Consider the following 144,179-nt stretch of genomic DNA (forward strand, 5'->3'; position numbering starts at 1 on the left):
TGAATGTGTACCCTGAAGATTCCTGTGTTGAAATCTTAACCTGAAACATGATTGTTTTTGAAGATATGGCTTTTAAAAAATAATTAAGATTAAATGAGGCTATAAGGGTAGGGCCCTGAGCCAATAGCATTAATGGCCTTATAATAAGAGGAACCAGAAAGCTTGCTCAATCTTTCCATTGCATGCACTGAGGAAGGGCCATATGAGCAGACAGCGAGAAGGTGGCTGTCTGCAAGCCAGGAAAAGAGCACTCATCAGGAACTGAATCAGCTAGGACCTTAATCTTAGACTTCCCCACCTCCAAAAATGTAATGAACTTTTATTGTGTAAGTCACATAGTCTATGGTATTTTGTAATGGCATCCCAGAGTGTCTAAGACAAAACAGATATAAAAGAAACAAGCAGCTCAGACACAATCTACACTCACACAGTATCACTAATCACTTCAAGATCAGGTATGCAACTGAACCGTAGAGTGGTGTGACCTTTAACCAATAAATAACACTTCACAGCACCTCCCAGAATAAATGAGGTTTTAAGAATAATTTTATCTTGACCTGAGAATAGAATAAGTGTTTAAGATGAGCAAATACCTCCTACAGCTTTTTTTTTTTTTTTTTTTTTTTTTTTGCTGTTGTTTTCTAAAGTCAGCTTGCTAGTCAGCTTTTGCATCACTGTGACCAAAACACTCAACAAGAACAACTTAGAGAAGGAAAAGTTTATTTTGGCTCACAGTATCCGAGGTCTCAGTCCATGGTTGTGAACTCCATTGCTTTGGGCCCAAGAACATCATGGTGGGAAGCTGTCCCCCTCAAGCCAGCAAGGAAGCCAGGAGAAGAGGAGAGGGGCCATAGGGAAGATGCACCCTTCCAGGGTAATCCTCCCCCGCCACAGTTACCTACCTCCACCTGCCTACAGTCATTCCCCCAATGTATACAGTCACCACCCAGTCTGTTCATTCAAACTAGGATGGACTGATTAGATTACAGCTCTCAGAATCTAATCATTTGTTTAATTAATGTTAATTAATCATTAATTTTAGGAGCTTTGGGGGATGCCCTCATATCCAAACCATCAGTTAGGAATGACTGATACTCGGAGGACAAAGAATGATCTAGTCACCATCGTGGAAAATGCTGTTTTCAGAGCAAACTCATTCTCTAAAGTGTATAGAAGTTCCCTGCTGGTATCAATGAAGAATGCATATGCAGCTGTGTGCCTAGCACATGCTTGCTGGTACACAAGCAAAATATCAACTGCTTCAGGTATCGGCTCTGCTTACCTACCACAGGGGTTTAAATGTTTGACTTCCAAAATAGGTTATGGAGAATAAATATTAGAGCTTCATTTATATTTTTATTGTAAATTGATAAAAAGCTTTTGCAAATATGCACCATATAGGATGATACTGGCACCCGCATTTGCCCATGGGCCAGCTGGTCTTTTGTCTTGTCTTTTGAAGTTGTCGTGAGGAAATACTAGAGATTCACAATATGAGGAGTGCAAACTACCTATACTTCTTTCATTTACACTGTGTTGCATCCGATTGATGCTTATATGTGTTTGCTTGAGAAACTAAGATTCTATTGCTAAGTTTAACCAACCTAGAAATCTTAAAAGTAAAAAAAGAGAAAAAGTGACTTAGAAGGATTTCTGTGAAGAAGATAACACCAATAATATGTGTATAAGTAACAACAGAAAATTGGTGGAATCGATGACTTTCCTACTATATTCTTAGCCAGACTGGGGAGTTAATAATGCTGATGATCTAATGGGTCTTATAAGAAGACAGTTTTTCCCTGTCACTGAAATAATCGAAGAACACATTTGGAGTATGGATTTATATCACTTTTATTAACACCAAGCTGGAAGTATACATTATACTTTGAGATGTAAAAACTAATGATAGTATAAAGCATTACAAAAAGCAAGATATTAACAAGTATGATTTATTTCATCACTAAATGATTTTTGGAATAATTTTATTTGTGTGTATGCTTTTAAACTTAAGAATCTTTTATTTAAATTTAAAGTGACACATAAAACAAAATTTGTGCATATGAATGGAGTACCACATGTTTTTATGCATGTATGCATTGCATAATGTTTAAATCAGGTTAAACCTATCTATCTCATCTGTGCATATGTTTTATGATGTACAATGGTTGATGCAATAAATAAACAATATGACTAATAAACATAAATAAATCATATTTTGGGTATATACTGAACTTCTTTTTTTGTGGTACTAGGAATTGAACCTGAGGCCTTATGCTAGACAAATGTACTTCCCAGCCCTATCCTGAACATTTTTTCTTTTTTTTAATACTGAATGTTTTTAACTGATAGAGTACCTTATCAGAAAAGTTTGGAAGCTACTGATTTACATATACAGGAATAAAAATAATTTATTAGAACACAACACTTGCTTCAAAGAGAATCCATCCAACTTTTTTTTAATTTTTAAAAAATATATTTTTAAAAATGTTGATGGGCCTTTATTTTGTTCATTTATTTTTGTGTAGTGCTGAGAGTCGAACCCAGTGCTTCACACATGCTAGGCAAACACTCTACCACTGAGCCATAACTCCAGCTCCTAAATCCAACTTCTTAATCACAAAATATCCATTTAGGATATGGATTATCCAACATGCTTCTATGCCTTTCTTCTCTCTTTTTCCTATTGATAATTCTGCAATTTCAAGGGAAATGAGAGGAGAAGACACTGTTAATTTACCATGTTTTTGAAGAGGAGATTGAATTTCAAATAATAGTTTGGGGCCTACATAGGCATTTTGGTTTGCCTGTTATTCTAGTTTTAAATGACTCCAGGTCATAATAAAATAACTTCATATTCACCCACTTTTTAAAAATTAGTTCATTTTTCCTTTATAGTGGAATGTACCCATAGAACCTGGGGTTTAAAGTTATATTAAACCACGGTCAAACTCCTCATTGCTCTTTTGCACACATAAGAAGAGTCTGTCTCAGTTTTGTCAAGCTCTCAAAAACAAACAAACAAACAAACAAACAAAAAAACAACTTCTTCCCTGTTCTACAACCACTTGACAGTTTAAGCCACATACATTGTGCCACTTTTGATATCCATGTATCCTTAGTAGAAGGGCTGTTCAGTTCTGGTTTCTTAAGTGAGTATCATTGCATCATAAAATTTTGAGGCTGAAGGGAAACTTGGGCACAATTCACTATGTGAATAAAGAAGCTATGGCTCAGAGATGCCAAGAGCTTGCCCTTGGTCAAATCCCTGGAACCTGGCAGAACTGAGACTGGATACCAAGCCTTCTTCTGATCTCTCATTCTCAGTACTTTCCACTGTGTCATGCTGTCTCAAAGCAACTTTGGTGAAATGTTATTTTTCTTGTCAAATATGAGTTAGGGGAAGTAGGGCACCTTTCACTGTGCCTCATTGTGCCATTCATGCATGTGTCAGGCAGCCCAGGGGTTGCAAATTCCCAAATGCCCTCGTCCCTAATGGCGCCCATGAAGGGTAGGGGTCTTTCCTAGATATTTGTTTACTTTGATACTAGTAACAGGTAAAAGAAGTCCTTGTAGCTTATTATATTTATATTTTTTTTTCCTTGAGGTTTCAGAAAATAGCTGACCTCTATGCAACTGCCAACGGTTTTTCCAATAACAACATGAACTTTCAAAAAATATTATTTTGGTGAGATGGTCCCAGAGAAAAAAAGTCAAAACAAAATACCAGTAAGGCCTGGGTAGGTAGAGTAGCTGAAACTAGTTGGAAGGGATTATGTTACTATTTAGCAATAACACCTAATGGTTTGGTAGAAAATTTTCAAGGAGAGTTATGGAAACCTAATTTCCTGAGGTACTTAAAATAGGACTAAATAAAATAGTGAAGAGTGTACTGTGGAGATAATCTAGTTGTCCAGATGGCCTTTCCATAGTTACAGCTTTTATGGTTCTTGAAATGTGTGTGTTCTTTATTCTTTTATGAGAATATAAAGATTTTCTTTTTCCCAGGGGCATGAAGTTACCCTGCAGTTTAGTTGTTAAAAAACATTGAATATTTTTTCTTGTTTGCTTCTAGGACACTCATATTTATTCTGGATGTTACCTTAGTTCCTGCGTTTCCCCTTTGCATTTGAATTTCTGGCTCTAGAGCCCAGATTTTAAGCTTGTTAGTTACATTTCTCCGATATTCCTGATAAGCTAGTAAATATCAGATTTTGTGCCACAAAGTAGAGGAAAATATTATTGATATTTGGTTATAATCTTATCTCTCCAACTTTGATACTTTTTCAACCTCCCAACCTTGGCAGCTGCAATAGGGGGAATTATTGCTTGAAAGGAATTTGGAAATTTATTTGTAGTTCCTACTACTGTGGCTTGTAAATTCTATAACCAAATTCCATGTATTTTGCAAAAGACACATTTCATTTTCTTATTAACAAAGTCTCAGAGTTTGAAAAATTAGTATTTTCACAGTACTATGCCTTCTGGGTTTTATTACCAAAGAAAACATTGGGTGGTAAAATACCATCTCCATAAAGTCTGTCCAGATGGATTGGGTACATGTGGGCACCATCTCCTTTCTTTCAATAAAAGAAGACAAGTCTTTGATTATAAAGATTCTGTCCATTTTGTTTTTTCAATTTGCAGTGCCTAATAAATTATTTTATGGCTATAATGTATTCATTTTCCACCTATAATATGCTTTGTGAGTAGAAACTGTGGAGCCTGGAATTTATTGAAGAGATCACCTGAAATTCTGGCCTTAATATTAAACTGTCAATATGAGAGGGATTTTTGACCTTGCGAGCATAACCCAAGTCTGAAGAGATGAGACCTATAAGTTAAAATCTGATCATTTCCATACACACCATTATTTTCTGAGATAGAATAATAACTGATGGGTATAAAAATTTGTATGCCTTTAGGCTTTTTTGTAATTAGGCTTCTTTACCTTATGCATTTATATCTTTCCAGCCCCTTTCTTCACATTCATTATGAAAAAAAGATGCATTATTTGTGCTTTAAACATTGTTATAATTATGCCATTTTCCTCTTTAAAATGTGGTGGCTTCCATTACACCTAGAGTCAAACTTAGCACAGGCAATAAGACCGTGTAGGAATGACTATGCCTACTTCTCTCATCTTTCCTGCAAATCTTCCTGAGTCTCTAAGCCCAGTGACACTAGACGACTTTGTATTTCTTGAAGACAGATACTGATTCCTGACCCTCCACCTATAACCTTGTAATTCCCTCAGCCTGGAATGTTCAGAGCTGTTATTTTTGCTTTATTTATTAATTTATTGAAATTAATTTGTTCTTTTAAGATATACATGGCAGTAGAGTGTAGTTTGACATATTATACATACATGGAGTATAACTTATTCTAATTAAGATCCCATTTTCGTGGTTGGACATGATGTGGAGTTACCCTGGTTGAGTATTCATATATAAACACAGAAAAGTTATGTCCGATTCATTCTACTGTCTTTCCTACTCCAATCCCTCTCCCTTCCTTCATTCCCCTTGGTCTAATCCAATGAACTTCTATTCTTCCCTCCCCTGCCCCTTATGGTGTGTTAACATCCACATCAGAGAGAGCATTCAGCCTTTGGTTTTTTAGTTTGGCTTATTTCAAGCATGATATTTTCCAGTTCCATCTGTGTACTGGCAAATGCCATAATGTCATTCTTCTTTATAAGTGCCATGATGTTTAAATGTCTGCCCTTTTCCCAATGTTCCCTTCCTCATCAATAATCTCATATTGTTATCTACCCATCGAGTTCCTCTCCATCACTTTAGTCTATTTTAAACAACCCCAAACACTCTCTTACCACTTTGAAAGTGATATTGTTTACAGGTTTATGACATAATAGATACTAGAATATCATCAACATGAAATCAGAGAACCTATGTTTATACTTGTATAATCATTACTTAGCACGGAATCTAGAATGGAGTAGGTGCTTAGTAAACATGTATTTTTAGTGAAATATGGATGCAGTGATGGCATAAATAGTGCTTAATAGAATTAGATCTGTGATCAAGATCCTTTGCTGCCTCAGCAATCTAAGGTGATAAAAATACTTATGGGTATTAATTGAGATAATATATATTAAGTGCAGAGCACATACCTAACCTAGAGCAATTGCTCATTAAGTAACAGCTAGTAGTTTATCCTCAAAACAGGAAAGGAACAGGATGGGAAACAAGCTCAGTCCATTTGGAATTCTGGGGAATGCCAGGGGTCAAAATCCAGAAAGCAAATTATTTGATTAAGTTCAAAAGTGCAGACATCTGAAGTTCAGGATTTTAGTAAGGCAGATGAGGGCAAGAAACAAGGCAGATGCAAAGGGAGAAGACTTAAGACAATTGCTGTGAATGAGATTGGAGTACCTTGAACCCATTTTTATTGGTAGGGTTACCATGGTTTATCCTAGAAGGCTTAAACCCCCAGGAGCAAGGCTAGAAACTTATTTTCTCTCTCTCTTTTTTTTAATCCTGGAACTTGAGAACTAGATACACCTTATCTGATCATTTGGTAATAGTTGGTTCTAAGTTCATATAGGCACCATGCTTAGGTCACCAACAAATAGTGGGCAAAAAAAGCTCTTTTGAAAGCAATTTAATCTGCAATGGTTAAAAAAAAAAAGAAAAGAAAGAGAAAGAAAGAACATTGCAGTTACAGGGGAAAAATGAAAACTTTGTTAGAATTTTTTACACATATTAATAACTATGGTTTACAATGTTCAATTACATATTGGTACGAGTATCATGGTCAAATAAAATATCTCCAATGCTTGGGCCTTTAAGGATTTTAATTCATTCTGTTCTAGAAATGCTTTAGAAAACCGAATCAAGGATTTTAGCTTTCAAATCTCAGGTTTCTGTTGCAAATTTTCATTCTTTTTTTTAAAAATATCTTATTGTGGTTTTATTTTTTAATTTTTTTTCCTTTTTTAATTGGTTGTTCAAAACATTACAAAGCTCTTGACATATCATATTTCATACATTAGATTCAAGTGGGTTATGAACTCCCATTTTTACCCCTCATTCTTAAACACAAAATAACTTTTCCCTAAAACTAAAACAAACAAGCAAAACCAAAAAAAAAAAAAAAAAAACCTTCATAACAGAATCTTTTCTGAAAACTGTGTGTGCTGGGAATTCATAGTGTGCATACATTTGTTTTTAAGTTTTGAAAAATCTCCAAAGTAGAGAAAATTTGGAGAATTGGAAAAAACAATCATATTCTAATTCCTGATGTCATTTTAAACTATTTTTACTCAAGTTCTTTCTGTGCATTTAAATAATAGCCCATAATTAATCTGCAATTAATTAATAATAGCCCAGAATTAATAAGCAGAGTATCTGAGGGATAACCAGTTGTTTTGGCTTTAGGTTTTTAAAGATTAGTAGTAGTCAGAATAGATTAGTTCATAAGGTAATAAACAACCCCGAACACTCAATGTCTTCACACAATAAAATTTATTTCTTTGAAAGAGGGAGCACTTCCAATCTCATTCTATGAAGCCAGATTCATCCTGATTCCAAAACAAGGCAAAAACAATCAAAGAAAGAAAACTTCAGACCAATATCTCTAATGAATGTAGATGCAAAAATTCTCCATAAAATTCTGGCAAAGCGAATACAAAAACATATCAAAAAGATAATGCCAGGTTGGTTCAACATTCAGAAATCAAGAAATGTGACTCATCACATCAATAGACTTAAAGATAAGAATCATATGATCATCTCAATAGATGCAGAAAAAGCATTCAACAAAATATAGCACCCCTTCATGTTCAAAACTCTAGAAAAACTAGGGATAACAGGAATGTATCTCTATGCTAAGCCCTAGGCCAACATCATTCTAAATGGAAACAAATTGAAAGCATTCCCTCTAAAAACTGGAACAAAACAAGATGCCCTCTTTCATCACTTCTAATTGCTCTGGCCAGGGGTTGAAACAGACAAAAGAAATTAAAGGGATACGGATAGGTAAAGAAGAACTCAAATTAGCACTCTTTGCAGATTATATGATTCTATACCTAGAAGACGCAAAAAGTTCCACCAGAAAACTTCTAGAACTAGTAAATGAATTCAGCAAAGTAGCAGGATATAAAATCAACACCCATAAATCAAAGGCATTTCTTATATCAGTGACAAATCCTCTCTGAAAGGAAAATGAGGAAAACTACCCCATTTACAATAGCCTCAAAAAAAAAAAAAAACAACAACAACAACAACAACAACTTAGGAAACAACGAAAGAGGTGAAAGACCTCTACAATGAAAACTACAGAACACTAAAGAAAGAAATTAAAGAAGACCTTAGAAGATGGGAAGATCTACCTTGTTCTTGGATAGGCAAAAATAATATTGTCAAAATGACCATACTACCAAAAGCACTATACAGATTTAATGCAATTCCCATCAAAATCCCAATGACATTCTTCATAGAAATAGAAAAAGAGGTCATGAAATTCATCTGGAAAAATAAGAGACCCAGAATACCTAAAGCAATCCTTAGCAAGAAGAGTAAAGTAGGTGGCATCACTATACCAGACCTTAAACTATATTACAGAGCAGTAGTTTAAAAAAAAACAAAAACAGCATGGTATTGCTACCAAAATAGACTGGTAGACCAATGGCAGGCCAGAATACAAACCCACATAAATACAGTTATCTTATATTAGACAAAGGCACCAAACATATACATTGGAGAAAAGATAGCCTCTTCAACAAATGGTGCTGGGAAAACTGGAAATCCATATGCAACAAAATGAAATTAAGCCCCTATCACTCACCATGCACAAAACTCAACTCAAAGTGGATCTAGGAATTAAACCAGAGACACTGTGTCTAATAGAAGAAAAAGTAGGCCCAAATCTCTATCGTGTCAAATTAGGCCCCAACTTCCTTAATAAGACTCCTATATCACAAGAATTAAAATGAAGAATCAATAAATGGGATGGATTCAAACTAAAAAGATTCTTTTCAGCCAAAGAAACAATCAGTGAGGTGAATAGAGAGCCTACATTTTGGGAGCAAATTTTAACCACTCGCACATCAGATAGAGCACTAATCTCTAGGATATATAAAGAACTCAAAAATCTTAACACCAAAACCCCAAATATCCCAATCAATAAATGGGTCAAGGAATTGAACAGACACTTCTCAGAAGATGATATACAATCAATCAACAAATATATGAAAAAGTGTTCAACATCTCTAGCAATTAGAAGATGCAAATCAAAACTACTCTAAGATTTCATCTCACTCCAATCAGAATGGCAGCTATTAAGAATACAAACAACAGTAAGTGTTGGCGAGGATGTTGGGGGAAAAGGCTCATACATTACTGGTGGGACTGCAAGTTGGTGCAACCAATCTTCAGTATGGAGATTCCTTGGAAAGCTGGGAATGGAACCACCACTTGACCCAGATATTCCACTCTTCAGTCTATACCCAAAGTACTTAAAAACAGCATACTACAGAGACACAGCCACATCAATGTTTATAGCAGCACAATTCACAGTAGCTAAACTGTGGAATCAACCTAGATTCTCTTCAGTAGATGACTGGATAAAGAAAATGTGGTATATATACACAATGGAATACTTTTCACCATTAAAAGAGAATAAAATCATGGCATTTGGAGGTAAATGGATGGAGTTGAAGAATATAATGCTAAGTGAAGTTAGCCAATCCCCCCAAAAGCAAATGCCGAATGTTTTCTCTGATATAAGGATGCTGGTTCATAATGGGGTTGGATGGGGAAAGCATGTGAGGAATAGAGAAACTCTAGATAGAGCAAAGGGGAGGGAGGGGAAGGTAGGGGACAGGAGGGTAGGAAAGATAGCAGAATGAGTTGGACATCATTATTCTAAGTACATGTATGAGGACATGAACAGTGTGACTCTACTTTGTGTACAACCTGCAATATGAAAAATTGTGCTTTGTATATGTAATATAAATTGTAATGCATTCTGCTGTCATAGGTAAAAAATTAGAATTAAAAAACCCCTCATTTCTTTGTCATGCAAAGACCCCATGTGTTTGAGTGACTCTTTACAACAGTGGTTCTTCATGGGGTAACTTGGCAATCTGGGTTCTTTTGATCCTGTAGTTCTGCAACCTCAATTCAAGACTTTCTTGGCTCTTGCAGTGGGGAAAGGGAATAGTATGGGTCTCTTCAGTTCTTCAGCGCTGAGAGTAACTCATATTGTTCCTGTTCATGTTTCATTGGCCAGAATTAGTTACGTGGTCCCACCTAACTGCAAGTGTACTGGGAAATAAGATTTTCCATGTTGTGTCAGGAATAAAAAACTGGATATTAGATAGACTGGCTATGTCTATCATTCCCTGAAATTGATTTTTTTTTTGAGCAAAGGATTTATCACAGAGCTCAAAATTATTCAAAAGTGGGACTTGACATTCATGTACATTTATAACCAGTAAAATTGGATTATTGGCCACTTAAGGATAATTGGCAGTTCAAGGATTACTCAAGAATTGCTCTAAAGAAAGTACATTCTATGCCAGATGTGACATAGCCAAGTATATTTTCATAATGTCATTTTACTTAGGTTCTTCAGCTTTCTTCAGAAAATTTGTTCTTTGCTATTTTGTCTCAGTTCCTTACTTTGGCAATGACTGCTTAAAAAGAGTAGGAGATTTTTGTTATTCTTCAATCTGCTATGGTAGACTTGCAATGCTACCCTGAATTCAGACTGCATCATGAAAAATAGTAGCAAACAATTCAGTTGAATTCTCTATATATTTGTATATATTTAACCTCTATTATTTTTAACTTACAAGAGTAATTACATATAGTACATCCTTAGAGTTAGTAGTAGGTATAAAAATAAGTAGAATATTGGCTTTTCCCTTATTTTACCCATTTTCTTAAGGGGTAAACCCTATTTTAGTTATAACCTAAAATATACTATTATGTGAACCCTAATATAGGTGTTCTAATGGGAACTCTGAGTTAATTTCAAGTAAGAAATTTTGTACATAAAATTTTTTGTGGTAAGGTTTAATTGTTTTACACAGTCTCTTCAACCATGACCAAATGGTTCACAATGTGAACAATAGTTGATTTAAATAAATTATTTAACAAGTTTATCATCTACAGCTTCCTCAGAGCATAGGGTTTTGCTTTTGGTCATTTACTCATTACACATTTTTTTCTTTTTTTTTAATTTTATTTTTTTTATTGGTTGTTCACAACATTACAAAGCTCTTGACATATCATATTTCATACATTAGATTGAAGTGGGTTATGAACTCCCAATTTTACCCCAAATGCAGATTGCAGAATCACGTCTGTTACACATCCACATTTTTACATACTGCCATATTAGTGACTGTTGTATTCTGCTACCTTTCTTATCCCCTACTATCCCCCTCCCAGAGCAGATTATGCTTAGTGAAGCTAGCCAATTCATTACACATTTTTAACTGAATAGCACATGGTAATGAAAAATACATGTGCTTTATTCTGTGTGTGTATTGTTAGGGATTAAACCCAGGACCTGTACCCCTATCTCTATTCTTTTTTCCTCCTCAGCTTTATTGAGGTATAGCTGACAAACATTGTATATATTTAGAAATACAATGTGATGATGTGGTATACATCATGAAATGATGATTACCACATCAAGCTAATTAACACATCCATCACCTCACAGTTACTTTTTTAATGAGAACACTTAAGGTCTATTCTCTTAGGGAATTTCAAGTATACATTACAGTATTATTTAGTCAACATACTGTATATTAGAACATCCAAATTTATCCATCTTATACCTGGTAGTTTATGCCTTTAAGCCAACATTTCCCCAATTCTCTCACTCCCCATTTATTTGGCAACTGCTGTTCTACTCTTTTCTTTTGTAAGTTTACCTTTTTATTTTTAGATTCTGCATATAAGTGAGATTATACAATACTTTTTTTTTCTGTGTCTGGCTGACATGAGTCAACATAATATCTTCTAGGTTACCCCAGTTTGTAGCAAAAGACAAGATTTCCCTTTTTATGGCTATAAATGTGATATACATTTTTCATGCATCTGTTTATGGACGATTAGGTTGTTGCCATATCTTGGATACTGTGAATAATGCTGCAACGAACATGGAAATGTGGATATCTCTTTGAGATACTGAACTAGTTTCCTTTGGAAATAATCAGAACTGAGATTGTTGGACCATATGGTAGTTTTATTTTTAATGTTTTGAAGAATCTTCATTCTGTTTTCCATAATGGCTGCACCAATTTACATTCTTGCCCTAAATGACAAGTCCTCTTTTATACACCCTCACCAAACTCTTATTATTGCTTGTCTTCTTGATAATTAGCTATCCTAACACATTGGAGTTAATTTCTCATTGTGGTTTTGATTTACATTTCCCTGATCATTTCACAAGGTGTTGGTGTTACCTTTATACCAAAGTAATACAAGGAGCCTATAATAAAATAAAATTATATGTAAATTTCCCTGATGAACGGGGATATAAAAATTCTCAACAAAATATTAGCAAACTGAATTCAACTGCACATTAGCAGGATTATATATCATGATAAAGTGAAATTTAACTCTGAGATGCAAGATAGTTCAACATATGCAAGTCAATAAATGTGATACATTATGTTAACAAGATGTAAAACAGAAAAGAATTAGGTAAAATTCAACATGCTTTCATGATATAAACTCCCCACAAGTTGGGTACAGAAGGAATGTAACTGAAGATAACAAAGATCATATATGCTAAACTCTCAGCAAATATCATCTTCAACCATGAAAAACTGAAAGATTTTCCCCTAAGATCAAGAATAAGAGAGTGCCACTTTTGTTATGTCTACTGAATACAGCACTCCTGAGTAATTAGGCAAGAAGAAGTAAGAGGCATCAGAATTGGGGAAAATAGAAAGTAAAATTGTCTTTGTTTATAGATAAGTGATCTTATATAAAATTCAGATCTTATATAGAAAACTCTAAAGATTTCATTAAAAAACTGTTAGAACTCGTACATGAATTCTTTAAATTTGCAGGATACAAAATCAATTAAAAAATCAGTCATATATACCAATAATAAACTATCTGAAAAATAAATAGATATTCAAACAACAAACAAAACAAACAAAAAGCAATTTCATTTACGATAGCATCAGACAATATAAAATACTCAGGAATAAGTTTAACCAAGAAGGTAAAAGAGTGCTCACCTCAGCAGCACATATAGTAAAATTTGAATGATACAGAGATGATTAGCATGGCCCCTGAGCAAAAATTACACTCAAATTTGTGAAGTGTTCTATATTTTTTCCCATACTCTTGGGTAGGCAAAATTAATATTGTCAAAATGGCCATACTACCCAAAGTGCTGTATAGATTCAATGTGATTCTAATTAAAATCCCAATGTCATTCCTTATAGAAATAGAAAAAGTAATCATGAAGTTTATTTGGAAAAATAAGAGAACCAGAGCCAAAAACATACATTAGAGAAAAGATAGTCTCTTCAACAAATGGTACTGGGAAAACTGGAAATCCATATGCAACAAAATGAAATTAAGCCCCTATCTCTCACCATGCACAAACTCAACTCAAAGTGGATCAAGGATCTAGGAATTAGACCAGAGACCCTGTGCCTAATAGAGAAAAAATTAGGCCCAAATGTTCATTATGTCATATTAGGGCCTGACTTCCTTAACAAAACTCCTAAAGCACAAGAAATAAAGTAAAAAATTAATAAATGGAATGGATTCAAACTAAAAGATTCTTCTCAGCCAAAGAAACAGTCAATGACGTGAAGAGAGAGCTTACATTTGGGGAGCAAATTTTTGCTACAAACACATCAGATAGAGCACTGATCTCCAGGATATATAAAGAACTCAAAAATATTAACACCAAAAAACAAACAACCCAATCAATAAATGAGCTAAGGAACTGAATAGACACTTCTCAGAAGATGATATACCATTGATCATCGAATATATGAAAAAATGTTCAACATCTCTAGTAATTAGAGAAATGCAAATCAAAAGTACTGTAAAGATTCATCTCATGCCAGTCAGAATGGCAGTTATCAAGAAGATAGACAACAGTAAGTGTTGGCGAGGATGTGGGGAAAAAGGCACACTCATACATTGCTGGTGAGACTGCACATTGATGCAACCAATCTGGAAAGCAGTATGAAGATTCCTTAGAAAACCTAGAATGGAACCACAATTTGATCCAGCTATCCCACTCCTAGGTCTATACCCAAAGGACTTAAAATCGGCATACTATAGGAACTTAGCCACATCAATGTTTATAGAAGCTCAATTCACAATATCTAAACTGTGGGACCAATCTCCATGACCTTCAATAGATGAATGGATAGAGAAACTGTGGTATATACACACAATTGAATATTACTCAGCATTAAAAGAGAATAAAATTATGACATTTGCAGGTAAATGGATGAAGTTGGAGAATCTCATGCTAAATGAAGTAAGCTAATCTCAAAAAACCAAACACCAAATGTTTTCTCTGATAAGTGGATAATGATCCCTAATGGGGGAGGTCATGGGAAAAATGGAAGAACTTTGGGCAAAGGGGAGGGAGAGGAGGAAAGGGGGAATGGGGGCAGAAAAGATGGTAGAATGTGATAGACATCATTACGCTAGGTACGTGTATCACTGCACATACAAAGCCATCATGTACAACCAGAGAAATGAAAAGTTGTGCTGCAATAACATACAATGAATCAATATGAATTATGCTGTCATAAAAACCTAATTAAAATTAATTAATTAATTAATTAGAATTTGTTTTCTTCCCAGAGCAAGTTCCCTGTAAAGCTCTACAAAAAAAAAAAAAAAAAAAGAAGAAAGAAAGTAGATTAAAGACCTGTATAACCAAAAACTGTTACATTGATTACATTGGTAAATGGAAGAGGACAAAAGTCTCTGTTCATGGATTGGAAGAATCAATATTATTAAAATGTCCATAGTGTCTCACATGATCAATAAATTCAATGCAATTCTTATTAAAAATCCCAATGGCACTTTTCACAGAAATAGAAAAAAACACTCCTACAATTTACATGGATCTTAAAGAGATTCTGAATTAATCAAAGCAATTTGAGAAAGAAGAATGAAGTTGGAATACTTCCTGATTTCAAACTATAGTAAAAAGCTATAATAATCGAAACATATTACTGACATCAAAATAGACATACCAATCAATGGAACAAAATAGAAAGCCCAGAAATAAACCCATGAATATATGGTCAATTCATCTTCAACAAGAAAACAAAATGAAAAAAGGACAGCCCCTTCAATGAGTGGTTTTGGGAAAACTGGATATCGTTATAAAGAAAAAAATAAAAGTGGAACTTTATTTTGAACCATGTACAAAATTTAACTTGAAACAGATTAAAGATTTACATAAAGACTTTTATGAAGCTATAAAACTCTTGGAAGAAAACATAAGATAAAAGCTTTTTGATGTTGCTCTTGGGAATGATTTTTTTCTTTTTTCTTTTCTTTTTTTTTGGATATGACAGGTAACAAAAGCAAAATAAACAAGTGGGACTATAGTAAACTAAAAACCTTCTGCACAGCAAAGGAAACAATTAGCAGAATGAAAAATAAGTCTGCAGAATGAGAGAAAATATTTGTAAACTATATAGCTGACAAGTGATTATTATACAACTCAATAGCAAAACACACAAATGAACAAACCAAAAAATGCCACCTGACTTAAAAAGTAGGCAAAAGAACTGAAAAGAAATTTTTCTAAGCAAGACTTATAAAATGGCCACAAGAGAAATAAAAAGGTGCTCCATATCACTATTTCTCAGGGAATTTCATGTAGTACTATGTACCTCAGAAGGCCTGGGTATACAGAACTCTGAAAAAATGAGGTGTTATGTCCACCTAGATTTTTATATAATAAAAATAAGCTAAGAAACACTGAACATTTCTTAAATCTAGGCATTATGTAACAGTTATGCTTTATTATGTTTATAATTAAAAACAATAAAAAGAAACAAAACAACCTAAAAGATAAGCATTTTGAAGCCATATTCATAGAGTATACCACACAGTGTCTTGACTTGATGAGCCCTCAAGAAGTTCTGATGTGTAAATAGAAAGTCAGTTTTTAAAAAATGTTGTTATTGGTGCATTATAAATAATAGTGGCATTTATTGGGATTCATTTGTATATGTACATACAATTTGATCAGTTTCATCTCCCCTTCTCTCTCCTTCTTCTCCCCTTCATCCCCTATGAAAATAGATTTTGAAATCGAACACAACGCATTGTTTTGTGTTAAAGACTAGTTGTGTGAAATCCTCATATTTTCAAGGTAGTTAATTTGTTTCCTCATGTAAATATTTAAACTTTTATAATTTCATAAAGCAATTTTAAAAGCAATAAGTATTTGGTATCTTAAGTTTCATATATTTCAGCATCAGATAATAAAACAAGAAAATATTTCTAATTTGTAAGCTATCCTTATTAGGTTAGGCATATTTTCTAAAAGACTCATAGATTCTTTATATTTCCTGAGAGAGTATGGCTTCATATTAATTTTATGCACATAATCATTATGAATATATACTAATTGGACTATAGCAAATGGAAAATAATAAAGGAAACAATGACTATCAGATTTCATATATTTGCTTTTCTACAAAAATCAATTAATAAATGGATGAGATGTAATGTGGTACTATCAAAGCCTTGCGGTTAAATTTACTTTTAATCATTTTTCTTTATTATCTTTTGGCAGCTGGAAAATCTTTGATTAATCTTTGTGAAAATAAATTAAACTTTAAACCTTATACACTAAAAAGAAAAAGCAGCTAAGGTACACAATGAATAAGATTATTAAGTCTAAAATTAATCAGTCAACACTATCAAATTCAGTTAGAAAACTATGCTGATAATTATATAATACTTATATTATGCTCCCACTTTGATTTACTCCATTTGCTAATTTCACAGTAATAATGCTTCATTACATTTTTGATAGCCTGTAATTCCTTTTGCAAATATTTCAATTTGCACTTGTTGTATATTTTTGGTTTTAAGACAGAATTTTAAAATGAAATGCAAACTTGAGTTTGAGTTTGGAGAAATAATCATCTGAATATAAAAAGCCTGATGACTTTCAAAATAAACAGATTCATCCTCACTCTTAAAACACAGTTACATAGAATGAAATTGTCAGGGTTCCATTTCTGGCGGTATCACCTATTAATTGTAAACATTTGTGTTCTTATTTACCTTTCTAAATCTCAGTTTTCTTATTTTTAAAATGGGGATAATTAAAGCTTATATCTCAAAATACTCTTGTGGACATTAAAGAGGTGATCTACCTTAATGCATTTAGTGCAAGGCCAGCAAATGGCACATGGTTCAATAAGTCCTAGCTATTATTTTTGTTGACATGGCAGAGACTTTTTTAGGAACAGTTGATTGTTTGGTTCCTTTGAAGATTATGTAGACATAAATATGTTCATGTTGATTATATGAGGCATGATGAAATAAATAGTAAATACATTAAGGGATGTTTCCAACAATTATGGTTTATTGGTAGCATTTATAACACTAATATAAAATACTGCTTATAATAATGAAGATCCCCATGAACAAATCATATTTGTAATAATGAGTATAATTACAATGGATTAATAGCATAATTAGAATTGTGATGACTATTTAAAAAGTGAGTTAGAAAATATTAACATTATGTATGTGTTAATATAGATTGTTTATGCCAATATGGAATTGTGAGTGTATGAAAGTTATGAGATAGCAATCAAGAAACTTTTATTGCCTGAAAAGAACACTGCATGTAGGGAAAATTTCCCCCAACCAGAGAAATGATCATGCCTGAGAACAAAAAAAGCATCTTTGTAAATAGAATACCCAGCATTACTGAAGGATAAGTCAAAAGAGGGCAGGATATCCCACTGGGAGTCAACCTTCTTGTATTCTTCCGTATCATGCAGAGTAGTGGACTATTAACATTTGACAAAGAATCTGTTGAAGTAACAGCAGAGATAATTTGCATGCAATGCAGGGTATGCCACAGAATTACATTATATACAAACGGAAACCATGAAAACACAACTCAGCTATCCTGTTTTTTGGAACCACAATTGAAGTATGGAGGACTCTTCATGCTTCCTCTCCTCTGTGTGTTTTCTCTGGATACATTAATTATGAAGTGACCATATATGAAGAAAAATAAAGATACAGGAATGAGCAATTTCTCTTAGGGATGAAATGTTGAGATTAATAATGGGCAAAGGGTAAAAAATCAGAAATTTATTATCATACATAACTTGTTCTAAACTCTTTTTCCCTGAAAAAATTACTTTGTTAAAATATGTATATTTCTTTTATTTGACCAACATTTTAAATTCATTTAATCAGTTAAAATGGATAGAATACTGTGTAAGTGACTAAATATGGAATGGTGGGGTGAATCAGCCACACAAATCTTGCTCTCAGAAAGCTTATGACCCAGAAGGAAGGTTTGGAGCGTAAATTAAGCAGGAAGAATCAGGCTAGAGAGATGTGCTATGAAGTACATTATGTTCTACACAAGCAAAATTACCAATAAGTGCTGGCTCTTCTGATAAGGCTCAGGATAATGATCTGTGGGCTATTTATAGAGATAATGTAAACTCATACATTTAAACTCTTCTTACTATTCTGCGGTGGCAATCACCTATCCATCATCCATATATCAAACATTTATATATTGTCAACCCTGCCAAGGACCAGCATATAAATATGAGTTAACCTTTTATGGAGTTCATAGGGTAGTAAGGGAGACATCACACTTTATTGTAGTTTATTTATTTGTCCTAGCTCCAGGGTTGAAATATGCACTGGGTCTATAGGGGGAAATGAAATGGAAGTTTAGGGGAACTAGCATAATAATTATTGTTAATGTTGGCTTAAAAATGATCAACTTAGAAATGTAGAGTTTTAGATCTTGAGGGTCTTTCAATTTACACTGAAGAAATGTTCAGAGTAGATAAATGATTTTCTCAGGGTTACATAGTTTATTGGTGATTGAACTGAGAGTTGGATCCACCCCTGGGTATTCCAGCTCCTATTTGTTCCTGTTCTGATCAAGCCCACTGCCTCAGGAGGGTTAAGAGTTAATATAAATTACAGTCTGAGCCAAATAAAATATGCCTAAATTGCTGTTTAAAAGGGAAATAAATTAGTGATATGAGCAGCTTAATGGCAGGTACCAGATTAGAAGTAGATTTACTCTGCAAAGATCAACAAAGGAATTAATGCAGCTTTAGGAAGATATTGTCTTATAAATTAGGGAGTCGATATTCCATGTGACTATGATGTGAACACAAAGAGACTTTTTTTTTGTAGAACTTTGCAAAACGAAGAAGTTTGGACAGAGTCATAAAAGTCAATAGGAAAATATCCATGATCAGTTAAGGGAGAATATACATGGAATCTGATTCCTTCTCAAATTGCAATTCCTTGTGATAAGGCTGAGATAAAACCTTTCTTTGGCTGCTTTCTTTTTCCTTTTTATCCAGAAAAGAATGTGTAGGCTTGTGTTCAACAGCTATTACTAAAACAATATTAGGACTCTAGGAGAGTCTATGTGATAGAACAGTCTGGAAGAATGACATCTACTCTGCCGTTGACTTAGGACAAGTTACTGTGCCTCAGTTTCCTTATTTATCATGTGAACTACATAATATCAAGCTATTTATACTTCTAGTTTTAAAACTCTATGTCTTTGCAATGGATAATATTTGCCTGTTCAAAAAGTACCATCACAAATGGTTAGCTGAGCTTTGTGTTCTGCTTAATAGGCACTGGTAAATAAAGTTGCTGATAACTAGGAATAGAAAGAAAAATGATAGCTCACTCATTTTAATGAGAATGCTGAAAGCTTATGCAATGGTTTATTATTAAACTATTCCACTAGCAGAGAAATTGGAAATATCACAATAAAAATTTTCAATTTTCCATTTCAGTAACTTTATTGAATTGCCAAGGCATATAACAACAGCCAAAGTTGATACATTAAATGTGGATGTTTAAGGACAAAGTTAATATGTGGTATTATTGTTTCTCATTTGAGTTCTTTTCTGCCAACCCCCCTCCAAAGTTAAATAAATCTTCTTCCTTACTTATTGCCAAAAACGGTCTTACTATTTCTGATAGTCTGAGCATTTTTTTTCAGCTAATTCTTTATTCTTATGTAAAGGTAGTAAATCACTATGGATTTCTATTTCTTCACTGCCAAGTGTAATACAATGTCAATATTCTCTTGGTTTCCAGAGTCTGTCTTCTGGTTTCTATTTTCAGTTTATGATCCTTGTGTCTATATTTGGTAAAAGTCTGCTTATGTTTTTCAAATATGATGTAAAGCAATTTTATAACAAAATGTGTCTGAGTAGAACCTAAAGCAAACAAAATTATTATAATTTTAGATATATGCTTCCCAAGAAAGCAATATAATGTTTTTTAAAAAGGAAAGTGTTGCTATTTGGTTTCAAGCATCATACAGTTTATGTATTTACACTATATTTAATAGTATTCCCATCCTTTTCTTTGATGTTAATATTACTATCAGGAGCTGCTGCCTCCTGACCCAGATTCCTCTCTGTTTCCATGCCCACAGATGTAATTTCTCCTGGGCTCTAGGCCCTGTTTTCTGCATCAGTGGAGGATTTTCCTACTGACCACTAGGGGTCTTTGGCTTTGATCATATTCTGGTGATTATTAAGTAAAAGCAATTTTGTTAAGAAATCTATAGGAAGAACTCATAGTTTGTCCTATTATAACCCATGTTTTTAAATTTTACCTTAAAAATCTAATAGATGAGTATAATACATAAGGATACAAGATGACCAATCTCTACGGGTGATCCCTGGGACCTGCAGTGCCAGAGGAGGGACTGCCAAGCTTCTGCTGGAATTCTCTAAATTTTAGCCCTGTCCTGTCTCTTTTGGAGTGTTTGGCATAATTTTCTTTTTTACTAATTAAATCATTCTTTTGTGTGTATTTACACCCAACAATAATTGTTGTCTTAATTAGCTTAGGCTGCTAAGAAGGAAGGGCAGTAGAATGAAATAAACATTATTATTGCTGAGTGTATATACATGACTGCATGACCAATATGATTCTGCAACCTGTACACTCAGAATAAGGAGAAATTATATCCCATCTTATTCAAATGTATGATATGTCAAGGTCATTGTACTGTCATGTGTAACTAATTAAAACAAATAAAAAAATAAAAAAGAAATTATCATGAATTGGATTACTTATCCAATAAACAATTATTATTTTTAGAAGCTGGAGATCCAAGATCAAGGTTCCATCAGACTGAGATCTGGTGAGGACTGTCTTCTTGGCTAGACATCCCTACTTGTAAGGATACTAATGGCATAATGAGGGCTCCTCCCTGAGGACCTAATTCCCTTCCAAAGATCCCACAAATACTCTTTCAAGTATAACAGTGGGGATTAGATTTCAACATATGAATTTGGGGGGACACAAACATGTATGTCATAAGATATGCCTATGATGAGTTTATATTTTACTCTATTTGTATACTCTAGAAAAACACATTATTTATTATCTCATCAGGTAATACATACAATTTTGTTGTTATTAACTGCAAATACTAACAGGAATGCATTTGATGTCTTCCAACTCTGTTTCTTTAGGTGATGACAGCAGGATAGATATTGCCCTGGTTCCTTGGTCTAGAGGACAGCTGAATAGAGAAATCTTGTGGAGGACCTTCCAGAGCATCTTCTGCTCACCTCTCTGACTAGAGGGTGCCTACTTAATTCAAGAGACCCCATTCCCATATTTTGCCATGTTAATCATCCAGGACTCTGGTTTTTGTGAAGCTGCTCTAGCTGTGATGTTTGCCTTAGCTGGGCCAGGATCCCCACTTGCACAGACTCTGTGTTGGGCCAGTCAAGTCTCTGCCTGGTTACTATGAAACTTTTTGTTCTCCTCTGAGTTTTCTGACCGCTTTCTTGCATCTGTGTTTGTGGATTCTTCCTCTGAAATAGTGAATGTATAGATTTTGATTTAACTTCTTTCTGGGATGATGCCTCTTTAATTTGTCTTCTAGCTTTCTTTTATTGCAGTCTTTGGTCAAGTGGCACTGTCCCTTTTGCCTAATCTAGACTCAGGATACCAAAGCCTAACCATGGTCCAATGCCTTGGATTGTCACTATGGAGGCATTGTCGTTCTTTTATTTAAACTCTTAAATTGGAAATCTTCTAACTATCCTTTCCATCTACCACGTTTTAAGTATCTTTCCACCAAGAAAATTTCTAATACCACCACAGGTCATAATGATTGTATTGTGTGACTCAAAAATTATAGTATTTAGAAATATCACAATGACTTAAAAAATAAACTCAAGGCCCTTTCTAGATATGAAATTGGATGCAAAAATCTACTATCAAAAAATGAAAACAAAAACAAAACATAGAAGTTACCCTGATGGAGGTGGGAGCCAGGATGTTGGGTAGGCTAAAGCCCTACTTATTTGATAATTCCTTTGTGATGAGGCTTTGAGAGCTATCCTACCCTCAACTCCTACACCTGTGAATACCTGGAACACACTTCGCAAACCACTGATCTCAATGTTATTCACTTAGTAGTTAATCAGTTATTGCCCTTTGACATTTCTTCAGCCATATTATTACACTTTGTATGGTTATTTAGCTTTCTCAGTATATGTTTTGACTTCCCCATTAGATTTTAATCTTCTTGAGAGTAGGAACAGTAACTTGTATTTTAAAGAGGAGCCACATAAAAATCCAAAAAGACAGATGAAGTTACTACTCAGCTGGTGAATATGGTGCTATTGATAATTGCTAGTTCTGATCCTTCTGATCCTTAAACTCAGGAGAGGAAACCATTCAGGAGCCTGGACATGAATAGGTAGTGAGTCTAAGTAGACAATGATGAGGTAACTTGAATTCCTGCTCTCAAAAGTTAAAATATTGATCCCCTGCTTCTGACGTTCTTCTGAAAGAATGCTATTAGGCACAGTGATTCAGAAAACAGTGTGTGCTTTTCTCTGGTGGCAATGTTTACTTGATATACTTGGACTGATAGGCTTATACAAGACTAATAATAAGGGTTCACCTAGTCCAGATATGACTTTCATGTGAGCAAAGTTTCAAATAACATGTGGAATTAAAGTCAGATTCTGTTCTGTTTCCTTCATAAAACACTGTTCAATACCCAAGCAATCAGTAAAGATATAGGAAACCAAGCACTCTTATCAAATCTAGAAATGTGCTTAATCATATGGAGAATGAATGGGCAATATGAGCAACACTTCATAGTCAGCTTGGGATGGAAATTTTCTTTCTGTACATTGATGTTACCACTGATTAATAGCTTGCATGACTCAAAAAATATGTTTGTATCCACAGAGTTTGGCTGACTTACAAGATTGAGTGTTATTTAGCCAACATATACTATCTGATGATAGTTGTGTTTTTCAGTATGCTTTGTAATCAGAAATTACTTGTTTCTCTCAATGTGAAATGAATGTTTTATAAAGGAAGAATAAATTTATATGACATATACTATAGAAATGAACTTAATTAATATTTTGAGACTACAACTTGTTACTTAAGTACATTTAAAACTAACTTGAGCAGACTTTTGAAACTATTTATCATAGAGGGAGTATATAGGGATCTCCTATGCTTGAAAAAAATACTTTCACTTTTCCAAAGCCTAGGTAATACAAAGAACTGGTATCATTACACAGAAATTACATATTCCTACACTTTTGACAAAAGTCTTCAGGCAGAATTTTTGAACCAGAAATTTTATTATTAATAATATAAAGTATACACACATCTTCACCTTCTGAAGAGAATCTTCATGCAAATATCTTATTCCCCTTCATGCATTCCCTGTGCAGAAGAAATGAACAGAAATGGCTGTGATCCTTTTACAGTGGGGGGCAGCTGAAGAATAAAGAGCAGACAATTTGCCACAGGCACAAATGGATTGTGTTGAAAGGAAGATGGCTGGGACCCTACATAGCCCAGTGCTTTGTTCACTATCTGTGGATTCTCAGTTTTGTTTGCCCACAAGCATCACTTCTGTTGGATGAGACCTACTTCAATGGATAACTATGGATCACAATGGGATATGTGTATGCATGTGACAGGGGTGAGATTTCACACACTGTGTCTCAAAATTTTGGTGTAGCTACTGGATACAGTTTAAAAATATTCCAAGAAGTCCCCTCCTCTTTGAAAAATCATGGTAATATTACAACATTTTCTGGAATTTTTATAAGTCCTTCCTTCTACACCTTCTAAGTCTTTCCCTTGGAGACCAGAAATCTTTTACTTTGGTAGCTAAAATGCTTCCTCCTTGAACTTACTTTCTATATAATACATGTTTGCTGCTTCATTTATACAATGAGCCTTTTGGAGTATTGATCCTTTTGGGCTTGGTTCAAAGCCAACCTGCTCTCTGATGAAACTCAATCTCTCTTCTAACAGATTAGGTGTGACCTGGCTCGTTTCTGCACATTTCCCTATACCCTTGAAAGAGCACAGCACAGTCCTCTCCTTTCTGTTTACTCCTTGGATCTTGGCTTAATCAGCCAAATATTTTCCATGCTAAGAGCAGCAATGATTATGAGGTAACCCAGTCTTCCTGAGGAGGTGGGACAGGGGTGAGAGGAATGGAAAGAATGTGACTCTTTTCATTGATGAAACAATGAAATGTCCTAAATCCAAGGCACACTTGAGTGGGCTATAAAGACTCCAAAGTACATGAAAAGATTCCATAAGAATACTGGAAGGCAAAAGCAGAGCTGTGATGAAGGGTAGTCTGGGATAGGGACAGTGGGTATCCTAATCTGTTTGGGTTGCTACAACAAAATATCATAGAATAGGTAGCTTGTAAATAACAGAAATTTATTGTTTAACAAGTCTGGAGGGTAGCAAGTTCAAGTTCAATGCACTGGCAGATTCGGTGCCTAGTGAGGGCAGGTCTCTTGACTTATAGGCAGCTGTCTTCTTGTTGCATTGTCACATTACAAAAGAGACTAAGGAACACTGTGGGGTCTCTTTTATAATGACACTAATCCCATTCATGAAGGCGCTAACTTATGACTTAACCACTTATCACTCAATACTATCATATTAGAGGTAGGATTTCAATCTATGACTCTTGGAAGAACTCAAATATCCAATCTATAGAAGTGGACAGTGAGGGGTATGTGTGTGTGTGTGTTTCACACTCATTACTACCTAACCCCTAACTTCTAGAGTGAAAACTATTCATGACTGTCAAAAGCATGGCAGGATTGTCAAAAAGTACATGAAATTATTTGTTCATTCAACAAATATTTACTGAAAGCCTGTTAAAGTAGTAAAATTAATAGCTAACATACAAAATGTGCTGACAATGTGCAAGATGGTGTGTGAAAATCTTTGCATCCATTGTTCTAGTTACTTCTTAAAACAAACTATGAGGAATATCATTATTTAGTAGATAAGGAAACTGAGGCCCAGAGTGGAAGAATAAAATTCCTAAGATACACAGTTTATAAGTGAAGGCATAATGGAACACAGGTCATCTGACTGCAGAGCTCCCCTGTTTAACCACCACACTCCACTACTAAGGGCCCCACAATGAGATGCTCCAAAGTATAAGGCAGATGTGACACCAGCCTTCATGAGACTTCGCTGGTTTCAGGATGGCCAACCCTCCTGGTTAGTTTAGGACTTTTCCAGTGTTAGAACTGAAAGTCTCTTATCCTAGGAAATCCTCAGTCCCAGGCAAACTAAAATAATTGGCCACTAATATATTAGTCAAATCTGTGTCCTTTGGGTCTGTTACAACCATGTCCAAAGGATCAGATGCCTCCCTTGACATATTGCTTTTGTGAATTTCACACAGGAGGGGGTCCATGGTATGGAGGAGCCCAAGACTCTGTAGAGTATAAATTTTAGCTCTCCTCACTGTCCACGAGGATTTAAACATAACACAGGACAGAGAAGACTGAACATGGAATATTTTCTATCCTGTTCTGATTTTCCTTTTTGGTAGCATATCATCTGTTATAATATACATTACTGCCTTTATCCTCCATCTGTATTTTACATTTAAAGAATACTTTTACTGCTTCATAGTTGACTCTCTTCAGTGAAGTAGGCGAATCGTACTATAACAACCTCAGCATATGCAGATACCAAGTGTATTAAAGGAGTCTAACTTTGGACATGATTAATTTTCTACTAGGATATTATTTAGTGAGGAGAAGAATAAAATACCTGTATTCTTGCCATCAGCAATTCTGGTTGAACTTATCATAAGCACAAGTTTGAGCTGATGGAAGCTTTGTATTTTGCATCTATTTTATATCTGTTCTTTTCCTTCATATTATTCATCATATGCATTCTGATTGTGTTTTATTTGCAGTTTGAGGTCCTTCCTACTAGATTGTAAGCTCATTGATGGTGGAGACCATGAAAGTTTTATTTTCCACTATTTTTATTACATATTCTGCACAAACATGGCATATTCTGCACAAACATGGCATATTCTGCACAAACATGGCATATCACATCAAAAAAGTGATCTGAGGTTATTACTGACTAGAAGGTAAACTTGGGAAACCTAATTCCATTTTTCTGTTCTTAGATAAAAGAGTTTCCCTGTCTGTGTAGTTGGTGGCTGATTTAGTGAATGCCTCCCAGCAATCTGACTGTGGGCCATGTACCAACTTCCTCAGGAGGTTAATGCTCAGAGTGGATGGGTCAGGATGTACCCCCATCCATTCCCAAGAAGGTTCTACAAATATACTTATATAATCCAATTTGTTATTTTCTCATTAATAAGAAGTACATTTTTGGCCCAAATAAAATTGATCTTGGCACTTAGTCATTCCATATCATTCTTTTAGGAAATGAATGTTTATGATACTATGTAAAACATCCCAAAGCATGGACTTGCTAACAGTTGCAGAGAAAGGAGAGGTTGGAGCATTCAAAGAATGGGAAAGGAAATAAGTCTTCTAAAATGGGATCGTTATAAAAGGCCATGTGATTAAGACTTCAACTACATTAAATCTAAATACAAAATTAAGATGCAGAGATCAAATCATACATTAGTTGAAAGTGTTACAAATGGTCAGTCCAACTCAAGCCGCTCCTGCGTTTCTGTGAGCTGGTATCCTGGTTTTATATGAGGATGGCCTTGGAATCATAGGCCATCGCCATGTGGCTGATGCTGCTCCTGGTACTCTTATAGCAAATCTCAAATTTGTTCTTCTAGCAGTCATAAGGAGCCCAAGAGACACAGCTATGAACTGAGTAATGTGCAAAATCATTTAGAAATTCTACATATTAAAATTTGACTACTACTAGCTATAATAAAAACACAAGTGGGTTGTCCTATGGATATTGACAAAAGAGTCATAAATATGGCAAAAGACTGGAAGAGCAAAAAATTTGAGTAAAATATATTTGAATCAGTATAATATAAAGCTCTATAGGAAACCCTGAAATTTGAATTATTGGCACTCAGGCATATTTTTCTGAATATCATGTATGTTTATAATTCGATTAAAAGCACCACATGATACTTTTCACTGACAAAACATTCCTTAAAATGGCAGTGTGAAGTATAAAATGAAAATGAACAAAAGTCTTCAAAAATACACTAAATTTATTTTGGTACTAATTGCTGAAAACTTGCAAATAGTTAAGAGAAAACAATCTTAAGTAAATTAGTAAATTTAGTGAATCAACTCTTTGTTTAATTGATTTTCAGTAAAACGATTTTTTGAAGACTAGCCATGTTCCCCAAAGACCTCCTTTTCCCAGCCGCCATCTGAAACATGTCATGTATCATGTCAAATGGGCATTGAATGGGAACTGCTAAAACGGTCTGGTACTACTAACCCCAGGAGAGACTTGGATGTCGTTCCTTTTAACCATGCTGACAATCATTCTTCCCCAGATGTCCTATTAAGGAAGGATATGGGCTTTTAAAATATTATTTATTTATTTATTTATTTTTATTAAGTCTTCCATGTACCATTTCAGTATTTTCTTGTCTGGGCATTATCCTTTGGATGTCCTTTCTTCTCCCTAAAATGTGTTTCATTTGTTAAAGTGTTTCTTATCTAATTCTCAGTTAATTTCCTTATACCTCCTCCCTGTCTTAGTTATATGAACTTGTTCAGTTTTTGCCCATCCTTATAAACTATTTTCTTGCCATCCCATACTTCATCAGCCACCCTTCAAGCAACTCACCATCTTATTTCTCCTCTCCTTCTTTGATTAATTGCTTCTCATTAAATTCTCAACCAATTGTATTTGGCTTCCAAAATTTCACTCCACTCCTCTGATATAGTGTTTAAGATTATCAATGGCTTCTTAATTCCCAAATCCTATGACATTTTTCCTCATCCATATCCCTAAAAAAATAATATATACACATATATATACACACACACACACATATATACATATATATGTATATATGTATATATATATATCTGCTATATATGTATATATCTGCTATATATGTATATATGTATATATGTATATATCTGTATATATGTATATATATATATCTGCTATAGTATTTGAATCTCCTTCTTTCTTCCTTTTACTTCAATCTCCTAGAGTTCTCTTAGCTTGTTTGTTTCTTTCGTTGGACTTTGTTCTACAGTTCTCTTAAAAGAGCTGTAGTGTTCTACACAAATGTAAGTGGAATTATTGTCATTGATTTATTGATGTTTTAGTTCAAACAAGGGAATGGAGTTTTGTTGTTCATATCAAGAATGCACATTCACACACACACACACACACACACACACACAGAGTCAAGTGCAAAAAGCAAGTCACTTGGAATTATATATGGAACACCCATCCCTGCCTGATTACTTTGGCAGAAGTAGAAAAGTAAGGAGAAGTAACCATGTAATGGCATTGGAGACCTCAGGGGCCATGGAATTGAGAAGAGGCCTAGGAATCCAAGGCTGTCCTAGGAGAAGTGCTTCAGCCACAGGTGGTCAGTGGTAACAAGGTATGAGAAGGGAAATTGTCAAGTTCCTGCATTTCGGAGTATTATGGGGTAAACTGCACTCACCCTTCCCTGTTGAGATGTTGAAGTCCCACCCTCCCCAGCATCTGAGTGTAATTGCATTCTGTAAAAAAGGTCTCTAAAGAGGTTAGTTAAAAATGAGATCTTCAGAGTAGGTCTCTATTCCAATCTGACGTGTGTCCTTTTGATAAGAGATTAGGATGCACAAGTGGACACCAGGGAACTGTAAGACAATTACACAAAGGGGTAGTAAGATGGTAACCATTGGTAAGCAAAGGAAAGGGCCCTAGGAGAAACCAAACCCAGGACACCTTTATCTTAGACTTACAGCTTCCAGAACTATGAGAGAGTACATTTCAATCATTCAAGGCACCCAATCTGAGGAATTTTAGTATATGCATGTGATACTTCTAACAAAATAATAAGCTAAATTCCTAGGTAATCAGTTTGGCATCTCAAAGCTGAAAGGTTTTTGGTAAAAGGGGTTGCTCCATAACAAGATATTCCTGCTTTGAGTGAGTAAGATCCTGTCAGTGAATGTTCCCTCCTAATCAGGAGGTTCAGATTCTGTGCTATTTTCCCCCCTCAATGTGCTATTTGCTTCTTTGGCTGAAGTGACAACTAGCTGTAGATAACCTTCACATATGGAGAATTGCTTGTGACAGTGATCCAGCAAACATAAAAATTTGTCTCCACAAAGAACTGAAAAGCAAAACAAAACAAAACAAAACAAAAATCCTTGATATTGGAAGTTTGTGCCCCTGACTCCCGAAGAATTCTGCAATTCAAACAAGTTTCCTGCATTAGGATTTGTGCTAGCTTCAACAGAAGATATACTAAATTAGAATAGGGCTTTAAATTGCTTTCATGACAAAGGCTATAAATTATCCTAGGTGACTCAAATTATTCATGAGAGAGAGGAGATGTTGATTTATGCACTAGTTTTGTGTAAATTTCATTTTTGTAAAGTAAATCACTTTTCCCATTGACTCACATTACAATTTGAGATGCTCTTTATCTTCTTTTCTGAGTAATCTTCAATTGACAGAGGCTTTTTGCACTTTTTTTTTTTGCAAGCATTTAATGACCTAAATGCAAACCCTTAAATGAAGCAAAGCTATTTACAGAAAATTGCAAGAGAGTCACATATTCCTTGAATAAACTCAACAGACATGGAATGCCAACACTTTGGCAGGGACTGTGATTTAGTGACACACACTCTTGCCCTGTCTTCTAGGTGCTTACTGTCTTAGGTAGATAGAAAAATTCTTTTGAGAAGCAAATAATAAGTTACCACATGCAAATGCTCCATAATATGTGTATATTTAGATGGTCTTACAAATTGGGCTGTATGACTGTCAAAAACAAGCAAAGCTATTTAAAGTCATGAACACAGATTTTTATCAGTAAATATTATTTTTAATTTTTATCAGTAAATATTATTGTAATATGGAAAAGGGCACATGTTGAATTGAACTCAACATCAGTTTGTACAGAGGTGTCCTGGCATTTTAAAGGAAGAATGAGAAAATATGGAGGGGCATATGGGAGGGAGAATCAGCAGAGTCAGGGAAATAATTACAATAAGCAGAAAAGGGAATTGATCCATGTCCAATACATCTGAGTTAGATAACTGGAGCTTTTCAAAGTTAGGCCCTTAATCATCCCTTCAGAGACTGGGAAATAAGGGCCCTATGTAAGAGATAGATGTTGTTTGGAAAAAAATCAAATTCTTTTGGAAGTCTGAGTTTTCTCATGTAGACACCTTTAGAGGGGCTAGGGTCATACTAGACATGGGGTCTTCAGCTGTTAGAAGTCATGTTAGTATTTGTCTTTTTGGCTCAGTTTGAAGCCTGGTCCTGAAAAGGTCTCAGAGAAGCCTGGCTAGAGTTTGGTCAAGGAGAGAATCTTTGTAAAACACTACAAAGAATTTTGCCAGATCTGGGTACCATTTTTTGCTAAAATTAATTCATTAGAAACTAGTAATGTTTGTGCAGATAATCTCATTAAACCTCAATGGTCAGTTGTATAATGGAAATTTTGGAACATTGTGCCAGACTGTGAGTAGTAAGTAAGTTATTGACTTGAAATGTATAGCTGGCACTTCCATTATCATTTTATTGCTTTGGAAGGGTTGGGGATTCTAATCTGGAATCAAGTACTGTGAAAGTTTTGCCATTTAAAATTGGTATCCTATCAAATGTATGCATACATGTGATTTTTTTTTCATCAGGAGTTATTTTCCTCAATTTTGAGAAACAAGTTGCAACCCTCAAAATGATTGTAATAATATACAATGGGTTTATAGTTTCTGTCCAGTTTCCACAGATTAGTATTTCGATGAATTCAGGTTCACTACAATTTTAAGAAAATGCAATTGTTCTTCAAGAGAATTTATTTTAATACAAAAAAGTTCATTGCATTATATTAAGTTTTATAGGGTCAATAAGCAATGCTGAGATAGAAATAAAGAAGCTCCAGCATTTTTTAAATTTTAATTAGCTATCAGCCTTGTGGTGTGGGGATGGAAATGGCTATCCTAGAGGCTCAGAATGGACAGTTGCCATGAACCAGCTAATAGCTCCATTAGGGACTAGTAATATTTGTGCAGAAAATCTCATTAAACATCGACAGCCAGTTGTGTAAGGGAATTTTTTGAATATTGTTCCAGTCTGTAAGTAGTAAGCAAGTTATTGACTTGAAATGCGTTATTTAATGGAAAGCATTACTAACATAGAGTGAGTACTTTCCATTCTCTATTCATGTTTTTCCTTATTATTTCTCTTGGGCTAATACTGTTTGGACACAATGAACACATTAATGATACCCACCCTTGAATGCTCTTTAGAAAAACACAAAGTATTTATTGATTCTTTATGGGTTTTTATATCTAATGAAAGCTAGTTAGAATCAACAACCTTAACAACAATGTGTTGTATTCTCCCTGCTGTTAAAAAACAGCAGGAAAACATTTTTTAAGCAAGAGAGTCACGCTGCAAGTTAGAGGCAAATGAGCACTTTTCAACAATAAGATCTGCTAAATTACTGCATTTATATCCTTTCCTTAATCCCTATTATGAAGATCACACAATGAAGAATATCTCTGTATAATGAAGACTGTTGCTAACTCGAACATGATAACACAAAGCAGGATGCCATCTGTTAGAATAATGTTGGAACCTCTAATTTTACAATTGTTGGGAGCCCATCATTACTTTTCTATTTATTTAAAATATATATTCAAAAACCTAATGCTTCCAGCTTCATAATAAGTCTTTGGTGATATGTTCTATAAAAACATGTCACTGTACTTTTCTCTGTGCTTGTCAGACAATGTCTTTTAAAAGGGAACAAAGGAAATCTTTCATATGGAACCCAAGACATTCAAATCTCGAAGAAAAAGATGGACAAAAATAGTCTATCGACTTTATTTATTTTGAATTCTGATAGACAGAGTGGGTATTTGGATTCCATTTTATGAGGCGTGGGTTTTTGATTTCAGAGAGCTCTTTGATGTCATAGCACCTGGAGCTTGAGTTTTCAGGCTGCCATTCTTAGGGAATGTGTGACCCCAAAGTTATGGCAGACAGACAAGTGCTCAGTTATCTCAGAGAAGTGAGAAAAATGAAAAATCTTGGTCAAGATCCAGCAGACGTATCATGCTGTTGAACATAGCTGCTGAATAATAGGACTCATAGAAGGCAGATTTGTCAGCCGTTCAATTCTGCTTGGCCATTTAGTTTAAGTACATTTCAGTTATGAGTAGAGGTTGAGGTCAGAGACAGAAGTGGGAAGGAATGTTCATGCTGTAGCTCATGACCTCAGATTACTTCAGCAATCTAGTCATGGTCTCACAGACCCTCGGAAGAGCAGGTTGGGGTTAGAATCTAAGTCCATTGGATTTGCAGTCCATATTTTTTCTCCTTGGTGTTATGATATTAACTTTTGAGGTGTCATTCTATTCCTTCACTTCTGGGCAAATCTGAACCACTAATGATTTTTTTTTTTTGCATTTTCCCCCAAGAGTTCAAACTATAGGGTTTTCTGCAGCACAGATTTGGGGCTCTGTAACCACCAGTTTGATCATTTGGTTTTCATGCCACTGTCTCTTTTTTTCCCTATTTACTTTATATCTTCTATTTTTCTTTCTTAAAATTCTCTTCCCAAGATAGTCAATAGAAATGGGTAAAATGAAATGGAAAAAGAGCTCAGCATGCCATTTTAAATTCCTTTTTTCTCCTTCTTAGGTAGTAGGGATGTAGATTTCAAAGAAGGTGATGAAAATTTACAGACCCTCCCTCTTGGTTTTAATGGTGACTTCCCACAGCTCAGTATCTTATCCTCTCTTGGTTTTGCTTTCTTTATTTCTGAGATAGAGATAAACTGTATTGCTCAGTAGAATGGAAGGCAATTAATAATTGTCAACATTTTATTTCTTACCTGGAAGTCCTCATTTCTCGGTATTTTAGGGGTGAGCTACAGCTTCAAGAAATCATCACCTGACAACACCTAAAAGAAATGTATTCTGTACAAAACATGTTTCCTTGCACTCTGAGGTCTTCTCACAAAGGTTGGTATCTTTCACAGCCCAGAGGGTTGGGCAGTTGAATTTCCTAATGTGACAACAGGGTTTTCCAATATACAGATGTTCAGGGAGCCAGTGTGGTGGCAGAATGAGAGGGGCTGAATTCAGGGGACATGTGAGGCTTAGCAGTAAATTCTCTTTCTACATGCTGGGTGTTGGGTTCCAGGGAATCTATCACCTTTCCAGGCTGAGCTGTGTCCAAATTGGAAATTTTGTCAACGGTTCTGAACTGTGAATTTTGGAGTGGTGAGATAGTACAGAAAACATGTAACTTTTGTTTTTCTAATATTCTGTGCTTCCCTGCTGCTGGGCGTGACTTCCCGTCCATGCTCAACCACATTGGTTCCTGTTGCTCATTTGGCATTGCTGGCTTCATAAATATAAATTTTATGGTTACTTCCTTGACTCTATCTTAAATGCTTCCCACTCTGTCATTTTCCCATGCATTTTTGAGCGATAGCCAGTTTTCTTTAACAAGCTGTAAGTTCCTTCACAGTCTGTTAAAAACCACTATTTCTTTAGTGCTGTCCTATAGACTTTTATCAATAGTTCAAATCTTGCGATCATGAAGTTTCCCAAGAATAGCATCTGCAGTTAAATTAACAGGAATAAAATTATAAGATCTATCCATCTCCATGCTTTGCAATGTAAGGAGGTCATTAACTGAGGTCAGGAGAAACTTTCCCCTGACAGTGAGCTCCTTCAGAATCAGTGCATTATGGGAACATTTACAAATTAGTCTCATTATATTTAGGAGCATCTGGTATGAACCCCTTGTCACAATCCTGATTCTGGGAAGGCAATTAATAGGTTCTTGTGAAATCTCAGTAACCTCCAGCCTCATTTAAAAAAAGAAGTTTGGATGAATTTCAGTTATTTTATCCCCAAGCTCCCTCCCTCTATGGTTATTAATCCAGTGGCCAAGGACTTCCTTCTGAATAGTGGGTCTGGCTGTAATTGTGTAAGTAATGTGGGTTAACATGAGATGACAGTGCTGTGAGTTGATGTTTAGTCACTGTTATGGTTTGAATCTGGGATGGACCCTAAAGGCTCGTGTGTTGAAGGGTTGGTCCCTGGTGCAGTGATGTTTGGATGTGAGGATTTGGGGAAGTGTTTGAATCATGAGGGCTCTGACCTCACTAATGGGTTAAATGGCCGAGGGATTTTCATTTGATGGTATTATTGGGAGAGGAAAAACTGCAGGAGGTGGGGTTTAGTTGAAGAAAACTGGTCACTGGGAGCATGACCTGGAAGAATATGTCTTGACCTGATCTTCCTGCCCCCTACTTCCGGGCTGCTGTGAGGTGAGCATCTTTCTTCTGCCATGCTCTTCTGTCAAGAGCCCTAAAAGAGATGGAGCCAACTGACATGGACTGAAACTGCGAACCAAAATAAACATTTCCCCTTTAAATTGATTTTCTCAGATATTTTGCCCCTTATATCCCGTAGTTTCTCACTCACTACTGGTCAGAGCCACAAAATGCTAGAATTGGAAGGGACAATAGAGGTCATCTTCTCCAGAATTTTTTCAAAGCCCATTCACTCTGTGTAGCACCATGTCTGTGCAATGCTGTAAGGTATAATTTAGGGGTAAAGGTTTTTGGTCTCATCATTAGATTAAGCTAATTTAAACACATTTTGTTACCACATGACTTTTCAGAAACCAGGATATTAGTGCATGGTGACTGTCCCCCAAAAGGGGCATGGTCTGCAGCGTTTTTGATATATATATATATATATATATATATATATATATATATATATATATACGAATTTTTTGTGTTGTGGCAAGTTTGATCCAACTGCACCGTCTCATTTCATAGATAAGAACTCTCAGAACCAGAGGAGGCAGGTGAGGCTTGAAGTAACAGCACATCATAGAGGCAGCCCCAGAAGTCTCCTGACTCCCCAGTTACCTGAGGGGTGACCACTTTGCCTCCTGCCCTTGAACTTTCTCTACCCTACTCTCTGTATCCTAACCCTTACTCTTTGGGTTGGGTCAATGGGCGATATTAGAAGGAGGTTGGGTTATTTATTCTTCTGCTTCCTCATTGTCATGGTTGTCACAGGAGTTCACATCCTACTTCTAAAAGCACAATTCTGTCAGATGGCCACCATGCAAATACTCCCCAGTGATAATTGTGCTGGAATATGGTTCTCGCAATTACTGGCTTCTCTGTCCTTTCATGTCTGTGTGTGATAACAGCTCCTTGCTAGTGCTAGTCTTGGAACACTGCACAATCCCCTTTTATGTTTCCTCACCATAATGTTATAAACAATTCCTTCATTACATTCTCTTCAAATTACCCAGTTTGAATGCCCTATTTCCTTCTAGGACCCTGACACAGTCACTGATTGATCAACGTCTCTTTTGAATTATACTGGCCATTGTCCAGGCAATGTGATGGCATGGCTTTGCACTTAAAAAAAAACCTTTTCCTCTTCAGAGTGCTGGATTGGAAACCAGGAAAAGGAACCTTTGATCTTAGGAAAAGCCAGCAATACTAACAATTTGGAGTAATAATTTCTTTCCAGGGTAACTCTTTAGACTAGAGACTATTAAATTTGGAAGTTTAGATAAGATAATTATGTGATAAAGCTTTGGAAAGTAAGACTTTTTAGTCTTACCATCATTCTGAGGCTGACAGAAATAATTGGATACCTAATTGTCTGTATAGTGCTAAATTTTTAGATAGATGTTATATAAAAGTTACAAACTGGGCTGGAGTTGTAGCTCAGTGGTTGAGCGCTTGCCTCACATGCGTGAGGCACTGGCTTTGATCCTCAGCATCACATAAAAATAAATAAAATAAATATATTTTAAAAAGTTACAATCTGAGGCAGAAACATACATTTGTAGACAGAACAGGAGGGCAGAGCTGAAAGATTGGATTCCCTCCAGCCCAGTCTTCTTACTTCTAGATTTAGTTGCTTGGTGTGGTCCAGGTTGCAGTTAGCAGATGATGTGGAGTGCTGTCACATGACTTTTGCCATCAGCAGGAAGACAGAGATGTAAAAAGTGTTATATTATACCTAAATTCATGGATTGTGCTAGAGGCATATTCTCTTAACAACCCTGATCCAGACTTTTATTTCCCAAACTTAAATTTGGACAGAGCTTCAGTGTAGTCTGAAAGTTGTCCCAGTTTGGTGACTTGTCCAGATTGTGTAGAGAGCTCTTTAATATCCATCCATCCATTCATCCATCCAACATTTATTGAGCACTAATATGAGCCAGGTACTGTGCTTGGTGCTGGGGAATTGAAATTGAGCAAAACAGGCAATGCTCTTGTAGAAAGAATGTTCTAGTGCGGGAGTCTAACAGACATAATGGTTTAATGAATAAAATCATTACAAACAATGATGCATTTTATATGAGAGTTACAAATAAGGAAAACAGAGAGAGAATGACAGGCACTATACTTTAGAGGGGTACAGAGAAGGCAAGGACATTTAGGCTCAGAAGGAAGGGGTGAAAAGGTGCCAGCAGGAAGGAATTCTTCAGGCAAACAGGACATACACCAAGGCACTGGGGCTTGCAAGAATCTGTGAAGGGCTGAGAGTGGAGCATAAACAGCTGTTGGCATAGGCTGGAGAATTGGTGGTGAAAAGTATGGCTGGACTGTCTGGATTTGAATCACGGTTCTGGCTCTTACTAATTGTGTGACCTTCAGCAAGTCCCTTAACCTCTCTGTTCTCAGTTCCCTCATCTGTATAATGGAGATGAGAATAGTAGCTATTATTAATATTAACTAACTTTATCAAGTTAATATAGCAATTTGTGCACAGTAAGCCAGGGCTGGTAGTGTGAGGTTGTATGGAGAGAGACAGAGAGATATATAAGCCCAGAACATGTGCAGGACTCCATGCAAAGAAATAAGTTGCAGCTAAGCTATTTTATCAAATAAAGCACACAGAATACCTTTTTGCAAGACACATCATACACTTATGCCTGATGATGGAGTATGTGGTACATATGTTATGGGATTTATTTTTAAAGACAAATGATGTCTTTAATATGTTTTTTTTTAACTCAGTAGATGCTTACATAGGCAAATAGAACCTTTCTTTGACCCTCTCTCCCCATTCCAGCCAATAATCCACTCTGGTATATATAGATCATTTCTCTCAAGGAGATTTGAAAGTATAGAAGTGTGAGGTAGTATTGATTATTTTAGTAAGTGTGCCATGCCTGTCATTTTATCCTACTTTTATACCTCATCAGAACTTAAAAGTATTTTTAGCTCCATGCAGGCATAACTTTATGTTATCCGAAAGGATCATGGAAAGAATAAGGTTGCACAAAGTTTCAGATACTCCTTATAGTTTGTGTGCCAATAGAGTTAATTGCATGCTTTTTATGCAAGTTCTTTAAGCATGCCACTGGTTAGTATATTTTTTATTTTCTATTTCTTTCTATATTTTGAAGTAGAAAATACACGTCATTTTTTATGTATGTTTCTACTTACAAAACTGGAATACAAGATGGTGAGGGAAATAGAAAGAGAGCGAAAATGTCCTCAAGCCTTATGTTCAAAAATCTGCTCTGGAGAGATGAGGAACCAGAACAAATATTTTGGTGAAAACTACAAATGTGGTTACATGCCAGAAGTTTCCCAAAGCCTTTCATTACCTTGGTATGCTTTCTGCGAAGAGTTCTAAAATAGTTATTCTTCCACTGCAAAATTACCTCTTTGGAATATGTTTCAGAATTGGTGTATGTTCAGGCAGACTGCCCGTTCCTAATTCAGAACTTGGGATGAATTGTTTAGAATATTGAGTATGGCACTCTTTCCATTCTTGGCCAAGAGAAAGCATACTCTTAAGAGCCTTGGCCAGAAAAGCCAATTGGAATAGGTAGAGTTGAAACAATTCTTTTTACTCACTTGTGTTTTGAAAGTGTATATTTAACAATAGATGTTAGACATATTCCATGTTATCAGGAATCAGTGACTTTGGTCTTCAGGAGGTTTCAGAAGAGGGGAGGAAAATGTAATATTGAATAGCATGTTGGATACTGAGTTTTGACAAGCTTCTTAACCTTTGTGCCCAGATTGCCATGATGCAAGGTTTTGGTTGGTGGTTAGAACAGAATGGCTAAAAATAGTCCGCTTTGATGTTTTCTAATCTTCTTACCCTGCCTCTGTACTCGCCCACTCTACCTTGCTGATGTTTTTTCCACTGTTTACAGTGTTCTATGAAATAGGAAAGAAACCCCAGGCAGTCAAAGGCAAGAAAATTAGGAAGCCTTGACCTAGGTTTACCCCACATTACTGAACTGAAAGAGGAGGAGTAAAGTTCACAGCTAACTCTTGAACAATTCTTAACTTAGGCACTTTTAATTTCCTGTTAATGAATATAATGTCTGAGTGATTCAAATAGCAGTTATGGGGAAAGTATTGTATTTTAGAGTGGCCAACCATCCTAAGTTGTCTTGGGACTGAGGTGTTCTCTGAAACATGGGACTGTCAATGCTAAGACCAAAATAACTGAGACCAGTTGGTCACCCTATTAACATGGCATTGTAGGACTGTTTTCTCTTTCTTTCCTCTTTTGGTCTTTTGCCTTCCCTAAAGCTTCTACCATATTTGTTAGGATGGAGAAAGCCTCAGCAGATGTTGTACCTTTTCCCCTCAGATGTCTAGAGTTCTTTGCCTTTTAGGTTGGTGGAATTAGAGAATCAGTACCTTTCCTACTTTCCACACCATTTCACATTCTTTATAGCCTTTCCTTTTCACAATAATTCACAGAGACAGCAAAGGTAGTTATAAGCCTTGCTTGACCAATTAGAAATAGGAACGCAGAGACATTGCTGGCCACTTCCTGGGATGGCACAGTGAGACTTAACCCCACATCTCCTCACACTGGTGGCAGTGTTTCAACTCACAGTGCTGAGGATTTCAAATTTTGTGACATGGACAGCTGGGGACTAGTCTTAGGATAAGAGTCTGAGCTATTTCTGGGGTTGGTAAATTGGATAGTAGAAAAGAACATTAGCCTGGAAAGTCATGAGATTTAGGGTGTGTTCCTAAGCTCTGGCCTTAGAGGCATAGTGTTCTAGGACTAGTCATCATCTCTCTGGGTCTCATTTCCCTCAAAGAAAAATGATAAGGTTGGACTAGATGAACTCTTAAAGATTCTTTCCAGTTCTGAATCACATTCTACTTCTTTGTCACTGTCCCTGTCCTATTTTGGATCTCCTTAAAAATTATTTTAAGGTATTTTACCTGGATACAAAGATGTGATATGACAGGAAATGCATAGATGGCTAGAATCCAGACTGGCTGGGTTAAAGGGCTAAGCCAGATCTGTTGAGCATTTCCTACATGTCACAGAGCTCCACCTTTTGGGGGATGAATCTGATAGGAGGTTTTAGCTAAAGGACTTTTCAATGATACCATTCAGTCTGGGTCAATCATGTCGAGGTACTAGAAGGAAAAGGAAATAAGAAGGTGGACATAAAAACAAGGAAGGTCCATGTTCTTTGATATTAAGAGCTGCAAAGTGAAAATTTGGGCTAGGTGTTCTACTTAGAATACTAAGGTGTACTTAGTGAACTCATATTTGTGTATGCTCCTGAGAAGCAAATGGGTCTTTTGACATGCTTTATAACCTCTGTCACTCCATCAGAAAAGGTCTTTGATGGACTTTCCAAGGAGAAGGTGCTAGAGTTGTTTACAGGGGTTTCCAAAGGCGAGTTTGCAGAACCTCAGAAAAGGAAATTGGGACAATTGCCTTCTCACCTCCATTTTGAGACATCAAAAGAAGACAGGGAAATAACTCAAGAATGGAGATTCCAAAGCTTCCTTCAAGCTTACGTATTGTCTACCCAATTCAGCTTCCCTTATTATAAGATGAAGGCATGAGTGGAAGCTAGTATGGCTCTTTTTCCATAGAGCCTCCTGTTCATTTTAAAGGACTTGTCAAACTGCAGTCTTTCCACAATCCCCTACGCCTCCCAAACCCCAGCCCCGTAAAAGTCTGGGATAGTTATAGAAAATCACCTGTGGGCGATGGATAGACTGTGATTTAGAATTGAGAAGAAATAATAAAAATATTTTGGCAGATGGACTAAAGGTTGTGTCAGGCATTTTGGATGGAGTAAGTGTTCTGCATCCTGAACAAACTTACAAACTTCTTTAAATAGGAAAATTTGCTCAATGGGACAAATCACACAATTAGATGAGAGAAAACATTCCATCTCTTGTCCCAAACCCATTTCAATTTTGCTGTTTATTGATATTACTATAGCATGTCAAAATTCTCAGAAATAGGATCAGTACTGACTAGAAATACTGTCTGTGTTTCATCAGTATAGAAGTATAAAATTATTTGTGACCATATCTGCATGACCTTCCCTGTCTGCCCTATTCTCAATGATTTCACATTTCTTGAATGTCTCATCTGACTGCTCAGGTTGCAGTCCTTGTGAAGCTGTGAGACCTTTTCCAGGAGCCAGGCTTAGCAGTTTGCATCAGAGCCCAAGGAGGATGTCATTTGAGACCTTCAAGCTGTGTGCTTTGTTTGTGGAAAAGGAACTATAGTCCACAGGCTGAGCTATTACTCTTTGAAGGTATGAGGACATTTCTTTTGGAATTGCAAGTAAACTAGTGGTTCTGCTCTCAGAAGCTGCTTCAGCTCATGATTGCATTTGTAGGTTTTCTCACAAAAGGAGCTTTTCTGTAGCTCTAAGAAAAGGGGTCCATATGTTCTCCTTTTCCCAATTTTTTCCATAGCCCATGATATCTGATGGAGAATAGATTTGGTTAGAATTCAAGGTAAGGAAATTCTAATTTACAGAAACACTAGTTATGTTGCAGAGTAAACGATAAGTCACCATCTTCAGTTAACCTATGGATGCCCAAGGACCTTAGCAAACTCAAATTATGATGCCTCAGCTTCTCCAGGAAAAGAGAGCGATATGGCTTCTTCTAAAGTGTGCTCACACCTGCAGTTGCAGAGCATTCATCGACTGAGGGAGCTGCCATGTGCTTCTGCACTGGGTACTTTTCCAAGATCCTCTAATTTAACCTTTCCCACAATCCCCGAGGCGGGTACTTGCCAACGTCTTGGCTGGGCACAAGATCACGAGCCACCACACACCTTTGTAGATTCAAACAGCAATTCTTTATTCCCGAACTCACACCGGCCTCTACACACGTTCTGGGGCAATCCCAGTTCTCCTGCCGCCCCATTCACCTACTCCACGAGGCTTTTTTCCAATCTCCTTTGAATCTCGCGAGAACTCAACGGGAACAAGCAGCAGGAACACCCTAATCCCGGCAGCAATAATCTTCAACCTCCAACTTCCCTAAAACCCCTATTGTCTTAAACCGGGAACGCCTTAAAACCAAATTATCTTAAACCCGGATACTTCCTAAAACCTGGATCCACCCTGGTCATTGAGCAGGGTCACCTTTCTCAAACACACATGCAAGGTCACAGCAAATTTCCAAGGCAAGTCCATTTAACATGGGGTACGCTGGCAAGGAAATTTCGATGCGTCATTCCTACTTGGCAATGGCCCTCAGCAGGTACTTTCATACCCCTTTTACACACAAAGAAACTGAGACTTTGAGTGCACTAGGGTTACGTAGTTCAAGTTCCATGGCTCCAGTGACATCTGATGGAGAACCACAAACAGCCTGTAAGCGACAGAGCTGAGATGATTCAAACCCAGGGCTCCATGCTTCTCAAAACCACACTGTTCTCTCTAAGGGCATATTGAGTCCCAAACCAAAAAGCTTGCTAAGCATCAAACAGATGTAGTGAATAAGATTCACGTTCGATAATTGGAAGGAAGAGAGAAAGGAGAAGGGGGAATACGAGTTTCTGCCTTTTCTGAAAATGAACATTGTTGTGTAGCAACTGTGCTGCCTGAGGGCAAACGTATGCCCCAATTTATCAAATATTTGATGGTGCCGATGGTACTCCTCTTTCTATGAGCCACTGAGCAATAAAGAACAGCCCAGGAAAAGAGTGGCAAGGGCATCACACATGGGCTGAGAAGTCATGCTTACTTATCCGGGGTAGTTTGGGTGAAGAGAAGAGAGGATAGTCACAGGTAAAGTGCCCTGGGTTTGAGGTGTGAAGATGGGAGCTTCGGTCCTCACTGTCTCTCATGTTGGACATCCTTGGTCCCTCAAATGCTCTGAGCCTTAGTTTCTTCAACAGTGTAACAGGCACTGTCCACAGTTTTATATATATAGAGAGAGAGTAGTCATGGGATTAAATAAGGTAGTATGTATGACAGTTCTTAAAATAATACTTAGTTCCCCATAAATATATTATGGAGTCTAAGTAATGCTCTGGTCAATGTTGTGTTATAAACCTAAGCATTTCAAGGTCCAATAAAACAAACATTTTAAGTCTACACCCACCCTGGGGTTTTGGGGTTTACTTTTTCCTCCTTCTGGGTTCTTCTCTTCCCACGACTCCTAAGAGTAGTTATGACTCACCAGATTGCAGTTTAAATGTCACTATGGTTAAAATCTTTCCAGACCATGCTATCTAAAGACAAATATTCTAGCATGATTTCCTGTATTATTATCTTCTTAGCACTGCTATTTGAATTTATTTACTTTTACTTTTCTTTCTTTTTTCCTGCAGCAAGCTCTTAGAATGGGGACTTGTCTGTTTTGTTTGCTAGAAAGCCAGCAGCAGAGATTTCAGTGCTGTGCAACAGTCATGGAATCCATACCACATACATAACCTAAAGTTTTCTGGTGGCATTCAGATACAGTAAAAAGAACAGGGAAATTAATTTTAACAATGCATTTTATTTACTACATCAGACACAATAACATGTCTACCTGTAATTAATATAAAATTATTAATGACATAGTTTGAATTGTATTTTTCTCACTGAGTCTTTGGAATCTGAAGTGTCATTTCTGGTGCACAGTAGTCATGTGCTTCAGGGCTGCAATATAGTTCTATAAAGCCAGCATACCTAGGTGTTCAATATTTGCTAAAAGGTATGTGCAAAAATGTTTCACTGGAACCCAGGGTTTTCCATGTTTGTATGAATTGCTCCAAATTCTTTGTTTTTCATTCAAGGAATTTTGGAACTATATTTTAGTGATTATTCCCATCATCTCTCACAGTATAGAGACGAAACTTCCACCCAGAAAAGGGACACTGTTGGTTTCTGCTTTGACTTACTCAAGGTTACACTGAGGGTAGCAGGGCTAGGTTGCCAGGAATTCACATTGTCTTATTCTAAAGTGAATGCTCACACTGACCTAGAAATTTTAAAAACATCCTCTGTGACACATACTTTATCCTTTTATTTCTGTATATGCCAAATGATCATATATAATACTCCTTGACAAAAAATGGGCATACTTTTGAGAGCTTAGCATCAAATAAGGAATGGAATTTTAGGTTCCATTGTCATGAGAAATCTTCATTCACATCTTATTTAATTAAATCATTTAATTTAAATCACTCTGAAAATTTCTTAAAAGCCTCAACTAAAATCTTAAAAAAAAAAAACCCAAGAATATTCATGTATTCTTTCTAGGAATTTATATTACAAGTTGTTAAAAATTCAAATGTCACCCACACACCTGGAGCCCACGTGGCCACCTTATTCACATTCCTTCCTCTCTGGAGTCACTGGGAGGAAGGAGAGCAGCTGCTTGAGAGATGCCATAATATTGATTAACGGTGTCTACAGGAAATCAGCTCAAGACAATTAATTTTTACAGCACGAGTCCTGTACTTGCAAGCATTCTATTAAAATTATGCATTGTTAATTGATACTGCTGGGAATTAGGAGCAAAGACCAGTTTGCCAAAAAAAAAAAAAAAAAAGGACACAACTCTATTACATATTCATATAGACTTTCTACTTCATAATCCAGTGGGGAGGGTAGGAGGGGTAATCAGAGCTGTAATCTATCAAACCCATTACGGATGAAAAATTATTGGCCCTTGCCTTTTATTTTTAAGTCATGAACATTAGGATTTGTGTTCTAAGATAATGAGTTCTTGCTGTGCCAACTGAAACACTGTGCACACTTTGTCAGTCTTCCACTTTTGAACCTCTCAGGGCAAACAATGCAGAGTCCTGAGGCTGCAGTGTGTGCTTGCTGATTTAATTCTCTTTGGGTATCTATTTGCATCTCCGGAGCACCAGAGAGCATGGGATCACTGACACCTTTCCTGCAGTGTCTGGGGAAAGAGACTAAAGAGAGACTTGCATAGCTTCTATCCACATCTCCGATAATAGCCACAATAGGTTACAGAAAGGATCAAGTTGAATATGGATCCTATGAATGAAAATTTCCTTGACTTCGAAAAAAATCATCATTCTTTGTTTTTCCTAGTGTGTTTAAGCAGCTATGTTTGCCAATATTATTCACAGGCTTGATGCTTCATTCTTTTGCAGAAAAGACTGTCACCTTCATAAATGCATGCTCACGGTCTCCATAAAAACATAACTGAGAGAATGAAGACAGGTGAGCTTTCTAGAAATTTGTTTTAGAAAGCAACTATGACAACAGCAACAAAACAATGCTAGTCTTTAAGGACTTCCTTTTAATAGCTCCAATGAACAAGGGAAAAATATATCTTTTTAAAGTGGAGGGAGTGGATTAAAATTCTGAATGGTATTGCTGAACTAAAAATGTCTATATTTTGAGTTGGGCATTTCAGCTTAGCCACTTTAAGTTCCAGGCTTTATTTTTACATTTTAAACTTATTAACTGCTCATCATTCATTGAATCTTTATTTGGAAGGAGCTCTCTGGTCTCAGTGAGATTGGAAATAGGGGCTGGTGATGGATGAGAAACTTGAATGAAGAGGAATTGGCTTTGGATGTCTACCAATTTAGAGGGTGCTCATTTAGAAGCTATTCTGGGCAGAGTTAGGGCTTCAGATCACAGAGGTTGGTGGACAGAGTCCCCATCCTTTTTGAGGTATGTGATGTTGGGCAAGATACTTAGTCTCTTCTAACTCAGCATCTTCATTTGTAAAATAGGGATTATCCTAGACTCTGACTCAAAGGGTTGCATAGAGGTTACGTGAGAGAAGATACATATAAAACTTCTGGTATGTTCTAAATGCCCAATAAGCATTAATGACTGTCAGCATTCTTGGAATCTGCATTGAATAAAAATGCCTTTATCACAGAATAAAGCAATTGATGTCTGTGCACTGAAATAAGTGCATATGTTGATATATTACAATCTTTTCCTTTTCCTAATTGAATTTATTTTTAGTGCTCACATGTATCTGAGTTTTGAATGTGCATAATATTTGAAAATGATAAAACCAAATCCTTTAAAATAATTTAAAATACTACCTTCCACTGACTCCTTGACTTTTTTCTCCCAAATTCTTGAGAGTTTTAAGAGACCAGTAATTCCACGTCACCCCAGAGTGACAGCCCTAAAATAATTGCAACGTAAGGGTCAAGGCAGAATGGCACAGAATTGTTGTCTTCTGCAGACTGAGTCTAAGATTCTGTCTGCACAGTACCATGACAACCAGTTAGAAAGAGAAAAAATTTAGTTAATCAGGCAGTTGTTTTAGCTGCACGAAGCCAAACAACTGGTTCCAATCTTATTTTCTTCTGCTTCATTGCATTGATGAGATTCAACTCAGAGTTCTGACATCATGTGTGTGACCTAAATCACATTTCTTTTACATTCTGAAAATGGCTTTAATTGAGTATTTAATGGAGTATTTGCTTCATTCGAAAGACCTTTTTTTTTTTTTTTTTTTGCACGTGTGTGTGAGGAGAATTGTAATCTAGTGATTATGTGTGCTGGGAGAGGCGCTGCTTCTTTGTTGGTGCTTTTAGATATTTTTTTTTCCTATGGTTGGAGGGGGTGGGTGGTGATTTTAAGTCAGGATCACCTGCAGTAGTTTCACAGCAATGAAAAATTACTTTGATCATGGCTGTTTACATCTATTTATTTCTCATTTTAAGTTCCACCCAGAGCTACCTATGACTATATTTTGTGTTAGTTAGGAAAGACAGTTAAATAGACTCTGTTAAGAGTCTAAGAGTAGACATTTTTAGCCAGTCTCTTCCTGTTCCTAATCTTCCATTTTTTTTTTCACAAGTAAGTTTTTTTTTATTTGTTTGTTTTGTTTTAAGGAAACAAGGCAATTGTATAAAGTCCTTAGCATAGGGCATGGAACAATCTAAATATGTAAAGGGCAGTGGCTATTTTTATTTTTCCATGGTTTGTACTTATGATCTCAGTCTGTAGAATACATACATATAAATCTTATTTTCATACTGATTGTTCTATTAAAACCTTTAAAAAAAAACCCTCTTCTAATCAAGGGGAAAGGGAAGCTGCTAAACAGCATCAATTTTCAATTTAAAGAAATGCTCATCTGCCATGCGGGGTGGTGCATGCCTCTCATCCCAGTGGCATGGGAGGCTGAGGCAGTGGGATGGCGAGTTCAAAGGCAGTCTCAGCAACTTAGTGAGACCTTGTCTCAAAATAAAATAAAATAAAATAATTTTATAAAGGGCGGGGGATATAGAGGATGTAGTTCAGTGATTAAGCATGCCTAGTCACGAAAGAAAGGAAGGAAGGAAGGAAGGAAAGTTCATCTGCCTTTCTTGTGCTAGAGACATTGGTTCCAAGAAGACATGGACCTTCTGATCTTGTGTGAAAGAACAAATGAGAAAACTAGAGATGGGTTGAGGAATGACACAGCAGTTTTCTCTCCATGCATCTCCAGAATTTGGTGGCAATGACAAATGGCAACTCAAAGCAGTTTTTCCAAAGCCTTCTTTAAAATAAACCAAACAGTTCCTGTTTGATTGGCTGTTTAGGTCCATTCGTACATGAAAAGAAAGAAATGTTTGGCACGAGTGAACTTCTGCATGCTGCCAAAAGGGAGCTTCCAAGAGTCAGTGTGTCACCGGGCAGTCTTTCAATCCACCAGGGGAACGTCATTTCAACTCCCCATTCCTCTGCAAGCTGCATCTCTGATAACAGCCATTGAGAGTCGCACATGGGTTTCAGGTGCAGTCACACATTGTAATTGCTTTAACTTTTTATTTTGAAATAATTTCAGACTTAGTGAAAACTTGCAAAAATAGCGTAAAGTACCAATTACCTTGTTGCCATGGTAACACTGTGTATAGCTGTGGACAGTTACGTTCTTATTAATTCAATACCTATTATAAAACTTGGAATACTGTTGGTAACACCATTCTTCATTCTTTTTAAAATCCTGTGAGTGGGTGGAATGAGTATTTTCTTTGTATTTACAAACGAGAAAATTGAGACAGAGGTTGTAAAGTCAGCTCGGGCTGAGTCAGAACTGAACTTGTTGTACTTGATTCCCAGCTCCAATTCCCAACTTAATCAAAACTCATTATTTTCTATTAAGAGATGAAAATAAATGTTCAGACTAGAGGGAATCTTATATATGTGCTTTGTGAATCATCATTTTGGTTATTAGTTGGCCAGTAAAATGCCGAGTGTGTCTACATTCCTCCTTATAGTAGTCTACTCCTCCTTCCTCAAATATCTATGGAGCCCATTTTCTGCTTCAAATCCCACTACTGCTCTGTGGGATCCACAGGTCTCCATTCCATGCCTGTTTTTTTGCAGAAATAAATTTCTTAAAAATTTGTCTTTCTGACTTCATGTGTTGCCAGAGTCATTTTTTAATCCACAGATCCAATGACATCATTCTTCTGTTTAAATTCCAGTGAGCTGTTATGTATTATCCACTGGTTTCCAAGTACAATACAGGGCATCTAACATCCACCATATACTTTAATCCACACAACTGCATGGACTAGACATTATATCTTCACCTTGGTTTGATAAGTTCATAGGCTGAGATCACATGGTAGCCTAATTGCAGAGCCAAGATATGAATTTAGGGCTCTAGTCTTCCCATTGCTTATAGGTTAACACCTAGATTCCTAAACCATTCAGCTAAGATTTAGGCTTAACTTCAGGTTCTCTTTAGAGCAACTTTGTTCCTTGCATCCTATGCTATCTCATACTTCTTGACCTGTCTGATTTTTTTTTTCTTTTTATGCTTTCCTGCATTTTCAAATACAGGACTACTGTTTCTGCCTGGAATTGAGAGTCATGTCTTCTCTATTTAGCAAGAGTTGGTTCAAATTCATAGTGATACCTGGGAGTGAGGATGGTTGTGGTGGGAATGTGTGCCAGGACTCAGGCAGTAGTGAGTGCATTCTCTAGAGAATGCAGTAGGGGATGCAACCTGAAGAGATTGACCAAAAGTCATGTGCTTTATATTAGTACCAGGCACCAGCAAATGTAAAGGAAGTCAATGATGAAAGCCTCCTCTGTGGGGGAGGCTACAGATGCTCCTCCCCATTTTACCCCTGGGAGGTTCGTCAGCTTGTTTCTACAGTGTTTAGTGTGGATCTCTCATAGAACTGCCCCAACATCATGTTACAACTGCTTACTTCTTCCTAACCCAGGCATGTGTTCCTTAAGGACGATGACAATGTCTCAGATGGCTTTGCATTCTAGTGTTGATCATAAGGGCCAAAGTATGTGTTTGTATGAATGAGTCAAAAATATCCCAGAATTATATCTTTTATATGCTTCCCTAAAAGTACTTTTGTATTAGTAATATATATATATATATATATATATATATATATATATATATATATATATATATATATATATATTATACCATACACACACACACACACACACACACACACCCCTTTATGTTCTGAAGACATTTTGTGGAGGAATATCTAGTATTTAAATATCATATAATATTGCATATTACAACCAAAATTGTGGGAAGCAAAGATAAATTTTTATTCTTTTTTATTTTTTTGGTACCAGGGATTGAACCCAGGGACACTTAACTCCTGAGCAACATCCCAGCTCTTTTTAAAAAATATTTTTTATTTAGAGAAAGCATCTCGCTAAGTTGCTTAGCACCTCCCTAAGTTGTTGAGGCTGGCTTTGAACTCATGATCCTTTTACCTCAGCCTCCCGAGCTGCTGGGATGCAGGTGTGTTCCACCACACCTGGCCATGGAGCAAATATTATGAGTAAAATCTGAATATTCTAAATACTCTAGAGGATTTAAGTGGAACAGCATTAAAGTGAGGCCTTCTATGGGCCTCCTGATAGCTGAGAGCATCATAATGACTAGCCCTGGGTTGGAGCTCAGGAGATTGGAGGCCACGCCTTGGCTCTGTCCCTCGCTTCAGATACAGTGACCATGGGCAACCCATTTATTACTATGAACTTAATTTTTTCATGTATAAAATGAGTGTGGTGGAAAAAAATGTACAAACATCAATGATATTCATTAACATTGTGTTGGGCACATAAAATTACTGATGAAAATCCCAGTTCTTAAAATTTTCCCTAATTATGAATATTTTAGAGATTTACATAGTACAGTTCCTTTTAGATAATAAAAAGTAAATTAGTAAGTTTATTTATCTTAATTATGAACAAACATAAAAGTTTTATGAGAACAAGGACAAAAAGCAATTTTGCAGTGGAAATTTTTCTATAAGCATTGACCTGCTTTTGGTCCACTGAAATATATACTTTGAAATTGACTGTCATGATAGTGTGTTGAAGCTCAGGAGATTATTTCTATGTTGACTGTGTTTTAAAACCCCAAAACTACAAACGATGAAAGATTTTGGTGAGAATATTATCTTGTTCATATTGAACACAAAGTTTATTTGAAGTGATTGTAGTAGAAACTCTGCTATCTGATGTGATTGTGACTAACAAATTTATCAGTGAATTAAAAATGGATTCATGAAAACAATGTATACATATTTTAAATATTTATGCTACTTGTCAATCTCTTGGTGAGAATTCAATGCCTTTACTTTGAGTGTGGGTGCATCCATCAAAATGCTCAGTCATATTTCTCGTACAAACCAGACACACTATTCTCTGCTATTTCTGCTAGGTTTAGCTTATTTACAGAAGTGAGAAGTGATAGACAGTTGTGAAGCTATTTGAAAGCAGAATATTTCTAGACTTTCATGAATATTTCTCACTCTTTCATAGAAATATTATCTATACCTATTTCAATAATTCTTTGCCTTGCTTTTATCAACTGTTTTTGAAGTATTCAAGTAGGTTTCATAGAAACCCAAAAGTCTTTCTATATGCATCCCATCAGTCTGTGTATATTTAATCATGTGATTATAATAGCAAGTTAATTGACATAAACCAACTTGAGAGAAACACAATTAACTCATAGTAAGCATAAAACTTATGTGGAGACATTCTAGAAAATATCCTATAACCATTATTGTCCAGTGTAATGTCAGTCAGGTACTTAGAGAAAATGGACACCAGAGCTTGGTCAAATGGTCAGTTCAGTAGACATGGTTGGGAGATTCAACTGAATTTCATCTTGAGAGCTTAGCTTCTTTCTATGAAGCAAGATCTGCTAATTAAAAATGCTGTGTTGTTAAAGCAATCTATGATAAGCCACAGGCCAGCATCATTCTGAATGGAGAAAAATTGAAGGCATTCCCTCTAAGATCTGGTACAAGACAGGGATGCCCTCTCTCACCACTTCTGTTCAACATAGTCCTCGAAACACTGGCCAGAGCAATTAGACAGACGAAAGAAATTAAAGGCATAAAAATAGGAAAAGAAGAACTTAAATTATCACTATTTGCAGACGATATGATTCTATACCTAACAGACCCAAAAGGGTCTACAAAGAAACTATTAGAGTTAATAAATGAATTCAGCAAAGTGGCGGGATATAAAATCAACACGCATAAATCAAATGCATTCCTGTATATCAGCGACAAATCCTCTGAAACGGAAATGAGGACAACTACTCCATTCACAATATCCCCCCAAAAAATAAAATACCTGGGAATCAACCTAACAAAAGAGGTGAAAGACCTATATAATGAAAACTACAGAACCCTAAAAAGAGACATAGAAGAAGACCTCAGAAGATGGAAAAATATACCCTGTTCATGGATAGGCAGAACTAACATCATCAAAATGGCGATATTACCAAAAGTTCTCTATAAGTTCAATGCAATGCCAATCAAAATCCCAACAGCATTTCTTGTAGAAATAGATAAAACAATCAGGAAATTCATATGGAATAATAAAAGACCCAGAATAGCAAAAACAATGCTAAGCAGGAAGTGTGAATCAGGCGGTATAGCGATACCAGACTTCAAACTATACTACAGAGCAATAGTAACAAAAACAGCATGGTACTGGTACCAAAACAGGAGAGTAGACCAATGGTACAGAATAGAAGACACAGTAACCAATCCGCAAAACTACAACTATCTTATATTTGATAAAGGGGCTAAAAGCATGCAATGGAGGAAGGATAGCATCTTCAACAAATGGTGCTGGGAAAACTGGAAATCCATTTGCATCAAAATGAAACTGAATCCCTTTCTCTCGCCATGCACAAAAGTTAACTCAAAATGGATCAAGGAGCTCGATATTAAATCAGAGACACGGCGTCTGATAGAAGAAAAAGTCGGCTATGATCTACATACTGTGGGGTCAGGCTCCAAATTCCTCAATAGGACACCCATAGCGCAAGAGTTAACAACCAGAATCAACAAATGGGACTTACTCAAACTAAAAAGTTTTCTCTCAACAAAAGAAACAATAAGAGAGATAAACAGGGAGCCTACATCCTGGGAACAAATCTTTACCCCACACACTTCAGATAGAGCCCTAATATCCAGAGTATACAAAGAACTCAAAAAATTAGATAATAAGATAACAAATAACCCAATCAACAAATGGGCCAAGGACCTGAACAGACACTTCTCAGAGGAGGACATACAATCAATCAACAAGTACATGAAAAAATGCTCAACATCGCTAGCAGTCAGAGAAATGCAAATCAAAACCACCCTAAGATACCATCTCACTCCAGTAAGATTGGCAGCCATTAAGAAGTCCAACAACAACAAGTGCTGGTGAGGATGTGGGGAAATGGGTACACTTGTTCATTGTTGGTGGGACTGCAAAATGGTGCAGCCAATTTGGAAAGCAGTATGGAGATTTCTTGGAAAGCTGGGAATGAAACCACCATTTGACCCAGCTATTCCCCTTCTCGGTCTATTCCCTAAAGACCTAACAAGAGCATGCTACAGGGACACTGCTATATCGATGTTCATAGCAGCACAATTCACGATAGCAAGATTGTGGAACCAACCTAGAAGCCCTTCAATAGATGAATGGATTAAAAAAATGTGGCATTTATACACAATGGAGTATTACTCTGCATTAAGAAATGACAAATTCATAGAATTTGGAGGGAAATGGATGGCATTAGAGCAGATTATGCTAAGTGAAGCTAGCCAATCCTTAAAAAACAAATGTCAAATGTCTTCTTTGATATAAGGGGAGTAACCAAGGACAGGGTAGAGAGGAAGAGCTGGAGAAGAAGATTAACATTAAACAGGGATGATAGGCGGGAGGGAAAGGGAGAGTTAAGGGAAATTGCATGGAATTGGAAGGTGAGCCTCAGGGTTATACACAATTACATATAAGAGGAAAGGAGGAGTAGGAGAAAAATTATATAAGTGGAAGAAATGATTTATAGTAGAGGGGGTGGAGAGAGAGAAGGGGAGGGGAGGGGAGGGGAGGGGGGACAGTGGAGAATGGGATAGACAGCAGAATACATCAGTCACTAGAAAGGCAATTTGTAAATCAATGGAAATGTAACTGATGTGACACAGCAACCTGTATACGGGGTAAAAATGGGAGTTCATAACCCACTTGAATCAATCTGTGAAATATGGTATATTAAGAACTATGTAATGTTTTGAACAACCGACAATAAAATAATTTAAAAAAATGCTGTGAAATTCTAAGCTTCTTGACCCTTAAAATGTCTTAAATGTTTATAACCTTGTTTGGGAGGTTATTTCAAAGCAATTCAATTGTTTGTTGCTTGGTGTTTGAATTTTATCTTTTGCCAATCAATTTCTCTTTTCATGATTTTCTCTAATCCTTTTCCCCAATAAAAATGCTAGCTTAATTTTAAATTTGAGCTAAATGAAGGGACTGGACAATCATATCCAGGGGAAAGAACATCTGCCAAATACTTGCTGATGAAAGAAATGATGATGTCATAGGTTCAGCTGCACACTCAGATCCCCAACCCCCATAGCAGTCAAGCGTCAAGAATGCCTCCTGACACTTTGACCTAATTTGATGCTGAAAGTTTTAAAACTCACAGAAAACACATCTTTTGTCAATTCACAGAAGTCTCTATTGGCCTCCTATTAGTATAAATGTTTTCTTAAATAGAAACAGTTCAATACTCTTTGTTTAGGCTAGACTCCCATGTTCAAAAGATCAGGAAATAAATATGTTTGATATGAAAGAGATGAAAAGAAGACTGACATTTGAAAATTTTGATGCTATCAGATAAATTTTTAACTCCTGGTAAAAATCTACAAGATTGAAGTGCATATGTAAGGATCAAGAGGTCATGTTTGAAGTATCTGAAATTTGGAAATGTCTTCAAGATGGTTATTTAAATCTTTCTGATACCATTCATTTGGTGAGGAAAGATAAAAATTTTCATGCTTCACTATATAAGATAGAATAAATTGGTTTAAGTTATAATTTTTTTCCTCTCTAGTATTTTCAAAACTGGGAAATTTTACAGTGCCAGAGGGAAACAGGATGATTCTGGGCTCATATTACAGCATGATAGCAAATGGCTGGAGCTGAGTTCCAGCTGCTTCTGGGACAGGGTCTTCTCTCTCATTCCCTATTGGTCTCCTCACTTCCATCCTCACATGAAGCCCGTCATTTTTTTACCTTCTGACTCTTGTTTGCATGTGAATTTGCAATCTCTCTCATGGTCTTCTTTCTTTTTCTTTTTTCTTTTTTCTTTTTGTGATGCTGGGGATTGAACTCAGGGCCTTGTGCATGCTGAGCAAGTGCTCTACCAACTGAGCCCCAGCCTGGTCTTTATTTCTTGATGTACGTTTTATGTACAAGGATATATTGATCTAGAAGGATTAATTCCTTCCAGTGTAGTGAATTTGTCCCTCTGCTGTTTTCACTTTCAGGCTCTTGTGTGGTATCACAGTATCTTTCAAACATTGAATATAGAAGTTGCCTCCCTAAGACATTAAGAATCCCAGTGTAGCCATATTTGAAAATTTATGGCCTTACTATAGACACAACTTTTAGCAAATACACTTTCAGATGAATATATTCCCCAAACCAACATGTAAGTGGTCACTTACTTTTTGACTGTTCTACATATTCCTGGGTTTCCTGATTTGTCAGGTAGTATGTGATTTGCACTATTATTCCTTGGAGACCGTACTGAAATATAAAGGGAAGGCTACAACAAACTCTTGTTTTTTGCCTTAATTTTTTTTTTTTTTTTTTTTTTGCGGTGGGTGGCAGGTACCAGGATTAAACTCAGAGGCACTTGAGCACTGAGCCACTTCCCCAGCCCTATTTTGTATTTTATTTAGAGACAGAGTCTCACTGAGTTGCTTAGAACCTTGATCCTCTTGCCTCAGCCTCCCAAGCCTCTGGGATTATAGGAATGTGCCATCGCACAGGGTGCCTTAATGTTTTTAGTTTTAAGAGACACATATATTTATGGGGCACAGTGTGACTACAATATGTAATGATCAGGGTAACCAGTATATTCATCACCTCAAACATCTATCATTTTTTTGGACATTGGAAATCACTCCTCCCATTCAGCTACACCTTTGACCCTTAACTTTTGTCCTGACTTCCAGGAGCATGTGAGCAGACTTTGTCTTGGCCAGTGACTTTGTCTTTAGTACTTGTTCATGGTACTTTCCCAGTGGGTTTTCTTTTTTAATATTTATTTTTTTAGTTGTACACAATACCTTTATTTTGCTTATTTAGTTTTATGTGGTGCTGAGGATCGAACCCAGGGCCTTGCGCATGCTAGGTGAGCACTCTACTGCTGAGCCACAACCCCAGTCCTCCCCAGTGGTTTGATATGAGAAGGACTTGGAATCATCTTGAAGGAGAGCATATATAAGGACAAAGGTAGACTACGGATGGGAGGGAAGTGGGAGAAAGTGTGGCAAGGAGGAGCAGGCCAGGAGAGGACAACAGTAGCAATGAACGTGATGCTAGAAACTAGGAAGAATAAAGACTAGAAAAGAAAGAAAGCAGAGAAAAGAAATAAAGCTAGTAATCTGTTGAAATATTCACTATGTAGGCTGGGAATTCACTTCTACTGGACAGAAAATGTGTGGCCAACCTTGAACCCTCGAATTATATAGAGACTAAAGACAAAACAAAAAAACACACAAAAATTTCTTGGGAAGTATGCTTTTTTTTCCCCAGCTACACAGAACACTTCACAGGTATTCAAGTTTTTATTTTGAGTCATTAGCAAATGCAAGGCTAAATTGGCTAATGAGAGTCTTATACTTCAGTGGCTTTTTAATCTTTAAATTCTTTTAGTTTACAGATCCATGGGTTTGTCTTTGGGAGATGCCAATATTAGTAAAGGCACTTCTCATTCCCTGTTGATAGCCCCTGTTGGTGAACCCCGGTTAGTACACATGATAAACCACATAAAAGAAATGCATACAAGACCAAACATGCGGGAGTTTGGTTGAGTTTGGAGGAAGTGTAGCACATTTGAGTAGATAGTCGATTTTTAAAATCCTGATATAGATAAAATGTTTTTACAAATATTATTGTTTGGCTCTCCCCAGTAATGAGTGAACCATGTATCCTTGACCTTGGGCTCTAAAATGCAGATTTTCATCTTTCAGAATTTGTATTATAGATCACAGTTTGTATGAGCTGAAAGGATTTACTGCTCTGATAGTCCACTTCTTTATCTTATGGACAAAAATCTATCCAGAAGCACTGCCATATTAAAGTCTTAATACATGGAAATATACTAGGTAGTAGATGAGTAAATTTTAGGGAGAGGGAACTTCTTGGGAGCCCTCTTTTCTTGTGCTTTCTGGGCCTGGGCACAGGGGTCACCTGTGGTTCTGCTTAACTACCATTCCAGGACTTCCTTAGTTTGCTCTTATGTGGGATCCTGAGTTTCCTGTTTCCCTATTTTTTTCTCTTTCTTGGTTTTTACTTATATTTGGGCATATCTGTAACTTCTAGTGTAGAGGGGCACATCAGGGAAATTATTTTAGACTTTGCATGCTTAAAAAGGTTTTATTTTCATGTTTAGTTGATAACTTGGCTAAGATACATAATTTGAAAATCATTCCACTCCCCGAATTTTGAAGGCATTGCTTTTGGGGAGGGGTGATTAGCTTCTAGTATTGGTACTGAAACATGTGATACCAATCAGACTCCCGATTCCTTGTATTTCGACAAGTTTTTCATTTCAATAGTTTTTATTGCTGGTGTAATGATGATTTTTTTCTTTTTTTTCTTTTTTTATTGATTATTTAAAGCATTACATAGCTCATGATATATCATCTTTCATACATTTGACTCAAATTGTGTTTTGAACTCCCATTTTCACCCCAAATACAGATTGCAGAATCACATCTGTTACATATTCACATTTTTACATACTGCCATATTAGTGACTGTTGTATTCTGCTACCTTTCCTATCCCCTACTATCCCCCCTCCCCTCCCCTCCCCTCCCCTCCCATCTTCCCTCTCTACCTCCCCTGCTGGTGTAATGATGATTTTTTAAAATTTTTTTCATTGTACTGGGTGGTAGGTTAGCATACTATCAATGGGACACTAAGTCCATTAATTCTACAGACTTCTGTCTTTCAGTTTTATAAATTTAGCTGATGTTATTAATTTGATTATTTTCTTCCTTTAATTTTTTTCCTGTGCTTGCTTTCTGGAACTTCTAAACTAAGCCTTTAAGTTTTTTTTTTTATTTTCTACTTCCATATTTTTGTATTTTTGTTTGTTTTCTGGAAAGTTTCTTCAACTGTCTCTGCCAACCCTTCAGTTGAATTTTTTTCATTCCTCCTATCATAGTTTTAATTTCCAGAAAATTAAATTTTTCCTTTTATTTCTTTAAATAAATATTATAGATGCAATATCTACTCTTATCTCTGAAGCAATAATAATAACTTTGTGAGTTTTGTATGTTTTTGTCTTTGTGTTCCTTTCTAATGTATTTTTCTGAACTCTTTATTTCGTGTTGGAGAATTTCCTTCTGTGTTTAGTAACCCTGGTTCTTCTCATCCAGGAAAGAATGAGGAGTTACAAAAGGCTCTAAAATTTATGAACATGAATGAAACTTGTGAACTGCTGGGCTTGTGTGTTTATAACTCTTTTTCATATTAATAGATTTTGGGAGAGAACAATGAAATGCATACAGTCAATCCACCATATTTAACTGGACATTCTAGTTGATATATATATATATATATATATTTTTTTTTTTTTTCTAGCTGGTATATACTCTTAAACTAGATACAACATTACAGACCTAATAAAGCTTATCTCTCAACTGTCCTCTCTTCACCATTTTTTCTTTCCTTCCTTATCTATGTGCATCCCTTCTACCATATCCCTGTCATGTTCAGGGGACACTTGTTCAGTAAATCTGTTTTTATTGTTCTGTTTTGTTAACATCTGGAGCAATTTGGGAAAAGGCGTTATGGAATATAATCCAAAAAGAAATAACATGCCAATTATCAATCTTTCTCTAATGCTGGGGATTTAGGTTAGGCTGATATTAGCAGATACCAGGAATCTTCCACTGAAATTCAATTGACACTGAAGGGGAAGAAAACAAGCAAGTTAAAAAAAAATTACATTCTATTCTACAACATTTACATGCTAATACTTTCTGCCTTCCTGAGCTATGACTGTTCATTTCATTATTTTAATAGGAACTCTGAAGTAGCTCAATATCAAATTAATTAGGATCCTTTAAGGTTTAAAATTAGAATTTGATCTAAGCTTCCCCACTCCTGTTTTACCATTATAAGATTTTTGAAGTTACCAACTTTACCTTGAATGTTTTATATTGCATGTATGTTGCACTATGCTTTACCTAGTAGGTATGCTATGTCTGATGACTCCAACCTTAAAACTCTGGTCTGCAAAACTAAAATCTCTTAGATTGTGATAGAAAAACCATCGCCTCACTCAAACTAGGGAGAAGGAAAAAAGATCACCACTATATTTATTACACATTAAGAAGGAAATTCTGAGGTTAGATCCAGGCTCAGATAGATACAGGCAACAGGGAACACTGGCACAAGATTCCCAGTGAATATAGTTACTGGGGATAATGGGAGAAGCAGTAGTTAGTTGGATCAAGTCAGATATTTCATGACCACTCCAAGACTGCCTCACAATGAGTGTTTCTGATAATCTCTCAACTGCTAGAACTGTATGGTGCAGACTCTAAAATTTATGGTCATGGGTCTATCTTGTGAACTTCCTTTTGAACATAGGAAGGGTGATATAGTCCTTCCCCTAAAAAGTATTCATTTGAAGGGAGATCTGTCTGCACACAATATCGAGTAAAGATATTTGTGTATGTGATGATTATAGGTAATGAGAATGTATTATTTTTTGATGATTGCTAAGTAGAATAGATTTCTGAGTATTTTCACCATAAAAGAGGTTAAGTATGAGAAATAATGCATACCTTAATTAGCTTGATTTAGCTATTCTACAATGTATACATATTTTAAAAACACGCACATAGAAAATATATACAATTTATTTATATATTAAACTAACTAAATAAAAAGGAAGCTAGAAAAATATATGTATAAAATATATGTATACACCACCACATGTGCACCCTCAAGCCTTATTATTCCCAGTAGTTGTATTTTATATAATCAATGTGAACACTGATTAGCAAGTATGGAATCATTGCTCTTAGGAAAAACACAGAGTTGGACTTTTGTAGGCTTCTAGTCAGATCATTTTTGTCTATTTATCAATACATAACCTCATTTTATGTGGCAATTTATTTAGTATATACTGTGATTCATTAACATTGAACTCATAGCCAACAGCACTATAACTCATGACTGCACAAAGTGTCTCTATTGCATGAATTTTCTCCAAGTCATATCTAGCTTTCCTGCACTTAGAACACTAGAGAGCACTTTGGCACTACACTTGGGAACCATTTTAAACAGTGAAATTGCCACCAAAAAATCACAAAAATGCAAAAAGCATGGCACTAAATAGTTGATAGAAAGGATACTTGTTTATAATATAACAGCTGAAACAAGAAGGCTAAGTGTATGTTCTTGCTTTCCTCAGCTGGAAATATGTATGAGAAGTTAGAATTTTTTTCCTGCTTTTTGTGTCTATGAAGGTACCACAGGTATTGATTTGGGGTTAACAAATAAATTTTAGTAAGTAGGTAAATTTTCAAAATCAGAATCCATGAGTCTACAAATAACAAGGATTAATTTTGTGTGTATGTGTGTTTGTGTGTGTGTATATTATAGGCAAAGGGCAAACAAAACAATATTAATTCCAAAAGCTTGGTGACCTCTTCCACCTCATATGAACAGGAGGACTTGTAAGTCTGACCTTGACCTTTCACCCATTAGGACAGATCCTATTCCTGTCAACTATGTTGGTCAATATTTCCTACCAGCCTCCAATTTTGTTTTCTTTTCTCCTTGTTCTATTAGGTTCTGTTCTGTAAAAAAGACAGGTGAATACACAGTCACCAATATTTTGGACTGAAAATGGGTAGGCATTGTTGAAACAGCTGAAGTCAGTTTCCTTGTGCCTGGGGCAAAGATCTTAAACTCCAGCAACTGAGCGCTGCCTACATTGCCAGAACCATCTGCTGTTGGATTATTTAGTCATGCCACATAGGCAGGTTTTGATCTGTTTCATTCCTTTGTGCCAGTTCATGACATTTAAAATTTCTACTTTGCTTGAATAATTTCTGCGCTTGTCACATGGAACAGAGATTCACCTGGATCTGGAAGAAAAGACCAAATCATGTGTTCTCATAGGGGAAAAACTACAGGGAGAGACCATGGGCAATTATATTCACCCATATTGTGGATAAGTAAAATTGTGAAAGCTATTAATATTTGATATACTTGTGTGAATTATGTAAAAGGAATCTGAGGCATCAATGGACTTTCTTTTTTAACCCACTGACAAATTCATTTCAAAAGCTGTTTCCTAACTCTTTTTGAATGTTAACAAGAGATATTGGTATTTTATTTTTATTTATTTATTTTTTTATTGGTTGTTCACAACATTACAAAGCTCTTGACAAATCATATTTCATACATTAGAATCAAGTGGGTTATGAACTCCCATTTTTACCCCAAATACAGATTGCAGAATCACATCGGTTACACATCACATTTTTACATACTGCCATATTAGTAACTGTTGTATTCTGCTACCTTTCCTATCCTCTACTATCCCCCCTCCCCTCCCCTCCCATCTTCTCTCTCTACCCCTTCTGCTGTAATTCATTTCCCTCCATGTTTGTTATCCCATTCCCCTCATAACCTCTTATATATAATTTTGTATAACAATGAGGGTCTCCCTCCATTTCCATGTGATTTCCCTTTTTTTCTCCCTTTCCCTCCCACCTCATGTCTCTGTTTAATGTTAATCTTTTCTTCCTGCTCTTCCTCCCTGCTCTGTTCTTAGTTGCTCTCATTATATCAAAGAAGACATTTGGTATTTGTTTTTTAGGGATTGGCTAGCTTCACTAAGCATAATCTGCTCTAGTGCCATCCATTTCCCTGCAAACTCCGTGATTTTGTCATTTTTTAGTGCTGTGTAATACTCCATGGTGTATTTTATAATTTTGTCTTATGGAGAAATAATAATATGGAGTGAAAGGGAGAACTAAAATGGTTTTCTAAAACTTTTTCAATTTAACTTCCATGAGTGAGGGAAGAATGTCAGAACTAGCTCTGGTTGAGGACTGATTCTGGTCCTGGGTGGACTAATCATGTGATCTTAGTTCATAAAACATCTTAATCCTCAGTGATATTAGTCTTTGGGACAGTAAGACTTTTTCTTTTGAAAATTAAAAGAAAAAAACCTATTCAAATGGACTTTATGATAAAGTGAAATTTGTTGGTTTGCTTAACAAAAATGTTCTATATAGGGTTCAGGTATGGCTAGAGTTAGGGGTTCAAATGATGTCTTAGGCTCAACTTCATTTTCTCCTTTCCTCAGTCCTGTTGTCCTCCTGTTGGTTCTCTCTTCATAGTGCCAAATTGGTTTCCATCCTCGTATCACAGGTATTCTATCAGAAATGAGTTATTTTGTTTTCCCAACAATTTCACAAAAGTTCCAGAATCAAATCCCTTGTTTTGTTTTTGTTCTGTTTTGAGGGAGATGTCATCCCTGAAACAAGCACCAGAGTCCAGGGAATGTAGTGCTCTGATGGTCAGGGGTCCATCACTAGACAACTTCCAAGCTCAGGGCTGGAGTTGATGCCACCTAATCCACTTGGAATATGCATAGGGTAGGGATCCTTTTCTTAAGGAAAATCAGAAGGTTGGCATCAGAAGAAAAGTGAATGAATTATGGACAGGCAATATATAAATCTCCATTTTTATTTCATTTAAATGACTGGCTTGCTGTATATTTATTAAGATCATGAACATTGAAATGCTTGAAAAACAACACATAAGTATAATACATCGTTATTATTACTTTTGTATATAAATAACATCAATGTACTACATTTACACATAGTTGTAGTCATGCATATGCATGTGTATGTATATATATATATATATATATATATATATATATATATATATATATACCTAACACCGACTGTTTACTATGTGTTGTGGAAGATATTAAGTGAATAACAGATACTTGCCCTTGAGGAACTTAAATATAGCAAGGATACATACAGGTAAAAAAATAACTAACTCTAACATGAGGTGGGAGAAAATTATTGCTAAGGAGCAATATAGGGGAAGGCAAAGACTGTGGGCTAAGCTAATTCTGAACAAAGACAACTTAGAACATAAATCCATGTCTTAGTAGAACAGAAGAAACTTATTGAAGAAAGCTCCAGAGACTCTGCTAGTTTCAAGGGGCAGAAGGAAGGAAAAATAGAAAGATGAAATGGACATTGGAGTTGAAGAAGAAAAGGAGAGAGAGAGGAGAGAAATACTAATATAAAGAGAGGAAAAGAGTACTGGGGGTGAGGATGTGTAGGGGTCATTTCTTGTTTCAACCCCAGTTCAGAATTAACTGTGAAAATGTACAAACATAGGGAGGTATTGCTCTTCCCTGAACTTCAGAAGGGAAACCTCCATCTGCAGCCCCAGGCAGGTATGAGTGAGTGAACAAACCCCACCTGGAAATTTGAATCCTTTGAATGGCATTATTTTTTGAAGATTTATCAGAAGACTGTTTGTTAACATACTACTTTTTATGTCTCTCTCCAAACATTTGTGATCCCAAATTAATACTTTACTCTTTATGTGTTAAATGATGCTTTATACTCAATAATATTTAATTACAGGGCACACTAAGATTGTACAATTTGCAGATGGAGATAAGCGGCTCTTGAAATTTGATCATTTCTTTAAGCCTTCAGTAGAAAAGAATTTATATAATATCATGGTGCATTAATTTCTCTTTTATAAGAATGTCACTTAACCAGCCACATGAACTATTGGGAGCTTAGTTCAGAGTCAGGCAAAGAAAGAGAGCCCAGAAGAGTCAAAAGTACGGCTGCTATGCTCAGCCATTGAAACTCCTGCACTTTATGGTTGGAAGAGTCCTTTGAGGCTGAATTTTGTGCCACTGGCACACACATACATGCGCACACACACGCTACCAACATTTAGTCTATTTGTTCTTAGCAGATTAGAAATAAGGAGTTGGAGCAGGAGGATTTGGGGTTCTGAGAAACGTGACTAGAACCATCAGCCTGAAATGATATCAAATAGTGGAAAATGAAAAGGAAACTAAAAAATTATAAAATGTGAAACAAGATACAAAGTTGTGTTAGGATGCCAAGAAAGCCACATGCACACAGGTTCTTGATATGCTCTTGTGCTGTCAAGGAGCAGTCACACTCAATGCCTCTGTTCTAAATGTCAGAAAAGAGTTCTGCATTTAGACATGTGTAATGCAAATTCATGTATTTGTAAATACATTCAAATAAATGATGTATAAAATTTATATGCATTTTTATTGCATATAATTTATAATATATGTCTCTATTTAATATGTTTTTAAGAAGCGGATGTTCAATGGTACAAATTTAAGCTATTTGGGCAATCCATTTTTACTTGTAACTTACTGTTCTCTGTGACTGTTAAATGAAACATTATGGCATTTTGTGATTTAATCCCCCTCTACTATGTGTTTCATGGATGAAGGAGACTGCCTGGGGAGGAAACAGTAGTACACATATTTAAAAAGAATATTTTGTTTTGTCAGTTAACATTGTTTTCTGGCAAACTAGTAAATCAGGAATCTGTTTAATCACCTTCTCATCTCAGGGTCTTTACTGCTAATAAAAAGTGCTTAACATTTCATCACAAGTGTTTCTCCCAAGGATGAAAACTTCTTTGTGTGTGTGTGTGTGTGTGTGTGTGTGTGTGTGTGTGTGTGTGTGTATGTGTGTGTGTAGTGAAGCTGGAGTGCTGGGGTTTGGACCTTAGTCCACACTGAACTGAGACCAGGAGCTTTCTTGCCAGTTATTACCTGGCAGAGAACACAGAGCTATATCCCACAGGGCTCCTAACTATTTCTTCCTTATCTGCTGGAGCCCCTGATTTCTCTGACTTTGCTGAAAATGAAACAAATACCAAGCAACAAGCCTGTGGTTGTTCCTAGGGGGTTATAACTGAAAGCTCGTTGCAAATCTCAATAATGGTGATATAAGCAGACATTGCTTATTCAGTGTATGATGTTAAAGCAGCTGTAGAATATCAGTACAGCAGAATGAAAAGGTCCAATTTCCCCCAAATTCTTGTGCAGTGGATCTCAGATGTACATTTAATTATAATCTCAAGTTGGGTATGTTAGCAACCAATGTTCTTGTTAGAGAGTGACCTTGCATTGTTGGATCAGCTCACCAATGTTTTTCTATATCTACTTGATTCTTGAAAAATAATGTATTGTATAAATTTATATAATCCATTTATCTTTTTTTGGTTATTTGTTATTATTGTTGCTGTTAAGAAAAAGTTAAAATAACCTGGTTAAGGGAGGGGTAATGTCAAGCTTAGTCAAAATGTGGTGGAACTTCTCATTTGAAATTCACAATTATGAATGTTTCTGCAGAGAAAAATGTTATTGTATCCAGTGGAAGGCAGTGGCATAGTTGATGCCTTTTCCTCCTACTCCTGCCAACTTGGCCTCACTGAGGGAAGGTGGACTTTCTTCATTAGCCTGAAATTAGTTCAATTACAGGTTTGATCTCCTGCCCTCAAGTGGTAAGCTGGAAAAGTTCATGAAGAGCAGATTTTATCTTCCCAAATGTGCTAGTTTGCTGGAGATTGGGCTTCTTTTGAAAAATGTTAATGGTTTCAAAAGCTATCAAAAAACTAAAGGTAAAAGAAAATGGTTCACTTCTTTACAAATAGTCTTCAAAAAGCATCCACTCTTATCAAAAACATTTCCTCTGTGGTTTGGTGGATGCAAAGACCTCAGAATTTTGACTTTGGAGATGGCGATCGTTTTTGCAAGTCCACTCATTTATCGACAGTGACCTTGATTTATTCCAAGGCACATTAAAGAGTGAAGAAGTTTCCAGTGCCAGCAGGCACACAAGGTTGGAATGCATCGCTCCCATCTGAAGTAGAAAATACCACAACACGCTGTTTGCTTCTTCAAAACAGGTTTTCAGGGCCAAAAAATGAACAACATCTCATCAATTCTGTAAAGCAGGAGATTTCATAATTTAAGCTTGCTAATCGTAATGTTCAGATGAGAACCTCATCAGAACCTGGGATGTATTTGGGATTTGGGATAATGATGTAGTGACAAAGATTCACTCTGCAGAAAAAAATTAAAAAGATTTTCCAAAATGGGTATTTCTAATTTAGTAAAAGGAAAGTTTTCCTGGAGAAATGAGGAAGTGTTTGATTTTTCTAGCTTTTATCCTTTGCCACAGATGTACTGCTGAGGCAGATGAAATGCTTTGTTCCTCGGGCACCAACATCATCCTTTAATGACAAGCCATTAACTTTAGTTAAAAAGCGATGCTCTGGCGAGAATGCAGGAGATGGAGTGAGCATTGTCTGTAATCTCTTATGACTAACCCAGGAATCAGACCTTCAGAAGCATGCAGAGGAGAGGGAGGAAATGTAGTGTAGATCTTTTAGAATAGGGGGGGTCAGGGACCTATTCTGTTTAGGGAGCCTAAGTAGGCACATTCAGAGGGATTCAGAATGTGAACTGCAGGCACATACTGGATCTGGAAGGGTCAACAGCTGCTAAACTAAAGCCAATGTAGGCCTCATAGAAATGTGGGGCATCAGGATGCTTGATTTGTGAAATATTTTCAAAGAAGATATGGACACAGATTATATATAAAAGCTCCCCATACACAATGTTTGTCCAGATGTATGAAAGCATTATTTAGCCCAACAGCAAATGTTTTGAGGTTGGGCCTATGGGTTGCCCTTTTTGCAATTTCAGTTTCAGAATGTCAATATTCTCACGTGCGATTTAGGAAGTTAGGTGCTACACGTTGTTCCAATGTGAAGTCTGTGATCCCAAAGAGTGCACGCGCGCACACACACACACACACATACACACAGGCCAACTCATAAACATCACATATGGCTGGAAAAATATTGCCCCAGGGCTCATGGGGACAAGGCTGGGAACCAGAAGTCAGGAATGCTAGTATCTCCAAGACCACATGGTCTTGTGTTTTTGCCTTTCTAGGCACATCTGTCTAGTTTCCCCTGAATACGGCTTTCTTTCTCTTTTTTCAGAAATTGCTGCCCCATGTACCGGACCTTTTTGCTCCAGAACCCACCAACTGTGCATGGAAGGTTCTGTGTCATGGTGTAGAGAATCTGATTGGCTGATTCAATCCTATGAATTGATTCTCTATGGGTGTAGAACCTTCTGCTGGTCCAATTAGAACCTTCTCTTCTGGGCAGAGAAGGGGGTGGGCTGATGCAGAACTGAATGAAATCCTCTTAAAAGACCAGGAGCAGCTTACATTAAAACAAAAAGGGAAGATAAATGTGGAAGTGAATTGTCTAACATCACACATAATACGTAGACTAATGCTAACATTTTGAATTTTAAACATGAACAAATTTAAATTAAGAAGTAATATGTGATCATTGAAGAAAGTCTGGAAATTCTGAAGTGGGTAACATAATGAAATATTCCTAATCTCATTTCCCAAAGTCCAATGCAAACATTGTAAATATATTTTCAGCTTTTTAAAAAATGTATAGATCTCAAAATGCTGTATTTAGTAGTGGGAAATCTTAAAAGGAGAATGAGCAGGCTCATTTCTCTATCATTTATACATCAAAATATATTTTAATGAACTTGAAAAAATTAATGTACTTTAATAAAAACAAAAATACACATGTACTTTGACCCAGCAATTTCTTGTTTGAGGCTTTATTCAGAAGAAATGCTCAAAGATGCGTTCAAAGATGTATTCATTAAGATATTCACCAATGCATTATTGATCATAGTCAGAGACTAGGAACAACTGAAATGTCTAACAATAAAGGATCAGTTTAAAAGAAGTGTGAAACAGACAGCAGATAAAATATTTTGGGATCAGTAAGACATTTTGGAAGAACTATAATTACTAAAGTAAGAATGTTCACAATAAATTGCAAAGCAGGCTATGAAGTACACGTGCAGTGTGTGAATACTTTTGTATAAAACTGTGTGCATATTCAAAGAATTTGGAAAACATTCACCAAAATGATAATAACAGTTGTCTCCAGGTAGTAAGATAAAGAGCACTTTTCACTTTTCAATATTTTCCATTATTCCTGTATTGAGCATGTATTACTTTTAACTTTTATTATGTGTACACAAACCAACCCCAATACATATGCTAAATAAAGTAATGAATTCTGTGGCAAGGATCTGTGTAAAAATGTCAAGAATTATAGTGAGAATGTTTAGCAGTTTTTAAACTCAGGAGAAAAGTAAGGTTGGTTCACAGCTCCTTGACCAGAACTTTTTTTAGGAAACTGTCCAAGCATGCAAATGGAATTCAAAATATATGTCTTCTTAATTGAAATGTATTTTTATTTGATAATTTAAACTTTCCAAGTTCTGAGTCTTGGATTTTTTTCCCCTGAGAGATTTTCTTTTCATGTAGAAAGTAATAGTCTTCATTATGCAAAATTAGAAAAAAAATATTGAGACAATGAAGAAGAAAAAAAATGCCTCATATTGTACAGAGTTAACTTTGATTCAAGAGAGATTTAGATGCATCTCTATTGGGCATGCTTAGGGACTTCATTTTCCCACTGGAGTGAGAACGGAGCGAGATGTGTGTATATAGGTGTGTTTCTTTTCATTAAGTGTAAAATTCAGCAAAATAGCAACAAAAACAGCAGCAGCAATAGGAGCAGGAGCAATTCTGGTTAGTTTCTGTGAGTTCTAGAACACAAAATTTGTTTTTTTTCCCTTTTAGAATTTATTTGTTCTTTTTAGATATATATGACAGTAGAGTGATTTTGACATATTATACATACATGGAGTATAACTTATCCTAATTAGGATCCCATTCTTGTGATTGTACATGATGTGGAGTTTCACTGGTTGTGCATTAATATATAAAGATAGTAGAGTTATGTCTGATTCATTCTACTGTCTTCTGTAGTCCCCTTCTCTCTCCCTTCCCTTCATCCCCCTTTGTCTAATCCAATGAACTTCTATTCTTCCCTCTCCCGTTATTGTGTACCACACTGAATTCTAAGTAATAAATAGTTTGCTTCATTTTTAATAAATTTAAAGGCTAAAATTACAACACTTCCTGAGTATATGTAATTCTGCAGTAAGAGAAGGTTATTTCCGTTCATTTCTTTCTACCACTTTGTCTTTAAATTTGGATATAGATTATGAAATAGAAAAAAGATATTTCCAAGGAGGATTGGAGTGGCTGAGAAATGACCCCCATGATGCTAAAATACTGAGGATATTGAATGTCCACCAAAGAACTACTAAAGGGTCAAAGCAGCCTCTCAAATGATTTGTGACTGAGGCCTTTGAAAACTATTTTAAGACTATTTTGTTTCTTGATATTTGCATTTATCTATCTATCTATCTATCTCTATATATATCTTATTTGATGCATAGTTTAATAGGTCAAATGATGTAGAAACACTAGGAAAAGCAATGCAATATTCTTGGCTTCTGGTAATTTTCTCACTTCAGTTCCACTTCTTGGGTAACTAACAATCATGGTCTGCATTAGTCAGCTTTCTATCACTGTAGCAAAACTGAAACAAGCAATTTACAAGGAGGAAAGGAGAGTTTTATTTTGGTTCACAGTTTCAGAGGTTTCAGCACATGGCCTGGTCGTTTGACTGCATTGCCTTTGGGCCTGTGGCATGACAGCATATCATGGTAAGAATTTGAGATAGAGGAAGCTGTCATCCCATTGTAGCCAAGAAGCAAAGAGAGCAGAGGAGGAGGTAGCAGGTCCCCAATATCCCTCCAGAGAGCATGGTCCCAGGAACCTAACTTCCACTAGGGCCCACATCCTAGTTTCCACTGACCCCTCCAAGAGCACCACAAGATGTGGGCTGAGCCTTTAATAAGTGGACCTTTGGGGAACATTCATCTACTACATTTTTGAATACTTAAGTGTTTTGCTCCATGTGTTCCTATAAAGTGCTCATTATTGTTCCTTCATGTGTGTTTCTTAATTTATCTGCAATCTATAGTAAATAAGGACTCAATAATACTGACCTTTCTATGAGCATCCCACCTCTATTCCAAGTCACTCCTTGGGATGGATATCCAGGTCATTTTTACAACTCCAAACAATATTAAGCCATAGTTTCTTGACAGTATTTGCTGACTTGTCACTATGAAGATAATGAAATCAGGATTCTGACACTTTCTTCCACCTCTACCCTCTTGTCATCCTGTTTTCATGATCAAGTACAACTTTCTTTGTACATTGCAAGTCTGAGAATACATATATTCTATTCAGGACTTGTAGTAAATTATTCCACACTTTGTCTAAAGTTGATTTTAAAAATAGAAAATAAAGGTAATTTATATTATTCAGACAAGATGTGGCAGGATTTTCATCTCAATTATTTTGTTCTACATTCTGGGAGATTTGCATGACTCACTATTATATTTATTGCCTTTTAAAAAAATTGATAAGTTTTGGACATAGTCTTTTTTTTGCATATATACTTTTTCTTAGCATTATCTTCTTAGTTTATGGTTGCAATATCCTCCTTGCTCTCTCTTTGAAGATCAATTTAAATTCTGTTTTGTTCTTCCCCCACCCCTGTCTGTTTCATTTCTAATAATTTTTGTCTATTTTCTTTATTGTGCACATTTCAAATTTCTAAAATGTCATCATTGGATGAATTAAAAAAATGACTGTGAGCCCTATGGATGTGGATGGGACTTGTTGAAGGGGGAACAATCAATAATGGGCACGAGCGTAGGAAACCAGATTATTCTTTTTTTTTTGTTTGGAGACTAATGGTTCCCTGGGAAAATTGCCTTTAATATAGATACAAGAAATCCAAGCAAAACAGTAGATTTTTCATAGAAGAAATTTTATCAGGGAATTCATTTTTGTGGTTCATTAATTCATGTACATTGTTAATAAATATTCATAGTTCATCACAATTTTAGTAAGAGCAATTTAAATATTTAAAGACGCTTTATTTGTTTCAATTATCTTAAAAGTTTATATCCTAGAAATATAGAACAGAGAATTAAGAGTTTTTAGACACAGCTTCTCAATTATTATAAGAATTTAAGGAAATCATGACCAAGATTATTACTGAAGTTGATTTGTAATGTTTTGAAGTGTTGATCACATAAAAATGAAACCAGATTATTCATTGGGATGCCAGAATGTCAAAATTGTGAGGGATATTCTCAGGGCCACTAATTCATATATGGTCTTCTCTACTTGATCATGGATAGTTTATTTAACAAAACCAGAGGACACTCCCCACCTAAAGAGGATAACTATTTCACTTTGGAGTGTTCTGCATGGTGGAAGGTGAGAGGTGGTTTGACTGTTTCATCTATAGATTGTCAATGATTTTAAGCCTGTACTTTTAATGTATCCCCCATCATATCTGATGTTTCTAAGTCTGATGTTTCTAAAAATAATCTATTATTCTTTTCATTTCAATCCACTTTATTAGTATCCTTAATTGTGGCTTTCTCTATCTTTCTAATAATGATTTTCAGACTCATCTATTTTTTTGTGTTACGGAAGTTTTGTGAAATCTCTTTCCCATAGATGATTCCACTCATTCTCTTTGTTGCTGTGGGTTTATATCTCTATGTTCCTTTAGTGTCAGTATGCAAACGTTTCAAAAGGAAGAAGATAAATGCAGATGTCAGGTTCAGGTGTAAGCTTCCCACCAACATATTTTTGACTAAGAAACATTCTGGGCTTTAAGTTTAGAAAAAATGGAGGCTACCAATATCCTAACAAGATGGATACAACATAAGATAATAGATATGTAGCATCGTCCTTTCCAATATTGCTCTGGAAGAAGAAGGAAGATATAATTTTTGATTGAGAGAGATGATGGGTATATGAAAGGTGGAGGATTGTGATTTAGAAATTTACAGTCACAAAATCCATTTAATTGGTGCATTTAGAAAAGCAATTGTTGACCATTGTATGTTCCATAGCAAAAATAGGTGGGCAGAGGTGGAGTGATGTTTTTAATCACAGAATCACAGATTCAGGTGTTTCTAATAGGTTGTGAGACCTATGGAGAAACACGAGTATATAGAGACTGAGAGTTTGGAATACTAAAAAACAACTGAGTTGCCTAAAAAGGAGAATTAGTGACTCTAAAAGCATGCACATTGATATTGTGGATCTTTTTGTAGTATATCAACAACTAAATAGCATCTTATTGCAATATAAAATTTTCAGAAAATAGGGTGCACCTACTTATAAAAGGTACAGGCATGCTCCAAGTAGGCAGACTGGCATTTCTCCAGTTTAACTATACTTTAGGTTTCTGCAGGATATTCACTAATGACAGTTATTATTTTCTAAGGGTCTACTTTATGTCACCACTGAACTAGATATTTTGCATACATTACTAAAAATCTAGCATAAAATAAGCCTTTCAAATAAATCTTAATATTTTAATAACATCTTAATGCTGTATAGTTATTTATTCACAGAATTCATTGTACACCCAACTAACAATCTCATTCTTTCAGATGCATCACTTAATAAATTAAAATGATTGAGAGAGAGAGAGAGAGAGCGAGAGAGAGAGCGCACAATATCAAGTTGTCTGCACAAGATGAGTGCTTGTATGGTACAAGAGGATTTTGTCAAATGTCTGTTCCTGTGGGGCCTCCGTTATGCATAGCATTTTTGCACAGATTTTATGCACTGTATCATTTTCAAGTCAGGAGAGAATATTTTAGCAGTATAAGTTGTAGAAATAATAAGATAGAATTTTAAAGATTAATGAAGTAAATGCTCAGAAAAACAAATTATTCTTTAAGCAATATCTTCATTTTCCCCACACTGACCTTCAAATTGATTGGCATAGTTTTCATGCTATGTATATATTCATAAAGAGATTTGATAATGTTATGCCCTACTAAATCCTCTGGAAACACTAAAAACCACACCACATATGTTTAGATTTAGATTCCCCACAAAACCCCAACAAAATAAATATAACTTGACTTGTTCTGCAAAGAGGAAACCAGAAGGCCAAGTAGTTAGACACTTTGCTAAGGGTATCAATGTTAGTTCAAATCAGATCTGGAACTACAGAATCAAACTTATTTTACTACCTTGCTTGGATTTTCTAGACAAGAGGCAATCTGAAACCAATTTGCCTCCTTGAGAGGTCCTTCACTTTTTTTTTTTTTTTGATAAAAGAAAGGTAAGAAAAAAAATCATTTTTATGATTGACCCTCCAAAGATATTTTTCATATGCCTACCTGGTAAGTCAAATAACTCACTTCAGCATTAACTCTGCTTCACTTAGAGTCTATGCCACATGAGAAAGACAGGCCAGTGAAGTACTCATGATGTTCAGAAGAAATCTTTTATCAAAATATTGAATTATGATAGCTATGAAATCTGCCTGTCAGCATAATATTTTAAAGGCCATCTAATTTGAGCAGAAGCATGGGCAGGATGTAATTATTCACCATCAGCTCAGCTGAAAAGGTGGACATATCTTTTTGAAATTTGAGTCTGAAAACCCCAAAGTTTAAGCTGTCAGGGCGTATCATGGTCTTGCTGCTGAAGTGTTCTTCCATTGCTCTGAGCATTGCTCTAATTCTCTGATCTCTCGTTTCCTTTTCTCCTGCACATGCTCCATGGTGTGAAGCTTTGTGCATGCCAACCCAGGCAGAGTGCCCCAGCTCTCAGCACTGCTCATGGCTCCTGTTGACACTGTTGAGGCTCTCCTACTCTGTCACCATAATGCCCATGCAGTCCTGAATCTCTTGGCCTAGGTATAAATTTGCAACATGTTTCTTGGCCTCAGATGCCTAAAACAATCTTCCAATTAGAGCACATCAGCTTCTCTCCTCCACTGCTTTTAAGCTACAATTTATCATAGATTGATTGCTTCTCAAAATACCTTAATTTTAGTAATTTTACCCTTGTCACTCAATATTGGTCCCTGGAAGGCCAGCTCCTGGTCTTGAAAAAAAATTTCTTTGATTTAGGTTAAATACATATGCTTTTGTGTAAATAATAATTTAATTGGTTAACTAATATATGAACCTTACACATTTATGAGGTAACAGTGTGAAACTAACAGTTTAAATCAGTTAGAATTATGTGCCTAAAGTTGTTCTTGACTCAGAATTACTCCATCAACAAATGTTAGTTTGCTTATCTCCTACCAGGTTCAGACACTGTGCTAAGGATTTGTGTGTATTGTTGCTTTGGCTTTTAAAATATGCTCAGAACTCAGATTGAATGTTTAAAGATGTACCGTTATGAAAATCTATGAAGATCCAGATGTTTCCTCTTATCTTCCTACCTATCTACCTATGTATCTATTCATATAGTTATACAGATATTGAGATAGAGCTGTATAAATATATACCCATTGATATATATATATATATATATATATATATATATATATATATGAATTTCTATATATATATATAAATTCACTTGATATATATACATACATATATATATATATATATATATATATATATATATATATGATATATATACATCTCAAGTGAATTTATCTTATGTAATGGACAACTGAATAAATGTTCTCTGGAGAGGCTGATTTGAATCTCAGCTTCCTCTTCTTAAAGAAGTTGGTGCTAATCCTGAAACAACATAATTAAGCCAAAAGTTGCTATTCTGATCAGGTCCATGTCCTCTTCAGATGATGGTCTGATCTGGGATTTCTGCTTCATGCTTTAGAGGTCTTACAACTAATTGCTGAATGTTATCAATTTCCCCCTGCATATGTGTCCAAAGTATGATCTTTGGGTAGTGTATTTGTTTCCAGGAATATCTATAGATTTATAATTGATTTATAATAGCATTCATATAATAGGTTGGCTGAGTCTATGAAGTGAGTTTCCATAGTTAAAATACCTGAACGAATGCCAGGAATATAATAAGAACCATGTGAGCATTTGGATTCTGAAGCCAGACTTCTTCTATTCTGATCCCAGCTCTGCCACTTTCTCTCTGTGCCATCTATAACAATGAACTCCTTCAGAGGATATTGTGAGATTGAATGCATGTAAGTATTAAAATGCTTCAAATATCATCCAACACATAAAATCCTGTATTAGAGTTACCTTTCTTAATGGAAGCCTTTCATTTATTTATAGATTATGCATAGGATTTCCCTCTCTGCTGGCTTCACCCTCCCTCTGGCTCGCCTATTAGAGGCACTCTTGACCAGCTTCACATTCTTGATCTGGCCAAGCATGTGTCATGTTATAGATCATTTTTTCACCTTCAATTTTCTGCCAACTCCACGGGTTTTACATTTTGGATTTTTTCTTGCTTCCCAGATCTGTCTTTACACAGAAAAGTTTACTTTTGCCCCAGGTATGCAATATCAGATGAGCTGGTGTATTTCTCTGTGAGACATGGCTCCTCTGGGGGTGGGAGGAACACCGGATGCCTTGCTGGCTCTGAAGAGAGGTGTTGAAGAGTGTGGAGGGCAGATGGACGATGCACTTTTCAAAATGCCAGCTGCCGTCTTAATTACTGAATTGTGGAGGCCTTCTCTCTGTCTTGAGAGGTCTTTATCTTTTGTCTTAGCCTTGCCTTTTTTTCTGATCTGCTTAGCATTCTTAGACCCTCATGGTTACACAAAATACATATACAATAGTGTCAGGGGGAAGGGAAGAAATAAAGAGAGAGATAAGTGTCACAGTAGAATGGGTAGTGAGAGGTGATGGGGGGAGGGGAGGGAAGAGGGGACAGGGAGGGCAGCAGAATACAACAGACACTAGGATTGCTGTATGTATACATGGGTGTATAACCAATGTGACCCTGCAATCTGTACACGTGGAAAAATGAGAATTCATACCCTATTTGAATCAAATGTATGATATGTCAAGATCATTGTATTGTCTTGAGCAACTAATAAAAAAAATAAAATGAAAAAACAAACAAACAAAAAAGAAACTTGTTGCTATGCAGAGGAGTTTGTTTTTAAACTCTCTTTTGCAAGAAGACTTGCTTCTTGGAGTTTCAGCCAACACTGGCTCCCTCATCTTGCAGGATGGAAAACTCCGTATGTAACACCATTAAGTACCTCATGTCATTATGCTTCAGTTACCTCATGCACAATATGGTCTGAATTATACTTTCAAGTGTTATTGCACTCAATCCTCACAATGGCATATGAAATGTTAGTACAACTTAATAGATAAAGGAGTGGGAGTTTAGACCAGGAAGTCTGGTCACCACTGACTTCTAGCAACCAGAAAATACCTCTTTACAAGTATCTAAAGCAGCAAAACCTCTCCTTTATGTGATCTTTATAAGCCACTGAGGTGGTCAAAGTACTCACCTGCAGTTTCTGGGAGAAATCAGTAGCTTAGGTTGAGGCCCAGAATAGAGTCATTTAAAAATTTCTACTCTAGGGAGTTGTTAACACAGGTGACGTTAATATCTGCTTTGTTCTCACAGTTATAGGGGAGATGGAAAACAAATGATAAGTATTTTCTCTCTTTTTAAAAAGTGTCCAGAAATCAACCAAGCTAAGAGTACATGAAGTTGGGTATTCCTAGTTCTCAGGGGGAAATTAAAAATTCTTTGTTTTTCAAAGTCTAAACTCACTGAAGGAATGGATTGCCTCACAGGGAGTAAGCCTCAGGGTATCGGAGAAGATATGATATGACACTGGAAGGAGAGAGCTGGCTTTGTTCCCTCCAGTCCCAACTTGGCTGTACTTCAGAAGTGAATACTGCATAAATGCCCCCCAAATGTCGACACCACGTCCTGGCCGTGGCAAAAGATCCTATGCCCAAGTTGGCAAGAGGCATAACCTGCCTTTGAATGGCTATGTGTATGTGTGTGTGTGTGTGTGTGTGTGTGTGTGTGTGTGTGTGTGAGAGAGAGAGAGAGAGAGAGAGAGAGAGAGAGAGAGAGAGAGATAACAAGCATATCAGACAACCATACCATTTGAAGGTCCTTTTGTCCCAATTTTAAAGGCAAGATGCACCTTGTGTGTCTATTGAATAACTTCTTAAAAAGAGGGAGAATCCTCTAACTTCTAAGATTTCATTTCTCAACTTCTGACTAGTGAGGGATTTAACACCAGAGTAAATTTTACAAATTTGAATTAGAACAAATAAAGCAAGGGGACATGTTTGCTTCTGTATGTCAAGAATGTTAATATTCATTTGACATCTACCAATAAAACTTAGTCCCTATAACTTGATTTTAGTATTCTATATAGATCTGAACTTAGTTTTGGAATTAAGGACACAAGGACTAGGAAATAAAGGAAGGGTAGAAGAATTCTTAGGAAAAGTAGATGGAAAGAGAAAGAGAAGAGAGATTTCATTTAAAATGGATGGTTAAGGAAGTAAGAAAAAGTATGGTAACTGTGGGTTATGGATAGACCTGTGTAGTGAGCTAACTGCGTATATAGTATGTGTGGGGAGTGAGTACATATATTTACCATGGATAGGAGAAGAAAGAGGAAAGGCAACAGGTTTATCAACACTTTCTAATTCTGGAGGTACTTGAGAATTTCCATGGTAGTTGTGGGACAATTTTCTGGGTGGTCTTAGATTCCCCCAGTTTCTTCCCCTTTCTTACTTGTAGTTCTCAAGAATAACTGTAGAACGTGATGGAAATGTAGCGTCCTAAAATAGGAGGAACTGCTGGAACATTCTGGGCTCTGTTCCTGTCCCTTCTGTGACACTTTAGCCCAGCAATTCATGTCACCATGGAGTATAAAACCAAGGGTTGGCTGCTTTTCAAGGTCTCTTGGGTACGTTGCATTACAGAACATGCACAGGTGATATTCTATCCCTAAACAGCTTTCATGAACCTTGCGTAACAGGTTGCCTTGAGTCCTGGCCCCTTGATGCCCATCTCTGAGGAATAAAGTTGCTTCACTTGACTTGTTATGTGAATGTTCTTCCTCGCCAGACTTGTGCAAATGGTAGAAATTGTAGCCCAAGAGTGGTAACGAGTGCACATGAATCTTCTTTGTAACTGTTCAGGGCCAAAATTTCCAGGCTGCTCATAATTCTACTTTTTGAGAGACATGACAGCAACACATACCCATTGGCCCAGAGCACTGTGCTAATATCTCCAGTCTCTTAATGAATAAAAAATAAGAAGCCAAAGATACTACCTCACTCAGAAGTTGAGTAGACCTTCCTGCCTTATTCACTTTTTCTTCCTTTGGAACTACTCCTACTACAAACCCTGGCTGAAAGCATAACTCTGAGCCTAATGGTGCTGTGGATTCTTCTGTTTCCTCCCTTGCCATAACTTACTGGTTCAGAGATAAACCCAATCTGCTAGATTAAAAAAAAACAATATCTGTCTTGCAAGTCTGATATAAAAGACCTTGGATATGTACAATAGGGTGGTGCTTGAATTCAGAAACCATGTAGCACTAAGGTTGGGCTGGGATGCCTTGTTAGCTAGTGCTTGTCTGGACTGATATCCAGTGAAAGCAAGCCTTCAAAGGGACACATGACAAGAGAAGGAGAACAGAGGAGAGAATCAGAAAAGAGAGGTCACTTGGCTTCAGAAGGAGAGACAGAAAGAAGCAACGTAGTTGCCTTAGTACATAACCATTGAGTTCTTGGTTTATCAGAGAACTTTCCTTGAGTTTCCCTCAGTTGTCCCTCTTTATTGGAGCTAGTTTGAATGAGCATTTGTTCTTTGCAAATTACAATCTCTGATGAAGAAAAGAGGTTATCATTTAATGAGAGGGTTTTATAGAAAGGACACGTACTAACAATGGCTGACTCTGTCCCAATTATCTGCAGGCACACAGAGAAATAAAATAAATGAGAGGATGCTCTGATCCCTGAGAAAATGAGTATTTATTTAGTCAAATTTTGATGTTGGCTACTGCACTAGATGCTTTAAAAACCTTTGTTTTCATTTAATCTCCATAGTAATCCTGCAAGGTATGTAGTTATTATCCCCATTTTACAGATAAAGACAGAGACACAGAAAAATTAAGAGATTCTTCATTTCACATGAAAACCCAGGACTTAAAACCATGTCCTTTTTATTATTCTACTCCATTCTCTCTGAATTCATCTAAATTAGAATTTTGAAAATTTTATTTCCCAATGGCACTGCTTTAAAATTTCACAGTTAGCCTTGATAAATAATTAGGTGCTGTTTTTGAACTTCGAAATGTTATTCATGATTCTCTGGGAATGTTTGAAAATTTTTTGTTTGAACTCCTACTCTGGGACCCTCGGACTCTGAGGCTAAATTTGTTGAGGGAATGTATGGTTGAAATGAAGCAGATTCGCGGGATGCAAAAGAAATCTGGATAAATTTAGAAGAATAAGAGTAATTATCCTGAAGAGCCCAGTAATTCTCCCTGGTGGGTTGTTAGCTGAGTAATTCTTGGGAGCCACTTGGTTGGCCATGATTATATAACTTAAGAAATTACTGGAAGAATGTAAGGCATTACTTAGGAGACTTAAAATTTCGAGGGGAAAAAAAAATATCTTGGAATCTGCCCCGAGGACATTCTGAATGGATTCCAGGCACACCATACTGTTCTTTACTGATTGATGTTCTGTTTAGTTAAATCCTGCTGTTTTGCAGTTTCAATGCCTTCCTATAACTTCATAGAAATTCCCTGAGGCAAAATTAGCATCTGTCCCCTATTTTCCATCACCTTAAAGAATTATTGCTGAGAAAATTATTGTGAGAAAATGTTTTAGGAAATTATGAGATACTTAAATCTGTTCATAAATCAAAACGTTTTTTAATTTTAAAGGATAGTTTCAGGTATTTACAGTGAAATTTCAGACCAAGCAGATGAAGTTAGTTGGGATAAAACCATGGCACTTACAATCTATGCAGTCCCCGATCTGAATCTCTGAAGGATGCTAAATATTTTGGATATCTATAGATTTAAAAACGTATTTTCCAGAGCAAAATTGTCAGTTTTGATTTTAGCTCTTTTGCTTGTATGCAAACTGAAAAGTCTGGCTCTTATGATTTTTGAAAACATGACATGAATGGGGAGGCTTACTCAGTAAATATCATTGTAAGTGACCCTATTAAGAGATATTCTTGAAATGCAGACTTTTAGTTTATTATAAATTGCCCAGCAGATTTTCAGGGGGGAAAATCCCCTGAGAGGGATCCATTTTCCCATCAGATTTTCATTAAGATCCATTTGCCTGAACCTTTGTCTGTTACTCTGCTCTTGGGATGTCTTGAGAATCAATCATTCCATTTTATTTGCCTGAATATCACGTGAATATAAAAACACATGGCCAAAGGTTTGTGATTTGTTATCCATAACAAGCACTCCTTATGTTGGTTTTTGTGTAGTTGTGTATTTCGGTTATTAAAGCAAAACTTGTTGGTTCTTGCTTCAGTGGGAAATAAGAAGACTAAATGTTGGCTTTGTCTATAATAACTGCAGGCTCTCTCGTGTTATGATAACTTTTTGCAAATTTCTTCTAGAGTCAGAATCACTCCCATGATATGCTGTTGTACTAATTTCTGAAAGTTAATGCTGGATAAGTACTGCCACAGACGAATAGCTGATTGTGCTGGTTTCCCCTTCTTAATATTCTTCCAACTATTCTTCAATGGGACATAATTAAGCAGGAAAGGGAATTCTGGAAGAGATTCAAACCATCATATAAAATATTTGAAAATTACAATTGGCCTTTCCTTTTGTAAAAGTCCCAAAACCCATTGGCCTCTGAGACTGAATATCAAAAATTTTATCCATTTTCCCTTTCCTGGTTTTATAGCTAAAATCGATTCAAACATTTGCCAAGTATAATTCAGACTTTCTGGTTACAGGCCAAGTTTTCACACTAACCATTATGAATTTGCAATGAATTCATAACATTTAGTATTCATGGTAATAACACTGATCATTATGAAAAGATTTAATATTCATGAGGGTTATACTGCTATTTTCTCAGGTGCCATGATAATTTTTAATAATAATTCAGCATCTCTTAATGGGCATTTGGCATAATAGAGTGTGATCCAAGAGTTTGGTTAAAGGATATTAAAGGAAAGAAAGCAGGGCATTAATACAAATTTTAAAACTTGATCTTCCATGAGAATGTTTGATCAGTATTATTCTGTATTATTAAAACAAGCTGTCTCTGCTAAACAGCTCTGAAATGTCAGATAAGTCTCTCCATTGTGTATGCAAGCCAATGACTGGCACAGTTCAGTTTAAACAGAGAGGGAAAACAAAAATATCTGTAAGTCCATTTATCTAGGTGAAAAAGTACTTTTAGTATTTGTGTCAGCGTTGGCCTTTGTGTCCTTAAATTTGCTTTTTACCAGCGCATATACTTCAGGGTATTTTTTTTTTCCAGTACGCCATCTGTTTCTTTGCAATTGGGGATGGTTGAATAATTTCCTGAGGAATTGCTGACAAGATGTGGCCCAGGAACAGTAATCCAGCAGGACCAGATTTCTCATTAAAATCGCTAAGCTCAGCTGTGTTACAGCAAGCTCTTGATTTAAGGTGGTCACCCTGGACCAGTGAAGGTCAATGGCCAGCAACTACCCATTTTTTTTTCTAAAAATAGGACAGTGAAATCTGTGTATATATGCTATAAATGGTTCCAGGTATAGGTCCATTTGGGTGGTAAAGTGTCACTTGTCCCAAAGGGAATTGTTTTGTTCTCCTTTATTGCAGTGACCATCTTTGTTTCCTTTTATGTAGATCCTTCTCTTAGTCTCTGAAGTGACTGTGCCGAGCAGGGCAGCAACTCACACATCATGCCACCTAACCTCAGACTATTGCATTTTACTTTCCCAGGACTTTGTTGAACCAGGATTCACTTTTAGTTTTTTGGCATTTTCCATAGTCCTGTTAGCAGAGCCTGACCCTTTTCACAGTTGCTCTTAACTTCTGACTGATGGAGGAGGAGGCATCTAGAATTAATAAGAGTCCCAAGCAGGCTAGATTGGGATCCAGATTGTACACTATCTCACATGGTGTCTGCCACAATTCTGTGACTTGGGTATCATTTTTCTCACTTTACAGATGAGGAAACAGAGTCTCAGAGCATTTAATAATTTACCCCTAAACACACAATTGGTAATTAATAAACCAGATATTATGCCAGATTGCCAACTTTTTTTTTTAACCACCTACAGAGCATTTGGTCTCATAATTCCATATCCCTAAGTTGGTGTTGTCCCTAAATGTAGTCAACCGGTCACCAAGATCAGATGCAGCAGGAATGACTGTTAAAATGAAACTCCTTCCCTACTTCAGACTTCCCAAGTCAGAATCACTGAGCTGGTGGGCGCCTCGAGTTTTTAACAAGCTCCCCTGGTAATTCTGATGCATACTAAAATATGAGAACCACTGTCCTACAGCATAATAAATGTTATTTAATTAATTGGTTCATTAAATATTGAACAGTTAAAGTCATTATAAAGCTAAGAGTTGAGCTGGTGAAATTAAAAGTAAAAACTGAATGGTATGGTGGATGAGGGTTGGGAAGCTGAAGCCCAGAAAAAAAGAGACCACAGCAGGGGCCTTCTATGGAATGAATCTCAGGAAGGCTTTCCCATCAAATTTTGGTGCAGTAGTAATGGCGAACCTAAGTTAACCAAATCATGTCCTAGATCCTTATTTTGTAAGTCAGTTGGCCCCACTGAAGATAGGCCCAAACATCCTGCCTGCCCACTTACTACAGTTTCTCTAGGGAAACAGATGATATTGCTGTATAAATATTTTATTTTAAGTACTATTCCTTGTAAGTCCATGAGGAGGTCCCTATTTTAATTACATATTCAGTACGCCATGTTTCTGCTCCTTTCTGTATACAAATTTGACTAACTTTTGGACGACTTCTCTCAGAATGCATCATAAATTTGATATGGAGGTGATAAAGAGGCTGTTTGGTTTTTACATTGTAAAATGTCTCCGTTAAATTTGATAAAGTTTGCAAAAGCAGAGGTATTGTTGAACTCATCCTAATAAGAGATTTGAATTGACTTTAAAAAAGAAAAACGAAGAGGTGTACTTACCATAAGGGAGCAGAGGCATCTCAATATTTCAAGGGCAGCAATGCTGACAGGTTTTAAGGGACAATCAGAAACATGTATAGCAGTTCCTGGAAATTTCTCCTTATCTTGAGGTTTAGCTTTTTTTTTTTTTTTTTTTTTTGCATTAGTCTTCTCTTCTATTTCTTGAATTGGTAGAGGGTGGCCATATCACAGATGCCCATCTTATGTATTCCTTGGTCAAAAGAAGAATTCAGAATACTTCATATATACTCCTCCCAATTATAGGGACAAGAAATCGAATTGGTCTAGCTTAGGGCAAGTTTCATTATCCCTGTGTACAGGGATAAGGGAAGGGATTATGTTGAGGAGGGTCTTCTGGCAGGGAAGGAAGAGACTCTTACCTTCCCAGTGAAGAGGGATTGGGAAGATGTTCCTAAAGTTAATTCTTCAAGAAAGAATGTACTTTGTCAATGCCTCGAATCTTATTCATTCTCTGGGTGGAAGAGAGGTGAGGGATACTAACTAGTGAGGAAGGAGAGTATGAAACATAGCTTGGGATAGGAAAAACAGAATATAAGAGACCCCTCAAAATTTGGTAGCAGTTTTCTTCCTTCCCCTTGAGTTACCTCCTCCCAAGACTAATAGTGACCATCCTAGAGAAATAAACAAAAACCATGTTAACTGTGAAAGATGTGGATTTATATGTAATACTCATATAAAGTAAGCCATAAAGACATAATTTTATGTGCATAACTTTTTATGCATGCTTCATTTCATCATCTTGAAGTAATATTCATTGCAAGTTTGGAAGAAGTGGTCATGTTTCCGATTTGACTCTGAATCAGGAGATGGAAGTCCATGTCTATTTCATCTATAATGGCATCTCATCTAGGGCTCTTTATGAAGTATGTGTTTGACACAAAAGAAATAATATTAGATGGCAACTTTTTTCAGTCACTGCCATACATCTCAGTGGCCAATTCTTTTTATATAGCAGAGATAAAAATCAGTGCTATACCATTCTGACAATCTCAGCTGCTGGTCTGAAAATACCAGGACTGATGTACTCCTTAATTGGATGGAGAGGTAACATATTCTTGGATAGCTTTGATGTCTTCACTCAGTAAGCATTTATTGCACATAACACAGGCTAAACACTGGTGGCCTGTGGGCTGGACTTGTATGACAAATGTGCATGTGTGTGCGTGTGTGTGTGTGTATGTGTGTGTGAAAGGAGATTATATTTATTTCTATTTAGGAAGGGTTTAAAAATCCTTAGTTGTCAACATTTACAGGTTTGAAGATTTTACATAAAAATCCAGATTTCCATCTTTACTCGAAGACTCAGGGGATGTGGCAGCACTAAGTTTATATATGTACAAGGTGACATTGACTAGAATTCTGGAGTAGGGGTCCTTTAGATGAAGCATGTGTTCCCCAGTTTAGACAAATTTCCACCGCTCCCTATTATTTACACTTGGGCAACTTTACCTATTTGCATTTGCCATGCTGGTTTCTGTGAGCATCTGCATTTTCAATTCTGTATGTATTCATAGCATATTAAGTTAATTTGTACCAGGATATTCTCCTAGACTATATAATCTTTAAACAAGCAAACTCTTCACTACACAAAATGGGCAGCTTGACAAACCAATAGATCTGATGCCAAATGAGATGTGATAGCTTTCTAACATGGTTAGCTCCAACGGTTGCTTTATTCCTACCCTGTGGTGCATGATAAGAGCAAGCATGGGGATTAACCAAGTTAACTATTTATGAAGGGAGGTTAACAATGATTTCAGTTGCCTCCGCTCTTGGTTCTTAGTCCATAGAGCAGAGTTATCTTCCTTACTTAGGTTTACTATGTGACTTTCCCCCCAGATTTATCCTTTCAAAACATGAGACGTCTTGGCACAGTTGGCTTGAGCCCAGAAGAGTATCATAAACATTTATATTTCATTGCCTCCTCTTTTTGTACTTGATTTCCTCCCATATAATTACCATAGAGTAAATCTCTTCTAAATATTCTCAATAGGACAATGTTGGAAATTGGTGGGAAGAGATTGGTGGGAAGTCAGATTTTAAGGTTGGAGGCTTTAGCCATGTGGTCTCAGATCTACTCTGCCAGGACTAACAAGGTGCCCATACTCGTGTTGTTTGACAACAGTGACAGCTTAAAATAGGTCATTTTTACAGGTCTCTCAATTAATTTGCCAAATCTATTGTTGATGCTTGACTAATCTAAGTTTATATCCACATTAAGTATTCCCTGTCTCTACCAACATATGCTGAATTCACCCCACTAAATGCTTCTGCTCCCTGTTTTACTAGCACTTCTCAACCACTATGCATTAAATTGTGCCCTTTTCCATTGCCATAGTCATATGTTGCAGCTCTAACATCCAATGTGGACTGTATTTAGAGGTAGAGCTTTACAGAGTTCATTAGGGTTGGATGAAGTCATGATGGTGGGATCCTAATCTCTTCTTCTTTCTTTGCCTTGTGACCATTGTGAATTAGGAAAAGATCCCTCACGAGAAACTGGCTGTGCTGGCACCCTGCTTGTGGGCTTCCAGCTTCTAGAGCTGTGAAAAACTAAATTCCTACTCTTCAAACCACCCAGTCTATAGCAGTTTGTTGTGGCAGCCCAAGAAGACTAAGACAAACTGCGTTCTGAGAAACTCTGGAGCCCAGTAGATATTAATAAGTGTTCCAAAATGCAAAAAGGCAAGATGGTCAAGTAATTTTAGAGGTACTGAATTAAGTAAACGGGGTTCTTTATCACATGACTTATCAGAGCCTTTAATTATGAAAGAATACTTATGAATCTCCAAAAAAGATATTTATTTATGCAAGCTTTGCTTAACTTATTTAAACATGAAACATTTTTTCGCAGGAATACATATTAATATCTTACATAAAGTAAATGTTCTTTAAAGCATCATGTAGAAAATGCATGTATATTAATCTGCCACTTTTTAAAACTGCCTTATGGCTTTCTTATTCACTTGAATTGTGCACTATACTCATTTTTTTCCATTCAAAGAAAAAATTTCATTAGAATCTACAGAGTGTGAAGTGCTGTCCTGGTAGATTTCATAACTTTCTTCTATTTTATCATCTCTACAATGCCATGATCCACCATTTCACAGACTATGAGATTAATGCTCAAAGTGATTGGCTCAGAGTAATGACTGGCAGAAATATGAGTTGGTCTGATTTTAAAGTATGTGCTTTCCTTTTTCACTCTTTTCCTCAATTACATGCAGGCAGCAACAACGAGACTTAAAAATATACCAGAGGCACAAGACCTGATAGTTTTTAGACTGATGGTGTTGGTTTCAAAGCTTATCTATTTGCTTCTAAATTTTGTGCTTTTCTTGATAAAACATGTATATTCTAGGACAAGAGATTTTCATGAGCAGAGATACAGAGAAAGAGAGGCACAGGGTACATGAAGGAAATAGCACATTTGACTGAAACAGTTTATGGAGGACAGAAAGTTCCTCCACAAGGGCAGGTGAAGCTGGGAAAGTATGCTAGGAATAGACTGTGAAGTTTTGGGATACTATATATTAGCTATACTATACTATATTTTTGCTGCAGCAACAAATAATACCAAAATGGTTGTAACATGGAGGTAGTTACAAGTTACCTGAAGGATTCAGATTGTCTGTGGCTCTTGCTGAGCCTGGCTGAATCCAACTTGAATTTTCTCAGCTACACGTGGCTTTTCATTCCTAAATGAAAGCTAAAGGAAGAGCCAATATATGAGTCATGTTGTTTTCATGGTAGGGTCTTAAACTTAAGGGTGCAAGCAATGCCCCTTAAGCTTTGTTTTGAACTAGCATACTGTCTCTTCCATTTATATTCCGTTGGGTCAAAGTTACATAACCAATTTGAAAGTAGTATTGTATATTTTGCCTATTCTACCTGCAAAAATCACATGCCAGAGGTATAGATGTATAATCTTCTTATAGGGAAAGAGTGAAATATTAGAATAATAATCTTCTCTATCACAATAAGAAGTTTGGCTTTATATAGGAAATAAGAAATTATCAAAGTTTTAAAAACATATTTCTATTTTTTTCTTTTCCTTCCAGATTAAAGAGGAAGAAGTAAAACTTCATACTTTTTATATCCTTCATATGACTTTGTAGACTACCATCACCTAGTAGGAACCCCAACTCCATAAAAATAACATAAAAATAAATTAACCATGATGGGATTTTGCAGAGGTTCCACTTAAACTTTAATTTTATGTCACAATTTTACCACTGACAAACAACTCTTCTCACTCTTATTGGGAGGCAGAATTCTTGGTCTGGAAAAGTGAATGTGGGTTTTATGTGAGAGAGAGTTATGTTGGATAAACAATTTTTTTTCCCTATCTGGAATTATAGGGAGTAGACAAACTTTTGGGTGGGGCTCACTTTCTCCTTTTCCTTCTCACTTTTGCTTTGGTATGAAGAGGTTCTTTGAGAATAAAACCCACTCAGGATTATGCCATGATAGGCTTTCAGTATTAGTGAGAAAGGAATTGGGCTATCTTATAGGAACTCCAATCTGAGTATAGTCTATGTCCAGTCTTATCTTACCAGGAGTACGAAAAAGAAACACCTCTTTGACCTTGGACAGATGGATATAAGTAGAATGAACCAGAGTGAGAAGTAGAACAGAGTGAAAGAGACCAAGGAGAGGAGATATCTGGATATCTGTGTAATATGCATCATCTTTAGATTCCAAATTTATTTACAGGGAACCAGGAATAGGCTGGTAGAATGGTTTCTTTGGGGGTTGCATTAAAATGTTAGGATTATGCTATCTAGATTTTTGACTATGCACTCCAGGGGTGAGAAAGGGGATAAGAGAGAAAGGCAATGTGAGACAGTAGAGATTTTTCCAGGTCAATCTGGACTAGCAATTGGGAACCTTTGGAACAGGCAATGTTCCAGGCAAAGGATTGCTCTCAAAGGCTGGACTGTTGGATTCTTAGCCTTTTGGTGCTGAACCATTCCAGGCTCCTGTGCACATATTCCCTGGGACTGGAAGAACTGAGAGTTAAATGATCCTTTGTGTTTAAGCATCTTCTGTTGCTTAGGTCACTGGGGACTCTTTACCATTGTTAGTTAAAAGCTTGATAACTGTGTTCTGTTGCGATATAATTAAATATTTGATTAATTGCTTCAGTTTTATTCCACAGAGTATGCAGTTTTCCTGAATCAAAGAGTTTGCCTCAGCACGGTGTCAAGAAACATGAAGATTTAAGGCTCACCCAAGCATCAACTGAGAGCTAATGCACACGGCCCTGACTCTTGAGGCTGCTGAATGGTTGGATTAAACAAACATTTTTTTTTTTTTAAAAGGAGGACTGCTGTTGCTTCTGAGGAAGAATAACATAGTGTGTTAAATATAGAAGAACACAAGTTTGCATTTATGTATCTGAATTGTGTATTCTGGCTCCATTTCTGGTTTTTCTTATTAATGGAAGAAAAATGCAGTCTCATCTGTAAGAGTGAGGTCACGGTGATGGGTGAACTCAAACGGGGAGAAAGTCTTTCCCCAGTCACCAAATATTTCCTGGTCACTTTTTAATGTACAGAAACATAATGTGGGTAAGATTGCTTTCAAAGTGTTCATGTCCCACTAGGAGATACAGATCTTTGTAAAATGCATTAAAATATAGAGAAATACGAATACATCCAAAAATAGAGATAGTGAAGCTAATGTGGTGAGGCGGGAGTGAGAAACAGAGGTCAGAAAAAAAAGAAACACTAAAATAATTGAGTTTTTTGTAAAAGGGTCTCTAAAGAAAAGCTAAAGGGAAAAAGAAGAAGGAAAGAGGAATGGACAACTTAATGCCAGCTTTAAGTGCATGTCATGGTGATTGGTTTTTAAAACTTTTTTGTGGTGTTGGGGATTGAACCCAGGGTCTTGTGCCTGTGAGGCAAGCACTCTACCAAGTGAGCTATATCCCCAGCCTGTGGTCAGTCTTTAAAATTGAGTGGAAAATATCGCCTAAAGTCAGAGGAACTGGACTAGAGTAACTGCTCTGTTGTAGTCTGTGCTCTATGTGATTTTTAGTGTCTTCACCTACAAAACCACAACCTAGATGGATACCTAAATCCACCCCTTCTTCACAGGGTGGATTTGTTCTTGGGTGGTTGCAGTTCAAGAGCTGACTATATTTTTCCTTCTCTGTGGCTTAGCCAAGGACACATATGAGTAGTTCTGGCCGATGGAAAGTGCATGGGATTGACGTGTGTTGCTTCTAGAAGGCTCTGAGGTCCCTTCCAAGCTCTTCCCTCTTGGATTGGTGGTGAAGACGGTGATATATTATAAGGGTGTATCTGAGAGCAACCAGGTTTGTATCAGATTCCACGTAAGCAAAAAATAAACTTTTGTTGTCTTGAATCACTGAGTTTTAGGGTGTGAATTGCAACACTTATCCTTCTAAGAACACTATTGCTAAGAGCCTCAAACATGATAGTAGATGTGAAACATATTTTAAAATTTTAAGTATGAGATAAATATTAGAGATTGTACTTGGAAATTAATAGTGAATTTAGTAAGAAATGCAATTGACTCAGTTGAGAATATGTTAAAAATGATTATTGTTGTAAGGATTTATGCTGTTAGGAAAATGCCTTTGAATGTTAGAAGAACATTCAAAGTTCCTTTGAGTAATAACTAATAATATAAAATAAAATTTAATAAAAATAAACTTTGAAACATAAACTTGAGTTTCATCATTTTGGCATATGTGTGTTTTTAATTTGCTTTTTAAATAAAATGTGAATTTTATTAATAAAAGGAGATACTGCTTGAGTTAGAAAATAAGAGCAGAAAAAGATTGGATGGGAGGATTTATAGGGAAAAAATGCTGAATTAGTCACAAATATTTCTGGTACAAGTGACAGAATCTTGACTTGAAGTAGCTTGACCAATGGGAACTTTACCAGAGTGTAACTCTAAGAATGGCAAGAGGACAGCTGGGCCTCAGCGAGGAACTAAAATGCCATTAGGTTTCCTCTGCTTCCTCTTTTCTGCTTTTCTCTGCATGTCGTTTCAAATTTTTATTGGGCATTGCATTTCCTCTTCACAGCTGTTGACAGCTCCCTGGTTCCCCATTCTAATCCTTCAGTTACCAAGGCAGGCCCTATGTACAAACTCTTTTCTACCAAATCCTAACATTCCAGTGATGAGACTTACTGAGTTATCTGAATTATGCACCCATTCTTAAGGGGGTGAAGTCACTAATGTGGCAGCTTTGGGTTAATCATATGTATGAGGGAGAATTTACTAGAAAGAAATCTTAGAGGCAAATTTATCATCTAAGAGAAATTTTAAAATGAAATTGTTTCTTAAAAAAAATAATTGTAAAAGATCTGCAATAATGAAGGGACTCTATTGTTCTCTAGAGACGTCTACTATATTCCAGAATCTTATGATCTACTTTTCTGGGAACTTAAAATATAATGAGGAAAGAGATAAATGAATAGGTCTTTAGAATGTTTGTTTTTTTTAATATAATTTGAGTCCTACAAAGCAGATTTTTGTTTACTTTCATTAAATATATGTGATTTCTTTTATGATTGAAAGATATTTAGCCTTGAACAATGTACAGACTTGTGGCTCATATATTTTGGGAGTCCCTCCAACTTTAAGATCCTAAAAAAAACTTTCTCAGTTTAGTAAGCTCATATAACTATTTTCAGCCACACTTCATTTTATATATATATATATATATACATATATATATATATGTATATATATATATATACACACACACACACACACACACACACACACACAAAGTTTCTTTAAAAAGAATTTTTAACAAAATTTCCACTCTGTATCCTGGCAACAGAAACTGATTATGAAATATAATAATGTTTGACTTTGATCGTCTGCATCAAAATGTTGATATAGATTTAACTGGATTTTTCTAAAAGGGTGCTAGAGTCAATATTAGCATAGTCAGAATCTGAGTCAATTTGCCTGTATTCTGAGACATCTAATGAAGAAATCTTTAATCTTGTCCTCTGTTGTCCTACTCTCACCATTATTATTCCTAACAAAATGTAATACTACCTGGATTTGAGGTAGGATGGGGGAGGATTGTGTTTAAGAAAGGAAAGACCTAAAAGATTTGCTTCCAGGGACCAGTGAAGAAAGTGTCTCAGTCTGCGTAGGGCACAGACACTGATGATGCTTTGAAACTCTTTTCAAGGGTTCTCTCCTGGAATTGGTAATGGTGCTGAATTTCAAGATGATCTCTTAATCATCCCAAGTATTCACCACAGTTACCAATAAAAAAAAAGATTTAAAATTTTTGCTCTTTCACAAAATATGATATATATGCTACAAATGTATTTTTTAAAAATATGCATTTTATGTTTGCATATTTAAATTACACCATGCTGTGATTATCTTACAATTGTTATATAACTTAGTATTTTAATGCTTCTCATTGTTGAAAATTTAGACTTTCCTTAATTTTTGCTTATAAAACATTACATAGATAAATTTTCATTTACCTTGTTGGTTATTAACAGAGAATGCTTTCCTAGAAATTTAGCTCTGCTTTGGCATGGTGGTACAAGCTTGTGTAACCAGTAACTCAGGAAGCTGAGACAGTATTCAAGGCCAACTTAGGGAGAGGCTTTCACTAAATAAAAATAGAAGGACAGGAGATATAGCTCAGTGGCTGAGCACACATACACACACACACACACACACTCAAAAAAAGCCATATACATATAGTTGCCTTTCAGAAAGATTGCATAAGTTTAGAATTTAGACTTCTATCAATGGGGTGAGGAGACTAATTATCAGCATGTTTTAAAAAATGCATATTAAACTGATTTTAAAGTAATATTTTACATCTGAAACATTCTATGATATTTTTACTTAATTTATGTTTTTACTCAAGTTTAAATATTTTCACCTTTATTAAACATTTGGAATTGTTTGTGCATTGTATATATATATCCTGTGAATATTTTAATTTCAGGGTGTTTGTACTTTTTTATTTGTAAAAGCTATTTATTAAAGAGATAATCTTCCACATTTTATAGCATTTATTTTTATATAGCAACTTACAAATTTATGCTCTTTGTGACTAGGTCTATTTTTCTTTTCTTTAATGGTTTCCCACTTTAGTATTATGCTAAGAAGGATTTCTTAGTACTTGGGTGAAAAAAAGTATAAGTTTGCAATTTATTATATCATTTTGAATATACTATTCAATTGCCTTTCTGGCTTTCATTGTTATGGCTGAGAAATCAGCTGTAAATCTCACTGGGGCTTCTTCTAAGTAAATGTGCATTTTCTTTGGTTTCTTTGGAATAATTTTCTTATCTTTGGGTTTCAGTAGTTTTACTATGTTATACGTGTACGTGTGTGTGTGTGTGTGTGTGTGTGTGTGTGTGTGAGAGAGTGTGTGTATGTGTGTGTGTGTGTGTGTGTGTGTGGTGTGCATGTGCACATGTGTGTTTGTTTTTATCCTCCATGTGTATTTGTGTCTTGATGTTTTTGATGATGGAAAACAGTGGTGAAGGTAATCACAACCTGATTGTCTTCCATTCAAGCTTTTTCTTTGTATAGTAATGGAGGCTCATTGAACCCAGGTCTAGATGGGACTGAAGGGCTTTTGAGAATAAAGAGTTAATAGTTGGTTTGTGATTCTATGACTATGAATGTGAGTACTAGACTCTATGTAAATGATGTCCCATATTTATGCTGTAAATAGTGTAAGGAAGAAAGATGTCTATTGTATAAAAAGGAGTGTTTTTCAGTTAAGAATCTTTGGATTACCAATGACTCATCATTAACTTAGAGAAAAGAGAATTTTTAGTTCTCACATCTCAAAATTTTACTGTAAATTTGGTTTCAGGGATCTGTTGGCTACTGGAATTAAAATGATATAATCAGGTTCTAATTATTTTTTCAAATGCTCTTTTGAATTTATTGTCAGGTTTATTTTATGTTGAAAATATTGGCTCCAAGAACTCAAAACCATTTTCTTTTCAGACTCAAGTCTGACTCAAGAGAAATAGTAGGTACTTTCCTTGCTTTCAAAGTTACAGCAAAATTGTGTCTTATTTGCTTTGATTTGGTATACTTTGATTTGTACACTCTTGAATAATTAGTATGTCCAGAGAAAGGAAATGCATTGATTGGCTCAACCAGTGTCATATGGCCACTCAATTCTAGATCTAGAGAGTGTGGTTAAGTCAATTTGAAGTCTATAAGTTGAGCAGGGAGGAGTTATTTGCCAGAGGAAAATTGAGGCTTTGTGCTGATTAAATACATTTCTTGTTTCCTTGGCTTTCTGAGACTGTAATTGGTTGCTTTTGTATTTTTGGCCTCATATGATGTAGAATAGACTCTTCGATGCTCCTGAAATACCTGTATCCACTCATGCCCTACATCAATATTTGTAGTTCCTCATTCAAGTCACTTAGAGAGATGCTTTCACTAAATAAAAATAAAAGGACAGGAGATATTTTTTATAACTGAAGGTAGATTCAATGATTCTGTACTCTGAATATTACAAATTCCTAGAGAACACTTAAAATAAAATAATGTTTCTCTCTAGAGATTCTGATATAGTTCATCTGATGTGAAACCAGAGCTTGATTACTCCAATATAGAAAGAACCAGAATGAGAAACATAGGTTAGAAAATTCTGGAATAAATCAAATATAGATTTTCTTGGAAGGTAGATCTTCAAGTCTGATATTTTTCTTTAGCAATCATGGATTGATATCCTTTATTTTAATGTTGTTTGTGTTTGAATTTAAAATTCCTTGTTAGACATGCTGTGTTAGTGAAGGGGAGGATGGGAGGAAAGGTGGAAATGACAGGAGGAGAGTAGATATACTATATATGAGATGGTTTCCCTTCAAGACCTCTGAGAAATCACAATAAAATATTCCACCTTGAAAAATCTACCTGGATCTTGGAAGCATTTGTATGTAAGCAGAGGGGGGCCTTTTCCTTTAATGCCTGACATTAACTGTTTCTAGGTGAAGAACTTCAAAAGGTAATATAGCACTTGCATGTCTATACAGTTGCCCCATAGTATGGACTTCAATTTTAACTGGGTTCATTTCAAATCCTATTGTCAGTTCTCTATAAGTTACTAAGAAGAGAGGTCTTTCTGTTGGAGCATTTCAAATAAGACAGAAAACCACTAACCCAGCTAGTGCCTGACTAGTGTTTACTTCTTTGCCATATGAGGCACTTAGGCATAAGTATGGGGTGCTATATATGTTCCCAAAGGTTTGGATGCTCTTTTCAAGTGATGATGGATGAAAATCATTTGAGAGATTTGAAATCTATATTAGACTTTTTCTGCTCCAAGTTCATAACCAGTAACAATAAAAAACAAGGATGAGTATTTCCATGAGCTCTCAGATGCCAACATCTAGAAATCCATAGATAACTCCACATCAGCATTTTTATACAAGAGCCATCCTCTAGTTTTGATGTATGAATTAAATTTTGCCTGGGAGTGAAGAGTAGACTGCCTTCAACTTGCCAAACTTTGTTTCTGGGGATTGAGGTGGAGATAGGGACTTAGTGCAGTTTTTGTTTTTCAGTTCTACTGCCCTTCAACCAACCTCTCTATTTTCAGCCCTGATTCTAATTTCTACCCATATTCTTTTTTCTTTTTAAGTTTTGTTAGTTCTTTTTAGTTATACATGACAATAGAATGTATTTTGACATATTACACCTACATGAAGTATAACTTCCTGTTCTTGTGGTTGTACATGATGTGGAGTTAAATTGGTTATGTATTCGTATATGAACATTGGAAAGTTATGTCTGATTCATTCTACTGTCTTTCCTATTCTCAACCCCCATGCCTTCCCTTTATTCTCCTTTGTCTAATCCAATGAATGTCTATTCTGCTTCACCAGCTTATTGTGTGTTAGTATCCTCATATCAGAGACAACATGCAGCCTTTGGTTTTTTTGAGATTGGCTTATCTTACTTAGCATGATACTGCCCAATTTTATCCATTTACTGGAAAATTCCATAATTTATTCTTCCTTATAGTTCAGTAATAGTCCATTGTGTGTATATATCACATTTTCTCTATCCATTCATCTTGGGTAAAGAAGGACACTTAGGTTGGTTCCATAGCTTAGCTATTGTGAATTGAGCTGGTACAAACATTGAAGTGTCTTCTCTAAAAGCTGCAACCCTCCATCCCCACACACTTCATGGGGAGGCCTGAGGACCAGGAAAAGTATTACTTCTGGCCAAAGCAACCAGCTCAAAGTGAATCAAGTCTACACTGACTCAAAGGGAAAATTTCCAAATATATTACGCCAAGGGAACAAAGTCCCCTTGCACATTGGCTTAAGGTAAGTGAGTCCCCATCTACACTGCCTCAAAGTCAGCCAATATATACAGTGAGCAGGAAAGGGAGGCACAGTGATCCACGCTTTGGATGGGATGGCTGCTGGGCTCCAGCACTCTTTCTGAGGCCCCTCTCAAAAAACAAACAAACAAACAACAACAAAAAACCAAAAGCAAAACGAAACAAAACTGCCTTTAAAAACTTTTGCAACATTAATTTTATTATACAATTTGTAAAAAAAAAAAAAGAAAAGAAATTAAGAATAAATTTCTATCAGAGCATGGGAGAAAAGACAAAGAACAGGGTAGGGGAAGTGTCCCAGGGAAAAGTCTGTATGATGTGTCTTCGCAGGTGGGGGCAGAGGAGACTCCTGGTGGATGCAGATGCTCTTCTGCCTGGAATCCATGTACAGAAGCCTGAGCCAGTGGGTGCACCTCCCTCCCACATCATGATGTCAGAGGGCTCAGGGTCTTCGGGCTGTCCCTCCGTTCTGTCTGTCTGGGCTGGGCATTTCCACTGGAGCCACTCTGCTTCTGGATGCTGTCACGTGGAAGCAGGGTATGCAGCACAGTCGTCGCATGCCTTTGGCGACCCTCCTCTTCACCCTCTTCCAACCCTGCTGCTGTGGTGGGATTGCCTGTGGAGGTGCCTCCAGAGGATGAGCTGCTGGGCACAGGGTCATGCTTAAGGCTAGGCTGGGAGGGGGTGTGTCCACGTGGAGGAAGTGGAGGCGGATGGCAGGCTCACTGGCACTTCTAACACCCTTCTGCTGGGGCTGCTTGGCCTCCTCAGGCTGCTGCTGCTCACTGGGAAGCGAAGGGCAGGCTCACTGGAGCACTTTGGGGCTGACCCTGGGAGGATCCTCAGCGCCTGTTCTCAGCATTCTCTAGTGCTTGAGGTTAAGGTAGGTGGCCATCGCATCATCAAATCTTCTTCTGGCCACAGACACCCTGGTATTATAGGGGTGGTAACCCACGTGGATCATAATATTCATAATTGTGGAATGTGGAAGTTTGGGGAGTGTCTCATTAGAAGGACTGGGCGAATCAGCTTCCTCACCCTGGCTCAGCGATGGGTGCCTCAAAACCTGCTTTATGGTGGGCTTCTGTGTGGGGTCCACCATCAGGATCTCATAGATGAGGTTCTGGGTTCCCTTGGACACATGTCGGGGAATGCCAAACATTCCCTGCCTGATCAGCTACCTTAGCTGCTTTCTGCTGGATGCCATAATGGGCATTTCCCTGTGAGCACAAAGTAGGGAATAATTTCTAGGCTCCAGATGTCTGCTGGGGGGCCCTGGTATTCCTTCCCCTGGGTGAGTTCAGGAAAAAAGTATAAGAGAGTGCCCCCAAACCTCTTCAGCTTCTGCCCAGCTATGAATCTGGTGCCCAGGCCAAAGTCAATGAGCTGGACATTGCTGCTGCCATCCACCATGAGGTTCTCGGGCTTCAAGCCCAGGTGATTCCCAGCTTGTGGCAGTAAACTACATGGCCAACAAGTCTACCCAAACAGTCTCCTGCATGCCATTAGGTTCCACACCTGCATGCTCCATGATAATAAATATAGTCAAAGATCTCAATGCCCTGGAAGAGCCTCCATCACCTCCAGAACAAAGAACAAGGGGAAGTTCAAGGCTACTTTTGCCAAGACCTTCCCCACAACCTCTGTCTCAGTGAGTAGATAGCAGGCAAGTTTCACCTGGACGAAGCCCCCTTTCCAATGTCCTGTGAAGACGGGCTCACAGCAGGAGCCCTGTCCTGAAGCACTACACTGCTCTGACTACTCTCCTTGCTCACCCTAGACCAGAACAAGGATGCTAGCTTAAACAAACAACAAACAAACAAACAAACAAAATGAAAAACAAAACAAAACAAAAAAAACCCAAATCAAAAAAAATAATATCCCAAGACCACAAGCACCAACCACCAATCACCACCAACCACCACCAAACGCGCTAACTGTCTGGGCCACTCCTGACAGGTCACCACCAAGAACTTCTTATACTTACGGACAAAATCCCAGCTGCAGCCACTGGCTTATATACCTGAAGTTTACTCACACTGTCTCCTGTGAGGTCCAAGCATGAAATCACCCAATCACACCTGGGTGTAACCCCCAGTGGTCATCTCACTTTTGGGCCTCCACTTTCATTATAAGAATAAGAGAGGACCCTGGAGGTCTTTTCTCTAGTGGGTTATGGACACCCATATGTACTAGTTTAGAGATTAAAATTTAAAGCATACTTCAGACGTCTTTTTGAATGTGAAAATCTATAATAACACTGTGGCTTTGAAAGACCTTATCATATCTACACTCCAGGATTGTGCTTCTTTGCTGGCCTGAACTGAACAGCTTTCCTCCTCTGGATACTTGCCCTATGATGGAGTCAGTTGTCTAGGAATTGGGACCTCTGAAACTGTTAGCCCCATAGAAGCTTTTCCTCCTCCAAGTTGTTCTTGGTGAATGTTTTGGTCACAGAGACAAAAAGCTAATTAAGACACCACCACACATCTTTGCACTTAGGTTGACAAATGTACATTTGTGTGTGTGTGTGTGTGTGTGTGTGTGTGTGTGTGTGTGTGTGTGCAGTCCTTGCACATGATGAAGAAGTTCTGGTATTGTGCACCTTCCATTCCTGTGGTTGGAGCTTCCTGGCCTAACCAGCTCTCTCTGCTGTTGCGTTGAGGCTGAACTGTGAACAGGAGTTTGGGAGGAATATACACATTCAAACCACAGCATGCACCACTGGATGTACCCTGTGTGAAGGGAGTCATTCAGGTCCTTGATCCAGAATTTAAGCAAGTGGCATTATGGGGAGCTTCATACTAGGGGTTGATTATGAGAAATTGGGAAGGGAACAGGAATAGTAGGCAATATCTCATTCTCCTGGATTTATGTTTCTAAATATCAGTGCACCTCAGAACTTCCCCAAGAACCATTTATACATTTGATCTTAAGGACTGAGTCTTCAACAATTCCCTACATTTCGGGTAGGTCGCTCAAGAGATTTTGAGGCAAAATACCTGAAAATAGTTTAGAATCTGGCAAAGGTGATGATGTCCAAAAATTAAATCATTGTACACTTTTAGTAGTTCAGTGAAAATTTAGTGAGCCCTTTTATACTCCTCCCCATCTCCTCCCTGGTAAGGAAAACAGACAAGAAGTTCAGCAAGACAAAAGCTATGATGGTGCAGGAATGGGGTGCCAGGAGGAATGGGGCTCCTCTGACTCATTCCAAGGTGAGAGGAGATGGTATCTGAGCTGAAACCTGAGAGGTAAAGTGTGAGCAGGAAGTGGGGGAGGTGCCTAGTGGGGCTGTGAGTCAGGGGCTGGGGTGGGAGTGGGGGAAATGTGAAAGGAGGGTCAGAAGGCTCACAAGGTTGGGAGACACATTTTCAATCTCATGGAGATTTCAATATAATTGGGCAGATAAATGGCAGAATATTTTGCTAATGGATATAGACAAAAGCAGTGACTTCCCAGGAAGGCTTTGGTTGAACTACCAAGTGAATAATGCAGACTCCTCATCACTCTAGGACTTCTCTGGAGAAGGTATCTCCTCTCTTCCTGCAATAAAATTCTGTGACCTATGATATCACTCTGCAGTGGAAAGAGAAGGCTTCATAGGAGAGGTAGGGGTTCCAATGGGCATTGAAGAATGGGTCGACTTTTGTGAAGTTTTGTTTTGCTATAGTTTTAAGTTTATAAGGCTAGTATAAAAAATCATTATCCTAATTGGAATAAGTTATGCTCCATGTAAGGATAGTATGTCAGAATACACTCTACTGTCATCTAGATCTAAAAAAGAAAAAAGAAAAAATTTTATTATTTATCCAGATTCATTGATTGTTTACTTCTTGCTATGTTTGCCATGTGTCTGTCTGTCTCTCTCTTTACACACACACATACACACACACACACAATTTTTTTTCAGAACCTTTTGAGTATTAGATGGAGATAGTGTACTCTTCCCCCTAATTATTTCAGTGTATATTCCCAGGAAAAGAACATATTTTTACATTTCTCCATAAAATAATCAATGTTTAACATCAACATAACTGATCTATATCAAAATTCATCAGTTGTCTCAATAATGTTCTTGGTAGGTTTTTCTTTCCCAGTATAAGCTTCATTTCAGATTTATATGTTGTACTTAGTTGTCTTTAAAATTGTCCTTTCATTTAAAACAGCTCTCTGATTTTCCTTAGTCTTTCTCAATCTTGGTGTTATTGGGGGGGGTGTTTTTTTAAAAAAAATATTAACCAAGTTTAGCTTTATTTTTTATTTGTTTCTTTGTAATTATACATGACAGCAGAATATATTCTGACATTTTACACATACACGGAGTATAACATTCCATTCTTGTGGCTGTACATAATGTACATAATACATGAATACACCAGTTTTGTATTCATGTATGAACATAGGGAAGTTATGTCTGATTCATTCTACTGTATTTCCCATTCCAATCCTCCCTCCCTTCCCCAATCCCCCCTGCCAATCTGATGAACCTCCACTCCTCCCTCTGCCCCTTCTATTCTGAGTCAGTATCCACATATCAGAGTGAACATTTGACCTTTGAGTTTTGGGGATTGGCTTATTTCATTTAACATGATGGTCTCCAGTTTCATCCATTTACTTGCAAACATCATGATTTTTTCTTTATCATGGCTGAGTAACAGTCAACTGTGTGTATATATCACATTTTATTTATGAATTATTCTGTTGAAGGGCACCTAGATGGGTTCCATAGCTTAGCTATTGTGAATTGAGTTCTATAAACATTGATGTGGCTTCACCACTATAGTTTGCTGATTTTAAGACCTTTGGGTATATGCTGAGGAGTGGGATAACTGGATCAAATGGTGGTTCTATTACAAGTTTTCTGAGGCATCTCCATACTGCTTTCCACATTTTTTGCTTATTCTATTCTAGAGCCTTTCTAGTCCTGGAGGGATCTCTGACTGCCATAAGCAATTCATCTCCCCGGGGTAGATTCTGGGCTATGGATTATTTGGGGTTTTATCTACCAACATACTTCTGTTTACTTTCCAATTCTAGAAATTTAAAGAACTGTCACTTTCTCCCATTATCTCTGTTTCTAAGTATATTAATTTTAACTGATGTACTCTTATTGAGTGGGTTTTTGGGTGTAAATGGAGATGAATTCTTATATTGCCATTTGTACCTGAAACTTCTTTTTCTTTTCTTTCTTTTTTTTTAATGTCGTGAGTTATTTTATACTTCATCTTACCATTTAATGAAACGTACGATAGTAGTTGACTTTGCAAATAAATTTACTCAATTCTGTTAGCTATATACACAGTGAAATACATGAGCAAAATTTTGTTCTTGTGGCAGGAGAAAAAAAAGTAACAGCAGCTTAATACTGCTTCTGCTGCCAAAGTCTACTATGAGACTGGAAAATAATTGAAAACACAAATACATGAAAGGCTTTATAATGCCATTTATAACATTTTATTAGAATTAAAAATGTCTATAGAATTAAAAGAATGGAGATTTTTGGCAGAGTATAGGACATTTACTTAAGAATAAATTATTTGAAACTTCTGTTACTTTCTTAAATTTTTTTTTACCAGTTTCTGCCTAAGGAATTATGCCAAATGTTTCCAAAAGTATAAATTATTGCTCACAACTCAAGCCATTTTATCTTTTTATTTAATTAAGTATATCTTTCATCTCTTTATTAAGAGATATAAAACCTGATTGCTATGTATTCAGCATTTTTTCTAGTTTATCTTTTTGGTACTTAAAAAAGGTAACTCCATGCCATATGCTATGTACCAGAATGGCTGTAAATAATCATAAAATTAAATGCCAGAATTTACCACTACATGTGGTTTCTCATTAAGGTTTGATGTGGCTTATCTAAACCGAAAATGGTTGAGGGGTTTATTTCTTGTATTATCAAGCTGTTTTCTGAGCTTTCTTGCTGGCCCACCTACCTGGATATATAATTAACTTCATCTCTCAAAAGCTCCTGGTAGATTTGGACTACATCCTTAGGAAAATGTGAGGTTATGCTCTGAAATGCATATGTGCTGTAGGAATGGCAATTGCAAAGTATCTTCAGTGGCTGTTCCCTAATAAGATGGCAACCATATGTTCTGGATATTCCCTAGCAATCCTCTGTCATGTACCATGATCTGGAGTTTGGAAAATATAGCCAATACCATATGTAATATTTACTAAGTACGGAGAATATATCAGGCTTCTACTGCTAATGAGCTAAATGTTATTTTAAGATGAATTTCAAACTAACCCAGAATATATCAGTCATTTATTTAGATTCAACTTTGTCTTTTCTAGATAATAATTTTTTTCTCTAGAATTAAAAATTTTCATATAAAGAAGACCATGGCCCTATATTAACAAATCCAGTTAAAAGAGATGTGATAGATGTTAAAATCAATATGGGTTCGAAATACATATCTATATAAATTATCCTTTGATATTTTTCTCTATAATACTATCGTATTATAGAGAACTGGAAATTTAACATAGATATGAAACAGTCCTATGTTCAAAAATAAACTCACAAAAGATTATATAAATTAAATTAAATTTTCCAGGTGTGTGAGTTTTGTTCTGCTACGATGCCAACAAATAAAGATTAGTTCCACTGAACAGTGCATTAATATTTTCATACCTTTCAGTTTTACCACCAGTAATAATAGCGATATTTATTTCAATAACAATTATTTTTAAATGCCATTTATTGTGTAAAATAGTATGCTAGGGACTAAGGGCATCCCAAAATAGTTGTCTTGACTTTTGCTCCAAAGAAGATGAAGCTATAGTGGTTGAGGAGCGGGACAACTTGTGATTGAGTTCTAGAAGTCAGATGCGGGTTTGTCCTTTATCAGGTGCAAGTTAAATAACTTCCAATGAGCTTTGGCTTTGTCATTTTGAAACTAGGGAACATAATACCTACCGCACAGGTGGCTGTACGATTTAAATGAGGAAGTTTGAGCAAAATGTTCAACATAGTTTCTGGTACAGGAATGTCATTAAACAAGTAGTGCCAAAAGTAGTCATTACTGTAAAATCATTAAGTTTCTTCCAAAATTGGTGGATGATATATGTCAACATTAGGCAGAATTTTCATTCATCAGAAAGCAAAACAAGTATTTGCCTTGATTTTTCTCAGTATTTCATGGGGATAGGAGTGGAGAGGAATTATGATAAGAATAATATAAAATTGCATCTCTGTTCCCTAATGGTCAACATCACCAATTCCTAGAAATTCTATTCCTCTGTATTTCTCTTGATCCTTCTTCTATTCTCCTTATGCTCAGAAATCCCCAGCCCTAGAATAGTTTATGCACAATTACTCTGCGTGGGGGAGAGGCTGGTCTAACTGTAGCACCAAACATAAATTCAGCCACCAGAGCCAAAAATAGGAGAGAAAGACAGAAAAGGATTTTTTTTCTAGATTTTTGAATTGTTAAATGTCATAAGCTTTACAGTGTAATATATTTTATCTTGTACAACGAATTGGTTTGATCAACGCTGCTAAAATTAAATACAATAGGAACACTACTAGAATATCTTGGTTGCTGGGAGTATGGACTTTCTCTGAAATACATTGATGAATGCAAAATATAGGAGAGTGTCCACGTGAGGAAGGAAGCAGAAGTGCCAGGGATGCCGTGGGACATCTATGATCTTCTATAGAAAGAAATTTGTCCCTATGTCAGCAGGATCAAAAACCAGAATTATGACCAGAAGAGAGAATGAACATTTTCTGGGTTTATTTCTTCTGAGAGACTCATAAGGTTTTTGCTGGAAAAGATCCTACAGATTATTTACTCTAGTGTTTATCAACATTTTTGTTTGTTTGTTTTAAAACTGTGGCAGCCCAGGGATGTAAATCCTGCATAGAACCCACCTGAATTCCTCTGTGTGGGAAGGCATGTAGAGAAACTCATATGTTTATAATCATGAGCTAGTTAATGTTAGAGCAGGCCGCAGAACTTGGGTCATTGTACTCCAGTCACATTGTGCTACCTTCTCATTTAACTTCAGTCTATTTCTTTTAGGAATCTTGGTACAGAGGAAACAAGCAAGCATGACCTTCCATTAAGGACGTGATGACTCTGCTATTTCTACAAAAGTGAAATAGGAAAACAAATAAGTACATCAAAGATGACATCGTTATTATAACCCATATGCATAACTGGATACTATGTACTTCCCTCTTTCAAATTATGTGGGAAATAGATCAGGGGAATGGGAGGGCGAAAGTGCTGGGGAGTAATGTGGGTCAACTTATATTGTTATATTGTGTGCATGTACGAATATGTAACAAAAAATCCCATTATTATGTGTGACTATAACGCACAAAAATATGGAAGGAAAAATGATTAAATATTTTCTTGTCAAAGGAATATCAATTTATGGTAACTTATGGAGCAATCCTTCTCTGCTTTCTTCTCTGCAGTTGATTATGTGATCCCTGAGAGAGAGTGACAGTGAGAAGTGAAAGCACGTAAGCCACCTTAGACTTTTTTTTTTTATTGGTTGTTCACAACATTACAAAGCTCTTGACATATCATATTTCATACATTAGATTCAAGTGGGTTATGAACTCCCAATTTTACCCCAAATGCAGATTGCAGAATCATGTCGGTTACACATCCACAATTTTACATAATGCCCTATTAGTAATTGTTGTATTCTGCTACCTTTCCTATCCCCTACTATCCCCCCTCCCCTCCCCTCCCATCTTCTCTCTCTACCCCATCTACTGTAATTCATTTCTCTCCTTGTTTATTTTCCCATTCCCCTCACAACCTCTTATATGTAATTTTCTATAGCAATGAGGGTCTCCCTTCATTTCCATGCAATTTCCCTTTTCTCTCCCTTTCCCTCCCATCTCATGTCTCTGTTTAATGTTAATCTTTTCTTCCTGCTCTTCCTCCCTGCTCTGTTCTTAGTTGCTCTCATTATATCAAAGAAGACATTTGGTATTTGTTTTTTAGGGATTGGCTAGCTTCACTAAGCATAATCTGCTCTAGTGCCATCCATTTCCCTGCAAATTCCATGATTTTGTGATTTTTTAGTGCTGCGTAATATTCCATGGTGTATAAATGCCACATTTTTTTTATCCATTCATCTATTGAAGGGCATCTGGGTTGGTTCCACAGTCTAGCTATGGTGAATTGTGCTGCTATGAACATCGATGTGGCAGTATCCCTGTAGCATGCTCTTTTAAGGTCTTCAGGGAATAGTCCGAGAAGGGCAATAGCAGGGTCAAATGGTGGTTCCATTCCCAGCTTTCCCAGGAATCTCCATACTGCTTTCCAAATTGGCCGCACCAATTTGCAGTCCCACCAGCAATGTACAAGAGTACCCTTTTCTCCACATCCTTGCCAGCACTTGTTGTTGTTTGACTTCATAGTGGCTGCCAATCTTACTGGAGTGAGATGGTATCTTAGGGTGGTTTTGATTTGCATTTCTCTGACTGCTAGAGATGGTGAGCATTTTTTCATGTACTTGTTGATTGATTGTATATCCTCCTCTGAGAAGTGTCTGTTCAGGTCCTTGGCCCATTTGTTGATTGGGTTATTTGTTATCTTATTGTCTAATTTTTTGAGTTCTTTGTATACTCTGGATATTAGGGCTCTATCTGAAGTGAGAGGAGTAAAAATTTGTTCCCAGGATGTAGGCTCCCTATTTACCTCTCTTATTGTTTCTCTTGCTGAGAAAAAACTTTTTAGTTTAAGTAAATCCCATTTGTTGATTCTTGCTATTAACTCTTGTGCTATGGGTGTCCTATTAAGGAATTTGGAGCCCGACCCCACAATATGTAGATCTGCGCCAACTTTTTCTTCTATTAGACGCAGAGTCTCTGATTTGATATCAAGCTCCTTGATCCATTTTGAGTTAACTTTTGTGCATGGCGAGAGAAAGGGATTCAGTTTCATTTTGTTGCATATGGATTTCCAGTTTTCCCAACACCATTTGTTGAAGATGCTATCCTTCCTCCATTGCATGCTTTTAGCCCCTTTATCAAATATAAGATAGTTGTAACTTTGTGGATTAGTCTCTGTGTCCTCTATTCTATACCATTGGTCCACCCGCCTGTTTTGGTACCAGTACCATGCTGTTTTTTTCACTATTGCTCTGTAATATAGTTTGAAATCTGGTATCGCTATACCGCCTGATTCACACTTCCTGCTTAGAATTGCTTTTGCTATTCTGGGTCTTTTATTTTTCCATATGAATTTCATGATTGCTTTATCTATTTCTACAAGAAATGCCGTTGGGATTTTGATTGGCATTGCATTAAACCTATAGAGAATTTTTGGTAATATCACCATTTTGATAATGTTAGTTCTGCCTATCCATGAACAGGGTATATTTTTCCATCTTCTAAGATCTTCTTCTACTTCTCTCTTTAGGTTTCTGTAGTTTTCATTGTATAAATCTTTCACCTCTTTTGTTAGGTTGATTCCCAAGTATTTAATTTTTTTTGAGGATATTGTGAATGGAGTGTTTTTCCTCATTTCCGTTTCAGAAGTTTTGTCGCTGATATACAGAAATGCCTTTGATTTATGTGTGTTGATTTTATATCCTGCCACTTTGCTGAATTCATTTATTAGTTCTAGTAGTTTCTTTGTAGACCCTTTTGGGTCTTCTAGGTACAGAATCATGTCGTCCCCAAATAGTGAAAATTTAAGTTCTTCTTTTCCTATTTTTATGCCTTTAATTTCTTTTGTCTATCTGATTGCTCTGGCTAGTATTTCATGGACTAATTTAAATAGAAGTGGTGAGAGAGGGCATCCCTGTCTTGTTCCAGATTTTAGAGGGAATGCCTTCAACTTTTCTCTATTCAGAATGATGCTAGCCTGAGGCTTAGCATAGGTAGCTTTTACAATGTCAAGGTAAGTTCCTATTATCCCTAGTTTTTCTAATGTTTTGAACATAAAGGGATGCTGTACTTTGTCGAATGCTTTCTCTGCATCTATCGAGATGATCATATGGTTCTTATCTTTAAGTCTATTGATGTGGTGAATAACATTTATTGATTTCCATATATTGAACCATCCTTGCATCCCAGGGATGAATCCTACTTGATCATGGTGCACAATTTTTTTTGATGTGTTTTTGTATTCGATTCGCCAGAATTTTATTGAGGATTTTTGCATTTAGGTTCATTAGAGATATTGGTCTGTAGTTTTCTTTCTTTGAGGTGTCTTTTTCAGGTTTTGGAATCAGGGTGATATTGGCCTCATAGAATGAATTTGGAAGAACTCCCTCTTTTTCTATTTCCTGAAATAACTTGAAAAGTATTGGTATTAATTCTTCTTTAAAGGTTTTGTAAAACTCCACTGTATACCCATCCGGTCCTGGGCTTTTCTTGGTTGGTAGTCTTTTGATGGCTTCTTCAGTTTCATCCATTGATATTGGTCTGTTCAAATTGTGTGTATCCTCCTGACTCAGTCTGGGCAAATCATATGACTTAAGAAATTTATCGATGTCTTCAATATCTTCTATTTTATTGGAATATAGGTTTTCAAAATAATTTCTAATTGTCTTCTGTATTTCTGTAGCATCTGTTGTGATATTGCCTTTTTCATCCCGTATGTTAGTAATTTGAGTTCTCTCTCTTCTTCTCTTCGTTAGCATGGCTAAAGGTCTGTCGATCTTATTTATTTTTTCGAAGAACCAACTTTTAGTTTTGTTAATTTTTTCAATAGTTTCTTTTGTTTCAGTTTCATTGATTTCCGCTCTGATTTTAATTATTTCTTGCCTTCTGCTACATTTGCTGTTGTTTTGCTCTTTCTTTTTTAGGGCTTTGAGATGAAGTGTGAGCTCATTTATTTGTTGTTTTTTTCTTTTTTTGAGGAATGACCACCAGGCGATGAATTTCCCTCTTAAAACTGCTTTCATTGTGTCCCATAGATTCCGATATGTTGTGTCTGTATTTTCATTTATCTCTAAGAATTTTTTGATTTCCTCCTTTATGTCTTCTGTAACCCATTGATCATTCATTAACATATTGTTCATTTTCCATGTGATGTAGGATTTTTCCTTCCTTCTTTTATCATTGATTTCCAGTTTCATTCCATTATGATCAGATAAAATGCATGGTATTATCTCCACCCCTGTATATTTACTGAGGGTTGCCCTATGGCATAATATATGGTCTATTTTTGAGAAGGATCCATGTGCTGCTGAGAAAAAAGTATATCCATTTGATGATGGTTGATATATTCTATATATGTCAGTTAAGTCTAGGTTATTGATTGTGGTATTGAGTTCTATAGTTTCTTTATTCAACTTTTGTTTGGAGGATCTGTCCAATGGTGAGATAGGTGTGTTGAAGCCACCCATAATTATTGTGTTGTGGTCTATTTGATTCTTGAACTTGAGGAGAATTTGTTTTATGAATGTCGCAGCACCATTATTTGGTGCATAAATATTGATAATTGTTATGTCTTGTTGGTGAATGGTTCCTTTTAACAGTATATAATGTCCTTCTTTATCCCTTTTGATTAACTTAGTCTTGAAGTCGATTTTATTTGATATGAGGATGGCCACCCCTGCTTGCTTATGAGGACCTGAATGTAATCTGCCTCCTTTCTCTTGTAGCTTTTAATATTTTCTCTTTGTTCTGTATATTGGATATCTTCATAACAATGTGTCTTGGCGTTGGTCTACTGTGATTTTGTGTGCTCGGTGTCCTGTATGCATCTACAATTTGTATATCTGTTTCCTTTTTTATTTCTGGAAAATTTTCTGTAATTATTTCATTTAGTAGGTTACTCATTCCCTTGGTTTGAATCTCTGTACCTTCTTCTATCCCGATGACTCGTAAGTTTGGTTTTTTTATGTTATCCCATAACTCTTGGATGCTTTTCTCGTGATTTTTTACCAACGTTTCTGAGTTGGCTAGACTCTTTTCAAGATGATATATTTTGTCTTCATTATCTGACGTTCTGGCTTCTACTTGCTCCACTCTGTTTTTGATACTCTCAATTGAGTTTTTAATTTGGTTTATCGTTTCCTTCATTTCTAGAATTATTGTTTGATTATTTTTTATAATCTCTATGTCCTGATAAAGATGCTTAACTTCTTCTTTTATCTGTTTATGTAATTTATTCTCAATGTGTTCTTTCGCTGCTTGAATTTGCTGTCTCGTGTCCTCTTTAAGGTTCCATTCCTTCTGTGTAAGGTGTTCCTTGAGTTCTTTATATGACCATTTTTCTGATGACTCTAGGTCCTCCTGAATATTTAGGCTGTCTTGCATTGTTTGTACTCCTTTTCTTCATTGCTTTTTCAAGCTGCTCATGTTACTTCTTGTTCTGTTTGACTGCTGAGTTACTGTTTACTCCTATAAATTTATTTGATGCTTGGGAGGAAAGGTATTAGAAGGGAACGGAAGAAGTCACTGTAGCCGCAGGTTTCAATGAAGTTATCTCCTCCGCCGCAGTCTGGTGACGTCAGTTCTCTGCCATGGTGGTATCTGTTGCAAATGGCAACAGTTCGTTTCCCTTTGCCGGGCGACCAATGCAACAGGTGGGTCCTTACTGTCTCTCCCAAGCCCTGTTTCAAACCTGTGGCCACTACCTATGAGGGCTCAGTTGGCATTTACCTCCGTAAGATCAGAAGGGCTGACCAGTTGTTTCAGCTGGATGGATTAGTGCTGAGTCACAGCTGTTTGTCTGCGGGAAGCAGGCGAACGGGAGCTTGAATTCAGCCGATCCGGGCTCATTGTGTGTTCTGAGAGGCCCAGACTGTTTGCCCCAGATCCACGTCAGCTCAGCATTGCCTAGTGATCAGTTTAAGAGGTCTCAGTCAATGGTCAGCTGGCTTCATGGCTCTGGGTTTGAAGTGAGGCAGAAAATCATGATGGAAGGGCCTGGTAGAGGAAAGCTTCTCAGCTCATGGCAGCTACTGACACGCCGGGGAGCGTGGGATGAACTGGCTGAAAGGTCATCTACTACGAGGTGCTCCTCAACTGATTCACTGTCAAGAACCCAGCCCGAATTGCGCTCAGCCTGTGGCCGGCCTCGACCTCCTCCCAGCAGAGAGGAAGGAGGGTATTCAGAAGGGTGGGAGGCACCCGCTGAGGGTACCCGAGTCTACCGCAAGTCTTGTCCGAAGGCGACCGCCCATGCCCAGCCACCGAACTGAGGTTCCCCACACCTTACCTCCCTACACAGCAGCCGCCACCTTAGACTTAACAACAAAAACAAGGCAGCACTGGATGCTGCGTCTAACCTTTGGTTTTGCTTCCAGCAACAAAAAATAATGCCATTGACTGAAAGTTCAGGTAATAGAATCTGTGGACTGATTGACTCTTACAAGCATTTGTCAGTCTTAGTCTTCTACTGCTGCATAACAAATCACCCCCAATTTAGTGGCTTATAAAAACATAAATTTATTTTCTCCCAGTGTCTGGAAACAGGTTAGATGGATCCTCTGTTTAGACTCTGAGCAGACTGAAATCAAGATGTCACCAAGACTTCTTCCCTCGCAAGCTCACTGCTTGTTGGCATATTCATTTCTGTGAAGTTCCTATTGTCTCGCTAGTTCTTGGCTGGAGATAGTTCTCAGCTCCTGGAGAGCGCTCTCCTTTCAGAACATGGCAGTTATTTCTTTCAGGCCAGCAGGATATTTCCCTCTGACATCCCACCTTGTTTTGATGAATCCTCTCATTAGGTCCAGGCTCACTCAGGATAATGTCCCTTTTGATGAACTCAACATCAGCTGTTTTTCTCAATCATGACTGTGATATTCCAACATGTTCACAGATTGGAGGAAGACGAGGCAGGGGTTACTCGGGGCTTATACACCAGAAGGATGGAATCTTTGGGGCCAGTTTAGGATATTGTTTATCACAATTCAGATTTTCTAATTCATAGCCAGAGTAAATGGACACAGATGAAATGATCAATTAAGCCACATTTGTATTTTTTTAACCCCCCCAAAAATATATTGTCAAAGAATTTTGGGGGGTGGGGTAGGAAAAAAAGGAGGTTCCTTTTCAAACTATGAAAAACTTAGAAAGACTTATAAATGTAAAATTCATCTTTCCACAGATTTTCAAAAAGCAAAATACTCAATACTTTAGTATCCACCAGTGTTGTTATGTTGAAACTTCATATATATATATATATATATATATATATATATATATATATATCTTTACATATATAACTATATATACATATATGCATATGTGTATATATATATATTTATAGATGGACACAATACCTTTATTTTTTTATGTGGTGCCCGGTATGGAACCCAGTGCCTCACGCATGCTAGGTAAGTGCTCTACCACTGAGCCACAAACTCAGCCAGTGTTGAAACTTTTTTAATGATCAGTTATAATTACTATTAAAATTCTTAAAAACAAACAGATAAATATCTTCCAGAAACAGATTTCAAAGTTTTACTGTGTCTATTAACACAGTTCTAGTCTAGTTACTACTTACAGAGAAAAGAAACTAAAAGGCTCAATAATTTCATGACTCAACATTCTGAGACTTAAAAACAGAGGGTGAATGAAAACTATTTGGCAAGGTGTGACATCGATGAAGTCAAAAGGAATTTACTGCCAATAGTTATGGCTTTGTCTCATAAAAAGAAGTCACACATTTCCTGGCAATTTTCTCTTTGATTTCTTTTGATGAAGGATTATTTTTCACCTATTCCAAATTTCCCTTAGACTTTTAGTTTGAGTCCTTCATAAAATGCTTCAGCCTTCAGAGACTATTAAAAATATCTCAGTGGTACTCCTGGAACCAACTCTGTTTTGGTAGAAAAAAGTTTGTGAGCGTGGTGGACTGGGGCTTACTTCAGATTGGCTACACATCCTGAAGCTGTGGATTTCGCTGTGGCTCCAGACTACAGGGACACAAATTTTGCTAGGTTCCAGGTTGCTGAACTTGTGTTTTAGGGGAAGACAGTACATTTCATGACTCCTAGTGAGCCTCACTGTACTCAGGTACTTGTTCTTCTGGTACATAGAAATCGAGTGCAGTTGATGAGTTTAGACCTCCATTTCAATACTTCCAGCTCCCACAACCTCCCGGTGGGTGGGGGGGAGAAAGAAAAAAAGGGGAGAATGTGGACTATAAATGAGAATTATACCTCTGCATCAGTATTACTGCCCCCCTTTTCTTCTACCCCATCCTTACTTACCTTTCTCCCTCTTCCCCCATTGTAATTATTTACTATGAAGAAGAAGGAAAAAATAAAGGAAAACAGAAAGGAAGAGACTCACTCAGCTTCAAGCATCCAGAATTATACAGAGCTACAGAAAGAATTTATGGTTCCTAAGTTGTTAGACCTTTGCTGAGACAAATGTCAATGACAACAGCTGTGATGCAGATTCCTTGGAGGATCCAAAGGTTGGCTAACATCTTCCGGGCTCAGATCCTTTCTAAACAACATTTTCTGGCCTCTAAAATAAAGGGGTTTTGACATCTCTCTGAAGATGCGTTCCCTTTTCCCCTCCCACCATCTCCTCCTCTCCTTCTCCTGTTCTCTCTCCCTCCCTTTCTCCTTTTCCTTCTTCCTTCTTGGTGGCATATTTTTTATCACTGGAAAAACAACTTAGGCTATGGGTGATTCTGATAAGGAATCTCACCTGCCCTTATAATGATCTAGCTAGACCAAGTTGTTTTAATAACTGTTCTCTTGAGGTTGAGTTGTTTCAGTGAACTTGGCATTGCTTTGCATAGGTAAAATATCTATCTTCGATAGGTGAATGGGGTGAATTAGTCTTAAGTGAACTGCTGCATTGTACCAGTGAACTGGCCAACACATGGTCATCCAGGATGCTCAACCTTAGGGTCAGTAATGTGATAAGTGACTTTCACATCAGAGGGGCAGATGTTGTCCAATTTCTCTTCATCCTCAGAAACAATGAGAGTGATTCCAGGAGCAACTCTTGTATATTAAATAATTATACTTTCTTTGCCCTTTGGATGATGTAATTCTGGTTCAGAAGTGGCTTAAAAAGATTCTGATCACTGGCTAAGTGTGATTAGAGGAAAAGTGCATGGCTCATTTGCTTGCCATTTAAAAATTTACAGCCACATCAGTGCAATGCTTCTAGCTCAGAAAGATTTGCCACCACTTTATGTTTTTTTTTCCTTTTCAAGTAGGTAAATTAGGCTTTTAAATTCAGACAAACCTCCTTCTATTCTACTCAAAACCTTCTGAAGAGCTTCATGATTTCAACAATGTGGGAAATTTAACTGAGTGAAGTGCTTCATATTACAGTTAACTTTTGAATTTCCACTGAAGTATTGGCTGTTACAGAGTTCACAGCAATTTCAGAGTTTGTGGCATTACCAGAGTCACAGGATCAGAACAGAGAATGGGTAAATCAATAGGGCTTCATGCCCAAGATATTCTCTGTTAGTTGATAAAAACACCTCAAAGCCTACATCCCTAAAAGTAATACCTTGAGTGAAAATATTACTTCTCAAGCCTTAGATTTCCTGTTCTTGCTACTATTTAGACCCATGGTTCCCAGTGATATAAATTACTTATTGCAAATGATATGCACTCTCCATTTCAATGAACTTCTGGAAAGTCTGTGGCATACTGGGTAAGAACTTGACCTAAGTGTAGATATAAAACCTAGAACAAAAGCCAAATCCTGTAGTTCTCATAATCCTATCTCATAACCCTGGGTCAGATGTGAGAATCACGTGCAGGGTCACGGCCCCTTTCTCTCTCAGAGCTGCCAGTCCCTCTTCCTAAACCACACTCAAAGAGTATGGTCTGCTCACATCAGAAGGCTCTCCAGCCAGGTGTAGGTGCTTTTCTGCCGAATCCTCCTAACAAACAATCCCGAAGCAGTAAAACCAAAGGCTTACCTACAAGAAGTCATACTGAATCAGAGCAAGGGAGCAGGCCCAAGAGCCCAGAAAAAAAGCTCTTTGTTCCTTTTGTGCCCCTTTTTGTTGTGCATTGCTAATCTGGACATGAAGAAGACTACCATGTGTATGAAGCAACAAAAAAGGATTCTTCTGATATAGTGACACCAGGACTTGTATTTTTGGCATTTTCTGAACACTCTGAGTCAGATTATCTTTATGCCACAAGCATTTACTTACAACCTACTAAAAGCCTGGCACCGTGGCGAGTGCTTAATGAACAGTGCTTGCTTTTAGGAAATCATATCTGGTGCAGCCAATAGCTGTCTAGCAGCTAGATATAATGTGAGTGATAGAAAAGAGATTCAGCTTACAAATAACCAAAGTACAAAGAGACTTAAATGAGTCAAAAGGGGTTCATAGGCAAATGATAAAAAACCCAATTTATTTCTTTTTCACATAAACTGTTTTTGGATCTTGAGAGTCTAAGCTGCCCAGTGACTTTGCAATCACCAGGAACTCAGCCTCTTTCTGCCTAGTTGTTCTGCCATTATCAACACAGGGCTACCTCTTGGCCTAAAATGGCTAAATGGGAGCTTCAGTCACGAAATCTATATTCTAGTGGGCAGAAATAGGAAAGGAGTGAACACCAGCAAGCATGTCCTTGTCTTAAGGACACTTCCTGGAAGAGCATAGCACTTCTGCTTCTATCCTATTTACTAAACCATGGTCACATGACCATACCTAGCTGCAAGGGAGGCTGATCAAATCTTTATTTTGGAAAGTCATGTGCTGACTAAAAACTGGAAGCTTATCAACCAAGCATAAAGATGGAATAGTTGTTGGAGAAGCATGGGCTTTTGCTGTCTTCAGGTTCAGGTGAGGAAGAAAAATTTTATGTGGAGAAGAAGCGCAGGTCTGGAAGGCTTCCTGGAGGAGAGAACACTTAGGCTAAATCTCTGAGGAAGAGTTGGAGTATATTGAACATAGAATCAGGGGAACACTGTATTATCAGAAAGAGTTCGTTTTCAAAAATCAGCTAGCCTGAGTAAGGAATGGTGTCAGTCACTGTACATCTGTTTTATGCTGACTGAAGATTTAAAAGAATCATTGCATGATGTTCTCAAAATCTGAGCTACTTTGACTAATCACATGCAACTAGCTGCTAAAGACCTCATTGTCAGATTGTGCCCACAGAAGGGAGACATAATTAGAGAAGATATCTATTGAAATTATTGTCCATGTACATTAAATAGGATAATCACTTGTTAAATTAGGAAAGATATTCAGAAAGTTAATTAATCCTGGATTTTGATTATGACAAGTAACAAGTGTAAAACAATCATCTCTAAGACCATTTACACACATGTTCATTTACTAATATGCATCATAATACATAACATCTTGCTTAAAACAAAGAAATAATTAGTTCTAAGACGGAAAAGCACATGACACGGAGTAGGCAGTATAGCACAGACAGCAATAACGGCACATATTTATTGAACACTTACCATATGTCAAGCATGCTTCTAAGCATGTGGCCTGTATTAACTTAATCTTCACAACAATATCAGGAGTTGGGCTCCCAGTACTGTCTCCATATTTACACACAAGAAACTGAGGCTCAGAGCAAGTTAAGCAACTTGCTTGACTTTTTATGGTTAATATATAGGGAAGCAAGAACACAAACCCTGCTTGGTCATAAAAAGGAACAGGGTATGGGATGAATACCAGATCTTTGACTAACTAGCAATGAAACTCCTGGGATAGTTATTTCATCTCTCTGTGTCAGTTTCTCACAGTTACTGTGATTAAGGAGTTGTATGTAGGAGAGACTAGCCTGGGGCCTGGCACAAGGTGTGTGCTCAGTAGATAAATGGTTTAACAAGATTGAGTCATTAGTCGTAAACACTGGTGAATATTTGGTACTTAAATGTACACACCAAAAGGCAGACCCAAAGCTATTTTTGACGTGACATTAAATTCTCTTTCCAAAGAGTAAAATCTCTGTCTTTCTTCCACCCATTTGCCCCAATCCCCTGAGGTCTGTCTCTGCTAGTTCTTGAGTCTGAGCTGCTTTTTTTTTTTTTTATAGCCATCTGCTACAGTGTTGTGTAACAACAGACAATATCCTCCTAAAAATGTTTACAAATGCTTCTTACATTACTACTGTATATTTTTTCATTAAGCTGTGGCATCTCCATTGAAAAATTATTTTAATCATTGCAAACTGAATTACACAAGGAGAAAGCATAAAGAGATAGTACTTAAAAGGCTGAATGTACATTAATTGCTTTAGCTAATGAAAGAAACATGACTTAGCCAATGCACACAACATGAATCCTAAGATGCACGGACAATTGACTACGGTAATAAAACAAGTATTAGTGTGTTAAATCTGAAATCCTCATTATGCTTCATGCAGAAAAACCAACTGTGTACCTGCTGTTCAGCGTGCATTTCCTCCTCTTGACACCAAGAGCTAATTATAGGACCAAAAATCTAGTGAAAGCACATGACCTACGTTTGGGGACCTTCAAACACCCTGCAAAGTTATGTTGGTAACTTTTTTTTTAAGTTGATAAACGTGTTGGTCAAAATGATTTTGGAATATCTTGATGTTCCATAGGCAATTTTAATTAAAACATGAATTATTTATATATACATACAGTTTATTTCACTTACATTGGTATCTTGCTTTATATCCCTTGGCTCTATAAGCTAGTAAATTATTAACTCAAGGATAATTTATATCACAGTGTTCAAGATGCTACCCACTGATTTCTTTGTCTGTGTTTTCATTTTAGGAAGCCTAAAGTAAAGATGATGATAAAGTCATGCATTTAAGAGATAAGAAGAGAAGTGAATATCTTATCTTTACTGTTCATCTAGAATCACACAACAGAGGTTCTAGTCACTCATAAACAGGCTGTATTCATTGACAAACTTCCATCCCATTAGCTAAAAATATCTCTCTATTAGGAATCTCAGTAAAATCTGTTATTCTGTAAGTCCCCAATTCTGTAAGTTTTTTTTTTTTGGAAAACTTTGAGGGCTCCTGTAACATGAAAGGGACATACAATGACCTATAACAATGGCTAACTACAAAGTACCTGCTTTTCTAAATGAAAATCTCTTTTCTGGTAAAATTAGATATGGGAAACCAATCTTGGTCTCTTTTGTGTTTTATTCTATATTCTGAGAATATTTTCTCAGTAAAACCTTCATTATGTTCAAATTCATTTCTTTTGCTTTTTTTCCTAGATGTATTTTATATAAATTGGCATTTTGGCCACCACCAAGACTAAAATTTTAGATGAACATGAATAATATTAGATTTTTTTAAAATGATGGTTAAAATTCTCTGTCAAATATTTTAAGAACCCCAAACAGATCTGTTTTAAATTGATTTGTTTTATTTATTATTTTGTTATAAGTGTTTTTGGTACTGGGGAATTGAACCCAGGGATGCTTTACTACTGAGCTACATCACTAGCTCCCCTTTTTTTTGTAACTTTTGAGAAAGGGTCTTGCTAAGTTGCTGAAAGTCTCTCTTAAGTTTCTGAGGCTGGCCTTAAACTTGTGGTCTTCTTGCCTCAGCCTCTTGTGTTGCTGGCATACAGGTCTGTGCTACTGTGCCTGACAGTTTTTAGATGACTTTAGAAAATATTTCTGCCTTTGGATAAAAAATTGCTTCTCTCTTATTTCAACTACTCTCTCTCTCTCTCTCTCTCTCTCTCTATATATATATATATATATATATATATATATATATATATATATAGTCTTTTCTGTTGATTTTATTTTTCTAATTTCTTTGTAAGATGCCTTTAGAGGTACTATTTGGAAGTGAAGTCAGCAAAGGCCACACTTCAAGGAAGAATGCAAATCATGCAGAAATACTTGTAGAGCATATCCAAAATGAGAAGAGATGTAATTAAAATGTTTCATTACAATCATCAACTAAATAGGAGGGAAGAAAATCATAATGAAGCAAGTCACATTGAATCAAAGATTGTGCTTTTAACGACACAAAGCTCATTGAACTAGGGCCCATCCTGTTGTCCTTATAAGGATGCGAGGAAAACCGAACCAAGGGCCCTGCCTTGCTCTCCTTATAAGGACACAAGCTGTACTGAATGAAGGGCCTTGCCCAGATCTACTTACAAGAACTAAAACCACACTGAAACAAGGGCCATGATATACATCAAAGTCCTGCACTTGTCAAAACTTCTATGCTATAAGCACTTCTCCTAGCTTATGAATTATCTTAAGTGAGAACAGGGACTGGATCTCATTTAATTTTGTATGCCCAGCGCCTAGTAGAACATAACACCCAGAGGTTTTCACCTGAAGTCCCTTATTGATTTTTGGCTGATTAGTGGGTGGGTGGATAGATGGACAAATAGATGGATGGACAGATAGATGAGTAGTTGGAGTCACAGATTGATGGAAGGAAGGAAGGATGAATAGTTAAATGTATGGTTGTGATACCAATCTTTAAAATTAATATTGGGTCCTCATTCCTCTGGTGTTCAAGATTAAACACCCAAGAAAATCTGAGGTGAGAGCAATAAGTAAATGTTATTTAAGAGACAGGAGAGAGAGAAAGAGGGAGAGAGAGATTTTAGGTTTCCTCCCTTCTCATGCCAAGGTGATCAAAAGGTGGAGATGACCAAATGGCAGGAAAAGAGCCATCCTGGGGGGTGATTGCTCCTGTTGGAAAGTGTGAAACTTCCCTACCCGTGAGGCATTAGCAACCTTTAAGAGGGAAGTGCTATCTACTTATTTTCTTTCCTTCCATAATCAGCTGTCTTTTTCCCCTGTCTCAGATGGTTGGCAGACTGGTTGGCTGGCTGGCTGGATGGGAGGATGGAAAGTTGTAGAGAAGTGCCTGAGACATATAATAAATTATAACTGTATATTTCTGTTCTCTGGCAGCATATAAATAATTATATAGTGAAACATTTGTGTCAAAAAATTTCCCCTCATTTAACCTATCTTAATAATAATGTACACAGAATACTGTTTTTCTCATGATAGAAAAAATACACATGATGTTTCATTATGTTTTGTTTGTGAAGAGAACCAAACTGCAAATGCATTCAGCAGAAAACATGCCCCTTTATGTTACAAAGCTAAGCTTGAATCCTGAAAAACAAACAATTATTTGGCATAAACTGGAATAAACAGATATGCTTTTTCCTCAAGGACATTAGCTTTTCCACTAATGGAAGGGGCTTCCACTATTATCAAAATCTGTTTTGGATACTACTGCTGAATAACAAATTGCCCCAAAAGTTAGTAGTGAAAAATATGGATTGAATTATGGTTATGGGTTCTATTGGGTCAGAAATTAGGACGGTAGGGATGGCTTGCCTCTGCTTCATGTTCTCTGGTATCTCATCTAGAAAGACCCAAAGTCATGAGGGGGACCTGAATCATTGGGAGTCTCATTCACATGTCTGGCACCTGGGCTGAAATGTCTTGCACACTGAGTTCAGCAAGACTGTCAATCTGAGTGCACAAATGAGTCCTTTCCATGCAGCTGTGCTTCCTCCAAACATGGCAGCCTCAGAATAGTTGAACATATATATAACCAGAGAGCTTGTGGCTCCAGTGCAAGAGTTCCAGTGGGCAAGGCAGAAGCCTCATTGCCTGTTATGATTCAGCCTTGGTGGTCACATAGTATCACCTCAATCCTATTTTATTGTTTGAAGTAGTTACCAGTATATGCAGGTTTCTTGGCAGGAGACATAAACCCCACACCTTGATGGGAGGCAGATAAAAAGAGTTTTACAGTCATGTTTAAAACCACTTCAGCACTAAGTGTTAGAAACTGAAGCCTAGAATCTTATCTTAATTAATTTCATTACCTTTTGGCCCTAATTTTCATTGATGCATATCATTCACTATTTTTGTGAGAAATCAGATCTCTAAACTCCCCATCATGAACATTAACAGAACGCATGCTTTGTTCAGGACAAAGCAGATAGGCATAGAATAACAGGCCGCAGCTGGTCAAGCATGCTGAAAGCAGTGACCTGCAACAAACTTCCATCTACCCCAGGGTACTCCTTTTCCTTAGGATAATGCCTACTGGCCTTAAGGCTTCTTCCTGAGAGCAACAGTTTTCTGGAATGACTCAGAGCCAGGGGAAAGCAGACTAGTAGATGAGGTGATGTGAACCCAGGAGTGCACACCAACTGAACCAGGACACGCCTCTGGTTCTCATAGGTCACTTAGAGTTGCTTTGATGTCTTGCTGGATGAGATGTAGGGGGTCATTGGAATCCTGGATTTCACATCATCTCATCCACTGGCCCCAAATGTCTTACCATGTAAGAGAAAAAGGATGCAACCGCCATCTCCGCTTCCATAGTGTCACCCCGCAGCAACTGGCAGATCCAGTTGTAGTCTTCTTTTGTGTGCATTGCTCAGGATACAGCAGGACCTTTAGCTAAGCTTGATGATAATCACTCCACCTTCATTGAGCCCTTATTATGTTTTGCGCATTAGAAAATATATGCATTCTCTGTTTTGATCAACATAACAATCCTGAACTTAAGTATCAACTATCCCAAACATCAGTCCTGCTAAATATTCATTGGTTTTACATGGTGACAGATGAGTTTAGAAAATGCTGATAGTCTAAACAGTGATGTAAATGGTAATTCTCCAAGAAAGGAGTCAATGTAGAGTTTTCCAACCATAGTCACAGAGCAACTTGGAGTAACTGGGTACTTGAGCAGATGGTACAGAAGAGAATCAACATAAAACATGGTGTCCTAGGAGGAGTGGTCTAAGAAGCATTTGGAAATAGGAAGAGTTTAAGCCATCATGGTGGAACTCACGCCACTGTCTTAGAAAATGGACCCTCATGATATACTCTCATGAATCCTGAAGGTAATTGTGGCTTATTCTTAGAAGTGCGATATCTACCTTACAACTTCCCAGAGAAGGCTGCGATGATATCACAGTAGCAAGGAGCTCCATCTGCTTCTCACTTCCAGTCACATGTGAAAGGTAGAAAGATGTTGAGGCACTGAGATGTTCCCAGGCTACCCCTCTGCTGTGTCCAGCTTCTCTAAGAATGTGAAAGGCTCTTTCCTTAGGGTGGACTACATGGAGCCCAGGACTAAAGCTACTACATATATTGATACCACAGGAACCATACAAGCTTCAATCTAACTTTAGTTCTGTTTGTTTTACTAAATTTGCATCCTAAATACACCCTCCTTTCCTTTTCTCCTTCTGATATCATTAAAATATTTCAGTCTGTTTTTGGAGCATTTATACTTATTTCATACAAGTTCATATTCATTCTGCCCAAATGCCTTTGAAGAACTCCCATTTGTGATTAAAATATTCCACATCTTTTTAACTCTCTAGTGATTCTGATCTGATTAAAATTGACCATATGATTAGGACTTGGGACTGGTCAAGAAGGAAATTTTTTTTTTCATGTCGCCTAACATAAAGGTAGCCTTAGTTAAACTCAACACTCTCCTAAAACTAGGTCTTACTTTGAAAATGGCATAATTGTGTTAAGATAAATCATTTATTCATTAAATTATATATGCATGAACATTTTGGGATTGTGGCAAGCATGGGTCTGAGCAATATCCAACTTACAACATATATTGAACCTTTAGTCCTCTCAGAGGGACCTATTACTGTCCACATTTCACATTTGTGAAAACAAGGCACAAGGAAGTTAAAGCAGGAATTGTAGCTCCAACTGCCCAGCTTCTAGAGTCTTCGGTGTTAACAAGGAATTCTCAACAAACAAATCCTTTTACCATTTTTAGAATTTAATTGCCACTTGTATGACCATGGGCTTGATAAGCACACAGCATTTTCAACTCCTTATCAACTCTTCAGGAGATCCTTGGAAACGTTTTGCTATGGACAAAAATTTGTTAATGGACCCATGTTATTATAAAACTTAAAGTTTTAAAAAATTGAACTATACAGCTTGGAGTTATTTAAAATGCTTCCATCCCAAGTCATTAACAAAATGCTATACAAAAATGAAAATTCTTGCAGGTATATTTTACACATTGAGAGCAATTTTCTGGATAAATTTAATTGGAGAAAATATGTTATATGAACATGATAATATTATCTCTTGACACTTACAAATAATACATATAGTCAAAACAACAGGGTAAAGTATTTTTTTCTTGGCTCCTACTAAAGGTACTGGACAGTGAACACATAGGATTTGTGGAGTAAAGATGTGAAATCTCAGGGATGGTTCTTACAGAATAGCAATTCCACATGGGTGCACTATGCTTTTATGTAAGTAGCATCTCTGAGATTTCACATCTTTGCTCCCCAAATCCTGTGTGTTCACTGTCCACTACCTTTAGTTGTGACCAGGAGGAGTTTTTGGGTGGGGAGGCTGCATGGCATGTGGTGAAGCACCCATCCACTGCTGCAGGCAGGCTCCACCCTGCCCACAGCCCAGATATCACTTCCATGCACATGGGATTATTGAGATGAAGCCATGGAACACTCCAATGCCTTGCCCAAGTGTCTTCTCCAATACATGTAACCCTCCTGTTTCACAGACTTCAGGGAGGGGCCTGAAGACCAGGAAAAGGATTACTTCTGGCCAAAGCCACCAGCTCAAAGTGAATCAAGTCTACAATGGCTCAAAGGGAGAATCTCTATTGGAACTACGTCAAAGGGACAAGTCCCCATTGGCTTAAGGCAAGTGAGCCCCATCTACACTGGTTCAAGGTGAACCAATATATACAGTCAGAAGGAGAGGGAGGCACAGTAGTCCAGGCTTTGGAGAGAATAGCTGCTGGGCTCTGGCCCTCTCCCTGAGGCCTCTCTCAACAAAACAAAACAAAAACAAAAAACCCTTTTAAAATTTTCACAATATCAATTTTATTATACATTTGTGGAAAAAAAAAGTATAAATTTCTCCCAAAGCATGGGAGAAAAGACAAAGAGCAAGGCAGGGGAAGTGTCCCAGTGAAAAGTCCTTATGACTTGTCTTCGCAGGTGGAGGCAGAGGAGACTCCTGGTGGATGCAGATGCTCTTCTGCCTGGAATCCATGTACAGAAGCCTGAGCCAGTGGGTGCACCTCCCTCCCACATCATGATGTCAGAGGGCTCAGGGTCTTCGGGCTGTCCCTCAGTTCTGTCTGTCTGGGCTGGGCATTTCCACTGGAGCCACTCTGTTTCTGGATGCTGTCACGTGGAAGCAGGGTATGCAGCACAGTCGTCGCATGCCTTTGGCGACCCTCCTCTTCACCCTCTTCCAACCCTGCTGCTGTGGTGGGATTGCCTGTGGAGGTGCCTCCAGAGGATGAGCTGCTGGGCACAGGGTCATGCTTAAGGCTAGGCTGGGAGGGGGTGTGTCCACGTGGAGGAAGTGGAGGCGGATGGCAGGCTCACTGGCACTTCTAACACCCTTCTGCTGGGGCTGCTTGGCCTCCTCAGGCTGCTGCTGCTCACTGGGAAGCGAAGGGCAGGCTCACTGGAGCACTTTTTGGGGTAGAACCTGGGAGATCTTCAGGGCCTGCTCTCAGTGTTCTCTGGTGCTTGAGGATGAGGTAGGTGGCCATCGCATCATCAAATCTTCTACTGGCCACAGACACCCTGGTATTATAGGGATGGTAACCTATGAGGATCATGATCTTCATAATTATGGGATCTGGAAGATTGGGGAGTGCCTCATTAGAAGCACTGGGTGAAGCAGCCTCCTCACCCTGGCTCAGCTATGGGTGCCCCATTACCTGCTCTATGGTGGGCCTCTGCATAGGGTCTGCCACCAGGATCGCATTGATGAGGCTCTGGGCTCCCTTGGACACATGTGGAGGATGCTACACGTTCCCTGCCTCATCAGCTTCCTCAGTCGCTTTCTGCTGGATGCCATAATGGGCACCTCCCTGTGAGCATGAAGTAGAGAATGACTCCCAGGCTCCAGACTCCGCTAGAGGGCATATTCCTTCCCCTGGCTGAGTTCAGGGGAAAAGTATAGGAGAGTACCCCAGAACCTCTTCAGCTTCTGCTAAGCTATGAATCTGGTGCTGAGGCCAAAGTCAATGAGATTGACATTGCTGCTGGCATCCACCCTGAGGTTCTTGGGGTTCAAGTCCAGGTACAGGATTGCGGCAGTACTGACAGCAAGCAGGATCTGCCCGAACAGTCTGTGGGCCTCCTTCTCCTGCATGCCATTAGGTTCCAGGATGAGGTCCCATAGCTGTTCCACAGCTGCATGCTCCATGATAATGTAGATACCATTGAAGATCTCAATGACCTGGAAGAGCTGTTCACATATCCATGATCCAAGGCCTCCATCACCTCCAGTTCAGAGAACAAGGGCAAGTTCAAGGCTACTTTTGCCAAGACCTTCCCCACAACCTCTGTCTCAGTGAGTAAATGGCAGGCAAGTTTCCAATGTCCTGCAGCACCATATAATGGTCTGTGAAGGTAGGCTCACAGCAGGAGCCCTGCCCTGAAGCACTACACTGCTCTGACTACTCTCCCTGCTCATCCTAGACCAGAACAAGGATGCTAGCTTAAAAACAAAAACAAAAACAAAAAAACAAAGAAAAAAAAACAAATCAAAAAATTAATAACCCAAGACTACAAATACCAGCCACCAACCACCACCAACCACCAACCATCATCACCAAACACCACCAAACGCGCTAACTGTCTGGGAGTCTGACAGGTCAACACCAAGAGATTCCTATACATATGTTTCTAAATATCAGTGCACCTCAGAACTTCCCCAAGAACCATTTATACATTTGATCTTAAGGACAGAGTCTTCAACAATTCCCTACATTTCGGGTTGGTCGCTCAAGAGATTTTGAGGCAAAATACCTGAAAATAGTTTAGAATCTGGCAAAGGTGATGATGTCCAAAAATTAAATCATTGTACTCTTTTAGTAGTTCAGTGAAAATTTAGTGAGCCCTTTTATACTCCTCCCCATCTCCTCCCTGGTAAGGAAAACAGACAAGAAGTCAGCCAATTTAAGTTCAGCAAGACAAAAGCTATGATGGTGCAGGAATGGGGTGCCAGGAGGAATGGGGCTCCTCTGACTCATTCCAAGGTGAGAGGAGATGGTATCTGAGCTGAAACCTGAGAGGTAAAGTGTGAGCAGGAAGTGGGGGAGGTGCCTAGTGGGGCTGTGAGTCAGGGGCTGGGGTGGGAGTGGGGGAAATGTGAAAGGAGGGTCAGAAGGCTCACAAGGTTGGGAGACACATTTTCAATCTCATGGAGATTTCAATATAATTGGGCAGATAAATGGCAGAATATTTTGCTAATGGATATAGACAAAAGCAGTGACTTCCCAGGAAGGCTTTGGTTGAACTACCAAGTGAATAATGCAGACTGCTCATCACTCTAGGACTTTTCAGGAGAAGGTATCTCCTCTCTTCCTGCAATAAAATTCTGTGACTTATGATATCACTCTGCAGTGGAAAGAGAAGGCTTCATAGGAGAGGTAGGGGTTCCAATGGGCATTGAAGAATGGGTCGACTTTTGTGAAGTTTTGTTTTGCTATAGTTTTAAGTTTACAAGGCTAGTATAAAAAATCATTATCCTAATTGGAATAAGTTATGCTCCATGTAAGGATAGTATGTCAGAACTCACTCTACTGTCATCTAGATCTAAAAAAGAACAAATGAAAAAAGAAATTTTGTTCTTTATCCAGATTCTTTAATTGTTTACATCTTGCTATGTTTGCTTTTATGTTTTTCTTTCTCTCTCTTTGTTTCTCTCTCTCTCTCTCTCTCTCTCTCTCCACACACACACACAGTTTTTTTTTTCAGAACCACTTGGGTGCTTCTGCAATGTGCTCTTTCCCTCTATATAATCCAGTGTATATTCCCAGAAATGAATGTATTTTTATATCTATCTCACCACAAAATAATGAACATTTAACATCAACATAACTAATCTATATCAAATTTTGTAAGTTGTCTCAATAATGTTCTTGGTAGGTTTTTCTTTTCCAGTATAGGATACAATTCAGATCCATATATTGCATTTAGTTGTCTTTAAAATTGTCCTATCATTTAAAATTGCACTCTGATTTTCTCAGTCTTTCTCAATCTTGGCATTTTGGGTTTTCTTTTTCTTTTAAATATTAACCAAGTTTAGATTTATTTTTTTTTCTATTTGTTCTTTTTAATTATACATGACAGTAGAATGTATTTTGACATATTATACATACAGCGAGTATAAGTTCCCATTATTGTGATTATACATGATCTGGTTCCAGTCCATAGATATTGGCATTTTTGAAGAGCAGAAATCAGATATTTTGTAGGATGTCCCTCAATTTGTGCTTGTCTAATACTCCTCTATCGTTAGATTTAGGTTATATATTTTTTTGGAAAGAAGGGAGGGAAGCTAGATTGTGTGCCCCCCAGTATACCATAGGAGGAGGCATATTAATATTAGTTTGTACCAATAGTAATACTTTTAACATGGTGATACTTTTAACATAGATAACTTAGGAGGTATTCAGTAGATCTCTTCACTATAATGTTACTAATTGTTCTTTTAATAATAAGCAAATATTTTATGGGAAATACTTCGATCCCAGGTCTGTATTTTATACTTCATCACATTTTCATCTGTTAGCTTGAGCATTGAACGATGACTTTCAAATCCATTTTTGCTTGTATATTTATGCCACTACATTTGAATTACTCTCCAGACCTCCCTATATACACATTTATTTACTTATATCAATATGGATTCATGGATTTATTTTTTAAAATGTACTATAATCCACCACTGTCATCATTTATTCTGATGCTCAGATTATTCCTGATTTTACCATTAGGAATCCCTTATGGCTGGTTCCTCTGTACTCTTAATAGCCCTTGTCATACTTTGAACACTCTCCTATTTGGTGGAGCAACATTCTACTCTAGGGTCATTTCATATTTTCCCTGTTCAACCCTAATATTTGCTTTTTGTCTAAAAGACACTGATTTTTAGTAGCAAAACTTGGGTGTACACATTGCTACTGGGTGTTGTTGTTTCCAGATTTTCTCAGAGGGTAGCATTGGATAAACATATCTGTATTTCTCTTTTAATCTCTCTCTGTTTAAACAAATATGATGAGCTTGTACTGTTAATAGTGGATTCTAGACTTTCCTGATTTCATACTTGTAAGTTTTAATCTCTAACAGTGAGAAACCTAGCTCCAAATAAGGAAGATTTTCTGACCTTGAAGAATCTGTGAGACATCCAGGTGAAAACAGGTCTGAAACTGAGTTATTTCTACCAAAGGAAAAATTGCCTCTAACTCACTGCAATTTATAGAGTGGTATAAATGCTAAGAAGGTTGCAGTTGCAGGATCCACGTGGGATTAAAGATTTTATATTCACATATATGCTTTCCATTTTCCTCACAAAACAACCACAACCCCTTCATTGGTGAAGGATAGCTTCCCGCCTCCCTATGCTAACATTGATGGGAACCACTTCTTGCTCCTAACCCCGAGATATTTAAGATTCACCTCTTTTTGAACTATTTATAGTATTCAGTTTTCATACCAGAGACCACAGACTTGTCAGTACACCCCATGAAACCAAATTCTCCTAAAAATTCTCTTTCTCAGTAAATTTTGATAAGGAGTTCATCTGTCAGGTTCAATGGTATAACTTCTTCCAAACATAATTGCTGAGCCTTTGTTCAGTAATCACAAAATTGCTTTTCATGACCTGTCCCATTTTATAATCTTTCTGATCATGCACAGACTTACAATGCTAGTCATTGCTCAGTGAGATGTTTCCCCCCTATTCCCCCCACCCTCTTTTTGTGATCAGCTGAAGAGAACTTGAGACTGCAGTGACAGAGTGACTGTGATTTATTTTTCAGTGTGTGGTGAGACAAAAACCATCAGAAAGCTTTTTGCTAAGGTGTGTGTGGGGGACAAAAAACATTTCCAAGTTAGGCCAATGGCTATTTGCTTCTTATTGTTGGAGAAGGTTCATGGAGTGTTCCACAAACAAATTCTCTTGGCCTCAGGGCATGTTGTGTCAATTGGAAAGAAAATTTTCCCTCTTCCAAGAGAATTGTAATTGCAGAAAAATAATGCTTTAACTACAATTTTGGCCTAAAGACACAGGCCATTCTTAAAAAGTTAGAGAACTTGGAAGAACTTAAGCTGATCACATGAACATTTTCAAGACCTGGGGGAGGCCTGAAAAATAGCTCTGAAGCAAAGGAGTCAGATTCATATCAGGACCAAAGATTTTTCCTTTGAATTGGAAGGAAAGGGAAGATTGTCACAGGACTGGTTTCTGAGAAGAATATTTCAGTAAAGACTATTTCTGGGACAATTTTTTCTTTATATGTGAATTAGGTTTTTGAGTCAGAGCCAGGCTAATCAATAAGTCAGACATTGCTTTCTGTACTCTGTTCCCCTTCTACAATCTCCTCACCTCCTCCCCAGAGACTACATTAATAAAGAACTCCTCTTGTTCCATAATAATTTTGTAATACAAAACTCAAAATAATGTAGATAAATCACTAAACATAGTGTGTCACATAGAAAATGCTCAATGTTTAGCAGCGATTATTATTATTTTGCAGTTATAAATGTAGCTTCATAAAACTGGATTTTAGAAATGCCTCATTATTTCCTTTAGATCAAATTAAATTCAGGCTTGATTCTCTTTCCTGCTGGTTGGCAGGAAAAGTACTTTCAGTCATTATTAGGCGACCCCCAACCCAGTCCTTGGGGCCTGATAGAGAAAAGGCTAATTGTCTAAGCACATATGGCCTTTGATGTTAGGGAATCTGTCATCTCTGCCTCGCTTGGTCCTCAGGACTTTGCTGCTCACCCTAAAGCCAAAGGTCCCACTTCCACTTAGCCCCTCTCCACTGAGTTCATGTGTCCTCTCCATGATGCTGAGGGTGGGCTCAGTCCCAGTTTCTGAAGGACTCTTGGGACCTAGCTGGAGGATTCCTTTCTCCATTCCTTTTCCTTATGTCACATTTGCAACCTCTCTCTTCCTCTACCCTATGGTAAGATGGCCGGATTTAGGGAATAAAACAGAAAACAAAACCAAGCCACTCAGTAGTTACATTTAAATTTCAGCCAGATGAGGTGGTGCATGCCTGGAATCTCAGTGGCTAAGGCAGACTGAGGCAGGAGGATCCCGAGTTCAAAACCAGCCTCAGCAATTTAGCAAGGCCTTAAGCAACTTAGTGAGACCCTGTCTCAAAATTAAAGAAAAAAACAAAAAGGGGGCTGGGAATGTGCCTCAGTGGTTGAGTGCCCTGGGTTCATTCCCTAGTACCAAAAAACAAAACACAACAAACAAAAAAATTAAACAAAACAACAAAAAATAAATAAGTTATTAAATTAGCAAATAAAAACTTCAGATTAATAATTAGTAATTTTCAAATATAAGTATGTCCCATGCACTGCCCCATGTTCCATATCCATATCCTTATACTAAAAAAAATGTTATTTACCTAAAGTTCATAGTTACATCCTATATTTTATCTGGCAACCTTATTCTGAGGATTCTTGCTTTTTAAAGACCCAGGAATGGAAGTTATGGGAATGGTTGAGGTTTTCTATAAAAGTCTCCATTGCTATTGAGAGAATAGCCAACATAGGCTTAGAAAGATGAAGGGGGAAACCAGTGTGGACAGAACACAAAATGATATCCATTAATAAGCTCATCATCATTATCATCACCATTCTCATCATGGCCCACAGTGAGTTGCTGCTTGAGTTAATCCCTAGGGGAAGCAAATCTTTCCTAAATACAGTTTTTAAATATTTTTAAAAAAATTTTAATTTATTTTTTCCATATTTTTTACTAGTTGTACATAATGGTGAGATTTTCTGTTGTACAATTTTAGTTGTACATAATGGTGAGATTTTCTGTTATTGTTGAATACAGTTTTAATTAAGATAAGGGAAAAGAAGAAGCTAGTAGGTACGGCAAGTCTGCAAGCTGAATCAGGGAACAGAAAGCAAGAAGGGTACAGACAGGGTAGGGCCAAAAAGGCAACTGTGCACCTCCCAACATCATGACTGGCTTTATTTGGGTCTTATGGTCAACAAACCCTGCCAAAGGGTGGCAGAATAAACGCTGGCCACTTCTACTCCATCAGTAGCCTTGGGCAGTTCACTTGACTCATCTCTACAGCTCAAGCCTCTCTCTTGAGATGTAGACCCAGGTGTCCACCTGAATGCTTCAAATATACCTCCAAGTCAACGTGTGCTAGTGTGAACCCACCATCCTTCTCTCCATATGTGCCCTTTCTGTGTTCTAGTTTCCAGGTGTCATTTCACTAGTGTCATCTAGGTCTAGGTGTCATCTGCCCAAGTTTCAAGGCAGATCCTAACAAGTCACCCTAGACTGGCTGCAAAACCTTACCCTGGTGACTGCTGGGGTAGGTTGGGATTATTTGGCTGGCTAAGCACCTGTGCCCTGCCTCCTCACTACTGCCAAAGGTGAGGACCTTCTCAGAGAAGAGGCATCACCCCTATCCTGGAGGACAGAGTCACTTAGGAGGTGGTCAGAAAGAACAGGAAGTGGCTCTTTGGTATGTCTGGAGGTAAAACAGAATTAAATACCCTACTCTGTTAATTCACTCTATCTTTTCCTTCTCTTGAAGAGAAACTGAATCCATCTCTGTTCCTGTCTATTGAAGTAATTTAACAAACAGAAAAATCATTTACTTTCTTTTTCTCCATGGACATTTTACTAGAGGATATTGAATAAAACTAGAGTGGATATTTACACCCTGGGAAACTTCCTGTGTCTTTCAGAACTTAAAAATACTTGTTAAAATATACCACCAGGGCAATCTCCTTAACAATACCCCAGTGGGTAGAAAGTTGTTTCGAATGATTCCACTGAGATCAGAACCTAACAGGACAAGGTAAGAAAGCATCTGAAAAGAATTAGCCAATCTTCCTCGCTCTTGAAATAGCCTTCTTTTCTCCAGGAACTTAGAAGAAAGCAAGCCAAATAACGGAGGAATGGATGAGAAAGCACAAATCTACGTCATGGTTCCTGCTTTGAAAGATAGAAAAAAATCATTCATAATCTCCTGCTCTTTTCTCATTGTGTCACAGTAAGGCATATGGCAAAAAACATAGGAGGAAAAACAGGGTCATTACCCATGTTTGAAAAATGGTTAAATTGTTGAGGAAAGGGGAAAAATTTCATCTTAATAATCCCAGAGAAATACAACCTAAGTAAAATCATTTCAGGGTGGTTCTGGGTCATTCAAGCCCAGTCAAGGGAAAGGTTCAAAATGGCCTGTAGCAGTAAGGTCAATTTGTTACAAAATCATCCTAGGAAAAAAAGTGTATCCTCCACCACCCCCACACCATGCTTTATATTTCTCCATATTTATGCTTATAAAGTAATATGTGTTTAAAATATTATGTGTATTTTTGGCACTCAAATTGTAAATTTTTGACGCTCTCCCAACAAAAATTCAAATCTGAGTTAAATTGGGATCTTCAGCCAACTGTTCTAGGCACCTAATAAATGTTGTAGGATTCAGGATTTGAAAATAATTGAATCAAGAAGGCAAGTGGTTTTTTGTTTGTTTGTTTTTTTTTTGAGCTCTACAAAAGTCCAGTGTGTGTGTATATCTGTGTGCTGTGTGTATGCATGCACATGATCCTTCCTTTTTTGGTTTAAGCATCTTGCTCTATGCCTCTCAGTCCTTTAGCTAGGCAAATGATCTAATTTGATGCATGCCATACCATATATACTGGATATAGTCAGAGCTGGTTGGTGTGTTTGAGGACAATGTTCCTTAGGAACTGTTTATGGAGTGCCTGCAAAGTGCTAAGGACCTTCTTCATGATACTCCTGCTAGCTTGGAATTTTCTGAATTTTACAGGTAAGAAATAATATAAAGTGACTTTCTCAGAGTCACATTTGATCTTTAAATGACCAAGCTTGGATTCAATTCCAGAGTGCCAAACTCAAAACCCATGATCTTTTTCTAAGGTAGTGATGACTCTAAGGTAGTGGTAGAAACATGGATGCTGGAGCCAGACTGTTTGAATCCTGCCTCTGTTGCTTTCTAGCTGTTAAATCCTACAAAGTGTACAAAGTGTTTACTCCATTTGTCCTTAAGACTCCAATGTGTATCAGTCCTTGTCATTATTATCTAGACTTTGCCAAGAGAATCAAACCTTGACTCTCTTAGGGCACATAGAGATGCCAGCCAATTTTTCTACAAGCTGGTTGACTCATGATTAGTAGGAACTATTCTGTCTCTCCTTTCTCTACTTCTTTTTAAATAGGAGTCATCCCAGGTATCGAAGCACAGAATCCTACTGGATTTCTCCAAAATGTTTTTAGCCTCCAAAGAACTGGCAAGTCTGTGTTTACTTTCTAGATTATTTAGGAAAATCTGTGAACTGGGTGATGGTAGGACAGCTTTTCACTTAAAAACACCTCATTCAACATCATACATATATATATATTTTTCCTCTGGAAAATATAACTTTAGTGTCTCAATACACCTTCTCTGGATGCCTCCTGCCACAGCGCCTGAGTGAGGGGCTTTTCACCTCAGAATGAGGTCATAAAGATGCAATTATTCTTCTCTGTGGAGTTGGCTCTACCAGGCTCATTTACAAAGTTACTCAGCTGTGACTTGGCCACTTAAATAAGCCTATTGCCTAAAGATATTTCTTGCTCCAGCCATTTACCCTCAAGAACCATGTTCATATTACAGAGAAATACAAATACAAGCGTGTTCTGCACTGGTAGTGCTACAGAGCTATATTTTGTTGGTTGTAAATTATATCTGGTCTTGGGGGAAGGGAAAGAGAATCAACTATTCCATAGCCTATGAATGAATTTCGTAAGAAATATTAGGCCCTTGTAATTTGAAAGTCTCATATGCTACTTTTATTTTGTTTTGGCAGACCTTAGAAGCAAACAATTCTCTGGATGCCTAAAAGTAATGCCTAGGTTTCTGTTTTTACATATTTAAGCTATGCATTTAGATACAATTCAAGCATTCCAGGGTGTTAACGGTGTTTACAAAGGAAACTGCTAGAGGCAAATTCAGGCAGTTCCTTAAATTAATAATGCTTTGGTTCCCGGTCCATTTTTTTTCCCTCCAGTTTTGCTAGGGCCAATGTGCATCTTCCCCATTTATTCAGGGGATAATGATGACAATTTCCATTTACACAATGCATGTCATCTGGAAGGCTCTTCCTCACATACTATGTCACCATCTGCCTCCTGCATAGTAACCAACAGTGCAAACTGCACCATGGCAGTCATTGGTTGGTAAGGAGAAGAGAAACCCCAAAGCAACTGGAGTCTGCAAGAAAGGATGGAGGGGCAGAAGTGTACTCAACATGCTGTTATGTTTGCTTAGAAGATGTAGGCCTGGCGTAGGAAGAAATGTTTTCTAGTAACTACCCCTGAACCTTCGTAGGAATGAGTGGTATAGAAGAGCTAATGTCTTGGAGCTAAACAGATCCACATTTGAGTCCTTAACCTATTGCTTCCTAGTTAGCTGCCTTTAGGCAGATCATCTGATCCCACTGAGGTTTGGGTTTTGCATTTGTTAAAAGGGAATTATAATCCCTACTTCCCAAAGTTTTTTATGTTGGGTATAAATAAGCAAAGTAAGTTATAGGGGTTTAGCACATAGTCTCCTATATTTAATATTCCTATTACTAATATTGTTCTGTTACTGTTGTTAATACCTATACAATTGGATCTGGCAGGTGCTGTAGTCTTCTGGGGGTTCCTCTCGGCCCTTCTCCACCTGCTTGATCTTCAGTCCCACCAAAGGAAATAATCTCATGATTGACAAAGAGGTATGAATGGTATTACCACCTAAAGTCCCATATTCTAATGCCTCTGTATGGGGCTGTTCCATTAGTCCAGGGTTCTGGAACCAACACTATAGATAGAAACTCTCAAATTCAATGTACATAAAAGTCATCTTCAGGGCTCTAACAATACAGCTTGCAGAGCCCTGCCCTAGAGTTTCTGATACAGTGGATTCTAGGGTCCAGTAATTTGCATTTCTTTTTTTATTGGTTGTTCACAACATTACAAAGCTCTTGACATATCATATTTCATACATTAGACTGAAGTGGGTTATGAACTCCCAATTTTACCCCAAATGCAGATTGCAGAATCATGTCGGTTACACATCCACAATTTTACATAATGCCCTATTAGTACTTGTTGTATTCTGCTACCTTTCCTATCCCCTACTATCCCCCCTCCCCTCCCCTCCCATCTTCTCTCTCTACCCCATCTACTGTAATTCATTTATCTCCTTGTTTATTTTCCCATTCCCCTCACAACCTCTTATATGTAATTTTGTATAGCAATGAGGGTCTCCCTTCATTTCCATGCAATTTCCCTTTTGTCTCTCTTTCCCTCCCATCTCATATCTCTGTTTAAAGTTAATCTTTTCTTCCTGCTCTTCCTCCCTGCTCTGTTCATATTTGCTCTCATTATATCAAAGAAGACATTTGGTATTTGTTTTTTAGGGATTGGCTAGCTTCACTAAGCATAATCTGCTCTAGTGCCATCCATTTCCCTGCAAATTCCATGATTTTGTCATTTTTTAGTTCTGCGTAATATTCCATGGTGTATAAATGCCACATTTTTTTTTTTATCAATTCATCTATTGAAGGGCATCTGGGTTGGCTCCACAGTCCAGCTATTGTGAATTGTGCTGCTATGAACATCGATGTGGCAGTATCCCTGTAGCATGCTCTTTTAAGGTCTTCAGGGAATAGTCGGAATAGTCCGAGAAGGGCAATAGCAGGGTCAAATGGTGGTTCCATTCCCAGCTTTCCCAGGAATCTCCATACTGCTTTCCAAATTGGCCTCACCAATTTGAAGTCCCACCAGCAATGTACAAGTGTACCCTTTTCTCCACATCCTCGCCAGCACTTGTTGTTGTTTGACTTCATAGTTCTGCCAATCTTACTGGAGTGAGATGGTATCTTAGGGTGGTTTTGATTTGCATTTCTCTAACTGCTAGAGATGGTGAGCATTTTTTCATGTACTTGTTGATTGATTGTATCCTCCTCTGAGAAGTGTCTGTTCAGGTCCTTGGCCCATTTGTTGATTGGGTTATTTGTTATCTTATTGTCTAATTTTTTGAGTTCTTTGTATACTCTGGATATTAGGGCTCTATCTGAAGTGAGAGGAGTAAAAATTTGTTCCCAGGATGTAGGCTCCCTATTTACCTCTCTTATTGTTTCTCTTGCTGAGAAAAAACTTTTTAGTTTAAGTAAGTCCCATTTTTTTGATTCTTGTTATTAACTCTTGTGCTATGGGTGTCCTATTAAGGAATTTGGACATTATATACTGTTAAAAGGAACCATTTACCAACAAGACATAACAATCATCAATATTTATGCACCAAATAATGGTGCTGCGACATTCATAAAACAAATTCTCCTCAAGTTCAAGAATCAAATAGACCACAACACAATAATTATGGGTGGCTTCAACACACCTCTCTCACCATTGGACAGATCCTCCAAACAAAAGTTGAATAAAGAAACTATAGAACTCAATACCACAATCAATAACCTAGACTTAACTGACATATATAGAATATATCAACCATCATCAAATGGATATACTTTTTTCTCAGCAGCACATGGATCCTTCTCAAAAATAGACCATATATTATGCCATAGTGCAACCCTCAGTAAATATAAAGGGGTGGAGATAATACCATGCATTTTATCTGATCATAATGGAATGAAACTGGAAATCAATGATAAAAGAAGGAAGGAAAAATCCTACATCACATGGAAAATGAACAATATGTTACTGAATGATCAATGGGTTACAGAAGACATAAAGGAGGAAATCAAAAAATTCTTAGAGATAAATGAAAATACAGACACAACATATCGGAATCTATGGGACACAATGAAAGCAGTTCTAAGAGGGAGATTCATCGCCTGGTGGTCATTCCTCAAAAAAAGAAAAAAACAACAAATAAATGAGCTCACACTTCATCTCAAAGCCCTAGAAAAGGAAGAGCAAAACAACAGCAAATGTAGCAGAAGGCAAGAAATAATTAAAATCAGAGCGGAAATCAATGAAACTGAAACAAAAGAAACTATTGAAAAAATTAACAAAACTAAAAGTTGGTTCTTCGAAAAAATAAATAAGATCGACAGACCTGTAGCCATGCTAACGAAGAGAAGAAGAGAGATAACTCAAATTACTAACATACGGGATGAAAAAGGCAATATCACAACAGATGCTACAGAAATACAGAAGACAATTAGAAATTATTTTGAAAACCTATATTCCAATAAAATAGAAGATAGTGAAGACGTTGATAAATTTCTTAAGTCATATGATTTGCCCAGACTGAGTCAGGAGGATATACACAATTTGAACAGACCAATATCAATGGATGAAATTGAAGAAGTAATTTGCATTTCTAAAATGTTCCTAGGTGAGGTATAATGAAGCTGCTTGCCTGGAGACCTTAGCCAAGAATCATCATGGAAGCCACCAGGAGCATAATTTCCATAGAGAGCTTGCTTTGTGTGGGGGCGCAGAAAAGCCTGGGAACATTAAAGCTGATGTTTGGGATGGATTTAGCCTTGGAAGAGGAGAAGACTGGAGGGGAAGGCAGGTGTCAAAACCCTATGCCGCGTATTTCACAGTTGTGACTGAGACTCTTTTGGCTCAGGGATTCTCTGCTCTCCCCTTCCTCCTTCCCTTCCTCCTGGCTTCTTCATTCTTTAACAGCTCTTATCCTGTGGGCTTCCTCTTTTTCCCACTGAATCTTCCTGAAGAAGATACAGAGGAAGAGCTTCTTAGGTAGAGCAAACAGCATGCTAAATGGCCTGAAAGCTGGATCTGAGTAGCTAAGAGTAATTCAAATTGGCTGGAGCATAGACTGTGAAGAGATAGCAGCTCGGGAAGATGCTGTGTAGTGAGTGAGACACACAGAAGTCAGGTCATGAATTGGACTTGATCCTAAGTACAGTCCTGTGATAAGCTTCTGAAGGGTATGTACCAGGGAGTGACATTACTCGATTTATAATTTAAAAGGATTGCACTGTGAGAACTGACTGAAGGGCTTCAATCTGGATGTAGGAAAACCAGAGAAGGAACCCTGGTAGGTTCTAAGTACAAGATGATGGCTGCCTACACTAGGGTGAGCCACAGAGAAGGAAAGACTCTTTGGATCTCCTTTATTTATAAGTTCTTGAACCATTTTCATATTGAACCATATTCCAGTCATTCATTCTAGAGGCTTTCATGCTTTAGAAAACAAAACAATCTGAGGGTTCCAGACCCAGAGCTCCTGATTCAGTGAGTCAGGGTAAGGCCAGAGAATTTCCATTTCTAATAAACTCCCAGGGATGCTAATACTAAGGCTGCTTGTCCTGGAGCCAGACTTTGAGAACCATACGTTTCACTCTCTTCCTGTGAAGAAGGCAATAGCCTCAGCCCTTTCCAGCTGATAGTGTTCTCAATATTGGTAACCAGCATCCTGGTATTTAAATAAAACACAGGACCTGCTCATTGAGATCCTGCCTTTCTGGATCTGTGTTAGCTTATCAAGCTCTGCCAGGCTCAACCACTTGATCTTCATGAACCATCATGAACCATCAGCTCCACCTCTTCCAATAATTCTTCCTTTAGGCTTCACTTGGCTTCCAAAGCAAACAGATCCTGCTCAGCCCAAGAGATTCCAGTGAATTTTCTCAGGGTCAACTCCCTGAGGAAAGACTTGGAGAACTCAACATGATTGTCATGTTTTATTTATGTAGAGATTCCAGACTCTTCTACCTCTCATGCCTAGGTTAAACAGGATACACCCCAAATGATAATGAATTAAATAAATGTTTCTTTAACCCAGGAGTTGCTCCTCTCTTCTCTCTTTGCATGCTTCTTAACTCTCACAGAGGGTCAGTCTTTCTTGATTTTAGTTTTGGCAAGGGCCCTCCTTAAAAATATTTTGTTCCTGATAATAGGAAATTTTAAAAGTTAGCTTCAAGACTGCCATTCTGGGGTGTCTTTAACAGGTTTTCCTTCCTTTGGTAAGATTTAGCAGAGAAGGATTATTTTTAAAGACATCTCCTTTCCTTCCTTTTTTCTTTTCTTCCTTTCTCTCTCTCCATCCCCCCATGCCCTTAGACTCAATCCTTCTGGTATTGGTGTTTGCAGTCTTGGAATGTCTTGATTATCAATTTCACTGAGATGAGTATTCATGTCCCCTTCCTGCCCTCCAGAGATGTCAAGCCTACTGAGGTAGCTTCAGCTCTTGGTACCAACGGAGCAACTTAGCCATGGTGACTTTAAGGCCTGAGAATGGATTCCTTGGAGAACTCCTCAGACATTGATTAAAATGCTAAGGGAAGGGGAGGGGAGAGAGCAGTGGAGGAAAATAAAGTGTGAGTGCTCCTTTGGGTGAAGCTCAAGACAAGACTGGCTCTCAAGGCATCACTAAGGGGAGGAGGTGAAGACTCTCAAAAGAGCAGGGATGACTGTGGGGGAAGTGTAGGGAAAGTGGAGTTCAGGAAGGAGCAGGACAAGACCCCACACCATCCATTGTGATGAAATCAGGTCCTTAGGGAGAAAAACGAATGAGACACTTGAGACTAAATTTATTGTGTATCAGGGAAAGCCTGGGTTCATGAGTACTTCTATTTTCAGATCTCACTCACTGTGCAATGAGTGACTACGTTCACTCCCCTCAGTGCATGTAGTAACCACATATTGTGACAAGACATTCCAAGATGCACTTCCAGTGAGTCTAACTTTCTTATTGATTTCATTGTTTAGATTAATTTGTAATGTAATCTATAATATAAATATATTTATAAGTAATAATTAGCAATTCATTATCAATTTAATTATTATTATTAAATAATATATATTTATAAATTACTTCAGTATAATGTTTATGTAATATAAATAATATGTTTTTCATGTTTGTATACATATTTATATATTGTTATATGTTATATGATATTTATGTTATATAATTATATGTCATATATTATGTTTGTAAACATTTATATGTTACATGTTGTATTATATTTATTTGTCTTGTACATATTTATGTTATAATGTATAATGATTGTTATATAAATTATTATAATATACCTTATAAATAATTTTAACCAATAAGGCAAGGACCTTTGATGAGAAAGGGTTCTACTTAATGACTAGTTTTTTGGCATGCTGCTTATCTTGGAGAACTGGATGGAATTTTATATCATAATTTCCTTATTTTGTTCCTGCAGGTTGACACCTTTCTATCTTTGGTAAAAAGTGTTGATTTCACATTGTGTTTCCATATTTTTGGTGCTTAAATTTAATCTCCTGTCTTTTGTCTAATTTAAGCCTGAAAATTTTCAATGAATTTGTATTCAACAAATTTCATATTTGTGAACTTTCAGATAGAGCCACTTTAAAAAAAATTCAGATAAAAATTCATCAATATAAAGCCATAAAACATTTGTCCATTTAAAGGAATAAAGAAGTTTTCAGAACTTCAGAAACCTCAATTGAAAAAAGGAATTAATGGCAGTTTAAGGTCATGTCACTGCAGCAAAGGCTGAATATTTGCCACATTCATCATAACTATCTGAAGATCTAGAAGACCTCATTCTGAGTCTAGGTTGAATTACCTAGACTATTTGAAGCTGGTAAAAGCATATGAAAGTGATTTTTCCTACTATGGATTTTCTCCAGTCCTGTCTGGCTTTTTCTCATTGTGTCTGAGTTAGAGGTTTGACGACATTTACATTACAATATTCATAGTCCCAGTTTACAATATCGAACTTCACCAATAGGTGTCACTGTCTAACACATGATTTATTCAAACGTGAAAAAAAATTTTACATATGGATTTTGAGGTTCTGTGATATTAATGAATTCCAGATTTTAATCAATGTGGAAGGGTAGAAACTTTGAGCATTAAGTTTCCACAGAACAAGGTCTCCTGAGGTTGGTGGGGGTGGGAGAAGGAAATGAATCATGTAAAGAGTTATATTTTAGCCACTTTGGGGAGAAATAATAGAGTGATATTGGTTCTCAGACAACAGTCACCAGTTGTCTGCTTGTTGAGGTTTAATGCCTTTAACCCACTTTTTTTTTTTCAAATGATAATAGAGAATGTGTTAATTCTCATTACATTCCAATTGGTCACCAAAGTTTAGAGTTCAGAAAGGTTTTTGTCCTGGTACGAAATAAAGTTTTCCTTCAAGTTGAAGTTTTCATTTTTGTCAAACATCAGCTATGAGATATGACAGGTGTTCCCTGCTGAGCCAAGAGTTGGCCTGGGATGCTTCACAAAGCAGGCGATATTCAGAGATGGGAAAAAGAGAAGCGAACGTCTGTACAGTCAAATTCTCCTTTTGAAGATTTGAAGGCCTAAGTGATTTTCTTCTTAGAGGCACGAAAGGAAAGTGACTTTTTACAGCTTTAGTGAACCTCTTAGAAAGTTCATTTTTAACTGGCTGCTTCTTTAAAAAAGCTATTACGGAAGTTTTTGAACATACACAAAATTAGGGAATCTGTGTGTGCTCATCACACACTTCAACTATTAATTCTATTTTATCTGTACCTTCCCCCCAACACCTCATCACTACCCTGCTGGATTAAATACTAGACACTACATCACTTCACCACTCTTTATCTCAGTATGTATCTCTAAATATATATTTTTAAACCATTGTTAAAACAAAAAAGTTAACACTATTTTCAATATCATCTTATAGGCTGCCACAATTCAACTTTCCTTTACTATTCCATAAATACCTTTTTAAAAACGGTATGATTAGAATTCTTATAAACCTACACGTTGTATTTACTTGAAGTGTTTCCCAAAACTCTTTCATCTGTAAGTTTTCCTTCTTTAAAAATAATGCATTTATTTGTTGAAGAAACTGGATATGTAATAGAATATTCGATAGTGTGGGTTTGGCGTATTAGATCCCTGTGGTGTCATTTAACATGTTCATCTGTCTTCTGTGTATTTTCTGTAAACTGGAAGTTATATCTACATGCTTTATCATTTTCAAGATCAATTTTTTTTTTGGAGGGGCAAGAAAACTTCACAGATGATTCTGTATGCTGGCTATAGTATTCCATCAGAAGCATTTGATGATCAAAATACATTCTCTTTCTCTACTGTATTTTATTTTTTGGTAATGTTAAAGTTGATTCAAGGGTCTAAGTGTTGTCAGCCTGATCCAAGCATCATTCTCCTCCTCCTTGTAGCAATCACTGATGATCATTGCCTGGAATTATTATCTCATTAGGAAATACAAAGGGAGATACTCTCATTAAATCATTACTTCTACGGTTACTAAGTAGAAGAATTTTTTTCTCATCAACTATTTGACTACCCTGGGTCAGAATTCATAGAAGAAAGGCAGGATAAAGAGCCAATTTTTAGGGGCTGGTGTCGCGACCCCCTTGCCCGCAAGGAAGACGCAACACCGGGAATCTTCTTACAGCTGTTTATTCAGGCTCTGCAGAGTTCTTCCTCCCCCGGAAGCCCCTCCCAGCCTTAATAAAGTATCCGAACACCCAATGTGAAGCTGCCACGTGGAGCTTTCTCATAGGGTGTCAAAGAACCAAGTGCCAACTCTCCCAAAGAAGGAGTTGTTTGTCACAGACCACAACGAGGCCGGCGCCATCTTGTAATGGCGACCGGTCTGAAGAAACGGCTCACCACAGTTCCCCCTTTTGTTTTCTAAAAACAACACAGGCGAGAGTAGAGGTCCTATCCCACTGTGCAGAAGTGGCTGCATAGTATGGCTCAGCACATACTTATATATTTCTTGCAGATAGAATGGAAAGTTACCAGTAGGCGGGAGCAAGGGCGGGGGGAGACAGAAAGTTCTTGTTAACTCATACCAAGCCTTCAACCAGGAACCTTATCGGACCCAAGCAGGTCAAGACGTTCCCACATGACCGTTATAGGCTGAATAATATGAAAACAGACACCACAAGTCCTTCAAGGCCTGGTGAGCTGCCTCAAGGCCTTGTGAGCTGGCCTCTTTGACGTGCACAACAAGAAACCAGGGCTGGATCCAAGCCCTGGGGGCCGGGGGGAGTCCGTGCCAGCAGTTCCCCCTCTTTTGTTTGTGGCACGTCAAAGGGAATCAAGTAGCCCCTGTCTTAGGTCGTTCACTGCCCTTACAGTGCTTACCCGTCTCTGGGGAGGCCCCATTCCCCTGTCTGAGGTTGCAGTGCAAGCGTGAAAGTTGCCCGTCTCTGGGTACTACAAGATCAGCTCGTTGTTGCCAAGGCGTTTAGTGGTATCTATTCAGCCAGTCATTATTAGGTCTTTAATTGGTTCCGGTTCAACAGGGCATAGAGTCAGAGGAGAGGAATAATAAAAATAAGGAAGAAAAGGGGGCAAAAGGAGAAAGGCATGAAGCAGGAATCATTGTAGAAAAATCATCTTCGAATTGGTCGGAGACAAACTTCAGTAAGATCATCTTTGGTTTGTAGGCGTTGATAATGGACCTGTATTGGCTTAGAAGTCAGAATGTTAATTTGGTCTTTAATAAATTGTGTCATTCTCTTGACAAGGCAGGGGCCTACAGCAGCTACAAGAAGGAGACCGAAAAGCGGTCCCATTACAGTGGACATCAAAGGAGTCAGCCATGGGGTATTTTTAAACCATTGTTCAAACCATCCTTGTTGTGCTTCAAACTCCTTTTGTCTTTTAGCCAATCTTTCCGTGACCTTTTCCATAGTTTCACGGATTACCCCAGTGTGATCTGCATAAAAACAACACTGGTCCTTTAAGGCTACACATAGTCCTCCTTCCCTTGGGAATAATAAATCTAGTCCCCTCCTATATAGTAACACAACTTCTGAGAGGGAAGTGAGGGACTTTTCCAAAGCAGTAATAGACTTGGCCATGGCTGTTAAATCCTCATTCATAGCCATTTGTAGATTTAATAATTGACCTCCCTGCACATAGGCGGCTGTCCCGGTTCCTATTCCAGTTGTTATTCCACCTATGCCCAATAGGAGGGCAATAGTCATAGTTATGGGTTCTCTGGGGAGCCGAGTATGTCCCTCAAGGCGTCCCAGGACGTAGTCTGACCCATGATAAGATATCCTCGGCCATAGTTGTACCAACACACAGAAATCAGTAGTTGTATTTAAGACTGCCATGGAAACACAGGGAGTTAACCCAGTATTGCAAGCAAAATAGGACCCTTTGGGACCCCACAAATAATCAGATTGAGATTGATTTATTGGTCGGGTGATGTTGTAGAGATGTTGGTGTGAAAGCGGTACCTTTCCCAAGCAAACCCCTTGTCCCATGACCTCCGTGATAGTTAACTTACAGCTGGGCAGAGAATAACATTTAGGATCTGTAGTGGTATTAGAGGATAAATTAGACAGTATTGCTACCCCCTCATAATAGGGCGGCCTGGAGGTCAAGTATAGCCAGCAATCTTGGGTCCTGTTAGGATTAGTGGCCTTGAGAGCGAAAAAAGCTCCTCGGACCAAATTAAGAAGACGATCTCCAGTTCCAGGGTGTATGGGCTCAGGGGTATAATCAAAGGTTTGATAGCCCATAGTTATTGTTTGACCACTGGGGGAAGGTTTTAATGTTGGGGCTATGGGCTGTTTGGGTCTAGATGAGGCCTTTTGGTCTCCGAGCACCTGATTGGGTCCTATTAGACTCCCAGTAGGCTGTTCTGTGGTCAATTTGAGTCGAAAAAGCAGGCCAGGATTGTACTGTCCGGGGGTGTAAATACGCAGCCCCCAGAGATATCCTTGAGTCCAATCTGTTTGTTGTTTTCCATTGGAAGTATAAACTGAATAGTAATATTTGATTCTCCCTCTATTGTTTGCCAGAAGTGGGCATAGTTATTCCTGGGTGAATTCTTAAGCCAATACCCATTACTAGGGGTTTCACATCCCCACGAGGCACAATAATAGGCCTCAGGTCCTCCACACTTCCAAGTACGTTGTCGTCCCGGGCATAAATACCATGATCAGAACCGACAAGGGGGATAGGAATCCTTCTAAATTCAAAGTGAACAAGGTTATGGATAATAACGTTTGTGGTCCCTGGCAGCATCTATATATTTCCCCCTCCGTAATTTTTTGTAGATAAAGTTTTAAATGTTGATGGGCTCGTTCCACAATTGCTTGTCCCTGGGGGTTATAAGGAATGCCTGTTTTGTGTTCAATTTCCCATTGGGTGCAGAACCGTTGAACTGTTTGGCTTATATATGCAGGTCCATTGTCTGTTTTGAGACAACGTGGACTGCCCATGCAAGAGAAAGCTTTTAAGAGATGTCCAATAACATCTTTGGCCTTTTCCCCAGTGTGTAATGTAACAAAGATATAGCCAAAGTATGTATCAATAGAAACATGTACAAAAGACAGCTTACCAAAACTAGGGAAGTGGGTAACATCAGTTTGTCAGATATCATTTGGTTGTAAGCCTCTAGGATTAACACCCAAACTGGGAAAATGAAGAAATGGAGCACATACTGGGCACAGGGAGACAATTTGTAAAGCTTGATCACGCGAGCATCCTGTGCGGAAGCGTAAAGATTGTGAATTTAGATGGAATTTAGCATGGAGTTGTGAGGCCTCATCATACTTGGTTATAGTGTATACTAGGCCCATATTATGAGTGGCAGCATCTGCTTTAGCATTATCCTCCGCCAGAGGCCCAGGGAGCTCTGAGTGTCCTTGGATATGTCCAATGAATAAAGGATCTCGTCTAGCCCAAACAAGGAGCTGAACTGTTTGTAATTGTTCCATAATAGTAGATTGCCTGCCAATATAAGGGGCTGTTTCAATAACTAAGGCTAAATTGGCAACATAGAGATTATCAGTATACACATTAAGTGGGATGGAATTGTATGGTTTAAGGGCCATAATTAGAGCCTGAACTTCTGATCTTTGGGCAGACAGTTTAGGAACAGGGTGTCGAATTACGTGAGATCCATCAAAAGCAACAGCAAACCCCCCTTTTGCTCCGTCTGTATAAACAGTCTGAGCTCCCGGGATAGGTTCCCCTTTAATAATTTTAGGAAAAATAATAGGACATTGTTTAAGGCCTCCTAGAAGTTTATGTCGGGGAAAGTAAGTATCAATTTGACCTTTGAAATTACAAAGAAAAAGACACCAAAAATCATGTTCTTGTTGTAATTTTAAAATCATATCCTGGGTATAAGGTTGAATGAGAATGTCAAAAGTTTTTCCAAACAATGCATCACCCAAATATTAGGCTTTCCAGATCAGATTTATCACTAGTTTATAAAAGGGAGTTATCACCCGAGAGTTAGAAGCGGGTAAATGGACCCAATAGATGGGACCTGTTTGCCAAAACACTCCAGTAGGAGTTAATTTTGAAGGCAGGATTATAAATGATAGGGGTATAGAATAATCTATCTGGGTAACCTGCAT

The sequence above is a fragment of the Spermophilus citellus genome (genome assembly GCF_964194105.1).
Source record: "Spermophilus citellus genome assembly, chromosome: 15".
NCBI classification, from domain to species: Eukaryota; Metazoa; Chordata; class Mammalia; order Rodentia; family Sciuridae; genus Spermophilus; species Spermophilus citellus.